The sequence below is a fragment of the Taudactylus pleione genome, unplaced genomic scaffold (genome assembly GCF_031769625.1).
Source record: "Taudactylus pleione unplaced genomic scaffold, aTauple2 ptg000030l, whole genome shotgun sequence".
Classification (NCBI taxonomy): domain Eukaryota; kingdom Metazoa; phylum Chordata; class Amphibia; order Anura; family Myobatrachidae; genus Taudactylus; species Taudactylus pleione.
In genome coordinates this window covers 3,423,404-3,567,582 of record NW_028284432.1, presented here as the reverse complement: position 1 = coordinate 3,567,582, position 144,179 = coordinate 3,423,404, and the positions used below count along the sequence as shown (strand labels likewise).

General features: G+C 45.4%; 1 protein-coding gene and 1 pseudogene across 2 annotated transcripts; one reads left to right on the top strand and one right to left on the bottom strand.

Annotated features, from left to right (window-relative positions):
* Window positions 1-53,007: 53,007 nt before the first annotated feature.
* Window positions 53,008-129,130, top strand: LOC148539108 (uncharacterized; annotated as a pseudogene).
* A 1,826-nt stretch (window positions 129,131-130,956) lies between these two features.
* MYCN (MYCN proto-oncogene, bHLH transcription factor) lies at window positions 130,957-137,073 on the bottom strand. 2 transcript variants are annotated; one of them, XM_088451835.1, is made up of 3 exons: window positions 136,888-137,073; window positions 135,222-136,045; window positions 130,957-132,563 (listed from the first exon to the last, which is right to left on the bottom strand). In XM_088451835.1, the coding sequence occupies exons 2-3, from the start codon at window positions 135,967-135,969 to the stop codon at window positions 131,962-131,964; spliced, it is 1,350 nt and encodes a 449-aa protein (XP_088307961.1). In that variant the 5' UTR covers window positions 135,970-136,045; window positions 136,888-137,073; the 3' UTR covers window positions 130,957-131,961. The 2 variants fall into 2 exon arrangements, with proteins under 2 accessions (XP_088307961.1, XP_088307962.1); XM_088451836.1 differs by lacking the exon at window positions 136,888-137,073 and having other exon boundaries at window positions 135,222-136,166.
* Between the last annotated feature and the right edge of the window lie 7,106 nt (window positions 137,074-144,179).

The following is a 144,179-nucleotide window of genomic DNA, read 5'->3' as shown; positions in this document are numbered from 1 at the left end:
AAGTAAAGCACCACAGGGGTTGAAGTGTGATGGGTCACTGCACTGCACCATACCTACAGTAGCTACTTTTATCCACTGCCCACTACGAGATCCAAGACGGGTGAGGTCAAGGTAGGAATGGCAGCAGATAATGTCATCATTGCCCCTTCCCCTGTGACACAGTACTATGAATTGCGTCGTCCAGCTTCCTGTCCACTTCCCAGGAGAAGTGAGTGGGATGTGAGAGTGGGAGTGCAGGTTATATATACTATATATACTATACATAACTATACTACAGAAGATATGGAGGGAAGTATTTATTATAATAATGGTGACATATTTAAAAAAAAAAAAAAAAGTATCTAACCCATTACCATATATCCATGAGGTCCATCCATTTCGTAGGAGCTGTTTGTGAGTCGGAGGCGAAGTGGCTGTGTTTGCATGATGCCGCGGATAATCTTATGCTAATTCAAGTTTCCGTACGGGTAATGCCTAGATTCAACCGATAAGCCGCTCCGCCCACTTTCAGTCCTCAGCCCAAACCGTCATCATCAGTATCAGCACGTGCACCTGCTCCATGCTGGACGCAAGAGTTCCATCTGACACAGGCTTCTCTTCTCCATACGCAGGACTCAGAATAGTACAGAGCTCTAGCTACATTCCCAAGTCACTCTCACAAGACAGAACAGTACCAGGCGATTACATTGTTGTTCGCCTATTGCATGGAAAGACATCCAGCAAAGATCGGGGCACAACAGAATAGGACGGAAATATTCAAAGATGTGTAAATTTCCTTCTGCACATGCAGGGCTGCTTACAGCTTTGCCAGGCCCCTACACTGGGCAGCTCAGGGAGATGTGACTAGTCCCCCTCTTTGCATAAAATAAAAAATATAATATGTTCGCAGGAAGTCACCAGTATCTGGGGGTGGTGGCGGCAGTATCCGGGGGGGGGGAGGTATCTGTTGGTGGGGGGTGGCGGATATCCAGAGGTGGGGGTGCTGGTATCCGGCGTTGGGGGTGAGAGCGATCGCCTCCCCCTCCCACCCGCACATCAAGAGAGGACTGACTGATGTGCGCCCCTGTGCGAATGTACTGCATGCCAAAACTCACTGTTTGCGTCCCTGCCTCAGAATAAGTCCCTTCATTTTTTTTTTAGCTTAATTCATGCATAATAATAACAGCATACGGTAACTTCTGAGTTAAAATCTACTGAACAATTTCTTCCCCGTTACACAGTCAGGAATAGCATTCATAGTTTTGGGCTTTGCTACTATTCATAATTATTTTTAAAACAAAATTTAACTTGAAATGTAAGTACTTTTAAACTTCTAGCATTCTATTTACCTAGAGTGAAAGCCCCCTTATGGTGTCAGATTCCCCTCCCCACTCGTCTGTACTACTGTTAAGGATAGAGGTACCTTATTAACTCAGTCCAGCAACATCCTTTAGGGCTGGATAACTTGGCTTGCTGCGGCCGTGTAGCAGCCTTGAGAGCTGATTATTCTTGGCAGGTAGTGGCCTGTGGGCCGTGGATTAAGTTGCGGCCTTTGGGCTGTGTAGCAGCCTTGTGGGCTGGTAATTCTTGGCTAGTAGCGGCCAAAAGGCCGTTAGCAAGATGCAGCCTTTGGGCTGTGTAGCAGCCTTGAGGGCTGGTATGACTTGGCACGATGTGGCAGATGAAGATCTGTACAATAATAAAGTCACTGGCGTTGGTATGCTGGACAGCGTGCTGAACATGCTGGAGGGTGGCCTGTGCCGCCGGGTTGACACAAGCAGCTGCAGCTATAATACAGCCTGTGCCGCTGGGTTGACACAAGCAGCTGATGCTGTAATGCGGCCTGTGCCATTGGGTTGACACAAGCAGCGCACGCTGGGCTGCGTACTATAGACACAGAGTACTGTCCGTGCCGCCTGGATGACACAAACGGCAGAGGACAGGTATGCGAACCATGCCAAGATGACACTAAGGTAGATGACAATCAAACCATGTCACCTGGATGACACAAACGGCAGAATAACACAATACAATAGACAGGAGAACTGGAGCTCGACTGGGTGACAGGAGACTAAGCCAGAACCGGAAACATGAATACTCTATCACCGGCATGGAGTGAAGGGCTGGCTGCAATTTAACAGATACAGGGCCCAAACAGAGCAACCCTACAAGCCTCCCTAATGATAAACTAGTGTGCACACAGACAAGACAATTAATTAGCTTGCCGCTGATACTGCATACAGACAGACCGTAATTAATGAACACAAGAGATCAGCACACAGACAGACAGGAATGACAGGCTAAGAGCTGAACAGAGATCCTAATACAACCAAATTGATCTGCTAACCGTAGATCCTAACAGTACCCCCCCCCCTTGATGAGGGGTTAAGGAACCCCTAGACCCCGTTTTGTCTGGAAAGTTCTCAAAGACTTTTTTCTGCAATGTAGGAGCATGTAGAGATCTTTCCAGAATCCAGGAGCACTCCTCTGGTCCATACCCCTTCCTGGCAACCTTGAAAAGTACTGGTGGAACCCTGATTGGATGCCACAAAGAAAACCTGGAGGAAAAGAAAACCGGTTTCAGAAGAGAACAATGGAAAGTGTTATTGATCCTGAGAGACCGGGGTAGCTTCAGTCAAAATGCCACAGGATTAACTTGATAAATAATTCTAAATGGCCCGATGAACCTGGGACCCAACTTCGGTGATCTCTGGCATAGATTGATGTTTTTGGAGGATAGCGAGACTAAGGGGGTCATTCAGACCCGGTCATTAGTGCCGATGCGCTCGGACCGGGTCGATGGCCCCCCACAGAGCATGCGCACGACGGCGCCGTCGTGCGCATGCGTGAGACCCGCTACGACTGACAGCGCCGGTCGTAGCGGGTCTCGATCCAAAGGGGGCGAGCTGTCGATGTTGATTGACAGCTCGCTCCGTTTGGAAGGCAGGCCGGGGGGTGGCAGCCCAAACGGGGGCGTTCCCATGGGAACACCTACCATTTGGGGGCGGCCCCACTGACATCACTAGTGATGTCAGTGGAGAGCTTCCGGCTCAGACAGAGCCGAAAGCTCTCCGGGGCTTACGACAAGGGAGACCCTACCCTAGGGTCTCGTCGTAAGCCCCGATGGTCGTGATGGTCTTGACCATCGCGACCATCACCTTAGGCGGTCGTAAGGCTGTGGGTGTTAACCCACAGCCTTACCACCGCAAAGGAGGACATCTTGAAAATTCAAGACGTCCTCCCCTCATTCAGACCGACCGCACCGTCTGTGCGACCGGCTCTGAAGGAGGTCCTAAGTCTCCCACTTTAAAATTTCAGGGCCTGCGATGTTTGACAGCCCAGACCTTAGAACAACCAGATGCTTGGAGAAGAGAATGGTGCACTTTCTTCCAGACTGATCGTAACTTGGAAACATATGATGATGGAGGAATTGTGGTTGATGTTGTTTCAAAGGAATTACTCCTAGGATGAGCCTCAGAATTGCAGAAGAAAGGAGATACAGAAGAAGCCGAATGGCAGGAGTTGTTGTAAGCAAACTCAACAAATGGTAAAAGAGTAACCCAGTTATTTTGACACTTGGAAATGAAGCAATGAAGGTACTGCTCCAGGGACTGATTGGCCCACTCCATCTGTCCATTGGACTGTGGATGGTATCCAGATGACAGACTGACATTGATGCCTAAATCTGCACAAAAGCATCTCCAAAACCAGGCAACAAATTGGGTACCTCGATCCGAGACAATGTCTGATGGAAGTCCATGGAATCTAAACACATGTTGGATAAAGAGCACTGACAACTCCTTAGCTGAAAGCAATTTGCTGAGCGGAACAAAATGTACCATCTTCGAAAATCTATCCACAGTGGCCCAGATGACCAAACAACGAGAAGATAAGGGAAGATCTGCCACGAAGTCCATGGCTATATGGGTCCAAGGTTTAGAAGGAGTAGGTAGTGGACACAAGAGACCAGACGGAGTAGTTCAGAGAGTCTTGTTCTTGGAACAGATGTCACAGGCCGCTACAAATTCTCAAACATCCCGAGACATGGACTAACACCAACCAGAACGGGACAGAACTCAAGAGTCCTGGAAATGCCTGGATGACCAACAGCTTTGGATGAGTGGAAATCGTTCAGAACTGCCTTGCGAGACTTCTCCGGAACAAACAGCAATCCTGGAGGCTTGTCAGGAGGAGCTTTAGATTGATATTGCCTAAGGGAAGTAGCCAAAGTTCTAGTCAAGGCAAGATGAATCCAAGACTTCGAAATGATGGTCTCTTCCGTAACACTAGGAGACTGAGTGATGGAAAAGCTACGAGACAGGGCAACCGCTTTCAAATTCTTGGAACCAGGTCAGAAGGAAATAACAAAATTGAAGCGGGTAAAGGACAGGGCCCATCGTGCTTGCCTAGCATTCAGCCTCTTGGCATACTCAATATAGGCCAGATTCCTGTGGTCAGTCAGAACAGAAATCACATGGTTATCCCCCTCCAATCAGTGTCTCCAATCCTCTTATGCCCATTTAATGGGCAAAAGCTCAGTTGCCCACATCATAATTTCTCTGCACAGAATCAAACTTCCAAGAAAAGAAAGCATTGGATGTAGCTTGCCATCCTTACTACTCCTCTGGTAAAGGATAGCACCAACTCCAATCTCAGAAGTGTCCACCTCAATCACAGATGGGAGGTCCGGATTGGGATGTCGAAGAACAGGAGCAGACATGAAGGAAGTCTTGAGATGCTTGAAGGCTTGAATGTCGCTGGAGGACCAATTAGCTACATCTGCCCCCTTCTTCGTCAGTTCCACAAAGGGTGAAATAATGGCAAAGAAAGATTTAACAAAGCAGCGATAATAATTCATGAATCTCAGAAAAACACTGGATGGCCTTCAGCAAAGTAGGTTGCTCCAAGTCCAAAACAGCCTTCACTTTGTTAGGATCCATGGAGAATCCACGGGAGAAAATAATGTAACCCAGGAAGGAGACGTCTTCCACCTCAAATTCACATTTTTCCAGCTTGGCATAAAGACCATTATCAAGAAGTCTCAGTAAAACGAGTCTCACATGTTGTTGGTGCTGTTTTAAAGACTTGGAAAAAATGAGAATATCATCCAGGTAGACAACTGCAAAAATTCCAAGAAAGTCTCTTAAGACCTCATTGATGAAGTCTTGGAAGACGGCTGGGGCATTAGAGAGCCCAAAAGGCATGACTTGATACTCGAAATGCCCCGAGTGCCTGTTGAAAGCCATCTTCCATTCATCTCCTTCTCAGATGCGAATGAGATTATAAGCACCCCGAAGGTCGATCTTTGAGAAAATAGAGGCCTCCCACAGCTGATCGAAGAGGACCGAGATGAGTGGTAGAGGGTACGCATTCTTCATGGTAATCTTATTCAGCCCTCGAAAATCGATGCATGGTCGGAGTGATCCATCTTTTTTCTCAACGAAAAAGTTACCTGCCCCCACCGGGGATTTAGATGGATGTATAAATCCCCTTTCCAGAGCATCCTGGATATAATCCTGCATGGCCTTAATTTCAGGAACAGACAGTGCATACAACCTGCCTTTAGGAAGTCTGGTGCTCATTAGAAGGTCAATAGCACAGTCGAAGGGTCGATGAGGCGGCAAGATGTCCACTTTTTTTCTTAGAGAAAACTTCCGCCAAATCGCGATATGGAGTAGGAATGGACAATGATTCAGATGGAATGACTGCAGCAAGATGAATAGGATGGGAAAGACAACAAGAAAAACAGGAAGATCCCCACTGGACGATTTCACCAGTCTGCCACTGGATTACCGGGTTATGTCTTTTCAGCCAAGGCAGTCCCAAAACTACAGGAGCAAGTGGACAATGCAGTAGAAGAAACGATAATTCTTTGAGGTGCAACGCTCTGATAGTCACTTTTAGAGGAGTCCGGAAAGCTATGGGAACCCTGGAGAGATTTCTGCCATCCAAACCCATGACTGAGACAGGACTAGATAAGGGTTGAGGAATGAGTCCCAAGGTTGCAAAAAATGTCTGGTCTATGAAGTTGTCCGCTGCTCCACTATCCACAAAGATGGAAATAGAAACTTGAGCACCTGATGATTTAATGAATGTGGGAACAAGGACAGAATTCTGAGGAGAGAAATAGGCAAGCCCTAGATGTAACTCTCCACTTACACTAGACCCTGGCTTTTCCCAACTTCACAGGACAGAGTTGGGCAATATGTCCATTACCGCTGCAGTAAAGACAAAGGCCCAGTGCGTGTCTCCTGCTCTTCTCAGTAGGAAGGCAGAAAGCCCCCAATAGCATGGTCTCCTCTGGTTCAGTAGAGGGCATCCAAATGGGCGAATGCGGAGCCTTCCGATGGCAGGTTCCTCTCCATCCTGTGTTCCCAGAGCCGACAGTCGATACAAATGGTCAGACTCATTAATTCATCCAGACTCACAGCAGAAGGATGTTGAACCAGGATGCCCTCTATCTGGTCAGATAGACCCCATCTAAACTGACTCCGGAGAGCTGAGTCATTCCACCCCGAATCTATGGTCCATTAACAGAACTCCATACAATAATCTTCGGCAAGCCTGTTTTCTTGCTTAAGAGACCGAAGTCTACCCTCAGCCAGAGCTGCTTCATCCAGGTCATCATAAAGCAGACCTAGCACTATAAAAAACAAATCCACAGTCTGTAGCGCAGCTGAGGTAGAGGAAAGGCTGAAAGCCTTTCCTCTACCTGTAAGAGAGAAAGCCTTTCTCCCTGTAAGAGAGAAATCACTATACCAACTCGTTGGATTTCTGAACCAGAGAATGTGAGCTTAAAATAGAGCTCACAGCTCTCTCTGAAATTAAGGAAGTCCTTTCAGGCATATTTAACTTGGGTTCAAGAGCAACGAGAGGTGCAGATCTAGTCCCGTCAATTTGGAGACATAATTCTTGCACCCTTTGGGTGAGCACCTGAATCTGGTCTGCCAGAATCTATGCAGGATTTTGCGCGGCCTCCATGATGAAAGGAAGAGGATTGCCTCTATCACAACAAGAACAAAGTTCTCTATCTGTATATGTTTTTGGCCGATGATAATGTTAAGGATACAGGTACCTCATTAACTCAGTCCAGCAACAGCCTTTAGGGCTGGATAAATTGGCTTGCTGCGGCCGTGTAGCAGCCTTGAGGGCTGATTATTCTTGGCAGGTAGTGGCCTGTGGGCCGTGGAATAAGTTGCGGCCTTTGGGCTGTGTAGCAGCCTTGTGAACTGGTTATTATTGGCTAGTAGTGGCCAATGGGCTGAGAGCAAGATGCAGCCTTTGGGCTGTGTAGCAGCCTTGAGGGCTTGTATGACTTGGCTGGTAGCGGCCTGTGAGCCATTAGCAAGATGCAGCCTTTGGGCTGTGTAGTAGCCTTGAGGGCTGGTATGACTTGGCTGGTAGCGGCATTTGTGCCATTAGCAAGATGCAGCCTTTGGGCTGTGTAGCAGCTGTGAGGACTGGTATGACTTGGCAAGATGTGGCAGATGAAGATCTGTACAATAATAAAGTCACTGACATTGGTACGCTAGACAGCACACTGAACACGCTGGAGGGTGGCCTGTGCCGCCGGGTTGACACAAGCAGCTGACGCTGTAGTGCGGCCTGTGCTGCCAAGTTGACACCAGCAGTCCATGCTGGGCTGCGTACTATGGACACAGAGTACTGCCTGTGCCGCCTGGATGACATGAACGGCAGAGTACAGGTATGCGAACCATGCCGCCAAGATGACACTAACGGCAGGTAGATGACAAGCAAACCGTGCCGCCTGGATGACACAAACGGCAGAATAACACAATACAATAGACAGGAGAACTGGAGCTCGACTGGGTGACAGGAGACTAAGCCAGAACCAGAAACACGAATACTCTACCACCGGCATGGAGTGAAGAGCTGGCTGCAATTTAACAAATACAGCACCCAATCAGAGCAATTCTGCAAGCCTCCCTAATAATAGACTAGTATGCACACAGACATGACAATTAATTAGCGTGCAACTGATACTGCACACAGACAGACCATAATTAATGAACACATGAGATCAGCACACAGGCAAACAGAAATGACAGGCTAAGAGCTAAACACAGATCCTAACACAACCAAGATGAACTGCTAACCGCAGATCCTAACAGTTACTTCCAGTTTTGAAGCAGACGAGGAGAGAACACATTGCAGTCTATCAGGTTATTATAATGATAACAGCAGCAGAGGATGTGTTTGGTTTTCTTGCAGGAGACAGTGACCCACTCATGTGATTATGTTAGTCTTGGGAAGTGGGAGGTCCAGGTGGGCGGGTTCATTGTGTGGCATGGAAAACGCATCACCATGGCCCCTTGCCCTGCCCATTTTACACGGGATGCGAAAGACTTGTCCACTTTACTGGTGAGAGTGGCCAAGTTTGTGTTAGTGAGGAGAGGACTGCATGTGACAGGGAGAGTGACATGATGTGAGGATGGGAGTGGAGGCAGCAGGAAGCCACAGGCTGAGAGTTATATAGTCGAAGGAGCAGGGTCCTCCAGGAATACAATGTATATCAGGAGATGAGTGATGTGTTAGTGTGGACAAGGCTATATGTGTCGGGGCAGTGACATAATGTGAGGAGGAGAGTAGAAGCAGCAGGAGGCCACAGTTTGAGAGTTATATAGTGGAAGGAGCAGGGTCCCCAACAGCACAAAGTATATCAGGAGATGAGTGCAGTGTTAAGACCCCTACACATGGAACGATATTGCCAACGATCCGACGGATTGGAACGATGAATCAGCAATATCATTCCATGTGTATGCACAATATCGTGCATTTTGCACTCTTGTGGGGTTGTCCGTTGCTTCTCCTTATCTTTCTGCATGTTCAAAAGATCAGGCGAATTGTCTGATGATCCCATGTAATGCTATGGGGGGGAGGCATATCGGGTGGTTGGGCACCAGATCGCCCCATGTGTAGGGACAGCCCAATATGTCGGTCCTCAGATCATTGGTCACATCGGTGGGTACACATCGTACCGTGTGTACCCACCTTAAGTGAGGAGATGTCTGCATGTGAAAGGGTGGCCGTGACATAATGTGAGGAGGCGAGTTATTTAGTGGAGTTATATAGTAAAAGGAGCAGAGTCCTACAGCAGCACAGAGTATATCAGAAGATGAGTAATGTATTAGTGACGACTAGTCTCCATGTGACAGGGGCAGTGTCATGATGTGAGGAGTGGAATGGACATGGCTGTAGTGAGGGCATAGCCCTGGGGTTCCTGTCCAGTAACCTTTACCTAGCGCCCACCTGCCATGGTGTCATGCACCACCAGATACAATGGATTATCTGCCTCCCTGGCCAGCCGCATTGGATAATGCATGGTCCATTATGCACCTACGGCTTTGCTCCTCCTCTGTACATTGTAGAGCATACCATACATGATGTCACGGTGTTTCCTTTCCAGCCAAGAGAAGACTTATTTACTAGTACAGTATGGTACAATGTGTGCAAAAGTGATGCCCAAAATATCCCTGCAACTGAGAACGGGAACAAGTAATGATTGTGGGTGAAAGGTGCAGAGAGGTTGAGTTGGAAGATGCTTTTAAAGAAGAATTGTATGTTAGTGCAGTTTTTTTTATTGGATTCTGTAAGGTACAGTAAGCAGAGGAATGTTTGGCAAGGACCATCAGTATAGTCACTACATTCCAAATGATTGAAGCAGTGAAGGTCTGGTTAGGGGGTGACCAGTAAGTAAGCAACAGCAATAATCAATTTGGGAGATGAATTAAACTTTTTGCAGTGTCTAGAGTGAGATATGTAGTATGCGTATTCTGGAAATGTCTATTAGATCAGGGCTCGACAAATCCAGGTCGCCATGGCGACCAGATATTGGTGCCTGGCGGACAGATTTTACAGGGAGGGAAGAAGCAGATTTATCAGCCCCAGTGGAGATTATTGCAGTGATTTCATGCACAGTGTGCCAGCCCAGTGATCGCAGTTTTAATCGGGTCCTGTTACCTGTAGGCCCCGCTGGCGTGGCGGCGGTGGCAGCATCTCCCCAACCAATCACCACACAGCACTTCCCCCCAGTCAGTCACCGCACGGTGTCTAGCAAGCCAATCACAGCGCAGCACCTCCCCCCAGCCAATCACCGCGCGGTGTCTAGCAAGCCAATCACCGCGCAGTGTCACCCCTGCAAATAATCATCTCTGCGGCACCTGTATATGGGCAGGTGTATTGACGGTGGTGCCAGGCCCATCTAGCGCTCCTTCAGCAGCGCTGATCTCTGTGCACGAAGGAGGCAGGGAAGGTGGACACTGCAGAGAGGATGGAGCTGCAACAGTGGGGCTCCCAGCAAAAGCAAGCAGGTAACCACTACCACTAATTTTTTTTTTTTTTTTGGGGGGGGGGGGGTCGTTTGTGGTCTGGCTCCTACACTTTTGCCCTGGCTCTTGGATTTTAGAAAAAATTGTCGAGCCCTGTCTTAGATGCATGTATTTGAAGACAAATTTGATGCAGGAAACATCAGACCTGAGCCAAGGCTTACACAGAGATTTGCATTAGAAAAACCTAATTAGCTATAATCACATTGAACTGCTGTATATGATTAAATAAGTATCAAAGAGTTAGCATTGTTACTAAATAGTTTTACAAAGACCTTTAAGGGCATTTTCAATCAGATGCGAATGGCGTAACGGCCAATTACGGTAGCTCACATCTGCTGGCAGAATCGCACATCTAGAGGCCGTGAGCAGCGAGGACCATACCCCACGAAGTCGCCAGAACCTGCACCGACTGGGGCTCGCATCTAATATAATCTGCCCCTTTTAGATGCTCAGGGGATTATTCATACCCACTTTATTACAAGTAAACAATGACTTCTTAGGTATGTTCATATTAAACGAGTTTCAATAGGCATGACTTAATGAAAAGGTTTCAATTACAAATCTTATCCAAGCGTCGTTCGATACATATGGTTAAATAGGAGCTATAAGTCCTGGGAATGGAAAATACCTGGAAAATACCTGGCATCAATTTAAGGCTTTTAAACTATACAGACATTGAACGTAAAACCCTGAACAGCTGAAAGAATTATTTATGTGGAAGTTTGTGGACTCTTGGTATGCAGCAAACTTACATATTGCCAGCCACCAGCCTAATTATATTACTGCTCCGCTCAGAGACTTGTAAAACATTTTAGCATGACGTAAGCTCTGTACATCAAAAAAAAAAAAAAAAGGAAAAAAAAAGACTCCATTTCTATTTTCATACAATTTATTGCAGAGAGAGTAGCGGTAGTGTTTTTCCAGAGCAGGCTTTCCAATTCACTTTATATTCTTGCATGGCTTTAAAGATACCGAGGTGATGGATAACACTGCAGCCAGATGTGGGGAAACATATCTCTGCCCTACACAGTCCCGGGAACCAATTCTGTTATCGGAGAGCATCTTGACGTTATACTGTATATCATTTAGTTCCTCAGCTGCCTCCAACAGGTCATGTGAGGATTTCCCATTGTAGGAACAGTAAAATAGTGTAATAATACACAGGCTACAGCTATCTGATTGGGTGCATTCTTGAATATAACCTGCTGGTAAGAAACAGTGCTAAGAAGCCATATTGTTAGTTTATTATTGCACAAAAAAGACCAGTTTCTATTATTAGCTTTTTATGGGGGGAATTCAATTCAACGCGATGTTGAAAAGTCGCTGGAGGGAGCTCCCGCAGCTATTCAAGTCACCGCACTGTGTGGTCGGAGAATGCCGGTTATCGCGCCTTAACAGGGGTGTTAAGGCACATTAACTGGCATTCTCTGACCAAAGTGCCGGGCGCGCGGGTGTTAGAGCTGCACTAAGCAGAAAAATAGCTGCGCACCCGGCACTTTGGTCGGATTTCTCCTCATTTCCCCAGGGGGGGTGCGAGAAGAAAACCTTAGCGCGCCCAAACAGCGCGATGTATTGAAGAGCTGCGGGAGCTCCCTCCCATGGCTATTCGACATCGCGTTGAATGAATCCCCCCATTGTGTTTTGATTGCTGTTACTGTATATGTTATAGTGTTAACATATTTTTAGGGGTGAGCGGGTTCGGATTTCTGAAATCCGAACCCCCCCGAACTCCCCCGATCCGAGGCCGATCCGAGTCAGGCTTGACTTTTCCCGCCTGACTCGGATCTGAAATCGAGGCAAAACGTCATCATCCCGCCTTCCGGGTCTCGCGGGTTTTGGATCCTATATAAGGTACCCGCGTCGGCGCCATTTTCTCACTCGGCTGTGGACAGTGAAGAGGGAGGATGGGAGTTAGGGCTGGCTGGGCTGTGTAGTGTAGTGTAGTGCAGAGTAGTGTTGTCCTGTGCTGTGCTGCTGTTGTCCATAGGGGCTGTGTCCACTACTTCAAAGTCCATAGGGGCTGGCTGGACTGTGTTGTGCAGTCAGTTGTCCATAGGGGCTGTGTCCACTCCAAAGTCCTGTGCAGTGTCCCAGTCCTAAAGGGGTGCTGTAGTGTTGTCCAGGGGGTGCTCTGTCCATCAGGGTGCTCCCCCCAAGTGCTAAAAAAAAATATTTTTTCTGTGTTTGTGAATTGTGTGCACTGTGGCTGCACGTGCATCAACAAAGGAGCAGCGCCAAGCGTGCGCCTGTGTCCCATTAGTAAAGGGCCAGCTGGCTTGTCCGTTAAAGGGTGCTGTAACCCCCAAAGTACACTCCAAACAAAAAAATATATATTTTCTGTGTTTGTGAATTGTGTGCGCAGTAGCCGCACGTGCATCAAGAAAGTAGTGCCAAGCGTGTGCCTGTGTCATAAGTAAAGGGCCGGCTGGCTTGACCGTTAAAGGGTGCTGTAACCCCCAAAGTACACTCAAAACCAAATAAAAAAATATTTTCTGTGTTTGTGAATTGTGTGTGCAGTAGCCGCACGTGCATCAACAAAGTAGTGCCAAGCGTGCGCCTGTGTCATAAGTAAAGGGCCGGCTGGCTTGACCGTTAAAGGGTGCTGTAACCCCCAAAGTATACTCCAAACCAAATAAAAAAATATTTTCTGTGTTTGTGAATTGTGTGCGCAGTAGCCGCACGTGCATCAACAAAGTAGTGCCAAGCGTGCGCCTGTGTCATAAGTAAAGGGCCGGCTGGCTTGACTGTTAAAGGGTGCTGTAACCCCCAAAGTACACTACAAACCAAATAAAAAAATATTTTCTGTGTTTGTGAATTGTGTGCGCAGTAGCCGCACGTGCATCAACAAAGTAGTGCCAAGCGTGCGCCTGTGTCATAAGTAAAGGGCCAGCTGGCTTGACCGTTAAAGTGTGCTGTAACCCCCATAGTACACTCCAAACCAAATAAAAAATATATTTTCTGTGTTTGTGAATTGTGTGCGCAGTAGCCGCACGTGCATCAACAAAGTAGTGCCAAGCGTGCGCCTGTGTCATAAGTAAAGGGACGGCTGGCTTGACCGTTAAAGGCTGCTGTAACCCCCAAAGTACACTCCAAACAAAATAAAAAAATATTTTCTGTGTTTGTGAATTGTGTGTGCAGTAGCCGCACGTGCATCAACAAAGTAGTGTCAAGCGTGCGCCTGTGTCCCATAAATAAAGGGCCGGCTGGATTGACCGCTAAAGGCTGCTGTAACCCCCAAAGGGCACTCCAAACAAAATAAAAAAATATTTTTTTTTGTGTTTGTGAATTGTGTGCGCAGTAGCCGCATGTGCATCAACAAAGTAGTGCCAAGCGTGCGCCTGTGTCCCATAAATAAAGGGCCAGCTGGATTGACCGCTAAAGGGTGCTGTAACCCCCAAAGGGCATTCCAAACAAAATAAAAAAATTTTTTCTGTGTTTGTGAATTGTGTGCACTGTGGCTGCACGTGCATCAACAAAGGAGCAGCGCCAAGCGTGTGCCTGTGTCCCATAAGTAAAGGGCCGGCTGGCTCATTTCATAAAGGGTGGTGTAACCCACAAAGTGCACTACTCTCCAGCAAAAATAAAAAAATATTTTCTGCGTTTGTGTGCGCCTTAGCCGCACGTATATATCAATATAACAAAAATGGAGGACCAAACTTTCTCTGATAAAAATAAAATAGGGAAAGATCAAGAACCACTTCCTCCTAGTGCTGTTGCTGCTGCTGGGAGTTGTTCATCATCCCAGAGAGGAAGTAGGAACACCAGTACTTTTACTAAACAATTGACCCTCCAACAGTCCCTGGCGAGGAGGATGAAGTACGACAGCAGTCATCCTGAAGCAAAACGTATAACTGAGGCCTTGACTGCTATGTTGGTGTTAGACGTGTGTCCGGTATCCGCCATTAGTGCAGTGGGATTTAGACAATTGATGGAGGTAGTGTGTCCCCGGTTCCAAATCCCGTCTAGATTCCACCTGCATCCACAAAGCAGCAGCGACAAGCGTGCGTCTGTCTGTTAAAGGGTGGTGTAACCCTCAAAGTGCGCTCCACAAACAATAAAAAAATTCTTCTTTTTTTTTCTGTCTTTGTGAAATGTGTGGGCTGTAGCCGCACCTGCATCCTTAAAGCAGCAGCGACAAGCGTGCGTCTGTCTGTTAAAGGGTGGTGTAACCCTCAAAGTGCGCTCCACAAACAATAAAAAAATTCTTCTTTTTTTTTCTGTCTTTGTGAGATGTGTGGGCTGTAGCCGCACCTGCATCCTTAAAGCAGCAGCGCCAAGCGTGCATCTGTCTGTTAAAGGGTGGTGTAACCCTCAAAGTGCGCTCCACAAACAATAAAAAAATTCTTCTTTTTTTTCTGTCTTTGTGAAATGTGTGGGCTGCAGCAGCACCTGCATCCTTAAAGCAGCAGCGACAAGCGTGCGTCTGTCTGTTAAAGGGTGGTGTAACCCTCAAAGTGCGCTCCACAAACAATAAAAAAATTCTTCTTTTTTTTCTGTCTTTGTGAATTGTGTGGACTGTAGCCGCACCAGCAGCCTCAAAGCAGCAGCGACAAGCGTGCGTCTGTTTGTTAAAGGGTGGTGTTACCGCCAAAGTGCGCTCCAACAAAATAAAATAATCTTTTTTTCTGTGTTTGTGTGTGAAATGTATGCGCAGTAGCCACACCTGCATCCTCAAAGCAGCAGCGACAAGCGTGCGTCTGACTGTTAAAGGGTGGTGTAACCCTCAAAGTGCGCTCCACAAAAAATAAAAAATTCTTCTTTTTTTTCTGTCTTTGTGAATTGTGTGGGCTGTAGCCGCACCTGCATCCTCAAAGCAGCAGCGACAAGCATGCGTCTGTTTGTTAAAGGATTACATCGGTGACAGCATCCAAGTAGGCATTTCAGACAGTCCGTACCTGTACTGGCAGGAAAAAGAGGCAATTGGAGGCCCCTGTACAAACTGGCTCTATTTTACCTGAGTTGCCCCCCCTCCAGTGTGTACTCCGAAAGAGTGTTTAGTGCAGCCGGGAACCTTGTCAGCGAAAGGCGTAGGAGGTTGCTTCCACAAAATGTGGAGAAGATGATGTTCATAAAATGAATTATCAACTCTTCCAGGGAGACCAGCCTCCAGAACGTACAGAGGGACCTCTGGTTGTGGATTCCAGCGGGGAAGAATTAATACTCTGTGAGGATGAGGATGTACACAACACTGAAGAGGGTGAGGAATCGGTGGATGAGGAGGATGAGGATGACATCTTGCCTCCGTAGAGCCAGTTTGTGCAGGGACAGATTAACTGCCAGCTTGTTTTGTGGGGGCCCAAACGAACCAATCATTTCAGCCACAGTCGTGTGGCAGACCCTGGCGCTGAAATGTTTGGTTTGTTAAAGTATGCATGTCCTGTTTATACAACATAATGGAGGGTGGGAGGGCCCAAGGACAATTCCATCTTGCACCTCTTTTTTTTCTTTGCATTATGTACTGTTTGGGGCCTAGTTTTTAAACTGCCATCCTGTCTGCCACTGCAGTGTCACTCCTAGATGGACCACGTGTTTGTGCCGCCCACTCGTATCTTTTAGCATAGTCATCCAGCTACCTTGGTGCAACCTTTTGAACATAAAAACACTATTGTGAGGTGTGAGGTGGAATTAAGGTTATTGAGGTTAATAATAGCATAGAAGCAGAAAAACACACAAATTCTGTGATTTTAGCTGTTTTTATGCTTTTTAAAAAAAAAAATACAGATCCAAAGCACAAAACCCAGAACCCAAAACACGGAAGGGTGGTTTTGGCAAAACCAATCCAGATCCAAAACACGAAGAAAGATCCAGATCCAAAACCAAAACACAAAACACGAAAAGTGGCCGGTGCACACCCTTACATATTTTGCGTCACTGTAAAGTGGGACATACAAATTATATAAATCATAGCAGATGCAGATAACTTAAAATAAAAACAAGGAAACAATATACACTGTATGGTATAATTCACTTTATCAATGTGTACATGTGATAGGAACAGTTAATTGTTATTGTACATAGTGTAAGATGCTTAAGGGGCCTATCCATTACACCACTTTGTGAACAATCTGACCAAAACCAGGATGTTTTGGTCATATTGTTCACAAAGTCGAGTAATGGATAGCCGGCAAATACCAGCGCTGCGCGTGCACGCTGGGTCCTTGCCGACCCCAACTATCTACTGAACATGCCCGTCAACCTGACGACACTCATCAGGTTCGTCATGTTCAGACCTTGGTGACCTGAAGGTCTGAGCGCTAGACTTTCAGTCTTTCAGGTCGCCTAGTGGATAGGCCTCATTAAAGGTATATTTTCTAAAGTGCAGGTTTTTATAAGTGGAGTAGTTGCCCATAGCAACCAATAAGATGCTATTATCATCTACAAGCTGCTAGATAAATGATAAGTAGCACCTGATTGACTGGATAGTAGCCACTAGATCATCATGCTTTGTGCCAGAAAGGACCTCGTGAGAACGTCATTGCATCTCACAACAATGCAGCAGAAGCAGACAGCAGAGTGTGCAGTGCAGTGCAGCAGATGCAGTACTCTCGGGCAGCAGGGACATGGAAGCAGTGACAAGGGATCACGATGTAGTCACAGCCCTGAGCAGAGCATATTTTTAGGACACTGGGGCATTGGAGGAGGGACCCCTTGTTTCCAGTAGTTCCACCTCATTTCCCGTGAGTTATGTATGCCGTAGCACTGTCATTGCCGCTTCCCTGATGTGGCGCTGGCCCCCTTAGAACCCGGTCGCCCGCCTGCGCCTCATCGCATCTCCTCACTGTCACTGTCGGGCTGTGGGGACAGCAGCAACCTCCTCACTGTGGCGCTCTACACGCCCGCGTACCCAGCGTAATGGTTGGGCCGGCCCTGGAGGTCATGCATGCGCAAGGCCGCCAGTATCGCAGTGAGGGGGCGGTTGAGGCATTCGCGGAGATCCCTCTTCGCAACCCCCTGATCTCCTTCCTATAGGAAGGAGCGTGGCTTCGGGAATCGATTTTATCTGAAGAATTCAGTTTTCGGACTTTGCTGAATATTAGGTGGACTTATGTCGGCACCTAAGAATTAATGGACCCGTTATAAAAATCAATGGGAAACTATTGTTTCCACATGTGTAACAGGCCCATTAGTGATGATGAATAGGCACCTTAGGCATGATATATCTCCCCTTTAATGTGTTTCTGAACTATGTATATGAGCAAAGCAACATGTCAGTGGCGTATCTATAATGGGTTCAGGATTTGCATATGGACCCATGGGTCACCCTGCACTCAAGATAGACTTGTTAATGGGTCCTTGCATCACCCTACCTCCCTTCCCACCCCTATACTTGCTCCCATAGTGCCATCTTTCTGGCAATGTATTCAGAAAGTTGGCACTAAACCTAGGAGATAGCAAAGTCTTTCCACTTCAGCACATTTGCCATCTTTATGAATATATATCACTGGGAGGTATAGCTCCATGGGAGGATAAGGGGGACTTAACATCTACAGCAGGCACATCGCTTAAGATGCCCATGCAACTTGTATAATAGCATGATGAGCACACTAAATTGAGACACTTGGGCACTCAAACATTTGCAAACTATGCTACATTGTAACTACTCATCACTTACAATAAAATCAAATATATGTTCTTTGTAACCAATTATCATTTACATCTTTTTTTGTTGCGAATACTGATAGCTTCGTAGCACAAGAGTAATGTCACACCCTTTAACCCTTATGATCACTAATAATTCAGAGCACTCATGCTGCCTTCCTTTAGAAGCCACTTTCAATTAAGTCAGAAGCGTTAACTGATATTCTGTTGCCTAATGACTTTTGCAAGTAATTATTGGTGATTACTATTCACATATAGAGAACAGATACATGGGAAAAGGCAAAATCAAATCAAATGGGGCCAGGTACCAGCAGTAAAATATTGACAGCTGAAGGCATGATCAGGGGGAATGGAGCAGAGACCAGGATCTGGGCCAGGGCCGTAGTATGGCTGTGCCATACCCTGTGCCAGCTCACACCACTCCCTTCCCCCAGAAAATGTGATGTCATGATGTCATGAAGAGAGGGGTGGGATGGGAGAAGCCAAGGAGTTGGGGATCAGATGAATCATAAGGACGTTTCCACCCAGTGTATCTCCAGGGTGCTGTTCTAGACGCCACAATAGCCAGGGGAGGGTGTCACCGGGGTAGCGAAAGTGCAGCCCCCTCTGCCTTGCGCCCTGGAAGCCGACACCAGTTGCACATCCTTCCTTACAGCCCTGGTCAGTGCTGTCAATCAAAGTCAGGCTGTACATGGAAAAACTGATCAAAGAGGGACACAGGTGAGAGCATCTTAACAGGAAATATATACATGTGAGAGTAACTATTTATAGGAAGCATGTCTATCAGCGTGCATGTACGGTATGACTTATATCACTGAGCAATGGGAAGAGGCAACCTTCTGCCAACTTGAACACCATCTAACAGAAACAGCTCTCTACTAGGGAGGAAATGTCCTCACAGCAATCCTGCTCCAGTATTTAAGCCCTTGATGCACAATGCTATGATGCAGAGTAAACCACTTAGCATAAGTAAAAAAAAGCTGCACACCCACACAGTGGTCGTATTTTCACACCTATGCTGGGATACAAGTGCACCCAAGATGTGTCCCTCTCTGTATCTGATGTACATACACCCATAGACACATCTCTTCACCAATGTTTTAATTTCTGAAGCCTCTCATACAAAAAAATAACTCCTCCGACAGCCGTCATCATTATCATTCGGTATTTGCACAAGACCCTAACCACCCGCAAATAATCCATCATGCCCTTACTGTTCATTGCCTATGACAGAACGCCCCCGACCAGGACCATTCCTGAAGACGGTAGTATATCTGTTTGGGAGCACGTGCGTTTGCACACAGCTCTGAGCCTGTGCTGAGCAAATTTGCACAACTGTCGTAGTACACATTTTGCATGATCCTCATATGGTTTTCCTATGCCAGGATTCGGCCGTGACTTCATCAACAAGCAAACGTAAAGAGGCCGAACAGTGCTTTTTTATTTGAAGCAATAGAATCACAATACATTAAAGACAAATAAATGTTTATCTTGATTGCATTTTCATACAGAGCATTTTAAAAAGAACACACAGACATGAGCTGATTTTGATCCTGATACATCTGTCTTTGAGCGGCAGGACAAATTGTCGTGACGGACTATTGGCTGGAACATAGGCCCAGATTCAGAGCCGGACGCTATTAGCGGACGCTCGTTCTAAAAAAGGGGCGGGATATTTAAATTGAGCGCTCGCTCTTTGCGTTGTGTTGACACCTCTATGTCTGTGCGAGCGTACGAAAAATGCGCTCGCTATTTTGTAAAGACGCCCCTTTGCCGTTCGCATCACACGTCATCTCCGGTATTTATTAGATTAATCGGGAACATCGAAAGGCATCTGAACTGCTCGCAGTGCTTGTGGTATCAGCAGTTCAGGGTAAAAGACAACCAAGCGACATGGTCGATGACGCTCCTTTACTAATTATGCACTCCCATTAAACGCCCTTTTCACCGTTAGGCACGCCTGCGTTCGGATCTCCATTCCCCCGTTTTCAAGCACCTTCCCGTTACCACCCACAAACGGTACATTCTGTCAATCAAAGTAGCAGTCCCTCGCTGTTTTACGAGCGCACGATTTCCAACCGCAATGACTGTTTTGCGCATGCGCATTATGACCCATACGCATGCGCAGTTGTGCGAACATCGCTCACAGCGAACGAGCGGCTGCTTATGAGCGGCTCTGAATCAGGCCCATAATCCACAGAGTACCAGGTGACAAGTATCTCACAATTATTTCTATTGACCCCTTGAAATCTCCCTTCCCAGGCCTGGGCACTTTTAGTAAGATTACAGCAGCACAAGCAGGTTAGCATTTTATAATAAGTGAAATATCAAATTCAGCGTTGATTTACTGTTAACCTTGAAGTCAGGTTTTCCACAGTCTCTGCTTGATACGAGCCACCAAAGAAACAGCAAACTTCCTACCTTCCTATTGCTTGACTCCTATTCTGTTACATACAGTATACAGTTTGCAGACCTTCTTATTCTGTACACCTCTTTTTTAAACTGTATCACACATCACAAAGTCTTGCACTGCCATCTGGTTTGGGAACTAAGGGGATGATTCCCGATTATTGTGAATCAGCGCATGAAGGGTAATGCAGTCAGGAAGTCGACGATCGAAATGCAGGCCGCCGGCTTCCCGACTGTCTAATCCCGACAGGGGTCTAATGACAAGCGTCGAAGTCCCGACGCCTGTTATTTAACCTACGCCGGGAGCCCGACGCCCGGTATACTAATCGAAGGTAAGCTGGGGTGGTGGGCGTGAACAGCCGCGGGGGGGAGGGTTAGGTTAGGGGCTCTCGTGGAGGGACTTAGGGTTAGGCATCCCTCGGGAGGGTTAGGCTAGGGGAAGGTGGGGTTAGGGTTAGGCACTTACAGGGGGGGTTAGGACTAGGCACTTGGGGGGGAGTTTAGGGTTAGGCACCCCTAAGGGAGGGTTAGGTGGGGGTTAGGTTAGTGAATCCCCCATACAGGAACCGGTCTTTGCATGTACAGAATGGGTCCTGCTTGATCGCACGCAGCCCGTGCTCAGCCTCTACGTGATTAACATGCCGGACAACCTGCATAAGCTGAGGTTTACTCAGATGCCCGGGGCCGTCCACCACTGATGGTCAAGGTGGTTATCCCAGCCTGCGACGTTGGTCGCAATGCTGGGATCACAAATGTAACAGAGGGGTGTCAGACAGCTCCTGCTGCATTTGCATATTTGTAAGGACTGAATAACAAAGCTGCCTGTGTGCGGCCTTGCAAATCCGTCCCCTGCTGAATTAGCCCCTAAGACGATGTGGCTGAAACACTCTGGGGCCTATTCATCAAGACTAAAATAACGTTTTTAAGGACATTTTCCTTAAATAATGTTATTTTAGTATTCATGAAGAGACTTAACACAGGAGATATCACTGATATCTCCTTGCTAATTCCCCCTGCGTTCATTTCCACACTCCCCATACATTAGTACAGTAGTATGGGGATATGGAAATTATGGTATTCATCAAATTCCGAAAATTATGTATTTTTGGAATTTGATGGAGGCACTATCCGCCACTGTGAGGTGGCGTATAGTAGGTAACACTTACCTGTGTTAGCGTGGGCAGGTCTTCCGGTCTCTCCTCTGGCTCCATCTGCTATGCTGTTATGTGTTCTCCCCAGCAGAACACAATAAAGTTTAGAAAAAAAAAACACATTTTATTTCTTTTCTAAACAGTACTGTCTGCTGTTGGGAGACCACATGACAGCATCGCAGACGGAGCCGGAGGCTGCTGCGCGGGCAGGTAAGTGCTGGACGGGAGGAGGTGAGCGGGGGGGAGGGGGAGGCAGGTGACCGGAGGGGGGAGACACAAACTTACTGCATCTGTAGGCAGTGCTGTGCATGCGCTGGGTTTACGAATGTAACAGCGCATGCGCAGCACTGCTTCCAGCTGCGGTAAGTTAGTGTAGAGAGGGATAACTATCTATTTCCTGAAAAGCTGTCATCGCAAAAATCAGCTTTTCGAATAGATAGTTATAGGGAGGAGGAATGATGAATTCCTCCGGTAATTAGGTAGAACTCCATGCGAGTTCTAAACCTAATTACCTCCACAGAAAGTTTAGTTATGATGAATAGGCCCCTAATTATTTGACTTTTCTCTTATTCACGCTTTTTTCATCTCTTGAACCTAGTGACCTCTTCTCTGTTCTCTATTTTGCACCAGGTATTCTATTAGGCTTTTGATAAAACTTAATTACCTAAACAGGTTACTTGTGTTTCTTCCCCAAATGCTACTAAAGCAACAAAGTATGAAATGCTAACCAAAGTTTCTCTAAGTATCTAGGGCTTGTGGCCCTGATTCAGAGCTGGACGCTCTGACAGACCGCTCGCTCTGGATCAGGGCCGTCCCTCCTAGTTTTTGGAGTGGCCTCCTGGCTGCTCGCATAGCAGTGGGTGACCACCCACAGCTATAGCGAGCGGCCAAAATGACGGGCTTGCGACGAGACCCTTGCGGTAGGGTCTCGCTGCCGCAAGCCCTGGAGTGCTTTTGGCTCTATCAGAGCCAAAAGCACTCCCACTGACATCACTAGTGATGTCAGTGGGGCCGGCCCCAGAAGGTAGGCGTTCCCATGGGAACGCCTCCATCTGGGCAGCCATGCCCCCGGCACGCCCACCAAAGGGGGAGTGCTGTCAATCACCATCGACAGCACGCCCCCTTTGGTGCAAGACCCATAACGACGGCTTGGCCGTCGTTATTCGGGTCTTGCGCATGCGCACGACGGAGCAACATCGACCCGCTTGCGAGTGCTCAGTGCTCGCAAGCGGGTCTGAATCAGGCCCTCAGTATGCTTTGTCTTATGATCAGTTAAGCTGCATACACACAACGATTTAGCAAATGAACGATTTTAGTAAACGATTTTCGTTAATTTTTTCAAGGGAAAAATGAACGAAAATCGTTTACTAAAATCGTTCATTTACTAACTGAACAAATTTTTTGAACTACAAACGATTTTTGCATATTCCCTTACTGAAAATCGTTGAGTTGGCCAGTCTGACTGGACTACAAATTACAAACTACAAACGTGAACACGCATGAACGATAATCGTTCATCGTTTTAACTCAGAAAGTGAGCGATTTTTTCAACGATTGAACGATAAACGATATCTTTATCGATAATCGTTCAAAAAATCGTGTGTGTATGCACCTTCAGTCTTATTTTATAACTGATTGCGCCTACTTCTACTCATTTCATTGCCTCTTTAGGAGAATAACTTTGGCTCTTCTCTTACAATTTAAATTTTGCTATTCCTTATAAACATTCTCAGTTATACAGTATTGGGGGTGTTATTATTTTTTCACATCAGTGGATCACACAGTCTGGATTCTCTGCCACACAAACACATCCACACTATCCTTAACCTGCCAGTATATTTCTGGACAGTTGAAGTACACAAAGTAACCCACACAGTCACAGGGAGACCCCCAAATCATCAACTCCCAGTCACAGAAAGCTTGGTTTCCACTATAATTGGCGGACCATTACGGGTAATTACTGATATAGCTTTGGTATCACTATAAGGGAGCATAAACAAGCATACCCCCATTCCAGGGGCTACTAGACCCATGCTGAAAAACTCCTTAGCCTTTGGGCTATGGAGGGCATGGGGTCATTTACTATATGTCAGTCTGTTACTACCCAGTTTGGTTCTATTGATGTTATTTTCATTTGTAAAGCTCAACTGAATATGCTGTGCTATATAAGAAACTTTTAATAATAATATAGTTGTCCCAGTATTATTGATGGGGTCTCTAACACCCCTGTTCATTATACCAAAAAGTAAAAATTAAACCACACATAGACAATGATAAAAAAAAACTTTCAGTAAATAAAACTCCTTAAAACATGTTTTATCATTTTATTAAATAAAACATAAAATCTTATTTTTAATCCTTGATCTGATCAAATTAAAATCACATATTTAAAAATACATAAAAATAAGAGTGCTGTAGATATATTTTGGACCTCTACTGGAGCCAAAGTTTATACCCCAATTGTCTTCAGTTAATTATTTCCCACAGTGTCTGCAACCCAGATGGGTAAGGATGAGCCCAAGCTCTTTTAGTTCCATGGCTTGTAGTCTCTGGGAGGGGTTGGCGACAGTATTTGTAGCCTATCGCCATAGCAGCCCGCCCAATGCTGACTAGAAAGACTGATTCTGCGCTCGTTGGGAAATTGTGTATCAGATGGTTGGGAATTGAGGTGGCCAAGTTCCAAGTGATATGAAAAGGGGCTGTTACTTTAGCACTCACCTACCATGATACACTGCACGTGTTATGATGAATGATAACTATGTACCTTAATGGAATCTCAGAATTAAAGCAACAATATGGGATGATTGTTACTCTATTGTTGCACAGTCCTGGCATCTGAGTGACTATAAGTTTGCACTGACTAGCCTAATACCTTTATTACCTTTATTAGCAATATTTTTTTCTGTTATTGTATTTTGCATTGTTCTCATACCTCTGGACACTTTATAACCTTCCGGTTAGGAAGGTGAGCTTGGACTAATTCTAAATAACTTTCCCCCCTCATTTTTTCACCTAATCCTTTTCCCCCATCCATATTCATATGCCCATTTGTAGATTCAGTGGGAGCAGGGTAGCACTGTGACTACCCACATATCCCATTTTTATCTGCTATTTACACCCATCCCAATAAATAATTTTCAACATTTGGGTTATACATTGTTTCTATTGCACTATATTTCAAGGAATCAGGAGGATAGATCCCCTTATACCAGCAGCTTCTAACACAAGTGCGCACAGGTTTTCTTGACGATATATTAATACTGGTCGTAGTATAGGAGGCAACCATCATTGCCTCTGGAGACACGCTGGCAAATCATGTCTGGTAAGATTTTAATGTAAAACATTGCAGCACACTCTGCATGGAGATAGGTATGAAAATAACATGCGTCCGGCGGTTCAAATCCCGACGCCGGAAGACCGGCAACTGAAGATCCTGACATGTAAGTATTTTAACTATAACTAACCTTACCCCCCCAATCCTAACCCTCCCTTAGGGGTGCCTAACCCCCTCCTGTAAATGTCTAAACCTAACCCCCCCCTTCCCCGCAGCCTAACCTAAGTCTCCCGGGGGGGGGTGCCTAACCCTAACCCCCCTCAGGGGTGCCAAACCCTAACCCTCCTTTCCCCTAGCCTAACCGTAACCCTCCCAGGGGGTGCCTAACCCTAAATCCCCCCCCCCCCGAGAGCCCCTACCCTAACACTCCCCCCCCCGCGGCTTTGGTATGCCGGGCGTCGGGCTCCCGGCATAGTTAAAATGACAGATGCCTGTCATTAGACCCCTGCCGGGATTAGACAGTCGGTAAGCCGGCGGTCGGCACAATACACAATATGGTACTTACTATTATTATTATTATCCTTTATTTATATGACGCCACAAGGGTTCCGCAGCACCTAAAAAAAAAAACAGAAACAAATGAGAGTACAAGAAACCCGTGACTTATAGGGGTATTCAATATGGGTGCGATAACATAGTTTTTTGCATTAATATCACTGGTTTTAGTTTTACACCGTATTCAATTTCAAAGACTTATCGCAGTTTTGAAAAGTCTTTGATAAAAAGCGGTGATAACTTTTCACCATTAAATAGGTGTCGAAAAAAAGTGCAGAACTGGGGTTTAGGGGTGCAGGCTTAAAAAAAATAGCCTTCACCCCTGAGATTGACATTTAAAAAAGAACTATGTCAAAAAAAGTTTTTTTTAAAAATAGGGACACCCCAAAAAATTAATAAAAAAATTGGGGTGCAAAAAAAAATGGGAAAAAATTGTTAAACAATAGGGAAATAGGTTCAGGGCTATTCTGCATGTATGCGGCAGATGTTTTCTAGAATAGAATTATAGCGGCAGGTGCACAACTGCAGAATTTTTAAAAACTGACTTTAGGGACTTAAAAATATGCTAGTACCCATTTTCATATACCCCAAATTTGATGGGACCACTTAAAAAAATGAAAAAAATAACCTAAGTGCTCTTCTGCATCACTTCTTCAATGTCGGGAAAAAAACACCTGCTGCAGTTATTTAAATCCCCGACTTTCAATTAAAGGCTAAAACGGGGGTACCCATGGTGTTCTCCCATGTTTTTACAACTTTAGGGGGGTCTTACAATTATTTTAAGGAAAAATTCGTAACTTTACGCAAATCCAACTTCAGAGTTTCCCGTTTTCGTTAATTTTATATTGAATACAGGGATAAGCGGGAGCGCGCACCAGACTTTAACGCAGGAAAAAACACCGATATGAAACGTTAACTGCGACAGTGAAGTTAACGTTTCATATTGAATAACCCTCTTACAGTACAATACAATGCAGGACAAGGACATGGTTTATATTAGGGGTGTGCACCGGCCACTTTTCGTGTTTTGTGTTTTGGTTTTGGATCTGGATCTTTCTTCGTGTTTTGGATCTGGATTGGTTTTGCCAAAACCACCCTTCCGTGTTTTGGGTTCTGGGTTTTGTGTTTTGGATCTGTATTTTTTTTTTAAAAAAGCATAAAAACAGCTTAAATCACAGAATTTGTGGGTTTTTCTGCTATTATGCAATTATTAACCTCAATAACCTTCATTTCCACTAATTTCCAGTCTATTCTGAACACCTCACATCTCACAATATTGTTTTTATGGCCAAAAGATTGCACCGAGGTAGCTGGATGACTATGCTAAGCGACACGAGTGGGCGGCACAAACACGTGGCCCATCTAGGAGTGACACTGCAGTGGCAGACAGGATGGCAGTTTGAAAAACTAGGCCCCAAACAGTACATACTGCAAAGAAAAAAAAGAGGTGCAAGATGGAATTGTCCTTGGGCCCTTCCACCCACCCTTATGTTGTATAAATAGGGCATGCACACTTTAACAAACCAATCATTTCAGCGCCAGGGTCTGCCACATGACTGTGGCTGAAATGATTGGTTCGTTTGGGTCCCCACAAAACAAGCTGGCAATTAATGTGTCCCTGCACAAACTGGCTCTATGGAGGCAAGATGTCGTCCTCATCCTCCTCATCCACCGATTCCTTGTATAAAATAGGAAAAAGGGATTTAGGTGTCCCTGGACTGCTTACGGTCTTAGCCAAAGTTTCTGAACTTGACAGTAACTTTTTATGAACGCGCTGCAGGTGCCGTATAAGGGAGGATGTTCCTAGGTGGTTAACATCCCTACCCCTACTTATTTCACCTTTACATATGGTACATATGGCAAGACAGTTGTTGTCTGGATTTGGATAGAAATATTGCCAGACCAAAGAGGTGGAATGTTTGGTCTTCTGCCCAGGCATGACCGTGATGGGCTTTTTCATCCCACGCACAACAACTGTCTCCCCCGGAGCCTGATTTAAACAAACCACATCACCATCAGAATCCTCCTCGCCAACTTCCTCCTCAGTGCCAGCTACACCAGTATCCTCATCCTGTTGTACTTCAACAGTGACATCTTCAATTTGCATATCAGCAAGTGGACTGTGGGTGCTCCTTTCAGCACTTGCAGAGGGCGTGCAAATGGTGGAAAGAGCCCCCTCTTCCCGTCCAGTGCTGGGAAGGTCAGGCATCGCAACCGCCACCACACTTGGACTCTCCTTGGGGATTTGTGATATCTTCTTAGAACGCACAGTTCTTCACTGTGCTTTTGCCAGCTTAACTCGTTTGATTTTTTTTAGTGGGAGGAGGGCTTCCATCGTCATGTGAAGCTGAACCACTAGTCATGAACATAGGGAAAGACCTTAGCCGTTCCTTGCCACTCCGTCGTAAAAGGTATATTGGCAAGTTTACGTTTCTCTTCAGATGATTTAAATGTTTTTTTCAAGGTCATTTTCCTGAACTTTGTCATTTGGGATTGTATGTGCCCTCTACTATGACATTGGGCATCGGCCTTGGCAGACGACGTTGATGGCATGTTATTGTCTATGTCATGACTAGTGGCAGCAGCTTCAGCACTAGGAGGAAGTGGTTCTTGATCTTTCCCTATTTTATTTTTATCGGAGAAAGTTTGGTCCTCCATTTATGTTATATTGATATATATGTGCGGCTAAGGCGCACACAAACACAGAAAATAATTTTTTATTTTTGTTGGAGGCTAGTGCACTTTGTGGGTTACACCACCCTTTAAGAAATGAGCCAGCCGGACCTTTACTTATGGGACACAGGCGCACGCTTGGCGCTGCTCCTTTGTTGATGCACGTGCAGCTACAGCCCACACAATTCACAAACACAGAAAATATTTTTTTATTTTGTTTGGAGTGCCCTTCGGGGGTCACAGCACCCTTTAATGGACAAGCCAGCTGGCCTTTTACTTATGGGACACAGGCGCACACTTGGCGCTGCTCCTTTGTTGATGCACGTGCAGCCACAGTGCACACAATTCACAAACACAGAAAATATTTTTTTATTTTGTTTGGAGTGTACTTTGGGGGTTACAGCACCCTTTAACGGTCAAGCCAGCCCGCCCTTTACTTATGACACAGGCGCACGCTTGGCACTACTTTGTTGATGCACGTGCGGCTACTGCGCACACAATTCACAAACACAGAAAATATTTTTTTATTTTGTTTGGAGTGTACTTTGGGGGTTACAGCAACCTTTAACGGTCAAGCCAGCCGGCCCTTTACTTATGGGACACAGGCGCACGCTTGGCACTACTTTGTTGATGCACATGCGGCTACTGCGCACACAATTCACAAACACAGAAATTTATTTTTTTTGCACATGGGGGGAGCACCCCTGATGGACAGAGCACCCCCTGGACAACACTACAGCACCCCTTTAGGACTGGGACACTGCACAGGACTTTGGAGTGGACACAGCCCCTATCGACAACTGACTGCACAACACAGTCCAGCCAGCCCCTATGGACTTTGGAGGAGTGGACACAGCCCCTATGGACAACAGCAGAACAGCACAACACAGCCAGCCCCTATGGACTGTGGAGGAGTGGACACAGCCCCTATGGACAACAGCAGCACAGCACAACACAGCCAGCCCCTATGGACTTTGGAGGAGTGGACACAGCCCCTATGGACAACAGCAGCACAGCACAACACAGCCAGCCCCTATGGACTTTGGAGGAGTGGACACAGCACCTATGGACAACAGCAGCACAGCACAACACCGCCAGCCCCTATGGACTTTGGAGGAGTGGACACAGCCAGAATGGACAACAGCAGCACAGCACAGCACAACACTACACTACACTACACAGCCAAGCCAGCCCTAACTCCCACCCTCCCTCTTCACTGTCCACAGCCGAGTGAGAAAATGGCGCCGACGTAGGTACCTTATATAGGATCCAAAACCCGCGAGACCCGGAAGGCGGGATGATGACGTTTTGCCTCGATTTCAGATCCGAGTCAGACGGGAAAAGTCGTGCCTGATTCGGATCGGCCTCGGATCGGGGGGGCTCGGGGGGGTTTGGATTTCAGAAATCCGAACCCGCTCACCCCTAGTTTATATACATTGCTGCATTTGCCATCATAACACTCAAATAAGCATCAGGGCGTCAGCATCCAAGTGTTAGGTGCCCGTGTGAGGAGTAAGGAGTATATGATAGTGTAAGTAAGGGAAGGTGAAGCACAGGAGGGAAGAGGGTCCTGCTCGTGAGAGCTCACATTTAATGAAGAATAAGTTATATAAGACAGTCTATATGTGTCTGGAGTGACAATGTTATTATTTACACTAAACTGTATTTACTGTACTATGCAAAATATATTTAATACAGACGTAAAGGCACTAATAAAGTTCAATTAAATACAAACATCTTTCCCTTGTAGAATAAATAAATAAATGTCAATTTGCTTTTGTGGCAGGGAATGATTGCAAATATATAATAGACTATATTGCAGCAGCTAGGCTAATAATAGTAAAAGTATTAGGCCGGGATGTACTAAGGGAAAAATGCGGTGAAACCCCAATTTTTAAGGTTTTTACCGCATTTTCATACTGTATGTACTAAGCGGAGGTTTTTCTGGTGTTACCCTATAGAAGCCTATGGGCTTCTTACCGCATCCTGCTCCCCACCACCTAGCTGCCCAGCACCTCTCCCTCCCGGACCCTCCTCAGCCTCCTGCGGGCTCCTTCTGGGTCCCCCGCCTCCTTCCCCTCCTAATCTTCTTCCGGGTGCAGGGAGGAAGAGGAGGAGCCCAGGACTTCCTGCAGAGGTCACCAGCAGGAAGCTCCCGGGGCTCGGAGGGGGAGGAGAGCCGCGGAGACCCCTTCACCCGGTGGTGGCAGCTTCGCAAAGGGCAGCTCTTATCGCAGGAGCTGTCCTTTGCGATACTAATCACATATGTTAGTACATATGCAATTAGATTTTGTGCGGTGACTGGCGGGATGTACACCGCACGGTTAGTACATCCCGCCCTTTGTGAGAGAGATCAAGATGCACTCAGGCAATTATTATTATTATTATTATTATTAATAATAATATTATTATTATTATTATTAATAATAATATTATTATTATTAATAATAATAATAATAATATCCTTTATTAATAGGGCGCCAGAATGTGTCTGCAGCACTTAATATAGTGCATATACGGAATACAATGCAAATTATTACCTGACATAAAGTGCATAAAAATGCCAATACAAACAAAGCAGAACATAGCAGGCTAGGATACAATACAAACATGGCAGTCAATAAGTACTGTATAAAAACAAAGCCACCATAACCATACACTCATCTGTCCTGCCGTTGATTAGTGCAGCAGACAAGTTCAGAGCCACTGGTCACAAGGGAGAAGGAGATGACGTCATAGGTCAGGAGAGGAGAGTACAAGAGGTAAGAGGGCCCTGCTCATGAGAGCTTACAATCTATGCATGAGGGGCAGACAGGCATGTGCAACACAGGCAAGGTAAATCATTGTGTGGGGACAAAAGAGGTGAATTAGGAGGAAGAGCTGGTAGTTTCTGGTAAAGAAATTGGTCTTGAGAGACTGTTTTAAGATTAGGTGAAAGGTGGACAGCCTGACAGCGAGAGGGAGAGAGTAGGGGGCAGCATGGGCAAAATCCTGGACGCAGGAGTGGTTACAGATAATCGGTTAAAAAGAGAGGCAACGCTCGTTGCCAGAGCGGAGTGGGCGGGTGACAAGGTTAGAGATGTAGAGGGGAGAGGATTGGGTGAAGACTTTATAGGGAAGTGTGAGGAGTTTAAATTGGATTCTGTGGAGGAAAGGAAGCCAGTGTTCTACCTGACAGAGAAGGGAGGGCAGATACAGAGCAGTTGGAGAGAAAGAAGAGTGGGGCAGCAGAATTTAGAAGGAATGGGGTGTGGAGAAAGGCCGGAGTCGTGATAGGAGATAGGAGATTGCCAATCAAATGTGGCTGGCGATCATCATCATCAGTGAATACTTTGTGCCAGGGATCAGTTGACTCCCCTCCTGGCCGGGAGGTCTGCGTAAGGTGCTTTCATGTGAATACGGACGTTATTGTACTTGGCCAAAGCTTGCAAGCCCCCATCATCACAAAAGGTGGATAAATCTATATGATTTGTTTAGTCGATATGACGCATAGCAGAATGTATATAAAATGTACGTTTCTTTTTTTCTTTTTCTTGTGTATCTGTTATTCTCCCATGCAGGAATTTCGAGCTTGTATTTATCATTTCTTTTATTGAATAGTTTCCATGTAAGAAGAAACAACAGGAAAAATCCAAGGGATAACGTTCCCCTGACCTTACATTATTGAAACTGACTGCTAAAATTGTATGTTATAAAATGTTGTTTCAATTTACAGAAAAAGCAATAGATATAGGGGTCTATTTACTAAGCCTTGGATGGAGATAAAGTACCAATCAACCAGCTCCTAACTGTCATTTTTCAAACCCAGCCTGTGACTTGGCAGTTAGGAGCTGATTGGTTGCTACTTTATCTTTGTTTACTTTATCTCCATCCAAGGCTTATTAAATAGACCCCTTTGTAGGTTAGAATTTTATTCTATAAGTGTTTAAACTGGGCACAGCGCTAATTGCTCTGCAATGGAAACTCAGTGTGCGGCCATTCAGATCATCTTCAAATTATCAGCATAAAATGCTAAGAAGATGTTTTATACCTCCTACCATTCTATTCTACTGTGGGTTTTTTTTTAATGTGGACAATTACAGCCCATATTTATGTCTTTGGCTCAGAAGAATCGAAATGACTGATGTAATGTCTGACTACTGTACTTTGTAAAGGGAGAAGCTCTATACAGAAAAATTTTTGTGACTGGCCAACAAAATCGCAAGTGAAAAGCTGCAACAGCTGAGGAACTAGAGAGACTGGATGAAGGAGCCTTAACACCTTGGAGGGCTCGATTTCACTAGACACTATGGATATATTATTAACAACTGGCTTTGATGTATGTGGCTAGTGTAAAGGAATGGGTCTGGAATTAGCATTATAGATGAAATGTCCAAATTTGAAAGTTAAGGAAAAAAAATGTTAAGAGGCCATATCATAAAAAAAAGAGCTTTTAATTTCTAAATGAAAGCAAATACTTCTGAGATCAGGAATAGTGTATTTAGCAATTCATTCTTACATTGCTATGCAGAATGGCTTTAGGCGAGTGTCACAAAACCCTTTGTGCCTCCATATATTTGCCTAAGGTACTTGGCACTTGTACACTTTGCTTGCCCAGAGTACACTAGCCTTGATGAGCACTGAGAATTGAGATCTGATATTATGTGAGTGCTGCAGGCATTGACCAGTTTGCTTCAGTAAACTAAAAGCAAAATCTACTCAGCCCTTCTTAAAACCATGTCTGCTCATTAGGTAGATTGATTTTAGAACTGAATAGTCTCCCATTGCAAAAAGATTAAAAAGCCTACATTGAAGTTCCCAAGTTGCAAAACAGTTTTACAATTAGACAACATTAGAATCCCCCATCTCTGGACTGTAGGGTATAATTTTCTGGTGATCATCAGACAATAACTTCTAAGGGGATACCCCTCTTTTAAACAAGTGTTCCGTCTAGTGACTACATGCCAGGATGAAGCACTATAAGTTTCCTCCCTCAACCTCTAACTCTACTAGTATTTCTGCAGTGCAGAGTGTTATTGTCTGGTGATCAGTTAATATCCACTAATAAGCAGTAACGTATAGTTGGGACACATACCAAAGTTTTTTCTCCCTTTGAACTGCTTCAGTGCCGAGAATCAGTGGGACTCATCCTTAGTACTTGTGAATTGCATGCTGAGGACGAGTCCCACTTGTCTTTAGCATTGATGGAGCTACACTAAATACCTGTTCAGTTCATAGTATGTACAGTATATTTCGCAGGCAGACTCTAATTAAGATGTTTCTGCCACTTTTCGCCCCAAAATAAACAGGTGTCATGGCCACCAACTGAGATGCTTGTGCTATTCCAATACATTCTACACCTTTGAAAATGTATCCAGGCCGATGCCTGGAAAATTAAATTCTTGGGATCTTGATAGATACAGAATCAGTGGGTGAAGAGGTGGGAGTTTCAGCCAAACTCCTGCTCCTGCTGCCCTCTCCCACCTAGATAGTGAATATCTCTTTCAAATGGCAGTCAGTATTTATATAGTTCATGTTTTGTCCTATTTATGTTTTCGAATATATATTTAACTTATTGCATTTATGAGTTGTTTTTAATTAAATTGCCTTTCTAGGGATAGTAAAATTCTCAAGTCTCTTCTTTAGTATTAGACCGGGTACTGCCGAAAGTTTTGCTAGGATGTATTTTTAAAGAGGGCTAAAGGTGGAGATTGTTAGCTCCAGTGAGTATCTTTGAGCCAGACAATGAGCAAGGTTTTAGTGTCATTCACTGTTCTGCAGTCTGTCCCTAAATACCTTTTGATGTGACATATCAAGAGCATTCCCTGGTTGTCAGCCTTACCCGCAGCAAATTATCCTAGGGTCACATAGTAATACTGGATAACGACGCAGGTCCATCAAGTTCAACTTTTTTAAAATTACATTTTAAAAGGTGTCTTGATCCAGAGGAAGGTAAATATAGTATGGCGGCTGAATATTTAATCTCACAGTGGGGGAAAAATATTTAATTATACCAAGAATAGCAATCAAATAAATTCCCGATAAATTAATTCCCATAATGTTTTTTACTAATTATAGCTATATATACCATTTATTGTAACATAGGCATCCAATCTATTTGCACATTCTGTTTGTAATTTGTTCCATAGGGTAACTATTTTTACTCATTTAATTATTGTTTTAACTAATTAATAAAAAAAATATTGTTACTTGTAAACAAATATTATATAATAATCACTAACTTGTATAGAAATCAAATACACCACATAAAGAACTGAATACATAAATCATGCCTACATCTAAGTAATAAGCATTCCTTAAAAATTTATATCTGATACTGCTATAATGTTAAAGCCAAATGTATTTAATTCAGAAGAAAGCAAATTAAAGTTCTGTTGGCTGCTACTGCAATTACAAGTAATGGGGCCCATAAATCAGCAATCAATTGGGCCAATTCTGCATTTTGCCGATAATTTTTTAAAAACAATCGGCAATGTATGGGGTTCACCGATTCCCACAAAAAAATTATTGGAATTGGTGAAGCAGGGTGTCCAAATTGTTGGATTTTGCATACCAATCGATACCAGTTGCCAGTGTTTGGTAATGATCAGTTGTTTTGCAGACCAATAGAACAATTTTCTTTACATGTGAGTAGTAAAATGATGAACCCTTGAGATGATGTATGGGCACCGTCATGACTAATTTCCAGATCCGATCTTTGGATGATAAAGATCTGCAAATCGCTGTAAATAAATTCCCAAGAAAACTATTATTTTGCATAGTCATTGCTCTCCTAGAGGATATCATCTCCCACCCATTGTGATGTGCACTCCCTTATCCTTGTCATCTCCAGCATCTGCTCCATCTCTAATTTCTACATACTGGAATCTTTCTCCAAACCACAACCTTCTATCCTTCAGCCAGACCATCCATCACCCCCTCTCCTCTTGAACCCAAATCCAAACACAGTAAAATACCTACAGTAAAACTGTTCCTGTCTCTTATTACTAACCTGTCCCACCCACTTTCTACAATTCAGAATGCTTCCTCAGGTACAGTACATCTCCTTAGCAAATCTACAAACTAATAGTCCCATTGACTGTATCACCTGCCAATTTCATCTGCCCCATTGTATGCCCATATCTAGATCATCTCTTCAATGTGTCTTTCTCCACTTGGACATTCCTATCCTCTGAACATGCACTCATCTTACCAATCCAAAAGGAACCATCTCTTGATTCAGTCTTTCTCTCTAATGCTCACTCTATTTCTCTCCCCTCTTTTGCCTCCAAATCGAATTGAACTAACACTTTTTCTTCTCTCACTACCTCCTCGACACTCTGCATTTTGGCTTCTGCCACCAACATTCTGTTGACAGACTGCGCTAACAAAAGCGATTAGTGATCAATGATGATGATGATGACAGGAAGGTCTAATGGCCACTTCTCTTTACTCATCTTCCTGGACCTCTGAACTCCATTTGATACTGTTGACTTCCCTCTCCTCCTGACCACTATTCTTTATGTTGGTGTCCCACAAGGCTCTGTTATTGGCCATTTGCTTTTCTCACTACGAACCTCTTCTTTTAATGAGCACATTCAACCACCTCTGCCACATCTATGCTAATGGCTCCATAATCTGCCTCTACCACCCCTGACCTGTGCTCTCTGTACTGTTCTGTATAAAGGTCTCTCTGCTATATATTTACAAGGATATCCCAATGATACTAAAGCTCAACATGTGCATAACAAAGCATTACATCTTGACTTCATCCTCCAGTCTCTTTCCCAGTTCTGTCGCCTCCCAGTCCTGTTGCCTTCACCTTCACAACACTTTTCTTAGCTATGCCCTGTACCCATTATATTGTAAGCTAGCTGGCTCATGCATTCATAGAGTAACTAAAAGCCCAGATTTGGGTGGATGAGTTGCTACATGTTATATTTATAAGGTTATGTCACGTCAAGGTCACTGATGAATTGTGATTGGCTCATTCTTGTTTGCTTTACACTGATTGGGCTGACTCTACATGGAGCATATTTTATCTGATTTATCACTTTCATATCAGGTCAACTTCTCCACATTATGGTGTGGACCTGAATTTAGGGAAGTTACACTGTAGTGATCAATATTACCCTTTTCTCCTAGTCAGCAGCACAAGAAATCTCTAAAATAAGAAGAGGATGAAGGAATATTTGTTGAAAACTTTGACAGTAGGACCTATTGCAACGAGCAGTATAAGGAGAAGGGGAAGACACTGCATTCACCTGAGTGACTCTTGTCCTGATTCTGCTAACACTATATCTCATGAAGGGAGTAGGGTCTGCCTATCTAACTTCTTCCTTCCAACTCCAACAGTCCAATGTTACACTGGCCTCATAGTAAGTTGAATCAATGGAATTAATTGCAGTGTGTCCATCCATAGAATTTTCTTCAACTACTGTGACTTATGGACACAATGCAGTTAGTTCCATTCCAAGATAGAAACTACTGAGTTTTTGGAGAGCATAAAACCTCCCAGATCCATACCATGTTTAGTGACGGCTGTTGTATTACCCAGCAGTGTTAGGCTCAGGACTTAGAGATGGTAATGCCAGAGAAGCTCCCAAAAAGTTTTGCCTCCTAGAGATGCCTGGAGATTAATTAAGCTCAGAGGTGGTGCTAGATCCATTATAGCCCAGACTAGGAGTTGTAATTGCTAAGAGCGGGAGGGGGCTACGCAAGGATGGGGGGTGTACACACACCCTCTGCCACTATAGATAACGTGAAATGTCCATAAGGGGTCTGCCACAATTGGTAAATCTACTTTATTCTGTCCTCCACCTGTCCTGTATTGAACCAAGTTTTAGTGAGTTCAAACTCCGCCAGACACCCATCAATCCTGTCCCACAGTAAGCGGCCAAGTGGACTTCAGCTATAGAAGTGCTGCTATGACAATATATTGTCCAAAAAAAATTGTGAGCTGTTCCAGGTGCTGATGAAGTATCCTGGTTACAAGTGGGAACACCACATCGATTTGCAGTTAACACTTTACAGTCACTGAGTGCCTGATTTGGTCCATGAAGATAAATACAGTATAATTATCCAGGCCGACTAGTTGATGAAAACTAGTCAAACCCCAAAAAGCATGGTGGGGTGTGTTGGCATAGTGAGTAAATCCAATCTGTGATTTTTTGCAATTTTATCTTTTTCTTTTTGATACATAGTATACAGTAGGCCTACTCTCAATATAGCATTCCTCATTTCCTAGACTTTAAATATTGAGCTAAGACAGCTGCCCGAATAAAGAAAGTTACACCTAAAAAAAATAAAATAATAATAATAATAATAATATGAATCTCCCTATTGGTCATTAATTCATTAATTTAAAAAGTAAGATAATAAAAAAAGTAAAATTGTTCTTTTTTTTTTTCCTGTCAGAACCTCCAGAGCCAGATGCATCGCCATCAAGTCAAGGCGCTTAATCCCAAGGTCAGGTTTATTATATAAGACAGTTGCATTATGTAAGTTGGAAAATCGTCAGGTCCCCTTGTTCCACATATCCCGCGAGCCCTTTGAAATATCCGTAATGTTTCTGGTCACCAGAAGAAGCTGAATGCCACATTTCTAAATGTATCTCCACAGAAACTTCCCTCTAATTCCTCGTTGCTAACCCGCATTCTTTAGGTCCCTTGGCCCCTATCCCAACACTGCTCTGTTTCACAAAGAAAAGAATTTGCTTCTTTTTTTTTTTCTTATATCCAAGGTCTTTTTTTTTTATTTCAAAGCAAACTACTTGAATGACTATTCAGTGTGTGCAGAATGAGGGCCTCTCCACTGCACTATGCTATAGTGAATGCCGGGTGTTGCTTATAAAGGCTGCTTGAAGCCAGCCCTCTACAAAGTGGCCCAGGCAGCATACCCAAGCCTACGACCTATCCATCTGTATGCAAATCTCTACAGACTAAGTAAACTTTCATAAAAATGTTCTGCTCTCCCTTTATGTGTGTTTAGCAATTATTGCTGCACATTGGCCCTTTGTGTTATATTATTACGTTTTGTATGCAGGAGAGACTCTGTGGCACCTGCACTTGTAGGTGGCAGATGGCAGATCTTGGCAGCATTCAGTCGGTTCATCTTAACGCAACCAAAACCACAAACTGGCATTTATTAATTCTTCATTCGAATAAAAAGGATTAGGGGTAGATTACAAAACAGCCTGTAAAGATGCTAGAAAGAAAAGGAAAAAGAAAAAGAAAAGAAGAAATAAAAAAAAAAATTAAAAAAAGGAAAAGCTTAAAGATGGTTCCTGAAGATGCCAAAAAAAAGATATAATTAATTTGCAATATAAATAGATTCACACCACGTGCAGATTATTTCTGTTGTTAAATTACTATTTAGCTTGGTACGAATAAAATCTGGATAGTGCTAAGCAGCTTTAAAAATAAGTTTCCTAAAGGTATTTAACCAATGACTCTTCAGGAGCGTGGATGAGTACACGGGCTTTGCAATACAAGACAGTGGTATAGATTACTTTGAAAGTCTGAGGTTTCTTTGAAATTCAATCCCAGATATTCAGAGTCCTTACAGTGAAAATTATATGGTTATCTATGCTTTGAACAATGGAGCATGAATGAAAGGCCTGGTTATGTAATACTCTACCTCCCAAGACAATGTGCTGCACACTGTGATTTGTATACACAGCTACAAAAGAATGAAAGCAAAAGACAACACAAAAAGCACAAACATATGAAGGAGCGCAAGGGCGAGAGGGAGTGTGCAACCCTTTGTAAGGGGAATATTCACATTTCTATCCTAATTTTACATCAATTGGATGTAAAAGAATCCACATTGCATCCAGTTGGATTGGCGCTTTTTTGCGTCAGACGTAAGATTTCCTATAGCAGCTGTAGTAATGAGCAACGTCAGGATAGTATTTTGTCTTATGTGAAGATATTTAGCTAATGTAAATTATAGTTACAACTGGCTTAGTATAGTGGCACATAAATGGCGTTACCAGCTGTGATGCTGATATGGCTTTATAATATAATAATAATAATAATAATAATAATAATAATAATAATATAATAATAATAATAATACATTTAGCAGTGATAATTATTGGAAAATAATTTTTATTTGTTTGTTAAGTTTCTGAATGCACTGGGATCCCTACTTCCCAGTCAATTTGGTAAAGCAAGTGTTATAAAGCTGCTAGTCACACAATCTAACATTTATTTATTTCAGAGTTGCCGACTTGTAGCTCCCTCCTTCCAGGAGTTAGCTGTCGGGCATCCTCAGTAGGGGGGGGGGGGTGTCCCATCAAAAGGGGGCGTGACCCGGACCTTGACTAGTCAATGGGGGCGGGGCATGGGCGTGACAACACGATCGCGTCATCGCGGCCCCGCTTCTTCTTCACAATGCCAAGATAAATGGCAGTGTGAAGCAGGAGGCGGGGCCATGATGACGCGAATCACGTCATCGGGCCCCCCGCTGCCGGGGATAATACTGTATTCGCGGGGGGAGCCAGATGGATCACCGGGGACCGGGAGACTTACCTACCTTTCTGGGGGGCCGGGAGCAACACCCGATTTTCGGGAGGCTCCCGACCAAATCAGGAGGGTAGGTAAGTATGATTTATTTACTAACAGTTTTATATACAGTATATATATATTTATATTCTGCAACACTTTTGCCTATTCACATCAACCCCTGCCCTAGTGGAGTTTACAAGCTATAGATATACTAAGCCTTGGAGAGATACAGTGGAGAGGGATTAAGTACCAACCAGTCAGCTCCTAACTGCCATGTAATAGGCTGTGTTTGAAAAATGACTGTTAGGAGCTGATTGGTTGGTGCATTATCTCTCTCTGCTTTATCTTTCCCCAAGGCTTAGTACATCTAACCTAGGGGGGTGGGCATTAAACTGCCCCCCAGCTGTCCTAGAACTACACATCCCAGCATGCCCTGCTAAATCTGTTGCAAGGAATGTTGGGATGTGTATTCAACAACAGGTGGAGGGCCGCTTATTGCCCACCCCTGAGAACCCCTATATTCTCTACCACACGTTTGCACACATACACGTTAGGAATTATTTATTTGTCGGGAGCCAATTAACCTACCATTATATTTTCAGATTATGGGAGGAAATCCACGCAAGCACGGGGAGAATATACACATAGTTAGGGCCGTGGGGGGGAGTCGAACCCAAATGAGGCTACTAAGGTACCAGCCAATCAGCTCCTGACATTTTTAAAACACAGCCTGTGACATGGCAGTTAGGAGCTGAATGGCTGGTACTTTATCCCCGTTCACTTTATCTCCATCCAAGGCCAAGTAATTAGACCCGTCAGAGCCACGTTGGGGTAGCAAATCTAAGGCCCACGTCTCTGACTTTCACAGTGCCCCATACACATTATACCAATATTACCCCACACACAGGCAACAAGCAGTGCACTTTCATGATTAAACCAGAATGTCCAAATATGACAATGGGGTAGATGTTTGAAGCAGTGAAAAGAGTGGAGAAGTTGCCCATGGCAACCAATCAGCTTTGAGGTTGCATTTATCAAGTACATTCTATAAAATGATAGGTAGAAGCTGATTGGTTGCCATGGGCAACTTCTCCACTGGCACACTTCTCCACTCTTTTCACTGCTTCATACGTCTACCGCAATATACTGTAAGCAGTTCCCATGCATGACTGTACCATGCATGCCGAGACATGGCTATACTGGTCATACTCATCACATATTATCCCTGTTCACTTTATCTCCAAAGTATTGCATGTATCAATACTTTGTACACAATACTAATAGTGCCCATACACCAGGGCTACCCATATATATGACAGCAGTGCCAAACCCATAACAGCAGTGTCCACACATTATGCTAACACATTTATAGCAGTGGCCATATATCTATACTAGCAGTGCTTATATACAATACATACCAGCAATGCCCCTATAGCTATTTTATACCAGCAGTGCCCATGTACATACTAGCCATGGGCGTAATTACCATAGGTGCAAGGGGTGCAGCTGCTATGGGGCCCAGAGCTGAGAGGGGCCCATCTTCCTTGTCAAAGTTACATACATTATATACATTTGTCACCATTGGGTGGTACATAGGGGCCCTTACACACTTTTGCTATGGGGCCTTCAAATACCTAGTTACTCCCCTGATACTAGCAGTGCCATTATGGCTATACCAGCAGTGTTCATATACTGTACATACAGCAGTGCCCATATACATACTAGCAGTGCCCATATAGATAACCAGCAGTGCCCATATGCATAATAGCATTGCCAATATATATACAGAGAGCACATATACATACCAGCAGTGCCCATATATATACCAGCAGTGCCCATATGCATAATAGCATTGCCAATATATATACAGAGAGCACATATACATACCAGCAGTGCCCATATAGATACCGGTAGTGCACATATGCATAATAGCATTGCCAATATATATACCAAGAGAGCACGTATACATACAAGCAGTGCCCATATACTAGTCAGCATTGTCCCTCTTCAAAGTCCTCCACAATAATAATTAACCTAGGGCCTGATTCAGAGCCGCTCGTAAGCGGCCGCTCGTTCGCTCCGAGCGATGTTTGCCCAACTGCGCATGCGTACGGATCGTTATACGCATGCGCAAACCAGTCAGTGCGGTAGAAATTCATGTGCTCGCAAAATAGCGAATGCCTGATAATTTGAGTGACAGAAAGAGGCGTATGTGGGTGCTAACAGGGGAAGGTGCTTGAAAACGGGGAGCGGAGATCCGATCGCAGGCGTGCTTAAAGGTCAAAACGGGCATTTTATGGGTGTGCATAATTAAAACATCAGCGTCATTGACCACGTCACTGGGTTATTTTATAGCCAGAACTGCTCACAAAATTGTGGTAGCAAAAACCAACCACAAGAATAGCGAGCTGCTCATACCCTGGTCAATGTACTCGATTAATCTAATAAATAGCGGACATGACGTAGGATGCGAGCGGCCAGGGGGCGTAGTTTCCCAAAAAACGACCGCAAGTTTTGTTCGCTCGTTCAGACCTAGAGGCGTGAACAGACCGCAAACAGCGAACGGTTCATTTGAATAACCACCCCTATTTTCTGGACGAGCGAGCGCTAATTGCGTCTGGCTCTGAATCAGGCCCCTAGTTTGCTGCTGCCTGGGAGACCATTGATGACATCTTGATATATAGGGGAGTATGCACTAAACCTTGGGAAAAGATAAACTGGATGGAGATAAAGGCATCTATTTACTAAGCCTTGGATGGAGATAAAGTGAATGGTGATAAGGTACCAGCCAATCAGCTCCTAACTGCCATGTCACAGGTTGTGTTTGAAAAATGGCAGTTAGGAGCTGATTGGCTGGTACCTTATGACCGTTCACTTTATCTCCTTCCAAGGCTTAGTAAATAGACCCCAAAGTTCCAACCAATCAACTCCTGTCACTTTACAGGCTGTGTTTGAAAAATGACAGTTAGGAGCTGATTGATTGGTACTTTATCTCCGTCCACTTTATCTCTCTCCGAGGCTTTTTACATAGACCCCATAGAATGAAGCTTGATCTATGTGAAAACACCCACTGGGTGTTGCAAAGGTAGTTAAATGGCTGGCCAGCTGGGTATAAGTGGTTTATGCCTGGTTAGCATGGATGAAAAGACATTTCTGTTTTGCAGGGCTACTAGTGATGTAAATGTGTGATGTACTTTCCACATTTTCTGTATCTTGCTTTCTGTTAGGTCAGTACCTGCATTGCTAGCTGTCTAGTGACATAGGGGTCTATTTACTAAGCAGTGTTAGAAGACAGAGTGAAAAGTGATAAGGTGCCAGCCAATCAGCTCCCAACTGTCATTTTTCAAACACAGCCTGTGATATGGCAGTTGGGAGCTGATTGGCTGTCACCTTATCACTTTCTTATCACTTTTCACTCTGTCTGGCCTTGATTGAATTAAGTTATCTCTTATAGGTATGGCATATGGCATATTAATCTGTGAAAATGTTGTATACTGTACCACAAGCATTTTATTATACAGTATGTAATACAAGCCATTCTGACCATAAGTTTGTCAACAGTGTGTACATTGGAATGTATAAAGGAATCACTTATCCACTAAGAAAAAAAAGGTCAATTGAAACAAAGTACTTTATATAAATCATATAGCTCGTCTCTGTCTTATAAATGGCCTCTCAGATGGAAATTCATTTCCTGGGCAAATTACATATGTACTATACATAACAATATGCATCACGTTCAGGGGTACTGTGGCAGACCTCATATTAGCAGAGTATGGGGGTAATTCAATTGACCACGATACAATTCTCATGTTTTGGTCGAAAACATGGAGGATCCGAGATAAGTTCCCGGATCCATGTGTTTTCGCGATTGCGGACGCAAAGAAACGGAACTTATCGGGAGTTTTGCCTTAGGGCAGGTGAAAAAAAATCCCCAATGGTGCCAGCTTCCTGTCAGCAGCCCAGCACATGCTATGTGCTGGGCAGCAGTGGGACGAGGGAGACTGCTTGTTGGAGGGGTCAGTATAACCCTTACATAGATACGCTATTAGTCAAATTAGAAAGGTTATACCAGAAATTGTCAGTATATAAACCCTTGCAACTGTAAACTTGATGATTAACCATCATGCTTACATTGTACTGCCGGCGCACGTGGGAGCATTTCACACTTGTCGATATTCTGGTGCCAGTAGTCTGGGATCACTATAGTGCTTATTCACATTATGGATGTCGATAAGACCTGTGTAAGACCTGTGTATGGTGTATAATTTAATGTTAATTCTCATTACAGCTCTGCTATTAATTAACGATTTTAATGTTTAAGACCTATCGCTATTATCTTGTCACTCATTGCCCAAAAGGTGTCAGAATGAGCCCCAGTAATATCCATCATTGGCCTGGTTGGCCCTAGGTGGGGCCACCTGGTTGGCCCTAGATGGGGCCTTTATTATCTGCAAGTCCGATTCCACTACGGAATTCAGCCTGTGCTGACCAGGCTTGGTTTGTGTCTCATTATGACAAGCTGACCCCACTCTGTGGATCTCCCTCATAGTGAGACCACTACATCGTGATATACCAGGGGTTCTCACCAACGGCCCTCAAGGCACACCTAGGGGTAAATTTACTAAGAATTGAGTTTGGTCGAGTTTTGTTTTTTCTAAACACTCTTTACTTCGCTGAAACTCGGGTGAGTTTTTCCGTTTTTCAAGAGTAAGTGTAGCTGAAAGTGAGTTTTCAGATGGTGAAGTAGATCGAGTTCTCTTCCCCTAGTTGCAAGATTACTCACCCGAGATTGCAGTGTTTTCTCTCTGCCAAACTCACCCGAACAAGCAGCCTGCACATATCAGTGAGATATGTGAAGGCTGCTTGTGTTGTACCTGTAAAAAACAGGTCAAAATATATAAAAAAAATGATATAGGGTCCCCCCCCCCCCCAAAAGCATAACCAGCCCCGGACATGTCAACCAGTCCTGGTTCCGAAAGTTACGGGTAACAAAACGAGTAGGGTTCCATCATCATTTAGGAACCAGCACCAGGCTGCAGGGCCAGTCCTGGTTTTAAAAATAGGAGGAAATAAATTGCGTAGGGGTCCTCCTATATTTAAAACTAGCACCGGACCCAAAACAACCGGGGTGTAATGCCACAGCCAGGAGACCCTATTACTGGGTCTCCAGGGCCAAAGCATTCTCACCCCAAGCTGGTCAGGCCAAGCCGGAGATCTCAGGGGAGGTGGGGACTCCCGCAAAAAGGGTCCCCCCTCTCCCAAAACCCCAGGCCTGATCTGAAGCCCGGGGCTCTTCCCCGCACCCCTGGGCTGTGGGTACGGGGGTAATAAAGTGTCAAATCAAAGTAAACTATTGTATTTTACAGTGGAACTACAGGTGCCAGCATGCCTGCCCTTTGGCACTTGTGGAGACTACAAGTGCCAGCAGGCGGCCAGCACCCGTACCTCCACTGTAAAATAAATAGTTAAATAAAGACATAACACACACACCTTTGATAGTACAAGTTTATTACACACATACATCAATCACACATACTTACCTGTACCAGCCAGTCGGTCCACTAGTCCTAAGTAGAAATCCATGTGCATGGCCCTGCAAAAAAGATCTTTCACTCACCTCCATCCTTGCACTGGTCTCTGTAGAATCCAGGGGGTCTTTGCAAAAGAAACAAACCGAGTACGCAATCCATATACTTACATTAGTGGTGTATGTGTGTGACCACATACACCGCTAACCGTCGCCCGACTGTTCAGTGAGAACTGTCAGGAGTCGTCAGCCAATCAGCAGCCGCTCTACAGTTAGTGGCTGCTAATTGGCTCCAGCTTCTGACAGTTCCCATGTGGGCTGGTCAGTGTGTCAGGAGCCGGAAGCCAATCAGCAGCCATTAACTGTAGAGCAGCTGCAGATTGGCTGATGGCTCCTGACCAGTGCAAGGATGAAGTTGAGTATACAATATTTTTTTCAGGAACTCCAAAAGGGATCTACAGGGACAAGGGGACATGAACATTTGGTAGCAGGTAAGTATGTGTGAGTGAGGTATGTGTGTAATAAACTTTTACTGTATACGGTGTGTGTGTACTGTCTTTATTTAACTATTTATTTTACAGTGTAGGTACGGGCGCCTGCTGGCACTTGTAGTTCTACAAGTGCCAAAGGGCAGACATGCTGGCACCTGTAGTTCCACTTTAAAATACAATAGTTTACTTTGATTTGACACTTTATTACCCCCGTACCCACAGCCCAGGGATGCGGGGAAGACCCGTAAGGCTTGAAACCAAGCCTGGGGTTTTGGGCGAGGGGGGACCTCTTTTTTCGGGGGTCCCCACTTCCCCTGAGATCCCCGCCTTGGCCTGACCGGTTGTGGTGAGAATGCTTTGGCCCTGGAGACCCGGTAAAAGGGTTCCCTGGTTGTGGCATTACACCCTGGTTGGTTTGGGTCCATGCTGGTTTTAAAAATAGGAGAACCCCTACGCATTTTTTTCCCCCCTGTATTTAAAACCAGGTCTGGCCCTGCAGCCTGGTGCTGGTTCCTAAACTACGGTGGAACCCTACTCATTTTGTTCGCCTTAATTTTCGGAACCAGTACTGTCTGACAAGTCCGGGGCTGGTTATAGCTTTTGGGGGGGACCCTATGTAAATTTTTTTTAAATAAAAACGCTTTACATTAGGTATACAGGCAGAAACATACACAAATCACAATGATATGTATATGTTTCTGGCAAACTCGCAGCTCAGGAGGTGGTCTATTTGAAACTTCAATTTATCAGTGAATCTGCTAAAATCTCACATGAGATTGTAAATTTGAATCTTAGTAAATTCCCGAGTGGCATCTTTTTCATGTAAAGTACTTCCTAGTTTGGCCGATGGTGAGGTTTTCCCAGTTTGCTCTCTCACACGAGTTTTAACAGTGAAACGAGAAAACTCACTTCCAAACTCACTCCAGTTTGTCTTTAGTAAATTTGCGAGTTGAAAAACATGCCTAAACTCACGCGAGATTGCAATCTCACCCAAACTCGATTCTTAGTAAATTTACCCCCAACAGTCCGGATTTTAAGGATAGCCATACTTGAGCACAGGTGTCTTAATTAGTATTTTGATTTACCAATCTGTGGCTTGGATATCACTAAAACCTAGGATGAGATGCAGGAAGGGAAGAAATTCGGTCAAACCCCCCAAAATGCAGGGTTGACCGCATTTGTCATATGCAACAAACCCCGGAGTGCTTCGGAGTGGTTGTGGTGGTGAACACCATCTTCCTGATGGCATTACCCATAGAAGCCTATGGGCTACTCTCTCCAGAGTGCTGATAGAGGTATCCAATCAGATCCCTCACAGCACCCCCTGTGGCGCCTGCGTCCTTCTGAAGGACGCCGGAGGGCTTCTGGGTCATAGAACCGGAAGTCCCTCCATTGCAAAGGGACGCTTGTACCGACAGAGTGGCCCTTTACGGTGATCGTCATGTTTACCGGTGTTACCAACGCCGGCATGCATGCGGAGACTGGCAGAATGCATCGCATCTCGAGTGCGATGCATCATGCATTCCACCCCTGGTCTGTTAGTGTCCCTTGAGGACCGAGGTTGGGAAACAGTGTGATATACTGTACTGGTTGCCCTTTTGTTGGGGACGCTCTCATGAAAAAAGCTAATTCTAAACCAATTTAATTCTCAGTGAAATGTCCTGTCTCTTAACTCTCATGCCCCTTCAAGCTTCTTGAGACACTCCTTTCTCACACAACATATTGGACTCTCTTTGGTCAGGCAATGACTTTAGCTGATTCAGGCAGTAACATCCTACAGGGAGAGGTCGGTGACACAATTATGTTGCGTGTTGAATGTCGTCTGCATCTTATACTGCGCTCAAATGCAAAGAAACATAACTTTGTGTTGCAGGATAATATATTTAAGTGAACCTTACAGAGTTTGCATATTTAGCAAACTGTCCAGCTAACTGCAAAATGAATAGATGTTTATTTAGGGACGTTGAAGATACATTTTTATTTGTCAGCAAATTCCGTCCTGTCATGACCACAAATATACACAGAAAGTGGGTGCACTTGTACAGTATATGTGTACAGTGGAAAAAATTTAGGGACCTCCACATATTTTTCGGTTGTAGATTACCATTAACGTTTTGCACTCATTTACTAAAATGAGAATGATTCCACATTGCAATCATTTAGAACTGGAAGCTAAAGGGAAGTTTTGTGACAGGTCAGTTGAGCGGGGAGAATAATATTGTGCAATGACTCTCAAGAGGTCCACTCATATGCAGTAGGCATGTCTTTTGCTGTCGTTATTCCCTCTTTTTTTATCTCATAAACCAGATTTTTTTATGTGCTATTATTGCTCCCTACTACCCGAACTGTCTACAAATTAATACAATCATGGAAGATGCTTTAAAAGAGTCTTCACAAAGATTGACGGTCCAGTGAATCAACTGCCTTGAATTGTATGGGCCACATGGCAAGACCACCAAGAGTCAGAATCCCGAACCTGGACATCTCAGCAGTAAGGCATGATAAGAGTCACAAAAAGGTCCCCACCCAAATGTACACTATGTAGACAAAAGTGATTGGACACTGACAGCAAATAGATCAATGAGATTTTATTGACCACAGCACTTTGTAGGTCCACCACATGCAGTGATTACTGCAGGCACCCTTCTTGGAAAACTGTCCACAAGTTCCTGGACAACAGCAGGCGGTATGTTTTGCCATTCTGCCTTAAGTACAGTGTCCAACTGTGACACTGAGGAAGGTCGAGTCGACCTAGAACGCACCTGTCGCTCTATCGTCCTGGAGGTTCTCATTGGTGTTAAGATCTGGATTCTGAGCTGGCCAGTTCATCCGGGTTACCGAATTTTCTGTATACCAGTTCAGCGTCGCCCTGGAAACATGACAGGTGACATTGTCGTCCTGATAAAAACATTTGTTGTTATCTTAGAACTGCAAGTCCCTGGGCCTCCATAAGAAGTGTTCTTGTCGAAACCGCCACATTAGTGGCCATTTGGAACTAGCGTACAATGGTATGCATTTCACTTGCGCAGGGGTGTCCAATCACTTTTGTCTACATAGTGTATGTCCTTCTTTCTTAGTAAAAAAACAACAACTTGAATTTCAGGTTTAAATACACAATCGGAGACATCTACAAAAATACTGGTGTTAAAGAAAATGTTGGTGTTACCTGTAGAAAACAGTCGGATGTTTGCCTCCATTTGCTCAACGACACTATGAAAATAAGAGTTCACATTTTGATTAGAGATGTGCGCTGACCCCCGTGTTTTGGTGTTGGATCTGGTTTCATCTTCGTGTTTTGGTTTCCACCCTTAAGTGTTTTGGTTTTGGATCTATTTTTTTTGTTCTTTTTTTTAAATTGATAAAAAGTTTTAAAAAACAGCTAATATAATGTAATATTTACAATCCAAACCCCGAAATTTGGATTTAAAATCTGAATTCCGAACCAGAGTAAGATCAAAACAACGACTCGGATCTGTCTATATTCATGAAGATCGGGTGAATTTGGATTTCTGGAGAACTGAACCGGAAGGGGACTGCCAGGTCGGTGCGGCAGGGTGTGGGGGGTGGCTGAAGTGGGCGGTGCAGGGGCGTGCCGGCACGATTGCATGATCACAGCCCCGCCTCTGCTTTGTATACCGATATCATCGGCATTATAAAGCAAGGGGGCAAGGCTACCATGATGCGATTCAGCACGAATCACGTCATCGCACCCACGGACTGCCCACTTTCACATGCGGGCGCACGTGGCGGCCACTCTGGGAGACTTGTCTAGTCTTGTGGGGGTCCGGGAGCGGCATCCGATTTTCAGGAGGCTCCCGGTAGTCCCAAGAGTGTAGGCAAGTATGTACTGTGATCGCTGTATATTCTGGAATTATGACACACAATACACTTTGTATGACGCATATTAAAGCTGGTTAAGTGCTAAATATGTCCTCTAAATCAGGGATGGGGAACCTCAGGCCCGGGGCCGTATAAGGCCCCTGGAATCGTTTGGTCTGGCCCTCTGAGCTTTCTTTTGCTAGCCTCATCTGGCTAGGAGGGTGCCTAGAATGTCACCCTGCAGCCAGAATCTATGCAGCAGTGCCGCCTGGGGCGTTCTTAGGATGCTTCAGACGGTCACACCGCTGCCCTTACAGCTCCCTGGAGCATCCTCAGGATGCTCCGGGCATTGCTGTAATCATCAATTGCGCCCACGCCCCAGTGTAACATCACATGGAGGGGGCGTGGCCTGCACCAGGCCCGTGAATAATGTTATATTTATAAAAATGGCCCTCGGCAGAAAAAAGGTTCCCCACCCCTGCTCTAAAAGCAAGCATTTGGAAACCCCCCTGTAGAAATCCTGCGTTTGCCCCTGCCAATGGAATTTTCACTCACCTTATAACGCAAGCTCCACTGGAGCAGGGACTGAAAAGCGCTACGGAATATGTGTGCACTATATAAATTACCGTTAATAGATAAAATACATACTTACAAGTGTATAGGCAGTTGAATTTGGTGTATAATGTAGTGATGACGCAGTAGAAAGCGTGGATTCATTCCCTTATATCTTCTAAAAATCAACAAAGTCTTAGGTGACATATAGCCATGGCTTCCTATAAAACTGCATGACATATGCTAAAAGGGGTTTTGATGGGCATTAGGCCCACCTGCTAATTCCATAATCATATATATGGCTGTCCCTACCCTTGACAGTCTGGCTACATTATCCAATTACATGATAGAAGGGAAATTATAATAGGTAAGCTCTCTAATGGCGGATTTGAATGGAAATAATAAATCCCATTACGGTATAAAAAAAAAAAAAAGAAATCAAGATAAGAGTCACATTTGTGCTGTATTACATTCGCATTAACATCTGCGTTGAGTGCATGTTGTTGATTCTACCCTTGTGCCACAAAATAATTCTGACTTTAATGTTTGCAATATTGATGTTCCAGATCAGTTGATATTTTAGCGTATTATGTGCAGACTCTATTTAAGAGAGGCTAATGTGTTTTAAATACAGTAAAATGTGTTACGTATCAGCTAACAGGAGCAGTGAAGCTTAGTCAGCATAGAACAGCCCGTAGCCATGGGTCTGTGTGTGTGGCTGTTCAGCATGAATCAGATATCTACATGATGTCATTCTTAAATCAGGAGATAAGGTTTCACAATAAAAGTCCCTCAGGGAAGCTGAATTCATGGCACTCCTCCTCCTTGTGCCCATTCATGTTTGTAGTTACTGCAGTACAATGGTATTATACTGAAATATGACATTTTAAACCAGAACACATATGCATTTTTTATGGTGCCATACCTAAGAGATGCTGGCACCAAAAACTAATATTTATGGTAAATATAAAATTGTGTCCCTCGACGCCCATAAATGTGGCTATGTGTTGCACCTACGGTACTGCCGAACTCGGCTGCGTACAAAAATCCATGAGTCCGGGGCAAGATCGGGCTACGAGGGAGGCGAGTTCAGCTGCCATTGCTGGCAGTTCTACGCCGTTGCAATAGCAACTCGCCACCCTTGCTTCTAATTCAATAGACCCAGTAGATTTGCCTCTGACTTGTATACCACGTTTCCTGTGCTACTCTTCACTTAAGGCACCCAGACTTGCCTGACCACTCTCTCCCCCAAACTTTAAGTTATCAATCCTCTCAAAAACATCTCTCTTTATTACTAGCTATTCTATACCCAACGGATACTACCTCATACCTCCCAACATGACCCTCTCCAGGAGGGACACAATGCTCTGGTCCTGGACTTCCCTGGTAAGTTATGATTGGTGGAGGCTCCAGAGGTGAGGCTACAGTACAGTACCAAAATTCAAATAGGGGAGTCACACCAACTGCCAGTGAGTCCCAGCCAGTGATGTTTGGCAGTGTGTGAAATGACAGTTGGTGTGGCTCCCCTATTTGAATTATGATATCTGCGCAACAGCCCCACCTCTTACCAGGGAAGTCCAGGACCAGAGCATTGTGTCCCCTCCTGGAGAGGGTCATGTTGGGAGTTATGCTACGTGAGTATACCAGCCAGACCCATAACTACCATAACTAGACTTTTTGGTGCCCTGTGCCAGAGAGAGCATTGGTGAACCCCCTCCCATTTTTTAAATAGGGACATAAGATAGTGCAACTGAAAAAGGGCCATGGCTTCATGGGGAAGGGCCAGGGAAGAGGTAGGGGAGGCCAGGAGCTGCTGGGGATGAAATAAGAGGAAGCTACAAGTGGTAATGATAATAAACAGGAAACTTGACAGGCCCAAACAGCTCCCCCTGCCCTGTGGTGCCATGGCCACACTACCCTAGTTACGGCCCTGATTCCAGCTATCCCATCACCCATCACCCAGGCCGCAGTGTCGGACAAGGGAGATTGGGGGAACACTCTCTACCCGTTGCTCTGCATAGACATAAACAACTGATGGGAATAGGGGCTTGGCATGAGCACATGCCCCCTTGTTATAAGGTAATGCACCTTTTTGGGAGCGCACGGCATGCAGAGTGTCCCTCTACCCACCTCCTAGATGTTGAGAGGTATGGTACTGAGAAGGGGGATTTCATACACACTGATATGATCACTGAGCATTTCATGCTACACTCAACATTAGTAATACGATAGGCTACGGCTGCCGACATATGACAACTGCCCTCCGGGAAACACTGGAGGCAGACCAAGGTCTGACATGCAGTGGGCGTTGATTGGCGAATCATGTCATTGAGAAAATGTCGTACAGCCACCAGACTACCCACTTAACTGGAGAAATGAGCGGATCGGCACTGGGGAGGTCCCAGGAGTTCGGGAAACATGGAGGAGTAGGCAAGTATGCTATAGACAGGGGTGGGCTCCATGCGGGCCCCCTCCACTCTGGCAGCACAGTAGTCTCTGGATTTAAGCCAGAGTATCCTGTGCATGTGCGTGCAGGTCTCTGGGAAAATGGTGCCTGCAGCATGTCGTGGTGACTTCTCCATAAGAGTGGCAGCTGAGACATTTTCCTGGTGGTTTCTGCTACTCTGAATGGCCGGCCAATGCGGGATTTTGGAGAGGTAAGTACGATTATATGGGTGCACGGTGTGTGATGTGGGACCCCCTGGCCCATGTGCTCCGTGCATCTATTACAGATACGCCAATGGCTACAGGTCCTCATGTACAGTTTGCGGCAATATTGCAGCCACAACATAAGCATAAAGCTGAGGGACTTCTTTAGAGTTGAATGGATCCTACAAATTACAGCACTGCGCATATGCACCAAATGTGTTTGCATAGACTTGTATCCAGATTTATGTGTATTGTTGACTTACATTCCCTTTAGTCTGGAAAGGCACAATAGGGACAGAAAGGGACATATACCTGTAAGTATAAGCGACATATACCTGTAAGTATAAGCTGAATACATAATGGACTGTTCATGTAAGTGTGATATACAGTAATTAGGCATAAGGGTTGGGTATGATATGTCGACATGATCATAATATCGATTTTGACAATGTCGACAATCATCATGTAGACAGTTATAAAATGTCGACATGTTAGATTGTCGACATATCGTCACTGTTGGTCCAGAAGTGACTTACTTGTCCATGACAGCAACATCTTCTTGGTCCCGGCGTTCATGTGACTGTGATTTCCGGATCAGACATCCGATCCTCTGGCATTCGGGTGAGTATTTCTCTCCTTTCCATAACCCCTAACCCTCCCTCTAGCCCCTCCCCAACCTTTCCTCCCAGCATAACCCTAATTCTCCCACCTGCAGCCTAACCCTAACCTCCCTCCAGCAGCCTAACCCTAACTTCCCACCAGAAGCCTAACCCTAACCTCCCTCCTGCAGCCTAACCCTAACCTCCTTCCAGCAGCCTAACCCTAACCTCCCTCCTGCAGCCTAACCCTAACCTTCTCCTGCAGCCTAACTCTCCCTCCGAAAGTCTAACGCAAACCTCCCTCCCGCATGCCTAACCCTAACCTCCCTCCCACAACCTAACCCTAATCCTCCCTCCTACAGCCTAGCCCTAACCTCCCTCCCGTAGCCTAACCCATCCTTCCGCAGCCTAACCCTAACCCTCCCGTAGTGCCTAACCCTAACCCTCCCGTAGTCTAAACCTAACCCTCCCTCCCACAGCCTAACCCTAACCTCCCTCCCGCAACCTAACCCTCCATCCCACAGTCTAACCCTAATCCTCCCCTAGTGCCTAACCCTAACCTCCCTCCCGCAGCCTAACCCTAACCTCCTACAGCCTAACCCTAACCTCCCTCCCGTAGCCTAAACCTCCCCTACTGTCTAACCTTAACCTCCCTCCCACAGCCTAATCTTAACATCCCTCCCGCAGCCTAACCCTAACTCTCCCCCTACTGCCTAACCTTAACCTCCCTCCCGCAGTCTAATACTAACTCCCTCTTGCAGCCTTAACCTTAAGCTACCCCCCGCAGCCTAACCCTGACCTCCCTATCGCAGCCTTAACCCTGACCTCCCTCCCGCAGCCTTAACCGTAACCACCCTCCTGCAGCCTAACTTTAACCCTAACCTCCCTCCAGCAGCCTAACCCTGACCTCCCTCCTGCAGCCTAACCCTGACCTCCCTCCAGCAGCCTAACCCTGACCTCCCTCCTGCAGCCTATCCCTGAACTCCCTCCTGCAGCCTAACCCTATGAATGCATCCCCAGATTCCCCTGGCGTAAATACTACTGTTTTCTAAATGGACGCACCTTGAGCCTATCCATGTATGCAGAGTAAAAATATTAACAGCTTGATAATGATGATTGCCAAGTCTTTACAGTATAAAATAAAAATTAACAAAAATTAAAACAACCCTGCATGTCCTTTTACCCACAAAATAAGTAATCAGCGCCAGGGCTGTAGCATACTCCCCAAATGCCGAGATTTAGACGGGACAGTCACGATTTGAGGGCTATGTCCCACCTTTCTGTTCGGGGCAGCATTGTCCAGCAGTGGGAGAATTGAGAGCTCTCCCACATTTACTGCGATATATATACATATATCTATACAGTGCCGTAACTAGGGCTCGCGGGGCAGGCTAGGCCCCCTCCGCGTGACATCACATGGAGGGGGTGGGGCCACAATTGCTGGGAATTACAGCAATGCCCGGAGCATCCTCAGGATGCCCCGGACGGTGCTGTAAGGGCAGTGGTGTTTATGTCTGAAGTGTCCTAAGGATGCCAGGTAGCACTGCTGCAGAGATTCTGGCTGTAGGGTCCCTCTCCAGGCACTCTGCTAGCCAGATGCAGGGGTCATGGGTGAGCGGCTCTGCGCTCTGTACAGTGGCACTGCTCGCACACCCCTAGTTATAGCCCTGCATATATACATACGTTTACAGCAGGGATGGGGAAACTCAGGCCTGAGGGCCATATAAGGCCCCCAGAATCGTTTGGTCTGGCCCTCTGAGCTTTTTTCTGCTAGCCTCATCTGGCTAGCAGGGTGCCCAGAATGGCACCCTGCAGCGAGAATCTATGTAGCAGTGCCACCTGGGCGTCCTTAGGATGCTTCAGACGGTCACACCGCCACCCTTACAGCTCCCCGGAGCATCCTCAGGATGCTCCGGGCATTGCTGTAATCATCGGCGGTTGCGCCCCCGCCCCCGTGTGATATCACATGGAGGGGGCGTGGCCTGCACCGGGCCCGAAAATAATGTTATATTTATCAAAATGGCCCTTGGCAGAAAAAAGGATTCCCACCCCTGGTTTGTAGTGATGCATATAGTAAGTGGTGACAAAAAACACGTTATTAAATACAAGAAAATAATTAACACCTGAGAGAAGAAAGGATCCAGCAATTCTAAACTCGGTGCTATTCATGCAATGATTGCTGATTAACAACTGTGGCAGGGGATCTGCATGGGCACACAATGAGAATTTCAGGAGGAGGGGACATGTCTATCACTAGGCAACAAAAATGAAGCTTAAGCTTTGTTACAACTTACATATAAAATAACCCAAAAGAATGATAATAAAATCCTGCTGTAATGTCAGTCGCAACCCATAATGAATTCGCCTCTCTCCAGTATAAAGAAGGCTCTTTGAACAAGTATCAGATTTACAGGGACATGATTAAAAGGTGTCCGGGCCATTGTCTTGTGGTCCTTAGAAGGCTTGTGCTTTTGGTGTGGGCAGTGGATTGTCATTTGAAACTACTGAAATGCTTCTCTGGTAATTGTCCTGAGTCACATTAATTGAGCTTTTTCATGCAAGATTTTGGAAGTTGTGAGGTAATCCAGAATATAGCGTTTGAAGGATTTAATGAACCATTCAAAGGAAAGGGAGGTTGTCTGCTCCAAAAGGAGTGTAAGAAGGAAAGCACCTTTCAGCCAGTATTGCACAAAAATAAAAAATAATAATAATCACACAGATAGGGCTGTGGAAGGTTTGTGCTGTTAACCCTGCTGGAAGCAGATTAACAATGGGGCGAATGGGCGTGCAGCCCCAGGCCTCCATATAAAAATAGGCCATTCATCACGGTAGCATGATGATGACTAGCCGGCCAGCTGTCCACACGGTTGGCCGTAAATCATAAGTATTAAAATTGTATTTCTATTTTCATCACAATATGATGCAATTTTTCTACTTTTACATACTGTATATAGGGCGAGATGCACTATCCTAAAAAAATCCCCATATGCATCAAGCTCCGGAAAGTGAAACTTTATGGAGTTTGTTCCCAATATCAGCCCATATTCTATTAGCCGCGAAAAGTCGGAATCCGTGAAAAAGTATCACCGGTTGCGACTTTTTGCCAGGCGGAAACTTATCTCTGTATTCGATTGCAAACACTTTTTGCGTACGTGAAAACGCAATGCAATGTAATAGGCGAAAAAGTGCAAAATCGCTATTTTGGGGAGCAAAGGTGGGGAAACCACTCAGCACCTGTGGGACAGCCCCCCAAAGGATAACTGCGTAAAAGTGCAAAGTGGGGGGTACAAACTTAAAAACTAGCGAAATAGACTTTTGGGTGGTCTGCAAGTATGGGTGAGGTGTGTTTTTGATTGCAGGTGCTTGCTTCAGGTGCGTTTTTTACGTTTTTTTAAACTTTGCTTTAGTGACTTTAAACCATGCTTACACCCATTGACAAGTACCCCAAATTTGACAGGACTACTTATTTTCACCAAAAAATACTGCTTAATGCTATTCTTCCCCACTTGTGCAAAGACGCTAATTAGAAGATATTGACACACCTTAAGTACCCCAAATTGCTTTATTAGGGCTATTCGGGGGCATGTACATTGATCCCCAATGTTAGTGCATCTTTTAGGGGGTGTCAGGCTGATTTCCCCAATACTGACAGAACTTTTTGCCTGGTTTGCATTCGCCGGCTTGCGTTTTTGCATCTTTTGGAATTGAATACTTTGAATAGCGGGGACACGCACAAAAGGTTTTCACGGCCAAAACACGTGATGTCGGCGAAAAGTATGGCATGCAAAAAAAGTATCACGGGTGCGAAACTAATTGAATACGGCCCATGGATTCTTAACAGAGATTTCCCAAATCCAATAAGATCCCTTCCAGTGTCCCCCACAGCTCGCGCATGTGCTGGCCGACTGCCGTGCATGAGCAGAAGGACACCCATGTCATAAACCAGGAAGTCCTCACACCACAAAGGGCAGCTCTTATCAATTCTAAAAGCAAATCTCTATGCATATAGCATTAATAAACGTCTCTATGCATGGGATCAGTGGCGGGAGGCATCACATCTAAATAATAAGCGAGAAAGCGTGTCTGTTTGTCTGTCTGTTTGTCCCTTATGCACAGACAAAGGTTTGGACCTAGTTCCACCAAATTCGGCATGGTGTTGTAGTTTGACCAGGATTAGGTTTTTGCCTAGGTTTGAACTTCGTCAGGGCCAGACACTGTCACAAAATCCCCTAAAATGGGAACACAATTAAATTACACAGGTTCCGGGGCTGGCTCCAGTGGAAATTGGCAGTCTGCCAAAAACCTGTGAAAGCGACAAAAGTATCCTTTTCACCTCACAGTCTGAGCAAGTGAACTTTATGGAGTATATTTACTAAAGTGCAGGTTTTTACAAGCGGAGATGTTGCCCATAGCAACCAATCAGATTCTAGCTATTATCTTCTAGAAGGTGCTAGATAATTGCTAAGTAGAATCTGATTGGTTGCTTTGGGCAACATCTACACTTCTATAAACCCGCACTTTAGTAAATATACCCCTCAAGCAAGTTCATATTAAATCCAGAGTCCTTTTTAAAGTGACCACATGTATTAGAACGTCAAAGGTGTAAATCTTGTACTCCAAGTGACTTCCTCACATATAAGACTATCTACCACTCTTACCGTAATGCGCTAGACACTGCCAAACAAACACATTCCAATCTCTCATCTCTGCCCAAGCCTCTAACCCCAAGCAACTTTTTAATACATTTAAATCGCTTCTTACCCCTCCCTCACCCAACCCACCTACTCAGTCTGTGCACAAGATCTTGCTTCCTATTTCAAGACAAGATTGAAAAGATTTAAAATTAAATGGTATGCTCTTCCTCAGCCAGCGACCTGCTCAATGCCCTACCTGGACCCTCTGGCACATTCTCTTCATTTGACCCAACAAACGAAGATGAAGTATCTACACTCTTCTCATCCTCCTACTCTATTACCTCTCCTCTTAATCCTATACCCTCACAAATCAGCAAATCCCAGTCTCCTGTGCTCATCCCAACCCTAACTAAAATCTGTAATCTCTCTCTCTCTACTGGTATCTTTCCATCACTGTTCAAGCATACAGTGATTACTCCCATTCAGATAAAACAAAATTCTGACCCTAACACTCTCTCAAATTATCGTCCTATCTCCCAGCTCCCATGCCCCTCCGAGCTACTTGAGAGACTTGTCTATACCACCTCACACACTTTCTTAACTCACACAACTTAATGGATCCACTTCAGTCTGGCTTTCGTTCCCAACACTCCACAGAGACTGCACTGACTAAGGTAGTGAATGATCTGGTCACTGCCAAGGCTAAAAGCCATTACTCACTCCTAATTATTCTAGATCTCTCTGCTGCTTTTGACACTGTTGACCACTCTCTTCTCATACAAACACTACTATCCCTGACACAGCCCTTTCTTGGTTCTCATCCTACCTATTTAATCACTCTTTCACTGTTCGTTTTTCTGATTCTGCCTCCTCTTCGCTAGCTCTATCAGTTGGAGTACAGCAAGGCTCAGTTTTAGGTCTTCTGCTTTTCCCAATCTATACCACCTCTCTTGGCAAACTAATCAGCTCTTTTGGTTATCATCTGTACGTGGATGATACTCAAATCTACCTATCCTCCCCAGATTTGTCACCATCTGTATTGGTCCGTGTCACTGAATGTCTCTCTGCCATTTCAACTTTGATGTCATCTAGCCACCTCAAACTTAATATTTCTAAAACAGAATTATTATATTTCCACCAGCCAATAATTGTTACCAACCTGATCTCTCTATCACTGTTGATAACTCGACAATCCACCCCACCCCACAAGCTCGCTGCCTAGGTGTCATCCTTGACACTGAATTGTCCCTTGTTCCCCACATTCAATCTGTCTCAAAATCATGTTACATACATCTAAAAAAAATATCCAAAATTCAACCATATCTTACTCTAGACACTGCAAAAACTCTAATCCATGCACTAATTATTTCCCGCATTGACTATTGCAAAAGTCTCTTTACTGGTCTTCCCAAGAACAGGCTCTCACCACTACAATCCATTATGAATGCAGCTGCAAGGCTGATCTTCATCAAACGTTATTCGCCTGCTGCTCTGCTCTGTCAGTCCCCCCATTGGTTACCGGTTTTCTACAGTATTCAATACAAACTACTTTTACTTACACATAAGGCTATTAACCAAACCACACCAACAAACATCTCTTCACTCATCTCAAAATATCTTCCAACCCGACCTTTCCGCTCAGCACAAGATCTGCGTCTCTCATCTCCACACATTACCTCCCGTGGAATGCCCTCCCACGCTCAATAAGACTTTCCTCTAGTCTCCAAACCTTCAAGTGTTCCCTAAAAACTCACCTCTTCAGACAAGCTTATCACATTTCAAAACCGCACACATAACCTTCATAGCTTCCATATCTAATTACATCACCTTTCACAGTCCACATATAACCTCACACTTAGGCCCTTATTCAATTAGGGAGCAAAAAGTCCGTGCTGGACTTTTAGCTCCACATCACTGACTTTCCGGAGATAAAATATTGGGCGCGTGCTGCTTTATCCCCATATTCAATTAGGAAGCAGCGAAGACGGGAGCCAGCGGAAAGGTGTATCGCTAAAAATTCGGGAATTTTCGGGTTTTGTTCCTAGTACCCCCTAAAGATGTCCAGACATGGGGGTTCACTCTGGGTACCCCCGTTTAGCCCTGCAGAATGTGTTCTGCATTTTTAAATAGCCGCGGCAGGTGTTTTTTCCCGACATTAGAACAAGTGATGCAGAAGAGCACTTAGGTTTATTTTTTAGTTTTTTTAAGTGGTCACATCAAATTTGGGGTACTTGAAAATGGGTACTAGCATATTTTTAAGTCCCTAAACTTATTTTTTAAAAATTCTGCGAAAATGCACCTGCCGCTAATAGCCTATTGTAGAAAACACCTGCCGCATACTTGTAGAACACCCCCGAACCTATTTGGCTTTTAAACACTGTTCCCCAATATTTTTTTTTATTACCCTAAATTTAAAATCATTTTTTTGGGGTGTCCCTAATTTTTTTTTTTACTTTTTTTGACAACAGGGCCTGATTCAGAGCCGCACGTAAGCGGACGCTCGTTCGCTCTGAGTGATGTTCGCACAACTGTGCATGCGTATGGGTCGTAATGCGCATGCGTAAACCAGTTATTGCGGTCGGAAATCGTGCGCTCGCAAAACAGCGAGGGGCAGCTAATTTGATTGACAGAATGTGCCGTTTGTGGGTGGTAACGGGAAGGTGCTTGAAAGCGGGGGGGTGGAGATCCGAACGCAGGTGTGCCAAACGGTAAAAAGGGCATTTAATGGGAGTGCATAATTAGTAAATGAGCGTCATCGACCACGTCACTTGGTTGTCTTTTAGCCTGAACTGCTCGCAGTGATAGCGGTAAGAAATACCTACCACAAGCACTGCGAGCAGTTCAGATGCCTTTCGATGTACCTGATTAATCTAATAAATACTGGAGATGACGTGTGTTGCGAACAGCAAAGGGGCGTCTTTACAAAATAGCGAGCGCATTTTTCGTTTGCTCACTCGGACATAGAGGCGTCAACGAACCGCAAAGAGCGAGCACTCAATTTAAATAGCCGGCCCCTTTTTTGGAACGACCGTCCGGCTCTGAATCAGGCCCACAGTTCGTTTTTAGGGGCTTTACCCAGGAGTGCAGGCTATTTTTTTTAAGCCTGTACCCCTAAACCCCAATTCTGCACTTTTTTTCGCTAGCTAAAGGCTGGTGAAAACTTATCCCCGTTTTTTTTCAAAGACTTTTTGAACCGGCAAAAAGTCTTTGAAATTGAATATGGGGATAATTGAAACATGCGAAAATGACGTAATTGACATCGACTTTTCGTAGCCTAATTGAATACCCCCCATAGTCTTTCTTTCACATCCTCCTTAGTTTTGGCCAACATTCCTGTGTGACTGGATCATACAGCCCACCAAGAAACTCTGCAATTTGGCTGGACAAAAATGCAATATATAACACCTATCCTTGTGTATCAATGCCTATTTCCCTACAGATTGTAAGCTAGTGATAAGGGCCCTCTTACCTCTATGTCTGTCTGTTATTACCCAGTTTTGTTCTATTAATGTTTCCAATTGTGAAGCGCAACGAAATATGTTGCACTATATAAGAAACTGTTAATATATAAAAAATATATAATAGTCAGCCCTCTGTGTTTGCATGCCATACAGAGCCCATTCAGGTTATGCCAGAGGCGTCACAAGGGGGGTGCGGGCCGCACCTGGGTGTCACCCGCCAAGGGGTGACACCAAGGTGCAGGCTCCCCTTCAGTGACAGGAGCAGAGTGCTGCACTGTAGCATTAAGTGCAGCACTCGGCTCCTGTCACAGTGAGGGAGCCTGCATTGCCCGTACCCCCGGCACCCCCCACCCCCCCATTGATAACCACCGGCCAGGGACCGGGTTTGGGCTGTGAGGCTACGCCCATTCCTGAGGCCATGCCCCCTTTAGGTGGCACTGTGCGCATGGTATCCCTCCCCGCACCAGGTGTCACCGCGGGGAGGAACGCAGCTGGGTTATGCCACACAGTAGTACTCCCGATACACATTATGCCACGCAGTAGTAGTGCCCCTTATACATTATGCCACTCAGTAATGCCCCGTACACTACACAGTAATCCCCCTTACACACAGGAATGCCCTTTACAGATTATGCCACATAGTGGTAGTGCCCCATATAACACATTATTCCACACAATAGTAGTGCCCCTTACATTATGCCACACAGTAATGCCCCTTATAACATAATGCCACCAAGTAATGCCCCTTACACATTATGCCACCCCCCAGCAACTCACCTCCCCCTGTGCTTCTAGAAGCCTCTTGTCTCCCCCTGTGTGCCATGAGCAGCCAGCAGGTCAGTCATGTGCTCCGAGAAATTACTCAACTGGAGTCATCTCATTCTGGAGACATCATCAGCCGCTAACTTGCCCTGGTGCACACACAGCAGCAGGCGCAGCTTTGTAGGGTTTGGCTTCCTGGTGATGACTCGGTCCTTGAGGTGTCCGGGCCACCAGCTAATTACACCTGGTGCACCACAGGCAGCAGCAGACATGGACAGACAGTGCAGGTGCAATTTTAATCTGGCTTCGGTCACGAGCCAATCGGAGCTCGCACACCAGCAGCCAATTAGGAGCCGCCACTGTCAGCGAGCTCTGATTGCCTTGTGACAGGCACGGCTGTCTCTCCATGTAATCAGCTGGCGGGTCGGCACCAAATCAACACCGCTGCCACCCGGCCCTCCTTGATGGCCCTGACTGGACCGGCCCACCTTGTATGTGTGACTGGGTGCAGGGGGATCGGCGAACCACAGAGGCAGCTTGGGCACCATAGCAGCTGCACCCCTTGCACCCACGGTAGTTACGCCACTGTTGGCATGCATGTTAGCAAACAGTAGGGTCCTTTTCAGGATGAATGAAATGGGGTTATAGGCGAGGCTAATGTCAACAAATAAAGGCTGCAGGTGTACTTCAGGGTCCAGTCTTCAACCCAGGCAACGCCGGGTATCCCTACTAGTTTAACATGTGATGCTTTATGCATCCTGTCCTCGGAGAGACATTGGGGGCGGGATGCACTATGGTGAAAAATGCGGTCAAACCTCCAAAAATTCAATTTTCAGAGGTTTGACTGGACTTCCCGTATGGACCAAGCTCCAGAAAGATTTGCTTTTCTTTAGATGGTGTTGCCTATTAGAAGCCTATGGGCTTCTTTTCAGAGTTTTTCCAGAGAGGTATCCAATAGTATCCCTTCCAGGATCCCAACGCGGCTCGTGCATGCGCTGGCTGACGGCCGTGCATGTGCAGAAGGAGTCCCGAGTCATAAATCCAGAAGTCCACACACCGCAAAGGACTTCGCTTAAATCATCATGCATACAGCGTTAATAAACGTCATTATGCATGCGACCATTGGCGGGATGCATCGTATCACAGCCCCGGGCTATTAGTGTAAGTGGCATACACTCCAAATGGCACTGGCCACACCCACACAGCACTGGCCACACCTCCTCTGCTCCTTTCCATAGGTTCTTGATCATTTTCAACACCAGTTGTCCTTAATCCATCCCTAAACCCTGCACATAGAACAGAGTGACGACAACATGGATAGAAGTGAACAATCAGGGTGATTTAAGGGGTGTATTTACTAAAGTGAGAGTTTTTAGAAGTGGAGATGTTGCCCATAGCAACCAATCAGATTCTACTTAACATTTAACTAGCATTTTCTAGAAGATAATAGCTAGAATCTGATTGGTTGCTATAAGCAACATCTCCACTTCTAAAAACTCTGACTTTAGTAAATATACCCCTTAGAGAAAATTTGCATAGTGCTGGGGCTGCATAGACAATATTCTGAGGCTCAAATACAAAGTGTGATTGTGTCAATGAAAGAAAGAGAAAGTAGTAAAGTCAGTTTACATACTGTAGTTTGCATTGATACATTGGTTACAAAGTGAGCATAATTTACATCTGAAAAAGTTTCATACAAAACTAGTATATTTAGTCCCATATAGTACTCACTCTGCATCAGCTCGCCTAGGCTCACCTAATCGTATAGCCAGCCCTAATAGCAGGGCCGCAACTAGGAGGGGGGGGGCAAAGGGGGCAAGTGACCTGGGTTCCGAACTTGAGGGGGTACCGGGAGGCTAGGTTGCTGCTCTTGTGGGTTTGGAGCAGCATCCCGGCCTTGAGAGGCACAGAGACACTGTCAGTCTAATGTGGTGCCGGTCGCAAGCCAATCAGTGCTTGCGGACCGGCAGCCAATCAGCAGAGGCTGCCGGTCTGTGAGCTCCAATTGGTTCCCCAACATGTGGCAGCCCCGTCCCGCGCCACCCCGAGCTCACCCACCACACGGCCCTGGCAGGTAAGAGAAAGGAGATGGGGTCTTACTGTGCCTTAACATAAAAGAGGCCTTACTTTGGCATAATGTGTAAGGAGCCTTACTGTGGCATAATGTGTAAGGGGCATTACTGTGGCATAATGTATATGGGCATTACTGTGGCATAAATGTATAAGGGGCATTACTGTGGCATACTGTATAAGGGGCATTACTGTGGCTTAATGTGGGAATTACTGTGACTTAATGAATAAAGGGCATTACTGTGGCATGTGTTATAAGGGTCATTAATGTGTGGCACAATGTGTTACAAGAGGCATTACTGTGTCACAAAACCACACACCCTTTTCTTCCTCTATGTTGTATTTTTTTTTGGGGGGTGCCAAATTATGGCCTTGTCCCGGGTGCCAAAAATCCTAGTTTCTGCCCTGCTAATAGGCATGAGTCTAAGCTGGTTTAAATATGTTTACTTTTGCATGGTGCTTATGTGTCATTTTCCCATTTAATATTGCCCCTGAGTTGTGGCATAAATGGGTTCCAGGGGTCCTACTTTTTCCTCTAGCTATCAGCGCCCCCAAGATGGTGGGTAAGAGCGACTATGCTTTCCATTGATGTGTCTATATTATTAATTGCCCTGAATGTTTTTAATTGTAAAGTATCATAGGTTATAGTGACGCTAAATAAATAAAGATTAATAAATGGATGTAAACCCAATGTGCCGTAAGTGATTAACCCTGGATAGGAGCTAAATGAGAACGCTAGCTTCCAACATGGACCCTGCAAAGTTGTGATTGCATTCTGTGTGGGGATCCCACAGATCAAGTCTCCCTTAATTAGCCTCACTAGGCAGCAGATGGCAATACAGAGTAACTGCGGTCAACATACAGGTCAAGGTCAGGAGAGGCAGAACTGGGTCAAGGTCACAAACCAATAATCGAAGTCAAGTACTAACCAGATCTGTACCAGAAGGTCAAACAGAATAATACTTAACCACCACAAATCTAAACACAACCTGCTGCCCAGGCACCAGAGAAAAGGCTTACAAGGTTTAAGTAAAGAGTGGCAGCCTCTGAACATGTACTCACCAATCATTGGGAGCACCTATGTGTGTGACTAGATAATATGCGCAAACCCAAGTGCAACTATAGCAAATGCCCATCCACTCAGTCATAAAGGAGGACATATAGGGGCGCCATTACAGAGGTGTGGGGAGATGGAGGGGGCTCTGCATGGATATGTTTGCTGTAACTGTTGTGGTTGGTATTAAATGGGCACTATTTTTTCTTTCTTTTGCTCCAGGTAAAGCATTGGGCGCTGTTTTACCGCTGCACATGCGTCCGAGATGCACTATGCATGTGCCCCGATGGTTAACCCTGGGGAACACAGCTCTAAATTGGACGGAGATCCATGCAATTTAGAAGGGTTTTTCTGGGTGGTAACTGGGGGTTCAGCAGTCAGGGGCATGTCGGTGTCAATGACTGTGTCTAACAATGTCGTTCCCCTGACACTGGCGGCCACGGTCTCCCAGACATTCTGCATTTGTGCATTGTCCAATGGTGCAGTTGATGGTCCGCCGATAGTGTGTCTGTGTACGCACATGGGCGGATTTGCACTGCAGTCGATGGGCGTCTCAATAGGATGCCCAATGACTGTGGCATTAACATAAAGAGGTAGTAGCGGCTGCACAAAAGATGCAGCCATTACTGCAACTGCGGCCACCTCTGAATTACCCCCATAGAGTAAAAAACAACAGTTGCATTAGAATAGTGCATAAGAATTTTTCATATAATACATGGAGAACATTGATTATTATTATTATTATTATTATTATTATTATTATTATTATTATTATTATTATTGTTGTTGTTAACACTAATAATAACAACAACAATAATAAAAATAATAATAATAATATTGTTGTCATTATTATTGTTATTATTGTAATTATTATTATTATTATTATTGATGTTATTATTACTATTATTATTATTAATAATAATAATAATAATAATAATAATAATAATAATAATAATGTTGTTATTATTATTGTTGTTATTATTATATAGTATTTTTATTAGTATTATTATCAATAATAATAATAATAATAATACAAATAATAATTACAACAACAATAATATTATTATTATTATTATTGTTGCTGTAATTATTATCATTATTATTATTATCGTTGTTATTATTAGCAATTGACCCATGTTAAAGTGCATGTGTTACTTATTCTGTTTTTGTGCACGTTTTGACTTTTTCTGTAACTTTTATACCAGTGACCACAGTTGTATTTGTCACCCTGGAGTTCACCAAAGTATTTGCGCCTACATTACCAAACAACAGTGTGAGTAAACGGCATGAATGAATATGCTAATCGGACACATGCCACGTTTCATGCCTCTGTGCCTCATTAACATGACTTTGGCCCAGATGCTGCAGCTGATACAATGTGATACAAAGTGCAATAAAAGAATACTGCTACAAAACAAGAGGTGAAATTATAGTTAAATAGTGAGGTTGGAGGGGGAAAAAAATCACAGAAGTTACCTTAGAAGTTTTTAAAACTGTATCTGAAGAACCAGGAATCTCCCAAGCAGGCAATTGAATTAATTCCCTGGATCAGTTGTAACTACATATACTGTCCTTTGTAATATTATCATTCAAAATATTTTTAAATAACTTTAGTAAATCTGCTAGCACCATTTCCCCTGATAAGGAATTCATCTGCCAGGCTGGCTACACTTTACGGTGAAACACATTTCATGGATGATTGTGAAATTGTCTTTCAAGTTGCAATGAAATCACCCATACCATCTGCACAGGTCTGGCAGGGAGAAGTTTGTTAGACAAATATTTGCATTGATTTGGATATAAACTTATTAATTAAAATAAGTCTCTAATTACTTTTTTATAACTTTGGGCCATTGTATCAAGCAGTGATAACCTATTTGTTTCTCTTTCTTTGTTTTCAATGACAAAAGGGGTTAGGTTATCACTGCTTCTCCATATGTATTATTTAAAAGGCAGCTCATGGACAAATTAGAGATTTCTCCCAGGTGGCTTTTGCTGTCGCCACCGTAGCCGGCTATGACGATGAAGCAGGCTGGCAATTTATTAAGCCGATCCCATTGTTTAATGAGTAATGCTGGTTACACACTGAGACGACAGATCGGTCGGCAGAGCTATACACACTTACGAATCGGACAGTCGATATATCTGGCCAGACATCACAACTAGGCAGGCATTTACATTTTCCTGCCCAGTTGTGATGTCAGTGCTGGCCGTCTATGCAGTCAGTGTATGGGTGGCCGGCGGAACTCCCGTACACACACATGTACATGCACCAATACATGTTTCATATATATCGGCTGTGCTGCTGGGCCCGCCTTATACGTGAACAACATCGTTAACGGATATATCGGGTGTACACACCCGCCGATGTACTCACGATATATTACGTTCATTAAGCGACTGAACATAATATATCGGCAAGTGTGTATCCAGCATAACACATACAGTCCCAGTGCTCTTGCTTGTGTGTTCGCACGTGCGCTGATTGTTCACAGTTACAGCTCACTTTTTATTTGGTGAAATCTCAGGAATGTGCTTTGGAACTCTCACTAGCCATTAGGTATCGCATCATCAGCACTAGGCTGAGGCAATACAGAGGGAAGAGGAACACCGGAGGGTGAGTTACCATGAAAACCTCTCCGGGGATCCTCTTTTTAAAACATTGCAACACTAAGACATCCTGCGTCACTGCGATAAGCGGCAGAGCAGGATATCTTGTAGCGCTGAGATAAGTGATATCTTGATACATCTCCTCCTTAATCATTTCAACTGTTTTCTTTATTTTCAGGCTCTTTACACAAGTTCCCAACATTCTACCACATTTTTAATATGTGACCAGTCAATGGGGGAAATGTACGAAGCCTTGGAAAGTCATAAAGTTGAGAATGATAAAGTACCAACCAGTCAGCTCCAGTTAGGAGCTGATTGGTTGGTACTTTGATTTGCTTAGGGGTAACACCAGATTTTGGATTTTTATTCAATGTAATAGATGGTGTAGCAAGGACCCATGGTGCCCAGAGACAAAGCCTGCTGAGGCATCGTGTTGTTGCCAAGCACGCATGCCGCCTTATCTGCATCTGATCACATGATGCTGCAGAGCCCCGGTAAGGTAAGTGACAAAGTTGGGCACTTGCGCCATGCCCCCAAACCTGGCCATGCCATCCCCTAATACCATGGCCTGGCTGATCTCTTGGCGACCCTACGAATGCACCACTTGCTTTGCCCTCAGCGCACCCAAGTACCTTATTTAATATCACACAAACTACTTTTTTAGCTTCAGTTGAAATTAGCCTTTACATTCACAAACATATTTGCCTTACAGCAGTGGTTCTACATCTATCGTGGGTCACGCTGCCCTAGAGTATCAGTATCAGAATTTTTTCACAACACCCCCAAAAAGTTTCTTATTGAGAAATTCAGCAAAAAACATTAAAGACCTTCGGTGTCAGATTCGACCATATAAGTACATATATGGGTTGTCTGCTACTTACCAATGGCCATCGATGGTTCGTCTCTGAATATGTGCAAAGGAACAAGGACTGGGGCCGTGTATGTGAGGTACTGAAAAGCGATGGGAATGGGCTGCAGCCAGGGGCACCGAGAGGGATGGGAGCGGGTACTATTTACCCGGGCCTGGGCTTGCTAGATGGGCCCGGCGGGGGCCCGGCTCCGGCACCAGCCCCCCTCCCTCTCTCCCAGCAGCCCAGCACACTGCTGAGCAGCAACTGGAGCAGTCTCCTATGGCTGTGGAAAGGGAGCGCCGGGCTGAGGGGCTTACATTGCCCGCCTCCCTACGCGGCGCTGCAAAAGTGTTGTGTTTTTGTTTGTTTGTTTTTTTAAGCTTAAGGGGGCGTGGCCACGACTCCCACAAATTAGGCCACGTCCCCTTCACCTGGCCCTGGCCGGGCTCTCTAAGCTCCTGGCTGCGGCAATGCAGCTGAAGCCTACCTGCATATTTTGCTAACCCACTAATGGTTTCATACCATCTAGGTTAACCATCATCGATGGTGGCCAGCAGTTGCTTACTTTAAACCAATTGTGACTGCAGATGGCACTTGGCACACCCTCCAGGCTGCAGCAAGCTTACGCGGCACTGCTATTAAACGTCAAGAGGAAACTATGTAACTAAACTACGTTGGCCCTAGGCTTGATTTGAAACACCCAGGGCCTGAATCAGGAGTGAGCGATGCACCCAAGCGGGCGATGTTTTCAGTCTGCTCATGCGTCCGAGCCACACTGCGCATGCGCCCCGATAGTTACCCTCAGAAGCCGCAGAATGAACTTGGATACAGAAAGAAGCAATTTCAGTTGGCACAACTGGATGGTAACTGGTGGGTGTGCTACAGACATGTCGCCGTTACCTGGCTGCGTCTTTTGCCGCAGTTGCACTGATACCGGCGGCCATGTCCAGACAGATCATCTGCACCACCATAGGGTTGGTGCAATTTTCTATGGCGCAACCGACGGTGTGGACAATGGTGCATCTTAATGCGCACAGCAGCGGATTAGCGCCGCAATAGCAAAAAGATGCAGTCGCGCTGCGGCAAAAGACACAGTCGTGGCTGCAATAGAGTCTACCTGTGAATCAGGCCCCCAGCCATTTGTTGCAGAACATCCGGATCTGGTAGTCGTCTAAAGTCACTCTATGATCTGCCCTGACCGACATCTGATAGCTCACTGGCTGATGCAGATTAGGATCTGCGGTCTCTTGTTCCCCAGGCTCTGAGACTGGTGGCCAGCCAGAAATAAAATGACCTACAGGTATTTGGCCATGATAAATTGTATGGGCACCCATAGTTCTCATGCATAAAATCACCTAGAACTAGGCGCTTGCTTTGCACAATTACAGAATGCTAATGCTTTACTTCATACAGGCAGAATGTGATCAATAATGCAAAGCGTATATAATTGAATGATTATGTTGAAAAAAAAAAAAAGTGTTTTAAAATAATATATATTTTAGGTGTTACAAGAATATATTACAAGGATACTCCCACGGGAGACGTCTGCTTGACAAATTGTTGCCTGGAAACATTATAGAAAGCATTTCACTAGATTCCTAAATATTGGGGCTGCCTCAGAGTTGTTCGCTGTTGCTGCCGCAGCTGCCCTTTTTTCAGCAGAGAATTTGTTAATATATGCTAATGGGGGATCTGTATGAAATACCGCCGGACGCAGGTTCAAATCCCAACGCTGGAAGACCAGCAGTGAAGATCCCGACAGGTGAGCATTTTAACTATTTACTAACCTAACCCCCCCCCTAACCCTCCCTTAGGGGTGCCTAACCCTAACCTCCCCCCCTCCCCCCAAGTGCCTAACCCAAACCTCCCGCTAAGTGCCTAAACCTATCCCCCCTTCCCCGCAGCCTAAAACTAGGTCTCCCGGGGGGGGGTGCCTAACACCCCCTTCCCCTAGCCTAACCCTAGCCTCCCCCCAGGGGTGCTTAACCCTAAATTTCCCCTGGGAGCCCCTAACCTAAGCGCGGGTGTCCGCTACCGCCGCCCAGCTTACCTTCAATCGGTATGGGTATGCCGGGCGTCGGGCTTCCGGCGTAGGTAAAATGTCAGGCGGCGGAATTTCAACGCCTGTCATTAGACCCTTGCCGGGATTAGACAGTCGGTAAGCCGGCGGTCGGCATTTCGACCGTCGGCTTCCCGACTGCATCCTGCTAATGTGGAACAGGCGCTGGGACTTGTACTGAGACTCCCATCTGAGCCATCGCAGCTATCCGCAACTGCGTAAACATATGCAGCAGTGGACACAGATCATGCACACGCCAACTCCCTGAACAATACTATGGGCACACAGAGTGGCCGCCGTAACTGGATTGCCCGAGTCCTGTTAAAGGGAATCGTTATGAATTACTGCGGTTCAAACCCCGACAGCGCCTGCCCGACAGAGAAAGAAATCCCGATCGTCCCTAGGTAAGTATTGACTAATCTAATCTACCCCCTAACCCTCCTTTAGGGTGCCTAACCCTAACCTTCCCCCCCAGTGCCTAACCCTAATCCCCCTCTAAGTGCCTAAACCTAACCCTCCCTTCCCCGCCGCCTAAACCTAAGTCCCCTGGGGGGGGTGCTTAACCCTAAGCTCCCCCCGGGGGTGCCTAACCCTAACCCTCCCTCCCCCTAGCCTAACCCTAACCTCCCAGGGGGTGCCTAACCCTAAGTCCCCCCCGGGAGCCCTAAACCTAACCCTCCCTTCCCCTCCGCCTACACCTAAGTCCCCCGGGGGGGTGCCTAACCCTAACCTTCCCATCCCGTAGCCTAACCCTAACCTCCCGGGGGGGTGCCTATCCCTAAGTCCCCCCCGGGAGCCCTAAACCTAACTCCCTCCCCCCCCCATGCGGCTGTCCGCTGCGGCGCCTGGCATCCGCTCGATCGGGATGCCGGGCGCTGGTCTCCCGACGTCGGTCAAATGACAGGCGTCTAGATTTAGACTCCTGTCATTCGTCCCTAGTTGGGATAACAGTGTCTGGAAGCTGGCGATCGGCATTCCGTCCATCGGCTTCCTGAACGTATACCTGTTCCTGCGTATGGGATCGCAGATGCAGGATGTGACATGCCCCTGAAATGGTCGAGACATGCCTGGGTTTTTTACCCAACCCTTCCCCTTACCATCCTCCAACGCTCTCTGCCTGCCAATCACACTGCGAATAAAGACTTGCAGTGCGTGATTTCTGTAATGTACGTATGGTAATGACTCAGACACATGCACAGCGCCAAAAAGCGCTCCATTTGCGAATCAGGCCCATAATGTGGCAGCGGGCCTGATGCGCATTGCCCATATTAGCAAAGTTGTCTGATGTCTTAAGTATTTCGCATGCGTCTGCGTTGCACTGGTCGTGCGTTACGATTGTCATCTCTCCGAGACACAGAACGAATGTGGACGCAGGAAGCACCTTAGTTTTGCAGAAATCGGCTGCAGCATTGCTATAAAGACACACACTCGGCTGCTGCGGCATCAGCGAGCGACTCATAATCAGGAGTGTTCTCTTGGCGTCGGTGGATAATATTTAATCACAGGAATCAATGTTGCAAGTTACATATATCGATGTAAATGGCTGTTATGCAGAAGGGCAAGGCTCTACGTACAGGGCAGGTAAGGCCAGGATGTTTTATTCAGTACTTATAAAGACAATATATGGGATTATTTTAGTTTTGAATTGCCCCCAATTAGTGTATTTTTTTCTAAAATCCTCTAATGTTAGTTACCTTCAAATGGCCCCATAACCACATAATCAGGCATACTGTATGATGATTTCCACAACTACCTTAACTGGGCAGTTATAATGCCTCTTTTGATAAATCAGCAATTTGCCGTGATAATCTGGACCTGATAATGAGCTATAATTTAGCAGGTATGTAAAAGGCAACACTACGAGGAGCGATACGCAGATGCCAGGATCAAGTCATTGTGCAAGAAGCTGTGCAGTAATGTAGAGGTAAATACAAGTGACCCTTTCATTCACATATAAAGAGAAAACACCCTATGTGGCCCGGGTTCAGAGTTATGTTTTTGCAGTGGAGCGATTGTCGCCCGTATGCGCATGCGTCTAAACCGCACGGCGTATGCTTCAAAGTACGTCACCGTCATTCGCAGTGTGATTGACAGGGAGTGTTTGGGGGTGGCAATGGGGCGTTTCGGCTAAAAACGTAGGTGTGACGGGACCGTTTCGGCCGCATATCGCATCCTACGTCTGTAGTCCCATACACAGTAATCATGGCTTCGGCGTCTCAGTTCTCGCAGCCATTCTGCGCCACCATAGAGTTAGTCAGGACTGCTAACATCGAATTATCAGCGATCGATGATGTCTCTTTGTATGATTTCAAAACCGCAGATGGGTATCTCAATACATCTCCCGGCGTCTGCGACAGCAGCATATTTTCCCACAGCAGCTGCGTACGGGACTGCAGCTGCGGTGGCATTAGTGTACATCACTGAACCAGGCCCATAGTATGTTGTTCCTATTTAAATGTATGATCACTACATGCAAAGTAGGCTGCTCTACCTGCGCTGTTCCCAATGTATGTCATGTTGCAGCTGCAGTACCTGGGAGGAGCGTCAGGGAACGTCCCACCTATTCTGAAAAGATGCACCATGTGAAAGATATGTATCAAACCTTCTAAAGAGTAAAGGTGGAGAAGTTTCCCATAGCAACCAATCAACTTCTAGCTTCCTATAAAGTGGGAGACTGCTCACTGCAGCCCAGCACACAGCAGCATGTGCTGGTCTTCTGACAGGTAGGAGGGAGGGGGATGGGCGGCGTCAGACTCGGGCCCCTGCCAGGACCCTTCAGCAAGACCTGTCCCGAGTAATTAGTACCTGCCCCCCCCCTCTAATTGGTTATGGGCCCAGCAGTCGCAAGTTAATAGGCTCTGGATCCCCCACACACCTACCGATACTCTGCAAAAAGGCTATGGCCCCAGGACCAACATGATAACAGTCACCCGCCCTTACCCCAGACATTGCTCTGTGTATTAAACATCCCCACCAGGCTAGCGCAAGTGGGATCTAAACCAAGACTTTCACCGTGTACAAATCTGGCTGCCAAAAGTCCAGATACCCTTGGTGTGGAACAAGCTGATGCCACGATCAGCAAAGCTGCAAGCAGCTTGGAGTAAGAGGGTCTCAGTGAGTACAGATGCTGCTCCCTACCTCTGGAACTCTCTCTCTCTCCCTATCAGACCTCACTACAAAATTTCAATGGGGCTCTCAAGACCTACTTCTTGATCAAAACCTTCCAGCTCTCAACCTAACCCACTGCCCCACGCTCCTTGCTCACTGTCCACTCTGTCACCCTGGTCTGCCTGCCTCTTCCTTTAGACTATAAGCTCTCACGAGCAGGGCCCTCTTCCCTCATATGCTTTTCCTTCACTTGCTTCTTGCTTCCATCATATCCTCCCCACTCTCTACAATGGCACCCAATCTTTGGGTTCTGCCCCCATGATGCTAATTTGAGTATTATGACCGCTAATGTAGCAATGTTTATAAACAATGTCCATGTTGTGCAATATTCTGTATTGTATGTCACTTTTGTTCCTGTTTTTGTTCATACTGTTTCTGTTTTTGTAAGCTGCTGCGGACCCCTTGTGTCGCCATATAAATAAAGGATAAAAATACAGACAGACCCTTATTCACCTGTATGAGAGAAATGTACAGTGCAGGGATCAGCATAAGTTTTGAGAAGCTGGCAGGTGCAGAAAACTATGCTACATGGAAATTTGCCATGGAGATGCAGTTAAATCACGGGACGTTATAGAAGGTTTCTAGCAATCCTGGTGATAATTCAAATTCTGAAGAAGTAGATAGAGCTATGGGGACAATTGGTCTAGCAGTGGAATAACACGTTTATTCTATTTATTATTTATCCACGGTAAAGCAACAGCGCATGATATGTGGGTAGCTCTGCAAATGGCTCATGAACATAAAGGACTAATGAGAAGTACCACTGCTAATATTAATATATTCACCAACCAATACTTACCTAACTCACCACTTACTATTCTCATCCTGGAGAATTTTACAGGTTTATAGGACTAAGCTAGTGTGTCTAAAGTAATAATACAAACAACGGATTGAAGTCATTCGCTTATGATGGTGATTGGGAGTTTCGTCATGTAACAACATTTATGAAAATATGACAATGGGCTCAAAAAGATTTATTTCTAGAAAGACATTTATATGCTAAGCATTTGCATCTGTTACACAGATACTGATTACATACATGTTTATCTTGTATATATGCATATCGCTAATGCACAGTATCAACTGTATAATGGTAATGTCTCTAGGATGCACCATGATATTACGGTCTGTGTATACACAGGTTCTTCCTGGAATCTGCAACCAAGTACTCCTTTACTCTAGTTTATCTCTGTATGCACATCCTTGTGGTTTTAACTGTAGTTAATATTTCTGAATTTCTCTGTTCATGTAATGTGTGATTATCCCACGCTTCTCAATAACACATATGAATTACATTTAAAATTATAATGTGTAATTAGTTAATATATATATATATATATATATATATATATATATACACAGCTCAGTGCTCTGAAACGTTGGCATTAACTTTGTGACACTGTTTAATATATTCATTTGGACACCAGTCTCAGAGTGCCGCAGCTTAATTGTTTTACTTTAAATCCATCTGTTGCTGAGGGCACCGGAGCCAGTTGTTTTAGAAGGAGGAGTGCCGGGCTGTAAAGACTTTTGCATATATACATACAGTCAGGTGCATAAATATTGGGACATTGACAGAATTTTCATATTTTGGCCTCTATTCACCACCATAATGGCTTTGAAATGAAACAAACCAGATGTGCTTTAACTGCAGACTTTCAGATTTAATTTGAGGGTAATTACATCCAAATCAGGTGAACGGTGTAGGAACTACAACGGTTTCTATATGTGCCTCCCACTTTTTAAGGGGCCAAAAGTAATGGGACAAACTAAACAATCCTAAATCTAACTTTCACTTTTTAATACTTTGTTGCAAATCCTTTGCAGGCAATTACAGCCTGAAGTCTAGAATGCATAGACATCACCAGACGCTGGGTTTCATCCCTGGTGATGCTCTGCCAGGCCTCTACTGCAAATGTCTTCAGTTCCTGCTTGCTCTTGGAGCATTTTCCCTTCAGCTTTGTCTTCATCAAGTGAAATGCTTGCTCAATCGGATTCAGGTCAGGGGATTGACTTGGCCATTGCAAAACATTCCACTTTTTAGCCTTAAAAAACTCTTTGGTTGCTTTTGCAGTATGCTTCGGGTCATTGTCCATCTGCACTGTGAAGCGCCGTCCAATGAGTTCTGAAGGATTTGACTGAATATGAGGATATAATATTGCCCGAAACACTTCAGAATTCATTCTGCTGCTTTTGTCAGCAGTCACATCATCAATAAATGCAAGGGAACCAGTTCCATTGGCAGCCATACATGCCCACGCCATGACACTACCCCCACCATGCTTCACTGATGAGGTGGTATGTTTTGGATCATGAACAGTTCCTTTCCTTCTCCATACTCTTCTCATCACTCTGGTACAAGGTGACCTTTGTCTCATCTGTCCATAGGATGTTGTTCCAGAACTATAATGGTTTTTTTAGATGTTGTTTGGCAAGCTCTAATCTGGTCTTCCTGGTTTGAGGCTCACAAATGGTTTACATCTTGTGGTGAACCCTCTATATTCACTCTTGTGAAGTCTTCTCTTGATTGTTTACTTTGACACATATACACCTACCTCCTGGAGAGTGTTCTTGATTTGGCCAACTGTTGTGAAGGGGTTTTTCTTCACCATGGAAATAATTATTCTGTCATCCACCACAGTTGTTTTCCGTGGTCTTCCGGGTCTTTGGTGTTGCTGAGCTCTCCGGTGCGTTCTTTCTTTTTAAGAATGTTCCAAACAGTTGATTTGGCCACACCTAATTTTTTTGCTATCTCTCTGATGGGGTTGTTTTGATTTTTCAGCCTAATGATGGCTTGCTTCACTGATAGTGACAGCTCTTTGGATCTCATATTGAGAGTCGACAGCAACTGATTCTAAATGCAAATGTCACACCTAGAATCAACTCCAGACCTTTTACCTGCTTAATTGATAATGAAATAACGAGGGAATAGCCCACACCTGTCCATGAAATAGCTTTTGAGTTGATAGTCCCATTACTTTTGGCCCCTTAAAAAGTGTGAGGCACATATAGAAACCGTTGTAATTCCTACACCGTTCACCTGATTTGGATGTAATTACCCTCAAATTAAATCTGAAAGTCTGCAGTTAAAGCACATCTTGTTTGTTTCATTTCAAAGCCATTGTGGTGGTGAATAGAGGCCAAAATATGAAAATTCTGTCAATGTCCCAATATTTATGCACCTGACTGTATGTATATATGCAATAGTCTTTACGGCCCGGCACTCCTCCTTTTAAAAACAACCGGCTCCGGTGTCAATTTCCCAATATTTATGCACCTGACTGTATATATATATATATATATATATATATATATATATATATATAAACTCATGCTGATCCTGTACATTTCTCTCATACATATATTTTTAAGTACGGCATCTCGGTTATTAATCCATTTTATGTTATACTTCTATGCGTAATATACTGACTGCGTTGCATGTGTCTCCATACTGCGCATCATGGCCTCCCTACTCTACCATCCCTCCCCTGCCCACCTTTTTCCCAATCCCACTTACCCAGTATCTCCACCCACTGAAAACCTTCTGTGCTTTTTCTTTTCTCTGTAATCGTCAAATTGCATTTCCACACTTCTATGAACTGCTCATCCTGCCCACTGTAACCTATGTAGTGCACCCCAGATGGCTGCCTCACCTGTTACTTTCAAGGGCAGGATGAACAATTAATGAACTATTTATGCTGTGGGTATCTCGCTAGTCACTGTTTATTTTATCCTTGTATATCTTATTTACATGTATTGCTTATTGCACATTGTAACCGATGTAGAGCGCCCAACATGGCTGCCTCGCTTGGTACTTGTGTAGAATGGACAATGCATGGTTTCTGAAGATTTTGCAAGGATCTCACTGATTATTTTTAGCTCCCATTTATGTGTCATCTCTTCCAGGCATTGACTATTCTGTCCAGTATAATCCTGTGTAATGTGACTGAAGTGGCTGCCTCACTTGGATCCTTCCTGGGTAGGATGAATAATCATTGGAACTGATGAATCAAAATCAGGGTTGCCAATATTCTGGCTGCCCCTTCCGGGAGGAAGCCACCAGATCGGCATTGCAGGGGGCGTGGCCAGACAGGTTTGTGGGCGGAGCGGGTTTGAGATTACCGGCATTGTGAAGCAGGGGGTGGGGCCAATATGCAAGCTGCGAGTGTTTCTCCTCCTCTGTGGCCCGCCGCTCCCCCTGCACCCAGTCATGCACACAAGTTAAGCTGGTGGTGCCGACCCGCCAGCTAATTACAGCTGGCACACTAACAGACTGACCTGGAGAGACAGCATTGACGGTCGTGAGGCAATTAGAGCATGCGGACTGCAGCCAATCAGCAGTGGCGGCTCCTGATTGGCTGCCAGTCCGCGAGCTCCATTTGGCTCATGACTGGTGCTAGAATAAAATTGCACCTGCACTGTCTGTCCGTGTCTGCCGCTGCCTGTAATTAGCTGGTGGCCCAGCACCAAATCCACACCTGCTGGCTGCTGATGGCACACAGGGGGAGGCGAGAGGGTGCTGGAGGGATACGGGGAAGTGAGTTGCTGGGGGGGCAGAAGGGGTACTACTATTGTGTAAAATAATGTGTTATGTGGGGCACTACTACTATGTGGCATGATCTGTAAAGTGCATTACTGTGTGGTATAATGTGTAAGGGGCACTACTGTGTAGTGTAAGGGCATTGCTGTGTGGCATAATGTATAATGGACACTACTACTGTGTTGCATAAAGTGTATAAGGGTTACTACTGTGTGGCATAACCTGAATGAGCTCTGTATGGCATAGCATGAATGAGCTCTGTCTGGGGTCAAAAGTATGTTTTTTTTAAACTCTGGGGGGCCCTTTTAAGATCTTGCTATGTGGTCTCCAAAGTTCTAGTTATGCCCTTGCATGCAAACACAGAGGGCTGACTAATATAATGGTCATTTTAATATGACCTTGCATAAGTCATGAGTCATCAAGTTTGCTCAGCCTGTGAGGTTAAAAGGACACATTTGTAGCTTTCACACAGGTTTTTGGCAGACAGCCAATTTCCACTGGAGCCAGCCTCAGAACCTGTGTAATGTAAGGGTGTCCCCATTTTTAGGGATTGTGTGACAGTGTGTGGCCCTGACGAAGTTCAAACCTAGGCAAAAAAGTCCACGATGCCCGGCACTCCAATAAACTTCTGATAGTCAACTTGCTGTGGTGCCTTCCTAGGATGTATGAACACCCAATGCAGATGAAAAGACAGGCGGCACACAGCAGATTGTTATAAGGTTAAAATTTAGTCCTATATTCCTACAGTGTTTCGGGGACAACCCCCATCTTCAGGGACATGAAAATACAAAGAAACACTACAGTGCACACTTAAATACCCAAAATAGACAATTAGCAGTGCTTTTTACCTGGTGGACGCCGCCTTCAGGTGTACCGGACTGCGCACTTAACACGGACATATAAAAAAAATAAATATATATATATATAGCCAGAATAGCCGGCACTCACACAGTCCTTGAAATAATTGCATCTGTGCTTTCCTTAATTACCTCTCCCGTCTAAGGACGAATAAAACATATAATTAAAAACGGGCAGCAATCGTGGCGACGGGTTAGAAGTCAGATAATGAGCCTCCTTGATTTATCAACGTTTCAGTACTTTAATGTTGTTCTTTCATCAGGATACATGTCACATATCTTTATAGCGGAAGGTGACGTCAGTGTATCCATGTGTGAAACCCATCACCATGGTTACATCAGTACAAAACTTAAAATTCTATGTGCTGCTAATGGGGATCTGGAAAGAAACAGATGTATATAATAAACACATTGTCAAGGAGAACCTTATATAATAGCAATAAATGTAATGGGAGATTACTGTTTTAGTTATTATTATTATTATTATTATTATTATTATTATTATTATTATTATTATTATTATTATTATTATCCTTTATATATATGGCACCACAAGTGTTCGCAGGGCCTTACATAGTACATAAAACAAGTAAGTGAACAAGAAACAAGTAACTTACAGTACATTACAGTGCAGGACAAGGACACGATTTATATACATTGCTGCAATAGCGATTAAAGCACTCACTATAAGCAGCCGGGAGTTGGCATTCACGTGTTAGGTGCCCTTATGGGGAGTAAGGAGTAGAAGAAAATGTAAAGAGAAGCACATGAGGAAAGAGGTCCCTGCTCGCGAGAGCTTACATTCTAAAGGGGAGGGGCAGACAGACAGGCGTGACACAGAAGGGGAAGATAGGGAGCAAAGAGCATGAAGTGGGTTAGGATGAGAGCTGGAAGGCCTTGATGAAGTAGTTGGTCTTGAGAGCCCGTTTGAAGATTTGCAGAGAGGTGGAGAGTCTGATAGGGAGAGGGAGAGTGTTCCAAAGCTAGGGAGCAGCACGGGCAAAATCTTGGATGCAGGAGTGGGAGGAAGTAATCAGTTAGCAAGAGAGGCGGCATGCATTTGTTGAGTGAAGTGGGCGGGAGTGTGAAGGGAGAGAAGGTCAGAAATGTATGTGGGAGAGGATTTAGTGAGTGCTTTGTAGGTGAGTGTAAGAATCTTGAATTGGCATCTGAAGGGGAAGGGGAGCCAGTGAAGGGCTTGAAGGAGAGGGGAAGCAGATGTAGAATGTCTGGAGAGGAAGATGAGTCGAGCAGCAGCACTGAGAACCGATTGTAGTGGAGAGAGGTGAGAGACTGGGAGGCCAGCTAGGAGAAGGTTACAGTAGTCCAATCTGGAGATGACCAGTGAGTGGATGAGGGTTTTAGTGGCGTCCTGGGTGAGGAAGGGTCTAATCCTGGAGATATTTTTTAGGTGGAAATGGCAGGACTGCAAGAGGTGCTGAATGTGTGGTTTAAAGGAGAGGAAGAAGTCTAGGATAACTCCAAGACAGCGCACTTTGGGGCTAGAGGATATAGTTGTGCCATCAATAGATAATGAAATTGTGGGAAGTAAGGTAGTGGAAGAGGGTGGGAAGATGATCAGCCCAGTCTTAGACATGTTAAGTTTAAGAAAGCGCTGGGACATCCACAAAGAGACAGCAGAGAGATAGTTGGAGATACGGGTGAGGAGCGAGGGGGAGAGCTCAGGGGTGGAAAGGTAAATTTGAGTATCATCAGCATAGAGATGATATTGGAGGTCAAAGGAGTTTATGAGTTCACCTAAAGAGGACGTATATATAGGGAGAAAAGGAGAGGTCCAAGAACAGAACCTTGGGGAACTCCTACTATTAGTGGAATTGGGGGGGAAGAGGAGTAATGAGATGAGACAGAGAAAGTACGATCAGAGAGCTAGGAGGACAGCCAGGAGAGGGCAGTGCCATGTAGACCAAGAGAGTGAAGGATTTGCAGGAGGAGAGAGTTATCTACAGTGTCAAATGCAGCACAGAGGTCAAGGACAATGAGTTAAGAGTAGTGGCCCTTGGATTTGGCAGCATGGAGGTCATTGCTGACTTTCGTGAGGGTAGTTTCAGTGAAGTGGAGAGAATGAAGCCAGATTGAAATGAGTCAAGGAGGGAGTGGGAGGAAAGAGAGGTGGTAAGGTGTTTGTAAACAATAAGCTCAAGGAGTTTGGAAGCAAAAGGGAGTAGAAAGATGGGTCGGTAGTTGGAGAGTATGTTAGGATCAAGGGTAGGTTTTTTTAAGAATGGGGAGACAAGGGCATGTTTGAATGCAGAAGGGACAGTGCCAGATGATAGGGAGAGATTAAGGATGTGAGCAAGATGGGAACAGGCAGAAGGAGACAGGTAACAGAGGAGATGGGAAGGGATTGGATCAAGAGGGGAGTTATAATCAAAGCACTATAGTAGTAAAGTGCAACAACCCTCAATAACTTATAACATCACTATAATAAGCATGAAGCAATGGTCCTATGTTCTCCATAATAGTTAACTAGTTGTATTAAATTAGTATTGTTACAAATAACACTGTAAGCCTAGGTGTTTATTGAGACCTAAAGGTGATAAGGTATTTAAGCGAACAATCCATTGCGACTCCAATTGAAGTAGTGTTTTAGATATGTCTCCCACCTGAGCCATGGGTGGGATATGGTCTATGATTTTATACCGCAAAGTCGCCAGGCTATGCTTCGCTTGAGCAAAATGCCAGGCGACTGGCTGCTTGCTATATATATGGTATGCAGTTGGGATGCCGATGGTCTAAATCCTGACTGTCGGCATCCCGACTGTCTAATCCCGACGCCTGTCATTTTACCTACACTGGGAGCCCGATGCCCGGCATCCCGTTCGAAGGTAAACCGGGTGCGGACAGCCATGGGGGGAGGATTAGTTTAGGGGCTCCCGGGGGGGAACTTAGGGTTAAGCAGACCCCCGGGAGGGTTAGGCTAGGGGAAGGGGGGGTTAGGGTTAGGCACCCCCCCCCCCTGGGAGACTTAGGTTTAGGTAGCGGCGAAGGGGGGGTTTAGGTTTAGGCTTTCAGAGGGAGGTTAGGGTTAGGCACTTGGGGGGGGGGAGGTTAGAGTTGGGCACCCCTAAGGGAGGGTTAGGGTTAGGGCAGCCGGCGGTAAATCATACCAATCTCATATATATATATATATATATATATATATATATATACAATATATATATACAGTATGTATATATATATATATATATATATGGGATGTAGTCAGCAACCCAGCGTGCGGGATGCCGATGGTCTAAATACCAACGTCAGGATCCTGGCTCCACTATTTTGACCGCTGGCATCCTGAAGGTAAGTATCAGGGGTTAGGGTTAGGCACTAGGGGGAGTGTTAGGATTAGGCACCAGGGAGAGGGTTAGGTTTAGGGTGTGGGGAGGGGGAGGTTTGGTTTAGGCACTAGGTGGGAGGTTAGATTCAAGCACTTGGGAGGGAGGGTTAGGGGAGAGGTAGAGGTTGGCTTTTGCAGTACTTACCTACGGGTATCAGGACGCCACTGCCGGCATTCTGACCTGCGGCATCCCGACCGCCGGGATCCCATACCCAACTCATATATATATATATATATATATACGCACTGGAATTTGGGTCTTGCTTTTGCGGGTGCTGTTGCAGGTTTTTTCTCTCTCATACATGCCATCCCACCCCACTCTCTTGTCTCCCCCTATTCCTCCCATCTCTCTCTCCCATCTTGTCTATTCCTCCAATCTCTCTTTCCCCTCTTTCTCTTCTGTCTCCCCTATTCCTTCCATCTCTCTCTCTCTCTCTCTCTCTCTCTCTCTCCCGTCTCCCTCTATTCCTCTCATTTCTTTCCGATCTCCCTTTATTTCTCCCATCTCTCTTTCCTCGCACACCGCTTCCTCTAATCATCTGTGTAGCAGCAGACAGATCTGGGGTGATGGGTCCCTGTAAATGGAGGTAAGCAGTGAGGACAGAGGGAGGGAGAGAAAGCACGAAAAAGAGACTGAGAGGAGGTTCAGAGTGAGAGGGAGAAATTCACACAGGTTCTACTTCTGAGCATGGATCCCAGGGATCTCCAGAAGTGTTTGGGGATATGTAGGAGAGAGTATCAGCTTGCTGTCTGTTGGCATCTGGTTGTCAATAGCATGATGGCGGTTGCACTCTCTTGTACTAAAATGGTGCTGGTGGGAGAGATGCTGTGCCCACCTCTGTCAGCCAGCCAGTGAGAGCTGTGAGGAAGGGTAGGGACATGGCATCCCTGTAACTCTCTACTGAGTCTACACTAGACTGTCATTAGGCCGATTATATAATATTAGTAAAGTGACCTGGCATATTCCAGGTCACCTAGGTCCACCTCCTACACCACCCTATCCTGCCCTCATCCTGCCCTGATGCTCACTGCTACATGTAACTGGTCCCAGTGCAGTCAATATCTTGATCCTAATGCAGTGGTCTGTTTCATCCTGACACTGCAGTGGTAGCTGTTGGTGGTGGAGATCCACCTGCTCCCACTGTGCATGTTGGCTGTCAAGTATAGGCAAGTACACCCACTCCATACTGAATGCAAAAAATCCATCTAAAACAGGCATCCAGACCGCATCCCCATGCTCCCAACGAGCATGGAAGTTGAACTACATGCCCATGACGCTCTCACAAGATGGATCGGTTCTATCTGATCACATGGTTGCTTCCAATGAACACCCATTTTATGGAAAGAGTGATCCGTCAATAGACAGATTGGACCTCTATTTCAATCTCCATCAATATTGGACTGTCCATTCAATCTCCATCTATATGTGTGTTTGTAATGTTTGTGTTGCAGATATCCGTGGAATTAATTTTTGGACCTGCATCCAACTCTGGATTTGCCCCAAAAAGTGGTTATCTTTATTAGGTCTTGGAATATTCATAACTCCACTCAATCACAGGAGAAAGCTTTGTCCAAAGGTTCTAAATCTAATTCTGTGAAAAATGATAATAAACACTGCATCGAATTTCTGGAACATCAAACATGAAAATCATTAAAAAGACGGTGATACAAAGAACGTAAATCTTATATGAACAAGCATGGACGGTCTTACTCAGAGGAGTGTTCATCCTCCGAGCCCAGATACAACTCATCCAACACAAACAAATGGGGAAGTGGTGAGTTTGAGTTTCAGATATCTAAGGAGGCTTCTAAAGATGACAACTTGCATAAACATAACCAAAAGATGTCTAGCTCTGAAAAGTGATTGGATCAAGCAAAACAACCAGTGATGGCAAGTCATCCTCCTCGAGCATAGATGGCCGAATATCTGACCATGTTTTCAAAACAGATGAAAATATTTTCTAGTTGCACAACATCTGTCCACTAAAAGAAGCCTAGACCTGAGAACCGGTGTAAATGGTCATCTGGGGGGAGATGTACTAAGCCGTAGAGAGAGATAAAGCACCAACCAATCAGCTCCTAATTGTTGGTTTACAGGCTTGAAAAATTATAAGAATTCTTCATCCAGAACATCTCCAAGACCTCAGCTGATAATACTTGATGAAGCTGACTCTAATAAGAGGACAATGTCATTACAGACATAAAAACAACACACAGCTGTTCAGGAGAGGACTTCTACCAAAGCAAAGTTTTAAAATAGTAGCAAATCATAGAAATACATTGATCAAGATGAGATAACTCATAAGCATGAAAAAAATAAGGTTATGGTGGCAGGTTCTTCAGATAATAATTTAGGATTAAGCTGCGGGAAGGGTGGTGGGTTTAGGCTGTGGGGGTTTTAGGTGTAGGTTGCAGGAGGAGAGGGTTAGGTTTAGGGGTAGGAGAAAGGTTCGAGTGCTTAGCTACAGATGTCGGTATTTCAAACCACTCGGGATACCGGCGCCAGGATTCTGATCGCTGGTATTGTGTTCACCAGGATCCCATACCCAACCTGAAGATAGAGGTGGTGACGCAAGCAGAGACACCGCGATTGCTCAGACTTCAATCAGTGTAGCCAGAGAAACCAGTCAGAAGTCCAAACATTCTGCTGATAAAGCACAGGGAGATCTCAGCACAACATCAGGGATTATGAATCTTCAAAATAAGACAAAAAATAGTCTAGGGAAAAAAGGTACAAATTCAAAGCAGTCACAAGAACATGATCCGGAAAGGCGACAGTAGCAAATCAGAGGAAAAAATCTTTTAAATGTGAAGATGACTAAAGAGTACAAGAGCGATGTAGCAGCTCAGAATGGAAGGCAAGTAAGAAAAGAGTATATAAGTGAAAACTCTAAATGTGCCATTACTGATAAAAAGGATAAAAATCAGACCGCGACGGTTTCAGTAATTGTGCCAGTTTCCAGGGAGCCGAAAGACAGAGAACTAAAAGACTGGGAAATACACATGGATGTCAAAATCTAAAGATATAAAAGGAGCTCAAACAACAAGTACTTTTTGTAAAAAATTTATAAAAAAGCAAGTGCTGAAGTGAAGGTAGCAGTATATCCATCTGTATCAAATCCTGACGACACAAACCCCTCATTCTGCTGCCGAAACTAAATCTACATATTAAAGTTGAAGGCAACTCATGGAGTTAATGAATCAAAGAACAGTAAATAAAGTGTTGCAATTCAACATTACCTGCGGTAGATGCCAATAAAGACTCAAATATTCCAGCGGCATCACATACAGACAAAGTAGCTGAATATGACTATGGGCCTGATACTGAGTTGGACCCAGCTCCTTTCATGGCTGGAAATAAAGTGTTAGTATACTGCCCATGTCCAGAAGAGAATTGACACATTTTTGCTTATCTCCGGGAAGAGTCAGACGGATCTTGCCCGGATCTCTGTTTGTATTAAGTGGGCGTTCTGGAGCAGGAACTGGGCAGCGACCATGCAATTGCACGGGACTGTTCCATCTCTTAGGAGCATCCTGGGCATGTAGTTATACTAGATCTCTGATGCAAGTGCCAAAACTAATGACGATGGACTTAAAAACAGTGGTCAGAGCTACTTCCCGCTGGAAACCGCACAGATCCTCACATTAGCCCTATGGAAATACGCATTAGCATAAGGTAGTGAATCTGTCTTCCATCCTGCAAACACAGCCATGCAGAATCAGGTCCTATATTTGCAGTATTGTTTATATCGCTTATATCCATGAAACTTTGTGGGCCCCATAGCAACATTTTGAATGGGCCCTTTGTCCTCAGCTCCCCACCGGAGTGGACATGCCTAGTGCTGCCTAGGGGACATGCGGAATTGGTATGAAAAATCCTGATGGAAATCCCGATCGTGGATAGGTAAGTATTGGCTAACCTAACCTAACCCCCCTAACCCTAACCCTCCTTAGGGGTGCCTAACCCTAACCTCCCCCCAAGTGCCTAACCCTAATCCCCCCTCTAAGTGCCTAACCCTAACCACCCCCTTCCCCGCTGCCTAAACCTAAGTCCCCTGGGGGGGTGCCTAACCCTAATTTCCCCCTGGGGTGCCTAACCCTAACCCTCCCTCCCCCTAGCCTAACCCTAACCCTCCCGGGGGGGTGCCTAACCCTAAGTCCCCCCCGGGAGCCCTAAACCTAACCCTTCCCCCCTGCGGCTGTCCGCTCGCGGCGCCCGGCATCACTACGATCGGTATGCCGGGCGCTGGTCTCCCGGCGTCGGGGAAATGCCGGGCGTCTACATCTAGACGCCCGGCATTTCACCCTTGCCGGGATATGACAGTCGGGAAGCCGATTGCATACTGGACATGCTTACTGTGCTAACTATACTTTTAATACATTTACAAGTTGCATTCTCTTCTTCATATACCTCAAATTATTATTATCTCTTTTTATCATAGTGTTTAGCCCATATTATAATATGCAACAACAATAATTCCCAATAGTAGTGCCCTGGTTCATTCTATGCCACATGGTAATGCCCTAATTTTCTGAATCAGGCCCTTAAGGTGCGTACACACACACAATGATTTGTTGAACGATTTAACTATAACAACGTCGTTATCGTTCAATCATTCAAAAAATCGTTCGGTGTAAAACGATAAACGATTGTCAGACTGACCAACTGAACGATTTTCAATAGAAGTTGCAACATTTTTCCTTCAACACACAGAAAATCGTTTAGTAAGTAAAGTAAAACCAACTACTTTGCAAGATGATTTTCGTTCACTTTATCAGGGGAGAAACTGAATGAAAATTGTTCAACGAAAATCGTTCATTATTTATATCGTTGTGTGTGTACGCACCTTTAAGCTGCATACACACACAACGATTTTGTTACCAACGATTTTATGAACGATTTTCTGTCAGATTATCTATATTGTGTGTAGAATCAAAGAGTGATTCTAAAGCGAAAGATTATGTGTCAGATTTTTTAAAGTGTAACGAACGATTTTTTGAACTACAAACGATTTTTATAACTTCCCTTAATGAAAATCGTTCAGTTGGTCAGTCAGAATGAACTACAAACTACAAACGGGAACGCGCATGAACGATAATCGTTCATCGTTATAACTCAGAAACTGAACGATTTTTTCAATGATTGAACGATAACGACGTCGTTATAGTTAAATCGTTCAAAAAATCATTACGTGTGTATGCACCTTAAGTGTTTATACTTGGGCACCAAAAATAAGACACTGGTTTATGGCTTTTTTTTTTGTTAAAGAAACACGTACTAAGCGCACAAAATATACAACTATCCAGGAATCCTCCTTTGTTATGGCCCGCGGCGCAGAGGTGAAGGGCGTAAAAAGTCAGTCCGACTCACTATACTGCTGCCTGCTGCGGGCCCAGGTTGGTGCAATGTCCCGGCTGCACCGCCACTAGTTCTGTCTCTGACGCAGCACCCCTCACCCTGTCTCACAGCACAGCGCCCATCACCCAGCAAGCACAGATCACAGAGACAGCCAACAACACCCATATACCCTCTCTCACAGCAATCATCCAGCACACCACCCTTCACATAGAACCCCTCTGCCCTCTCCCAGTACAGCACCCCTCACCCAGCAGCACAGATCACAGCCTCACCCATCACCCCTCAACCGGCACATAGCACCAGCACTCCTCACTACATGCTGAGCTGACGTTAATCAAAACATTTTTATAACACATTTACTTGCTTTTTAAAACTGGCTGGCTCCCTGTGCGTCCGCCCCTGCTGTTTTGCAGCTCCTGCTGAATCCTCCTCACTGCGCTTTGTGGGGGTGGCGCTGGCAGGCTAGAGGGAGTCAGTGCAGGCTTAGCCTGCTGGACTCCAGAGACCAGCTGCCATTTTTGTTGATGCCCAGTGCCCACTGCCCCCACTGTGCAGAGCCGGCTAGTCTGTTGCAGCCTAGCCTGCTAGTCTGCTCCAGCCTTTCTGGACCTGCTTGCAGCTGCGGCCTGTTCGAAGCTGAGAGCTCCGATGGCAGTTGCCTAACAGCTACCAGAGCCCTGCCAATCAGGTGCCCCGTCTCCGCAACCGACGCTGGCTGTTCTGCTGCTGTCTGCCTGCTTACTGTTTGCTGCTGCCGGGCCCGATCGGAGCTCAACTGACAGCTCTGTTCGGGCCCAGCAGCAGCAAACAGTGGACGCTGTGCAGTAGCAGCTGCCCCAGTCGGCAGCAGATGGCACTGCCAACCGCCAGCCCTAGGAGGGCTTGGATGCCCCTAGGCATTCCAAATGCCCTAGGCAATTGCTTAGTTAGTCTATGCCTAGGGCCAGCTCTGGTAACAGTTGTAGACACGGAAATGGCGTGATCGGAGAGCCCATATTAATCATTTGGATCATTGAAGGACAAGGGATTGTTACGTGCAAATCGATGCAGAGTGATTATCGTTGGGGGACAATCAATTTCTTCTTTATCAAATAGCGAATTTGCACATGCACACTGGGAACTCTCTTCACTGACAGTGCAACCAGTTAAAACAGGGCTATTATGGGTCTGGACAGTATATTACACTGGCCGTATGAATTGGAAATCACATAAAGATTGGACAACAAATATTGATATACCCAATATATCAATATTTGATGCCCATCCCTAGTCTGCGATGTTAGAATAAGGACCACAGAGTTCATATACTGGTGAGCTGAATACATTCTGTAATAAGGTGGCTGTACGCCCTGGTCTGGCACCCCCTGCCCATGGCATATGTGACATTATTACATCACACAACAAGAGCTGGTGGAACTACAGAAAGGTGGCTGCCAGACTATGGCACAAGGTAAAACAGTATGGCAGGGTGCCATCGGGGCAGTGACTGACCGAACGCACACCCCTTGCTGTGGCCCTAGCTCAACAAACATTGAAATGCTTGAGGTTGGATCTTGGACACTGAGACTGTAATCTGAAAAGATGAACAGAACATTCACTGATAAGACTTTTGTCTGAAACTTCGAAAAGCAAAAGCTGTACAGTAGTAAGGTGAACAAACACTGAAATCGTTGACTATGGAGCGTGCAAACTGAAGCTGTGAAATAGGTTAGCAGAAAGCACTGAGAGCCAGGGCTGAACACACAGAAAGCAACTTTATGAAGCTTGGTAATTGAACTAGCAATCTAGAAGTAGAGAGACAGAATCCCAGGGAAAGTAACTTAAGGTATGCTGGTTAGCTAATCTAGGAGGAATCGGTATGTAATGCCGGCTGATGGGATGCCTCTTGTCAAAATACCGTCAGCGGCATCCCAATGGTTGGTATCCCTACAGGGGTTGGGTAAGTATACTTACCCTTCCCCCTTCTCACCCTAACCCTCCTTTCTTGTAGACTAACCATCCCCACCGCGCACCCTAACCCTACCCTTTAGTGCCTAAACCTAAGTCTCCCCCCTCCATGCCTAAACCTAACCCTCCCCTCTTAGTATCTAACCCTAACCCCTCCCAGTGGTGTCTAACCTAACCCCCCCAAAAAACCTAACCCCGCTACGCTGCCTAAACCTTACAAACCCCCCCCCACGACTAATGCTAAGGGTTCCCCGGACTTACCTCGTTCGGGCTGTCGTCCTTCTGGATTCCAACGTTGGGATTAAGATAGGTGTCTGTATTTCAACGCCTATCTTAAGTCCCATGTCGGACTTTCAGTGTTGGGATTCAGACCGGCGGCATCCCATCCAACGGTCTGATAACTACATCCCAGCTAGGATATACTGTATAGTAGGATCCCAGCAACAGGTTAATTACTGGATGGAAGTGTGTGGCTTTGAAGTCTCTCTACTCTCTTCTGAAAGAGATAGTGAAAATATAGTTACTTCATCTAGTAACGTATTCGATTGCAGCTTGTCTGGTGTCCCTAGAGAACGGCCTAAACTCCTTTAGAAAGAGAGAATGACAATGCAGCAATTCTTACAGCAGCCTACCTAGCAGAAGTAAACATAACTTTAGTAATGTGGAAGGCCGTATAAATGCTCCAAAATCCAAAATATACTGGAAATGGAGGTTAATTGGCTCACTACAAAAAATGAACCCTAGTGTATATGTGTGCGTGTACATGCGGTAAAGAATATAGGACCTGATTCAGATATGTATGTAAACCCAATGATTTACTTACATATCCGATTGTTGTGGGTCTGCGCACGTGCAGGACCCGTTCTCCGCATGTGCAGAACGTGCCCTGCTTGATTGGTCGCAATCCCCTCATGATTGTCACACTGCGGTGTTTGGGGGGCGGCGGACAGGACTGTTGTACAGAACCATTCCAAAGTAGGAAAAAACTCCTCCACTGGAACAGAAGATGGAGTCAGTAAATCTTGGAAGGAGAAGATGGGCTCCACACATGATGAAAAAGGAGGTGGATGAGGAAGATTCACGGAAGTGGTTGTTTTTTACGTGAACTTGTCCTGAAGTAAAAGATCTACCCAGTATCCTTAGGAGTTTGAAGGTCTCTCGGCGAGAAGAGCCAGGACTGAGCAAACAGTAACAGTATCTAGAAATTAGAAAGGTTTTCCCATAATAGAAGAATGAAATAATAGAAAGTCAAAGTTTCAAAGACATCTCGGATCGAGAATGGGACGATTCTCTGGAGTGTCAGTATCTCCAATACTCTCTACTAAAGCTAGGAGAATGGATCTCCTTTCCAAAATTCCCAAGCTTTAATTCACAGATTGAAGCACGAAAAAGAACAGACAGGGATTTGAGCACTGGGCCATCTGAAAATAGAGTATATGTTTGTGGTCAGTGCACATCATCACAGGAAAGCAGGATTCCTCAAGCAAGTATATTTCCTCTTCAAAAGCATGTTTCATAGCTGTGGAGTGCTTTGTCAACAATGGTGTAACTTAGTCACTGCTCAACCAGTTAGGACTTTGCATTTACAGAATGCTTAGGACAAGAGGTGAGTAAAGCTAGGTACACACTGGAGCGATATCGCAATGCTTTGGCCAAACCGTAACGACATATCGTGCAGTGTGTATGTCCAATATGCTCTCTCCTGCAGTCGCTTGTACCTAACACATTGGATTGATGGAGTAGCTTAGCGGGTACATTTCGTATGAACATCAGCGTGGTTTCATATAAAGATTCCTTTATGGGAGTACACCTCTGATTCACAGAGTGAGTATGGTATGATTATTTATCTTACCATTGGACATCATTTTTTGGGACAATACTCTTAAAAACAGACTATACTATCAGTCTGTTTCCATTTCTTCTCGCCCTTGTCTGAGGATCAACATACAAGGACATCCTCTAGGGCAGAGGTTCTCAAACTCGGTCCTCAGGACCCCACACAGGTCACGTTTTCCAGGTCACCCACCACGTGCACAGGTGTAGTCATTACTCACTGACACATTTTGAAAGATCCACAGGTGAAGCTAATTATTACACTTGTGATTGTGAGGAGACCTGCAAAACATGCACTGTGTGGGGTCCTGAGGACCGAGTTTGAGAACCTGTGCTCTAGGGAGAAGATTCATGGACTGATATACACACCATTGATGAACTCTTTACCTAACCATATTAGGAGTTTAGTCTTGTTTTTGATTTGTCTTTCATTTTGGCTTTTTTTGTTGGGTCATATACATGGTGATAAGGGTGAGCGCAGTCTATTTTTTGTTATTGCATAAATTTGGTGGCCGATGACTCTCCATTGATTATCTCTACCGCAGCTTCCAGAGTGCGCAGAGGCCCTCAAAACTGCTTCATTCATAACCCCTTCTGATGTAGAATGTACAGATCTATAAAGGTTGTGAGCTCATTTGTGGAACCAATGCTGTTCCCTCTGAATAGAACTTAGAAAATGGCAAAGACGTAACTGTTCCCGAAGAAAACAAAAAAACACAAAAAATTGTGCCCAATGCTGTGGTAGGACAAGCCCATTGTGTTTGAAACATCTGATGTAGGCAAAAACTCTTCATAACTTTGTGAATTGGAAAGTACAGCATATTAAACAGTAGACAATAATAGCTACCAATGAGCATAAAAAACATTCGTGAAGTTTGTGGAACAAATCAACATGTTGTAATTGTTAAACAAGCAGAAGAATTCCTGAATACAACAACGACTGAGGTTGCGGAAAACAGTGGTTCCCAAACTCGGTCCTCAGGACCCCACACAGTTCACATTTTCTAGGTCACCCAGCAGGTGCACAGGTGTGTTCATTATTCACTGACACATTTGAAAAGATGCACAGGTGGAGCTAATTATCTCACTTGTGATTCTGTGAGGGGTCCTGAGAACCGAGTTTGAGAACCTGTGGATTAGCCCAATACCTCATTAAGACAGCATTCCCTTACATGAGCAACAGGAGGCAAAGGGGTAAATTTACTGAAATGGGAGTTCTATTTAAGAAGTGATATTGCCCATAGCAACCAATCAGATTCTACTTCTCATTTATCCAGCACCTTCTAGAAGATAATACCTGGAATCTGATTGGTGACTATGGGAAACATCATTTCTTAATAGAACTCCCATCTTAGTAAATTTACCCCAACATTTCATGACAGGAGCAATGAGGACTTGTCTGAATATTTTTTCTGTAATCAAAGAAAGAGTCAGAAAGCAAAGAGGTCTTTCAAAAACTGGTTCTGTCGACAGTCAGAATGTTCATAATGTCAGCATTTAACATGTGGACACCAGAATGTTGACAGTATATTTTTGTGTTATGTTCAGGGTTAGTGTTAGATTAATGGTTAGGTTTAGGGTTAGGCTAAAATATGCAAAAAACTGTATGTCGACAAGTTAAATTTCGACATTATGAACATGTCGTCATTTCAACACATGTCATCATTTTAACCATGTCAACTGTTGTGATTGTCGAAATATTGCTTTTTGACCTAATGTGTATGTTGACATTCTGACTGTCGACATTCAAAACCTGTTTAAATGTCGACATTCTGAACAGGTCATCATTTTAACCATGTTGACATTTGTGAATGTCAACATATTTTTGTGTAGACCTAATGTATATGTCGACATTCTGAATGTGGACTTCTAATACCACACCCGGTGATGCAGGGCCCCTAAAGAGATATAATTCAGAAGCTCAGTCATCGTACAAGAGGTACTTTTCTGGAGCAGAGTGCCATCTAGATGAGCCAATGTAAACTGATTATAATGACAGCATGAATAATGTGTTCCCAAACCAAAAAACATCAGAGGCCGCCAAGTTGGAAAGAAATCAGACTTTCAAAGATCTTCTGAAACTGACAGCTCAGAACCAGAAAACGTGTAAGAAATGAATGTAAGGAGGAGGATTATGGTGAAGATGGAGAGCAGGAGGTCAGTGAGAATAATGCAGACCTTCACAGGGGAAGCTACAACGAGAGCAGAAGCACAAAGAAAGTTGACGCACAAGCCAACAACTCAAACAACAAAATCCGGAGTAATCTTCCTCTTCGACAGAGCAAAGTACATTATTCTTATCAGTATATAGAAGACCCCATCCACATTTGAATTAAAGGACTCTACAAAGGTGTAATAACTGGCATCTCTTCAATATATTGTATAAATAGGTAACATATAGGTGGAGTTGTACTAAGCTCTGGAGAGAGATAAAGTGATGACAGGTAAAGTACCAACCAATCAGCTCCTAACTGTCAGTTTACAGACTGTGGGCCTAATTTATCAACGAGTTTTATCATTCACAATGAGTGATAAAAGTTGTTAGGTATGATAAATAGTGCTCCAGCCAATCAGCTCCCAACTGTCATTTTTCAAGCAGGTGACAGCTAGGAGCTGAGTGGCTGGAGCACCGTTATCATCACTTTTTGATAAAGTGACAGTTAGGAGCTGATTAGTTGGTACTTTATCTCTCTCCACTTTATCACTCTCCAAGGCTTAGCACACCTCCCACATAGACTGAAAAGCTATAAATACAGCCAATTTAACAGACTCAACAAAAAAAAAGAAATTGACTCTGGATATTAAGAATACTAATACAACTATTAATTATAGAGAATAAATGGGGTCTTATATATAATGGAAGAATATAACACAATTTTGTGTAACAGTATTGGCAAGTGGGCACCCTCAATTATTTAAAAAAAAACTTGAGTGACGGTATGGGCTGAAAAGCAAATTAGGCATAAGTCACACCTGAATCGTGCGCAAAATGAGGATATTCTCCCCTGTATGCAGTGGGTGCATCTCAGCTGTATCTTAAACTGCTTCCCATACATGTAACATGTATGGATTTCTCATTCATTAACATGCACGCTTCTAAAACCTACCTTAGTCAGCATCTGGACCCAGTGATTTAATTTTAACACCTGTTCTGCTCCAAATATACAGTCAGGTGCATAAATATTGGGACATTGACAGAATTTTCATATTTTGGCCTCTATTCACCACCACAATGGCTTTGAAATGAAACAAACAAGATGTGCTTTAACTGCAGACTTTCAGATTTAATTTGAGGGTAATTACATCCAAATCAGGTGAATGGTGTAGGAATTACAACGGTTTCTATATGTGCCTCCCACTTTTTAAGGTGCCAAAAGTAATGGGACTATCAACTCAAAAGCTATTTCATGGACAGGTGTGGGCTATTCCCTCATTATTTCATTATCAATTAAGCAGGTAAAAGGTCTGGATTTGATTCTAGGTGTGACATTTGCATTTGGAATCAGTTGCTGTCGACTCTCAATATGAGATCCAAAGAGCTGTCACTATCAGTGAAGCAAGCCATCATTAGGCTAAAAAATCAAAACAAACCCATCAGAGAGATAGCAAAGACATTAGGTGTGGCCAAATCAACTGTTTGGAACATTCTTAAAAAGATAGAACGCACCGGAGAGCTCAGCAACACCAAAAGACCCGGAAGACCACGGAAAACAATTGTGGTGGATGACAGAAGAATTATTTCCCTGGTGAAGAAAAACCCCTTCACAACAGTTGGCCAAATCAAGAACACTCTCCAGGAGGTAGGTGTATATGTGTCAAAGTCAACAATCAAGAGAAGACTTCACAAGAGTGAATATAGAGGATTCCTCACAAGATGTAAACCATTGGTGAGCCACAAAAACAGGAAGACCAGATTAGAGTTTGCCAAACAACATCTAAAAAAGCCATTACAGTTCTGGAACAACATCCTATGGACAGATGAGACAAAGATCAACTTGTACCAGAGTGATGGGAAGAAAAGAGTATGGAGAAGGAAAGGAACTGCTCATGATCCAAAACATACCACCTCATCAGTGAAGCATGGTGGTGGTAGTGTCATGGCGTGGGCATGTATGGCTGCCAATGGAACTGGTTCCCTTGTATGTATTGATGATGTGACTGCTGACAAAAGCAACAGAATGAATTCTGAAGTGTTTCGGGGAATATTATATGCTCATATTTAGTCAAATGCTTCAGAACTCATTGAACAGCGCTTCAGTGCAGATGGACAATGACCCGAAGCATACTGCAAAAGCAACCAAAGAGTTTTTTAAGGCTAAAAAGTGGAATGTTATGCAATGGCCAAGTCAATCCCCTGACCTGAATCCGATTGAGCATGCATTTCACTTGATGAAGACAAAACTGAAGGGAAAATGCCCCAAGAACAAGCAGGAACTGAAGACATTTGCAGTAGAGGCCTGGCAGAGCATCACCAGGGATGAAACCCAGCGTCTGGTGATGTCTATGCGTTCCAGACTTCAGGCTGTAATTGCCTGCAAAGGAATTGCAACAAAGTATTAAAAAGTGAAAGTTAGATTTAGGATTGTTTAGTTTGTCCCATTACTTTTGGCCCCTTAAAAAGTGGGAGGCACATATAGAAACCGTTGTAATTCCTACACCGTTCACCTGATTTGGATGTAATTACCCTCAAATTAAATCTGAAAGTCTGCAGTTAAAGCACATCTTGTTTGTTTCATTTCAAAGCCATTGTGGTGGTGAATAGAGGCCAAAATATGAAAATTCTGTCAATGTCCCAATATTTATGCACCTGACTGTACTTTTGCCTACAGCACAGAATAGTAACTATACAATAAAACTAAGTACTGATAAAAAAAAAAAATACGTCACCAAGTTGGTACGCACACATGCATGTCGGACCTAAAGCGCATGGCGCATGCCTGCCTAAAAACTTCTAAAACAAAAAGTCCCTCACACACGTTTCCTTTTACATCATGTGGATGACTGGGTGTGTATGAGGAAGAGATGGCACCTAGATGCACTACGGGAAGCCGGCAAGCCGGCGGTGGCAGTGTGATGCTCTGGGCAATGTTCTGCTGGGTAATCTTGAGACCTGGCATTGTTGTGGTTGTGGATGTTACCGTGACACGTACCACCTACCTAAACATTGTTGCAGACCAAGTACACCCCTTCATGACAACGGTATTCCCTGATGGCAGTGGCCTCTGTCAGTGGGATAATGCTCCCTGCCACACTGCAAAGATTGTTCAGGAAAGGTTTGAGGAACATGACAAAGAGTTCAAGGTGTTGACTGGGCCTCCAAATTCCTCAGATCTCAATCTGATCGAGCATCTGTGGGATGTGCTGGTAAAACAAGTCCAAGCCCTTGAGGCCCCACCCATCATCTTACAGGACATCTTAACATTTTGGTACCAGATACCACAGGACACCTACAGAGGTCTTGTCGAGTCCCTGCCTGGACGGGTCAGAGCTGTTTTGTGCCACGCGGGGAACCTACACAATATTAGGCAGGTGGTCTTAATGTTATGGCTGATGGGTGTAAGTGATCCCTTTGAATTTTTGACAGTTGAAACATCAGCAACTGCTCTGCTGTAAGAAATATAAGTCCCAGCATGGATTCCCTGAGCTGTAATTATTGATCACACCAGCATCACATAACCCATACAATAACTGTAATAATTAAATAATCTGATTGTTTTGGGTTGGTCTTAAGCTAATACATATTCTGTTTACTGGGTATATATTTGAGTCCTGCCCTGTTGTCACATCCTGGCATTTCCAACTAGCACTTGATGGTAACTTAGGAGTCTATGTACTAAGCAGGGGCAGAACTATGGGAGACAATGGAGGCGCCTGCCGCCGGGACCAGCACTGAAGGGGCACCTCCTCCATTGCCCGCAATATATTCATCCCACTTAGGACTGTAAACATGTACCTGGAGTGTACCGTAACTGCCGCCCAATACATGGCAACTCTTCCCGGCACCTGAGAAGCTACCATAGCCATATACTATGAGATATAGAGCGATATGAGATAGTTAGATAGATGATAGATGATAGATAGATAGATAGATGATAGATATGAGATAGATAAATATATATGAGATAGATAAATATGAGCTAGGCATTCGGTAGGGCCACTTTAATAGGTTCAAATACCGGCAGCGGCAGCCCGACAGAGGAGGAAATCCCGATCGTCCTAAAGGTAAATATAAACTAACCTAATTCTATCCCCTAACCCTCCCTTAGGGGTGCCTAACCCTAACCTCCCCCCTGTGCCTAACCCTAATCCCCCCTCTAAGTGTCTAAACCTAACCCCCCCTTCAATGCCGCCTAAACCTAAGTCCCCCGGGGGGGGGGGCCCTAACCCTAACCTCTCCCTGGGGGTGCCTGGCGCCCAGCATCCCGTCGATCGTGATGCCGTCGGTAAAGTCTAGATTTAGACGTCTGTCATTTAACCCTCTCCGGGATTAAGCAGCCGTATACCATGAGATAGATAGATAGATATGATATATATAGCTATTAGATAGATAGATAGATAGATAGATAGATAGATAGATAGATAGATAGATAGATAGATAGAGAGAGAGCGAGAGAGATAGATAGAGAGAGATAGATAGATAGATAGATAGATAAATAGATAGATAGATAGATAGATAGATAATGAGATAGACAGATATGATATATACAGCTGAGATAGATAGATAGATAGATAGATAGATAGATAGATAGATAGATAGATAGATAGATAGATAGATAGATATGCACCATATTTTTTTTCCATTTTTTTAGGGGGCACAAAAGTATTACTTGCCTTCGGGGGTCTGGGATCAACTGGTACTAAGCCTTGGAGAGAGATAAAAGTTGGATGAGAAAAAGTATCAACAATCAGCTCCTAATTGTGACTTTACAGCCGCATGGCTGTGTTTGAAAAATGACAGTTAGTAGCTGATTGGATGGTACTTTATCTCCATCCACTTTATCTCTACCCGAGGCTTAGTACATAGACCCCTTAACCACACACACACGTATACACACACACAAAGCAAATAAAATCTCATTTTTCTCGTTAACCAATATGCAAAGCAACAGGTTGCAAATGAAGTTGCTTTAACAGTGAACGTGGGATTAAAAAAAAAGATTATTCATGGCATTCATAATCGTGGGGCACCTTTATGTCCATTTTCTAGTTTAATTGGGCCACTTTACACATATCGGTGGCTGAAGATGGTCGTTTTTCTCTTCTGCCAGATTTTTTTCCGGCACGTTGTAGACAGGTTGGCGGAACGCCTGGCAATCCACTTGTACTGACATATTTTGGGCATAGCTTTATAAAAAGGGAGCCATGTGGGCAATGTTAGTAAACATTATCCTGCACAGTCTAATGTGACACCGGTGGCAGCAGGAGGGTGATTAGCTGGCAGAGCACATGGCCGGGACACACAGGAAGATTGCGCGGCCTGTGAGATACAGCAAGGGCCTATGATCTAGCAGCTGCTCCTGTTTCCATGGCAACTGTGAGCGTGAACAATGAGAGAGCTGCAGCATGAGGGCTTTATTCTATAATGCCGCCAGCCCACCAGCCTCTCCTCTGTGTCCTCACACTTTAATGTGCACCTCGGACCCACACTGTGATCTCTAGTTAGGGAGCTGCATTGTTGTAAACAGATTTTTACCTTAACCCCTGACTAGCTTAGCCTCGGAAGTAGCTGTAATAATATTAAAGTGTTTTTACATGGATAACTTGTTTTATTAATAATAATTATATTAATAATTATAATAATACGGTTCTGAGATTACAATAACTCCAAAAGTTCTAACTTCAATGCAGAAGGAATATTTCTGGAGGCGTGATTGTTGCATACTGTACAACACATGATAACAAAATAATAGTAAAGAAATGACAAAAAAAAGCCATATGTACTGATAGTACAACATAAACATGCCCTGAACTGATAAAGTGCTGGAACACAAATTCAATAACAAATTATAGACAAAGTAAAGCCACATTCTCATTGTCGCAAACGGCGATAGCAGCAGGAATATCTGCGACCACAATACGTGTAGAGCGTTTTGCGGAGGTGTGAAGTATTTGAGATACAATGTTTGAGTTCTGCTTTTGCTTTGAAATTCAGAACAATACATATAAGTGATGCGACCACATGCAGATGGAGGCAAAAATGTCATTAATTTCTTTTTAGAAGAGTAAATTTTTCACTCTTTTTTGTTACCTTTATGTTTTATTTGGATGACTAACACAATGATACAAACAGTGACGTGTGGTGAGGTCAATGGTTGGGGAGGCACACATGGAGATGGGTCTGAGTGCTGGGAGCCTGTCACACCCCCTACTCAATGTAACTACCCCCTCACTACACTAAGCTCCAGTGTCCATTGATTCTCCTACCTGCATCACTGTGTCTTCTCTTGCTGCTGCTGACTGAGGTCCAATCTCTAACCACTGCAGTGCACTTCTTGGTCACATGACACATTCAAGGTGTCCATCAGTGCTCAAGACATGCCCCCCCCCATACTCAGAGACATGCCTCTATTAGCTCTCTTTCTGTGTAGCTTACTGCCATGGGGTGGCCCCCGCCCCCAGCTCTGCAAGCAGTGTGTGACTATACAGAAGTCGGGCTGAGCTGTTACTGCCTCATCTCTCATCACCCTGCAGTTCCAGGGAGCTCCACAAAGCTGGTGAGTTTTAACTATAACAATGATTACAGTAAACAAATAAGATGTATCATACAGGGCTGTTCCAAGGGCAGTGCGACTGGTGCCACCATCCAGGGTGTAAGGCCAAGGGAACGGTATAGCTATCCATCCCTAGCTCTTGAACAAGCTCACGGGTCTTTCCTTCACTGGCATCACTTCATCCTTTCCCCCGATACTCATGCGTGATGTCTCTGCATTGTCTTCATGGATTCTCCACTGGCGGATTGTGTAGCCCTGAGAGTGGAGTTCTGGCTCCTTTATCATATTCAGCTCCTAGAGCTCCTACCTGCCCTTATGCTGAAGTATTGTCTCTGCCTGCTTTCAAGAGGGTTCTTCCAGCAGCTCCTCCTGGGCTCTCCTGCCCCCAGCATCACTGCTGTGGAACAGACCCACTATCAGTTGTCTTTACATTTGAAATTTTGTCTAAATATTGAATTATTTAACTCTCGGCATATATATATATATATTTATATATGTAGATATAGATATAGGGTTGGTTATGAATCCCGGCTGTCGGGATGCTGCTGGTCAGAATACCAACAGCGGCATACCGACAGCCAGAATCCTGACACCCATAGATGTAACGGTAAGTATTTTTCTAACCCCTACCGTAACCCACCCTCCCCGGTGCCTAACCTCCCCCCTAGTGCTTAAGCCTAACCTCCCCCTCCCCGTACCCTAATCCTAACACTCCCTCCCCAGTGCCTAAACCTAACCCCCCCTAGTGCCTAAACTCCCCCCTAGTGCCTAAACCTAACCTCGCCCTTCCCACACCCTAAACCTAACACTACCTCCCCGGTGCCTAACCCTAACCGCATGCCGGGGTGCGGTGCCGTCTACATCCCATATGGCGCTCTGAGCCCCCTCAGCCCGGCGCAAAGCCAGGGGGGCGCGATCAGTGTGATCGCTCCCCCCCCACAGGCATAGGAGCCACGAGCAGTCTCCCACTGCAGCTCAGCACACGCTATGTGCTGGGTTGCTATGAGGGATGGGGGAGTGGCGTCAGACCCGGGCCCACCGCCGTGCCACTCAGGAAGCCCGGGCGGTAATTTGTACCCGCTTTCCCCCCTCTCGGCGCCCCTGCTCCCCGCACCCTAATCCTAACACTCACTACCTGGTGCCTAACCCTAACCCTCGACCTAATGCCTAACCCTAACCCCGCTACCTAACCCTAACTTCCCATAACACCCCGATACTTACCTTAGGGATGCCGGCGGTTGGGATACTGGTGCTGGGATCCCGACCTGTCGTGATTTCGGCGCCGGTATTCAGACCGTCAGCATCCCACATCCCGGGATGCTGACTACATCCCATAGATATATATATATATATATATATTACTTTTAGTAAATGAATCTATCTCATATTCATCTATATCTAACATTGTTCATGTTTATTTGTACAAAAATAACCATACTTACAAATTATACATGATGGCGGATGAGTAAACATGCTTCAGAGGTAGAGTGATTTATATTGTAATGTGTTATAATACCTCCAAGAAAAACATGTACAATATATCCTTCAGCAAACAGACCTCGTAGTCCCAGTAGACAAATGTACATAACATCACAGAAAGACGTGACGTTCCCGTAACTTTATGTGTACATGACCTGGAAATGTCAATGTAATTATGTTATACTGTATGCCATGGAAAACACAGCTACTTACATACTGTACAGCAACTAATCAGTTTCTAGTTTGGATGCACACAAATGACTTATTTAGTGATTGATTGTGATATGTCCATGTAAATAAATTACAATATCCCTGATTATTTTTAATTCTATTTTACAATTATTTTATAAACTGCTACAGTTAAATATACGCTTTATAGTTATACTATTTTCCGATGATTTGAAGCACACGGAGAGGGTTATACAATAGGTTCTGAGGAGTGTACTAAGCTGAGGAGACAAAGGGCCTGATTCACAGATGGCCGCTAATGCGATCGCAGCTGCGTTTTTATATGCAACGCAGCTGCGAAAATATGCTATCGTCTGCAAAGATCACATGAGCATAATTACGCTCACTGCTGCCTTCTTACCTGCATGCAACGACGCATAACTGCATAAATATCGGTACCATCGATGCACATCGGTGTCCATCTTGATCTTGTGGCAGGTGTGACCAGCCGCAGACTCCGCAGCTCTCCTCTTACGCTGAGGGCTCTCATGCTGCGTATGCACTCACAGTCAGTGGCGTCCCTACCTCGTTATACACCCAGTGTGGGGGGAGGGGCGTGGCCTAGTGGGAGGGAGGGTGACCTAGCGAGAGGGGCGTGGCCTTGCGGTCCGTGACCCGTTTTTTATCACACCGGAAGTGCGGGCTGCCCCCAAGCACCAGCCTGTCTGAAGTGCCGGCTCCCTCACTGCCAGGAGCCGAGTGCTGCACATAATTCTACAGTGCAGCACCCGGCTCCTGTCCCCTCGGCGGGTGACACTCGGGTGCGACCCTCACCCCTCGCTCCCCCCCTTGTGACGCTACTGCTCACATTGGCTAAGTTATGCACGCCCATGTAATGGTGTTTAAATGGACAGGCAAGCCCATGTTTTTCTGCCGCACCCCCCGTCACCACCCCCAAACGCTGACTACCTGTCAATCACTGTGCAATGTATTCCGAAGTCCGTCCGTAATCGCAATTTGAACGAATGGTAAACAATCGCTCAATCCAAGTACGTAATGGCCATTGCATTCATCTCTGAATCAGGCCCAAAGTACCAACCAATCAGCTGTCATTTTTTAAACATAGCCTGTAAAGTGACAGTTAGGAGCTGATTGGTTGGTACTTTATACCTTTCCACTTTCGTACTCCTAGGGGCATATTCAATTAGCCGCGGGGTTTACCGCCAAGACTTTATTATCCAAGTCCAAGTCCACTTTATTATCCTAGACTTAGGGCCTGATTCAGACCCAGACGCTATTTGCGGCCGCTCGCTGGCTAAATGGGGCCGACTATTTAAATCATGGGCTCGCACTGCGTCGCGTAAAGCCGCCCACTAAGTAATAGCGAGCGGCCGCACTATGCGCTCGCACCTGTATAAAGACGCCCCTCTGCCACTCGCAACACACGTTATCTCCGGCAGTTCTAGGATTAATCGGGAACATCGAGAGCCATCGGAGCTGCTCGCAGCACTTGTGGTAGCCTATTCCCACCACAACATTGCGAGCAGTTCAGGCTTAAATACAACCAAGTCACATGTGTAATGACGCTACTTTGCTAATTATGGACACCTATTAAACGCCGTTCTGACGGTCGGGCACGCCTGCGTTCGCACATCCACACCCCTGTTTACAAGCACCTTCCCATGTTACCACCCACAAACGGCACTATCTGTCACTCACAATAGCGGCCCGACTGCAGGCTACGGGCGAGCACTTTCCCATCGTAATGACTGGTTCGCGCACGCGCATTGCGACTCATACGCATGCGCAGATTGCGAAAAATCGCTCAATGCGAGCGAGCGCAACATAGTGTCCGGGTATGAATCAGGCCCTTAGTACCCCTGAGTATTCAGTAGCAGCACCAGGGGTGGATTCAGGGCTCTGGGCACCCCTAGGAATAATATTATTGAAAGCCCACTAAGAGTCTCCTTTTCCAGGCACAATGCGAATGCTCCAGAGACTCCCCCAGATGCAAACCTAATCTTCCGCCCCCAGCCAGAGGCAGCCCTAGGCTCGTGCCTCATGTACCTAAGGGGAAATCCAGCACTGAGCAGCGCGATTCTTGCGGTCTCGGCTGCAGATTTAAAGCTGCGATAATTTAGATGGCAAAGCCAGGTTGCTTTGGCCATTTCAATTATTGCCAGTTAATCAGCAGCCAAGATCTCTGGAAACGCGTTGTTTCTGAAAACACAGACCCTGTTACATAACCCCCAGAAACTAGAAACTAAGCCGCAATAGTTTTACTTTATGCGTGTAAGTGAGCTTTATTTTCTGTCTAATGCATTTCTAACTTCGGGCTCATTTTCAAACCCCTTAAAATCAATTGGTGCAATGTTTTGTGGTTTGGTGACTCTCCGGGATAAAACACAAATACATTGCATTAAAATCTAACCTACCATGTGCTTGCAAAGTTGAAGGATCAGAGCTTGATAAAATGGTCCAGAATGCACTCCCCATTGAACAGAGGGCCTGATTCAGAGGCGCTCGCAAAAAGCGAGCGGTCGCTCTGTACCAGGGCGGGCGCTTGGTTTTTAAGTTGCGGCCTCTTGGCCGTTCGCATAGCTGTGGGTTACCACCCACAGCTTATGCGAGCGGCCATGATGATGGTCGCGATGGTCAAGACCATCGCGACCATCGGGCTTGCGACGAGACCCTTGTGGTAGGGTCTCGTGGCCGCAAGCCCCAGAGAGCTTTCGGCTCTAACAGAGCCGGAAGCTCTCTCACTGACATCACTGGTGATGTCAGTGAGGCCGCCCACAAACGGCAGGTGTTCGCTTGGGAACGCCTCCGTTTGTGAAGCCACCCACTGGCCACGCCTACAAAAGGGGTCGAGCTGTCGATCAACATCGACAGCCGCCCCTTTTGTAGTGAGTCCCGGAGCGAGCGCTTTTTGCGCTCGCTCCGGGGCTCGCGCAGTGTGCACGTCACGCGTGCGCACTGGCCCACCATCGACCCGGTTGCGAGCGCACAGTGCTTGTGACCGGGTCTGAATCAGGCCCAGAGGCCCTGATTCAGAGCCGGACGCTCTGAAAGAGCGCTCGCTCTGAATCAGGGCATTTTTTTTTTTTGTAGCGGCCTCCTGGCCCCTCGCATAGCTGTGGGTGACCACCCACAGCTATTCCGAGAAGCCAGGATGATGGTCACGATGGTCAAGACCATCGGGCTTTCGACGAGACCCTTGTGGTAGGGTCTCGTGGCTGCAAGCCCCAGAGAGCTTCTACGTAGCATTCATCATTATATTCACCCTACTCCCGTTGTCTAACCCTAACCCTCCCCCCTTATCTAACCCTACCCCCGTAGTCTACCCCAAACCTTCCCACTGTAGTCTACCCTAACCCTCCATCCGCAGCCTAACCTTAACCCTCCTCCAGCAGTCTAACCCTAACCCTCCTCCAGCAGTCTAACCCTAACAGTTATCTATCTATCTATCTATCTATCTATCTATCTATCTATCTATCTATCTATCTATCTATCTAACATTATTTTCAAATACTGTACATAATTTATATATAATTTAGGTTAAAACAAGCATACCTTATATGGTGGAATCTATTTATCTAAATATAATTTAGATTACAATAAGCTTACATTACAAGATCAGTAGACATATTACAGTTGATAACTGATAGTTCTATAGCAATTCACATGATGCAGTTCGGTTCTCCAAAATTCCGAATCCAACCCGAATTTCGTAAATCCGCACAGGTCCGAGTCGTGATTCTAATCTCCTATGGAGATCGGTATAAATCCAGGTCGCAGTTCTGATCTCTGGCGCCCAGTGCAGGCCATGCCCCCTCTGCATGACATCATACAGAGGGGCAGAGCCGTAGCTAGACTTTTTGGTGCCCTGTGCCAGAAAGAGCATTGGTGCCCCCCTCATTTTTCAAAGGGATATAATGCACCCAAAAAAGGGCCATGGTTTCATGGGGAAGGGCCAGGGAAGAGATAGGAGAGGCCAGGAGATGCTGGGGATGAAATAAGAGGAAGTTATAAGTGAGAATGATAATAAACAGAAATTTGACAGGCCCAAACAGTGCCCCCTGACCTGTGGTGCCCTGTGCGATGGCACCGGCTGCACTACCCTAGCTACGGCCCTGCAGAGGGGGCAGGGCCGCAAACATTGGGACTTATAGCAATGCCTAGAGCATGCGAAGGACGCTCCAGGCAGCACTGCTCCAGAGATTCTGTCTACAGGGTGCCATTCCAACCACCCTGCTAGCCAGATGCGGGGGCTGCGGGTTTGTGGCTGGACCGCCCAGAGAGCTCTTTGCGGTGGCACCGCTCGCACATCCTTAGTTGCAGCCCTGATGTCAGCTGAGATTAATTTGATGGAAGAAGTTACAAACTTACCTAATAAGCTATAATTAGTCAAACACTATTAGAAACGGGATGCAGTCATGTAGCCGACGGTCGAAATGCCGGCGGCCGGCTTCCCGACTGTCAAATCCCGGCAAGGTACTAATGACAGGCGTCAAAATCCCAACACCTTTCATTAGACCTATGCCGGGAGCCCAATGCCCTGCATACCGAACGAAGGTAAGCCGGGCACTGGGCGCGGACAGCTGCGGGGGGGGGGGGAGGGTAAGGTTTTAGGGCTCCCGGGTGGACTTAGGGCTAGGCAACCTCCCCTGGTAGGGTTAGGTTTAGGCTATGGGAAGGGGGGGTTAGGTTTAGGCACTTAGAGGGGGGTTAGGGTTAGGCACCCCCGAGGGGAGGATAGGGTTAGGCACCCCCCCGGGAGACTTAGGTTTAGGCTGTGGGAAAGTGGGGGTTAGGTTTAGGAACTTAGAGGGGGGATAGGGTTAGGCACTGTTTACTCCGTAAAGCACCATGCTATAAAGACGGGTACACAGAAAAGTTTAAATTCCTGAACCCACTGCAAATTAAATAATATAAAAAGGGTCTAGGGCTGTTTAAAATGGGAGCAGGGCTTGTCTGAGAACTCTAGTTCTAGTGCCTATAAAATGTGCTGATATTGCACTTGTCTAATTCCAGGTGAGACTTTACTCTGGACTAACACATTGCACCTGCAGGTTATTAATATTATTAACATTTATTTATAGGGCGCCACAAAATTCAGCAGGTATTTCCTTAATTTTCAGCTGTGCAACCTTGATTTTAAATGCCTTTAATATAAATGATCCAATGTTAATTATATTTTCTTCATCACTTTCTGGTATGAATGAGGCATTGCATGGAAAGGGACACCGTTGTAAAATATATTAATATATTTGATGAATAGTGATGTCAGAGAGCAACACAGGTAAGGGAAACAAGGACAGCTTTCACAGCTATTTGAATAAGAGTTAACACCACTCCCGAATAATAATAATAATAATAATTATAATAATAATAATTATAATGATAACTATAATATACAATTCACAGTTGTTTATAAAGGTATTTATACCAATCATGCATTTTAATATAATATACGATGGGGTCAATCCTATTCAATGCGAAGGGTGCGAGTTGCAGTTGCAACGGCGTTAAAACGCCAGCAACGGACCGGCACCTCGCACCCTTCGCGGCTCGTTCCGAGCTTGTATTTGCTGAATTTTGCTCGGAACCCTACGGGGCTGTGAGCAATTTTCAGCGAATCAGGGCTGTAGGGTATGTGACTGATAGTGGTATAAAGGATTTCCCTATAATGAAAAATGAGGATAAAAAAATATATAAACTATCATTTAACCAAAAGGGAAAAACGGGATAACCAATATCCGTTTAGGACTATATAAGCCGATGCTAAACCTATAAGTGAATACCAAATGTGATAACAGATGTTTAAAGCAAATTCCCGAGTTGCTGTTAAATAAACCAAAACAAATAAATCTAACATTTTGCTAGATAACAACCCAACCATTACAAGATGTAAAGGAATATAACTACCCTTTGAATACATTGTTAATCAAAATGCAGTGACACTGACACACAGGGTAACTTCGAAGGCTGAAAAGGAGTGTTAACCCCCTATTGAATATGCAAAAAAAAATCCACAGCAGCGCAGCGCTCACTAGGGTAGAGCTGAAAAGCTTTCTTGCAATGCCCATTTGAATGCCACTCAAACGCACCCCTGCTATGTCAACTGAATGAAACTTTTTGGCAGGGGTCTTGTATAGAACCCAGAATGCCTACCTGCTTATTCAAAGCCTCCCCTGCTGCGGAGGAATTTCTAGACACCATTTTTGAATATGAGCCTTCACAATGTAAAGGGAAGAAGGGGGGGGGTTGGGGGTCAGTGTCAAACGCTGACACAGTATCAGCGATGGTGCACATATAATGGTAGGAAACCATGACGTGGGTGTGATAGCATTTTCTTATTGTATAGGCTAATTTATGAAGGCGACTGCAACTGATGTCTTGTCTCTATAGAATGAGGGTGCTACCACACAGCGAGTTGAGAGGGAGATATTATACGCTGCTTATTTTCTCACTAGATGGCTAGTAGCCTTTGTAGCGATTAATTGTGAACGCCTCTGTGCAGCACTAATGCGTTTTCTTCACAAGTTGTGCTCCAGAGACTCTTTCCCAGGTTTCTATATGATTCTTAGGGGGAGATGTATCAAACCTCCTAAAAAGGACAAATGGAGAAGTTAACAATAGCAACCAATCAGCTTCTACCTGTCATTTATCAAGTACATTCTATAAAATGATAGGCTGATTGGTTCGGCAGCCATTCCACCTATCCCCTTTAGAAGATTTGATATATTCCTTCTTTACCACTTAACTGACTATCCCCCCCCCAAAAAAAAAAAAATGCCTAGAAATTGTGGTTAAAAAAAAGTTAAAAATTAAATTAATGTGTTTTTAAAAATGTATTTAAGTGAAAAAAATATATATATTCCTGGGAGTATTTTGCCTCCCCCCATCTACAAAGACCCCCATTGTTATTAACAGGTCCCTCGAGGGCAATAGAGCCCCATTATCGTTTTCTCCACCCCCTAGTGGTAATAGATCTCCAGTGGCAGAGCCCTCCCACCCACCCATATCTATAAGTACCCATCCTGTCCGTAACCCCCATTGTGTTACTATATATGTGTGTGTGTGTGCAGGGCCGTAACTAGGGTAGTGCGACCAGTGCCATGGCACAGGGCACCACAGGGCAGGGGGCGCTGTTTGGGCCTGTCAATTTCCTGTTTATTATCATTCTCACTTGTAGCTTCCTCTTATTTTATCCCCAGCATCTCCTGGCCTCCCCTATCCCTTCCCCATGAGGCCATAGCACTTTTTCAGGTTCTTTATGTCCCTATTTTAAAAATAGGGGTGCTGCCAATGCTCTTTCTCGCACAGGGCACCAAAAAGTCTAGTTACGGCTCTGTGTGTGTGTCTGTGTAAATGAAGGACATATATATATATATATATATATATATACACAGTATATAAATGCATAGGCTTATATCTAAGGGAATTTATACGGAAAGCTCCAATGGTACGGTGCCTGATATGATTGACAAATATTCTCTGTTCAGCGCTGCATACATTGTAGTGCTATTTAAATAATACATATACATATACATATACGCATTTTTTTTTATAATAATAAAAGTATATTTAAAATCAGCCGTTTATTTACCAGCTCACCATTTGGTTGGCGGCCCATCCTCTCAGTTAGTGCACAGTCAGTATGAATAGGTGAGGTGATAGTGTTGTGTTACCGCATTGCAGCAACAATGAGCTCTTAGATGTCAGCAACATACAAGCTGTGAAGTCTAGCTGCCAAGTTAACATTTCTTGTTGGAGCCGGGTGGGGATCACCTCCCTCCCTTCTGCCCGGGAACAATACGGCCCTACCAGCGGCTTTGTTCCTGGTAAATATATGCCACATGTTGTTGATATGTTATGTTTTGAACCGTGGCTTTTGTAGAGGAGGTTACAAATACTGTGTTACAAATAAGTGACAATACTTCCAGCAATAACACAAAAAGAAAATAAATTAACATTTAAAGAAAACTGACAACTACTGTAGTACTTATTGTGGATGCACTTTAACCCCAAGCGCTCAACAATCTCCTTACTTGATAGAACGCTTTTCTTCTGATGTATAGATTGTAGGCTCTTCAGATCTGGAACCAGTTGTGGTGCGAGTATTTATTGTACAGCTATTATTTATTATTTATGTATTAACAGTTGCTTATATAGCACCAGCATATACCGTTGCACTTTACAATTAGGAACAAAAACAGTAATAGAACGATGCAGGTGATGCTTTAGGTATCTCACATCTGAGGGCCTGATTTATCAGCAGACACAATGGCGATATTTTTGCAGATCGAGCGATTGTTTTCTAATATGCCTGTGTAAACGCCACACTACGCACACCCAGCGATTGCACTGCGATTACATTCATACCATTCGCAAAGTGAGTGACAGGCAGTCAGCATTTGGGGGTGGTAATGGGGGGTGGTTAGAAAAATAAAGTTTGTGTAGCCAGGCCCCTGACACCTATGTGACCTAGAGAAGGGAACAGAAGCAGAACGAGATAGTGATTATTGAATAACTAATGGTAATTGGGGGTCTGTACATGAGCATGTCTGAGCTTGGGCGATGGAGTAAAACAATGTAAACGAGATTTTATTCCATGGGCCAAACTTTAATTTAAACTTTTTTTTATTATCTGTGTCTTTGGTGACTGGAATGCAGTGTTACTGATGACAGCTAGTTATCAAATGCAAAACATCTATCTGGGCTTTTGAATTGGACTATTTTGCTGTTGCAAATACCAAATATTGGGGGCGCCCAAGCATCCACTGTTGGCTCCAATGTTGGACGGTATATATCGTGTTTCTCTGTGATTTGGATGAACATGGCGCCACTGTGTTTGAACAGTCATCAGTAAGAACAGCCTGCCTGCGTTATATTTGTTATCCAATGGGTTATTACTTTAGCCCTGAAGCCATACTGCCCATTTAGTCTTGTACAAACAATCCTTAAAAGTAATTTTGAGAAAGGTGATGTGCTTTATCAGGGCTCTCACACAGGGGCATGGCAATGCCGTGCCTGCTAAAAGTGTAGAAAAGCAGTTTGCGTCCTTGCTCTTAACAGTATGTTAAATGCGTTTTATCCCTGCAGCATTTACCAGGCTTTAAGAATGTGCATTATAAAATGTAACAAGCCTTTAAAGCCACAAATATGTTTTGTGACTAGGATGCACCGGCAGACTGTGCTGATTCATTTGATATGTGACAATTGTGATATGTGTATCCAGGGGTGTTTCTACAGAGGCGGAGGCCCGTGTGCAGTCTCCGACACGGGTCCCCTCCTCTCCCTCCAGCGTCCAGCAGCGCACTGACCTGTGCGCGGCCAGCACCGCACTTATAGACTCTGGGCACTAGAGTGTGCCCGGAGTCTATAGCGCATGCTCAAGTCATCTGGAAAATGGCCGCGGCAGCCATCTTCCTTGTACTGCGCATGCGCAAACGACGGGAAAGCCTTGTTATCACTAAAGGTGCATACACACACACAACAATTTTTTGAACGATTTAACTATAACGACGTTGTTATCGTTCAAAAAATCGTTCAGTGTGAAACGATAAACGATGAACGATTATCGTTCATGCACGTTCACGTTTGTCGATTGTAGTTTGTAGTTCAGTCAGACTGGCCAACTGAACAATTTTCAATAGTATTTGCAACATTTTTCCCCTCAACACACAGAAAATTATTTATTAAGTAAAGTAAAACCAACTACTTTGTAAAATGGTTTTCGTTCACTTTTTCAAGGGAAAAACTGAATGAAAATCGTTCATTACTTACATCGTTGTGTGTGTACGCACATTTAGTAATGGATGGGAAATAATATATACAGGATTACAACACAATTTCATTTTGTTTGCTGATTGGAAGCTGCCATGATACACAGCAACAGGGGCTGTACTGCGTTATGCACAATGCAAGCACAGACATTTGCATACTGTTGTTTTTTAGGCTTGTTGTACATCAGAGTGAATGAAGTAGGACAGGCTCAACTCGTAGCCAATCAGAGCATAAAAACATTTTACCTAATATTGTCAATTTAAATTGTACTTAATTTTCCCTGTGTGTTAGAGGGTCATGTATAAAGCCTTCTGAAGAGTGTAGAAGTTTCCCATAGCAACCAGCTTCTAACTAGCAACTACATACTATAGAATGATAGGTAGAAGTTGATTGGTTGCTGTGGGTAATCTCTCCACTTGTCCACTTCTATAGAAGGCTTAAATCCCCCTAAAGCTAAGATACAAGCTGGCTTATGTAAAGAACTAGAGATAAACATGTTAATGTTTTATGTGCCCGATCAGAACAGAAGATATTTAATATGAAGGTTTGGTTACAGGCTGTTATTGTTCTACACATAGCAAATTCCCCGCCAGCGATCCCATGGATGGACGCTGCAGCTCGTCACTTTTTGCAGACAATGACTGATAACAGAGGACAAAAGTTTGTCGCTAGTTAATCATTAACACAGGGAGAAAATGTAAATTCCCATCAAGGTATGGAAATAAGGAATGGGAGAATTTACATGTATGTTTCTTAATGTCTTTATTGCTTTTTTTTTTTATATAAGGCGACTTGTATTGTAGGTTTAGTAGCCCTACAGGCTTACATTTTCTTCTTTAAAAAAGTAATGTTCCTTAGTTTTTTTCTAAGTTGACAATGAAGATTATCTCCTGACATGTTTTGTGACCACAGCCATAGAACTCCCTGTTTTGGCCCTGCTGCGCTACAAGATAACCTAATTACTAGTATTCATTCCTCGGAAAATGAGAGTGCAAAATAGCATAACTATCAGGGTAGTGTCACACAAGCAGTTAAAATGCTGACTCACTCAAGTCCGATGCTTAATCAATAAATCAGTGATACAAAGTAATGAATGGAGGCTCGGATCTAGAATCGCTATTGCCTTGTTTAACAGCCGGGGTTTTAACATAAATTCACAAAATTCTTTTGCAAATTACACTTACCTTGCGATCTCACAATTTCTCCTTATCGCCATATATTCCGAAATAAGGTACTCCGCAAGGTGAAAAAAGGGTACATTTTATGCTGAAGGCAGCAGAACATATTGATCTCTAGTACTGCTTTATGTAGTGCAGATTTATATACAATATATGAGCGCTACTATTGCTCTACTTAGCATCACTGAGTGCAACATTAGAAAACAAAATAGAGTCCTAGGGATAAATTTACTAAGAAACAAGTTTGGTGGAGTCAATTATGGGTGTGTTTGGTCATTTTTTACCACTCGCAAATTTACTATAGGCAAACTCGGGTGAGAAATTATGAAACTCTCTGTAAAACTCGGGTGAAAATACAAATAGAAATAAATGCATCATCGGCCAAACTCGCAGGTATTTTCCACAGACAGGAATACAACATGGGAATTTACCAAGAATAGTGATTATAATCACTGATGTAATTTTAGTAAACTCGGTCCTAAATAGGAGTTTTTTAAATAGATTACCTCCTGAGCTGAGTGTTTTCCAGGAACATACACAAAATCAGTGTGATCCGTGTATGTTTCTGCCTGTGAATAATCAAAAAAAGGGTGAAATGTAAAAAAAAAAAATGACGTGGGATTCCCCCTCAAAAGCATAACGAGCCCCGGGCTCCAGTAGCCAGTCCTGGTTCTAAAAATACAGGGTGATTGGCCGTGAGCTGCGTGGTGGTTGATTAATAGCCATGCGACTCACAGCCAATCAGCGGCTGCTTACTCCAGAGCGGTGTCTGATTGGCTGGCAGCCCGGCAACTGACGTAACCCACAAGGTCTTTATCCCCCAGGCCACCAATGTGTATCCCACTGACCACCAATGTAGGGACATATGTGTAATTATTTTAGCCCCCCTGAACGCCAATGTGTATCCCACTGACCACCAATGTATGGACATATGTGTAAATATTTTAGCCCCCCTGAACGCCAATGTGTATCCTACTGACCACCAATGTAGGGACATATGTGCATTTATTTACCCCCCCCCCGAACCCCAATGTGTAACCCACTGACCACCAGTTGGGACATATGTGTATTTATTTTACCCCCCTGTACGCCAATGTGTATAAAATAATTGATAGATGAGTAAATGAATAAAACTTTATTATTAAAATGATAAAAACATTAACTCAACACTAAAAACACTATAACTATGTACAGATTTAAAAAATCTTTTAAAAGTAACACAAAAATCCAAAATTTAAAAACTGTCGCATAAATTTAATTTGTATTAAATAACTGTCCATATATGTGTTTTATATGTTTAACCCCAAATGTGTATTATATGCTTAAAATAATAGGGTTTGGACCCCCCTGTTGATTGGGGGCCACAATAATCAAAAAATCTGGACAACCCCCCGCTGTTGGGGGTGTCCACATATCAAATTGTACTCCATAATTTTTATTACTCTTTAAATCTTTTCTCACAGATATGTCCATGGATAAGGATCGAGAATTTATCCAAGGCTTTATTGAAATTTACAGGGACCATGAGTGTCAGTTGACCGACTTCAGTAGGCATTACTACGAAGCTGCCTCACTGGATTAAGTACGACGAAAAAATCCAGAATCTAAAACCAGTTTTTGTCAAGGAGCACAAAAAAATCCAGGAATCCAGGAGGTCCGGTGTGGGGACCGATGAACTGTACTAGCCCACAGTGTGGTATTATGACCAGTTCCTTTTGACCCTTGACCAGGAGCCACAGAGAACTGGACTGGTAGTAATGGGCGAGAGAGAGAATGGAGAGGAGCCTGTAGATGTGGTGGAAACATCTGAAGCACTATCGGTACAGACTTACCGATAGTCCTGATTTCTGTTTTGCTCGTGCAGTCCCCGTGAAGACAACTCCAGGTGCTGCCAAAAACTGCATTTGTACTACCTCCTGTGGCTGTTCTGGGTCTTGTGCCTGCTGTCCTTTGCTGTTTGGCTTTGCGGCGGAGAAAGTTGTGCAGGACACAGCATGCAGAGACTACCCAGTCACTATTCGGAACCGGTTGCTGAGGATTCCAAGCGTGCCCTAGAAAACCTTTAGTTGTAGATCCTCTTCTCATGGCTTCATGATGTGTTTGTGCAGCGGGAATGCCTCGCCTGCCACAAACACAAAATTTAGGCCATGCTTGGTTTCCTGCACAGATGGCAAGTTCAGGGTCTTTGAGGTGAGCCTCTCATAGAATGGCGTATTTTTGAAGGACCCACCATCTGACGCACGGCCATTCTTGCCAACATCAAGAACTATAAACTCGTAATTAGCATATACCACCACCATAAGCACGATACTAAAGTAGTCCTTATAATTATAGTAGTATGATCCAGTGTTGGCAGGTGGGGTTATCCGGATATGCTTCCCATTGATGGCTACCCCGCAGTTAGGGAAATTCGAACACCTTTCAAATTCTTCAACGATGGCTTTCCACTCTTCCACGCTTGTAGGGAACTCGAAAAAAAAATGGTTATTACAAGTTCTTACTTTTTTTTTATCAACTCCAACCCCAGAACAGGACATACCAAGCCCCCCGGAGGGGATTCATCTGTGCCACCTCCTTCAAACCCACCTTACCCCCCGAGAAACAGCGCCGAAAGACCAGGCACAACCAGAAGGATGCATTTTTAAAGCAGGTACAGCAAGCCTTGGAAAAAACACTTGATAATTTCGATCAGTTTGCAACGTATGTCAGCAGTGCACTAAGACAACTGGACAGTGACCAGCAAATCCAATCTGAGTGCCTCCTGAGCGAGATGATATTTCAGGGGAGAAGCCACCTCCTTACACCTGAGACATACCTGGCACAATGTGCAACTAGCACCACTGCTCATCCCACCACATCCCACTCTACTCCCCCAGCCACCTACCCGTCCACCACATCACAACCTGCTCCCCCACACACCTACCCATCCACCACATCACACGCTACTCCCCCATCCACCTGCCCATCCACCACATCATACCCTACTCTCCCACCCGCCTACCTGTCCACCACATCATACCCTACTCCCCCATCCACCTACCCATCCACCACATCATACCCTACTCTCCCACCCACCTACCCGTCTACCACATCACAACCTGCTCTCCCACCCACCTACCCGTCAGCCTCATCACAACCTGATCTCCAACCCACCTACCCGCCGACTATATACGGAAGTGTTCCCCAGCTCTTCACAAGTTTTATCATTCCCGATAAATATGGTGCTGTATGGTATATGGTGCTTTTGTCGCAGGTTGAAGTAGGTCAATAAACACGTGCTGTAAGTGCACATTGATGGGGGTGGGACCTCTATATGCACTTACAGCACATGTTTATTCTCTTCAAACCTGTTCCAGAAACACTATATATCACACCGCACCATATTTATCGGGAATGATGAAACTTGTGGATAAATTAGTGTTAAAATTGTATTAACCTTTTACATCCAATTATTTTGTACAGTTGTACTGTTTTTTACTAACTTAATGAGGCAAGCAGCCATTTTGGTTGCAGAAAAAAGTTTTTCTAGTGTTTTACACGAAGTTTAATAAAACAGTTTTTTGCATTAGCAACAAAAGTGTGATGTATTTTTCTTACCTTACAGTACTGGTACTGCAGCACTTTCACAATAGCTTTGCAGGTCTCCGGGATCATGAGGCCCAAAGCTTGCGGGGAGATGAGGGTTCCAAACTTCAGGTCTTCAAAAGACCTTCCTATAGCCAGCTACATCAGGGTAGCGATCAGCCTTTCGTCAGCAGGAATGGCCCTCCGCAGGTTTGTATCCTGCCTCCGGATATAGGGGGTAACCAAATGCAGCAACTCCTGGAAGGAGGCATCATACATATGCAGGTAGTTGCGGTAGTCATCAGGATTGTTCTCACCAGGCTCGCCGACAGATGCGCCTGGCCTGTGTGAAGGGACGTGGCTTAATCGTGGGAGGCTTGGCCATGTCCCTATAGGGAAAAAAAGATTTTTGCAGCGCAGTGGGGGGCGCTGTGAGCCCCTCAGCCTGGCGCATAGCTAGTGGGGGGCGCGATCAGTGTGATCGCTCCCCCCACAGGCATAGGAGACTGCTGCGGCTGCAGCTTAGCAACCATGAGCAGTCTCCCAGTGCAGCCCAGCACACAGCAGCTTGTGCTGGGCTGCTGTGATGTAAGAGCGGGGAGTTGGCGCCGGACCCGGGCCCCCGCCGAGCCCCTCCAGCAAGCCCATTTGAAATCATTAGCAACGCACGATATATCGTTAGGTCATTAGGAGCTGCCAGGGAGTTCAAGGGAAATCATTAATGGCATTGCATCGTTTGCGAGTCGCTCAGTATGTGGGCACCTTAAGTCTTCTAGTAACAACTTTTTTGAAAAAGATCTTTGAATCGTTAGTAAAAATTAAACTTATGAACAATTAGAAATCAGTGTTAGGGGCCTATTCATCATCACTTAATTTTTACAAAAGCATGTGAAAATGCAATTGTAAAAATGTATTTATCGGGCCATTCATCCAGACGGTAAAGCAGGAGATTGCACGTGTACCCGCTGCACTAGCGCTCGCCATACTAAACCACCGTCACTACGCAAACTGTCAAAGTTGCAACTTCAGCCAGCTACACAATACAGCAACTTGCGCGTAGTATGTTTTAAAAAGTTATCACACCCCACCTAGTTCAGCGAAGGTTAATAATTTTTCCACCAGCCAATATAGTTACCAACCTGATTTCTCTATCACTGTTGATAACTCGACAATCAACCCCACCCACAGGTTCGGTGCCTAGGTGTCCTCCTTGACTCTAAACTGTTCTTTGGGCCTGATTCACTACCGTACGCAACTGCGATTACACACGCAATCGGACGATTGTTGCGTACTGCGCATGCATCACAGTGCGCTTGGGCGAACTAGCCATTGTGATCTGGACTGCACAGACCCATCGCAGAGTGACTGACAGGAAGTGCCGTTTGTGGGTGGTGACGGGGGGTGGTCGGGCGAACGCAGGCGTGCCAGTGTGTTTCAACACCCGTGCATAAATTATAGACTGCGATGGCCTACGTAACCTGAGGCCTGATAGCGTGCATGGAAGTTAGCCATTTCTGAGTAAGGTCACTTGTGCAAGTGCGCGTGGGTCTGCGATGGTATTTGATTGTACCGATGGTTTTGCAGTCTTGCTACACATTACAGATGTGTGTAAGGTAAGGTGGGCGTTCTTATGTAGTGCTGTGTATGGCTTTGCATGGAATTAGCATACTATCGCAGTTGAACTGCGTGCGTAATCGCTATTGCTTTTGCAGTTGTTTTCTGTAGTAAATCAGGCCCATTGTTCCCAACAATCATAAGAAATACATTGGTTTATTGCTTCTAACCCTTAACAACCTTGTATAGCTTACTTAACTTAAACTAATAAATAACGACACAGACAACAAGAGCTTGGCTAAAAAAGGTCACAGCTTTTATTTATAATGAATTAACCTAACCAGGGTGGCAAAGAGACGCTGCAGACTCAGTTCTAGCTTTTTCTTTGCTCAAATACTTGGGGAACGACTGACACGTCCCCCCTCTAGACGCACTAACGCTGCAAGGGTCCCACTTCCCTCCTGGGCCAATCCGAGGCGCTTCCGTACCAAAAAGCGCCCGGGTCCCCCCGTGCGGAGCAGGACAAATTCGCCAGGTTCATCGAGGGCAAGTGCCCCCACAACGTATCTTACGCCACATAAAGCCACTGAGCTGCAGCGTACTCCCGCCAAAGCCAGACTCCAAAGGAAACTGGCCCGCCACCCAACACGACCTAGCCCAAAACAAGAATTCCTAAATAAGGAAACTGAATCCAAGTCATCAAGATGCCCTCAATCAGGATTGAAAAATACAGAGTTAAATCTCCAACTAAAAGCTATGACTCACAACCAAGCCACCCAGTGACACCGCATAACAGGCTTCTGACACATTCACCTTCTTCCTTGTCCTGTCTAAAGCACCATGCTTATACATCACTCTCCAGTCAAACTATGCACCATACAGATCACACATCCTCCAATTTGGCCTTAAACCCAACAAAAACCCTCACCACGAACAATCACCTCGCACCTTTCCACTGACGCACATCGTTGCTCCTGACAGGCAATACCTCCTAGTCAGACACATCCTAGTTAGTCACCGAGGACACAAGAAAATCAAGCACGAAACTCTACACCTAAACCGCGCACATCATTCACAACCCAAACTATCAACTGCTGCAAACCCAGTGAGCAACAAAGTTCCGTACCCTGAGTATCGCACCAAACCCAAACCATCCCGACACAACTTTAAGAAAACACATAGCAACTAACTAGCAGGGATGCATAAGAGGGGAAAACAAGTAACCCGAGTGAAGGGGAAAAACTAAAAAACCTACCCGTGAACCAAATTGGGCCGGATCAAGGCACCCGGGAGGAAAAATTAAAAAATCCCTTCACCACCCCCCAATTGTTGAATGCTAGCCGTTCAACGATTGGTTGGTAAACAATGTTTCAGGTTGGCGCCAGGTGCGCAACTAGCTCTAGTCGCAACTGCACATGTCTCCTAGGCAGCCGTTTGCACACCCTAAACTCTGCAGGGAATGTCTCCGCAATCGCTGCGCCAATTTGAAGAAAATGAGTACTAGAAACTGAAGCAAAGAAACTGCCCCAATCAAAACTTTGCCCAAAAACATCAGAGAACTAAAATGTGGTACACAGGATAAGATTGGGCCTGTAAACCAACCTCGCATTCCAATTGAACTGTAGTATGCAGGATAAGATTGGAATGTAAACCATCTTTGTGCTCAACAAGCAGGGCGCCACATCTATAATGCACCACAAGGCGTACCGGGCAAATTAACCTCTGGATGTTGAGAAAAGGAAACTATCCACCCCCACCTGTATGGTCTCCACTGCCCCATGAAAAATTGCAAAGCACCACTGATCTCCGGAAAACAATATCTTGAAACAAAATCTCTGATGAAACTAAACACTCCAAAATTGCAGCTGAAAAGTAAAATGTAAAAACGAGGCCTAACACCCGTGAGAAGCCACCTGACCCGTAACCACAAGCAACGCATAAAAACTGCACATCAAAAAGGCCTCCGGAGACGCTGCGAACGGGGAACCCAATTAACCCAACATGTAATAAATGCCTGGGTATGTACATGTATACCTTTAAGATTACTATAGATGAGATAACCGTTGGCGCCACCACCGCAGAGGCTTTGGACCCACCCTGCTACGAATGGTTTCAAACTATGAAGTAAAGCAAATACTGTAAAAAACTCACCCTCCGTAGATGGCTTAGCCCATAATCTCGCCAAAAATTGGCAGGCAGACGGTTACGTCCATGGTATAATTGGGACTAGAGACCGAAGCGCAATTTACATGACGAAATATAATATTCTGTACCTAAACGCACAAAAATAAATGACAAAGGGAACGTAAAAAGAACGAGTTTCAGATGTAGATGGCATGAGCTACACCCAATTCTGTAGATTAGAAAAGAATTAATCCTCAGTCGCACTGACCAGCCTATATGGCCATGAAAATTGGGAACGGCCCCAACAGTAACATTACTCATAAGACCTGCATCGTAATAAACTACCAAGATAAATTTTCCTCTAACTGAAAGCTCAAAATACCCGGCCAGCCAGCCGAACTGGTAAAAAACTGCAGCAAAAACTCATTGCCACTGAAGTACAAAATTAGTTCACCGATAAATTGAACCAGAAACCTGACCCAACAATGAAGTGCCCGCTCAAACTGCGTAAACCTATAAACAAGCCGCCTTTAAGCAAACAACTTACAAACCCAGTCATTTAAATTTGTTTTTGTTTTTTGTTTTTTTGTTTTTTATAGTGTTTCTACTGAGACTCAAAACCTTAAATGTCTAGTGTGATATGCGGTCCTTTCCCACTACGCTACAAAAACCTATCAAACAACCATAACCTGCTATCTCCATCACCAACAGACAAACTGGACACAAAACCTACATTCATATCAAGCGCAACTGGAACCCCCAAAACACGGAAAAAGTTGACTGTGCCAAAAGAGGAGGTCCAAAAAGACGTCACTCCTTCCTGCACCCATGAAGAGAAATCAGTCCAGACGATGTGCTACACCGACATGGTCAGTGCCGGCCTGAACATACAAAAGTAAGAAAAATTGGATTTCTCGATCTAGGTGTCGGAAACCGCACCGCCCGAAGGCAAACAATCATTGCTAATTCAACTGAACACCACTGAAAACCCCATGCATTGCCCGTCCTACGAGTGCAAGACCAAACCAAAAAATTGACCCAGAATAAACGTAACCAGAAAGTCAACATAACAAGACAGCGAACTAAAACTCATAAAATGTGGAAACTGCTATGAGGAACCAACGGGGATGGTAGAATAACAGAACTACACAATGTATAGGATACTACCATGTATAGGATGCATGCTGCACAAACCGAAACTAACCCACAACCTGCATGGGGCTATAACCACAGAGAAAAGAAACCAAACAAAAAATGTCGACTGAGCCTAACTAGCTCCCTTGGAGCTACCCCTTAGTCGGGAGTTAAACCCTCCTATACACCTAGGCTATATCCGGATAGGCGTTACCCCCGCAGGTGCGGCATGAGGGCAAACGAAAGCCCAACCTCCAAAACATAGGCGGTCATAACCGGCAAAACAAATGCCTTATAAACCATTATTACACCCGCTTAGAAAAGGTAAAGCTAGGCAGCCAGTGACCAAGGAGGGTTGACGCTGCTGCGTAACCTATAAACAAATTGAAACACCTTTTGCACCCAAAAGGCATAACAGCCCTACCGACATGGTTCCGCCTGCATTGGGCATAAAAAACACCCCATACCAAATTTCTGGACTAGACATACATGTAACTACAACACAGATGTATAATAAATCCACCCATGCACCCTGTCCGCCAAATAGCCCATGGCAAAGGGGAGCATGATCCAATCCATTATATTCACAAAAATTGCGACACTCGCCTATGTTGTCTGATTCTGAACAAGAAAAATCAGCAAATTAACTTCTGCGGATCCTTATTCGCTGCAGCGCAAAGCACACAGCAAAAGCTGAATTGACACAATGTACAGTACCCTTGTTTCCTAACCCCTATAACTGCGTCATAAACCACCCTGTAATTATCGCCTAAACCCCTTGACTAACCGCTGCGCAACCCTCCTGTCAATCTTACGCGGGCGAGCAAACGGTAGATGAGAAACAAAAATGGAATCATAACAAAATTTGTGACACAATCATACTCGCCAGCACCAGGTGGACCCAGAACCTCCTCTACAATGCTTCTGCGAGGCGCCATCTTCGATGTTTTAACGCAGCGGAGCCACCATGTCGACCAACATAAAAATCTCAAAACGCACGGGATCACTAGCCACCGCAATGGAACAGCAGCTGCATGAACTTCAGCTTCAACTTGAGGAGCCAACAGAGCCAGGCCGACATGTAACTAAAGGAGAAAGGTGAGCAGGAGAAGGCGGGTGCAAGCACGGGGGTGGAAGGGGTGACAGATGTGAAGGCAGGGAGGGTGCATGGGACCCACAGGGGTGGAAGGATAATGGGTAGAGAGGAAGATGGGGTACAGGAAGCAGAGACATAGGAGAGGCGGGGAGCCATACTAGGAAAATATTATAAGGCATGGATGAAGGGGCAAAGAAAGATAGCCAGAGGAAGGAGGGGCAGAGATAATAATACCAATTGGGGGGGGGGTAAAGCAAGGGAAACAATGAACCTGTGGCCGGGGGGTGGGGAAATGGGGGAGCAGAAAAACGAAGAAAGGAGGTGCGGGGAAGCAGGGGCAGCGGGCAAGAGGAGGTAGAAAGGCAGGGGCAGGCAGAGGGCATATGTGGGCTGAAGCTGCAAAGCCAGCTAGGGAAAAAAGAAAAAAAAAAAAAAATGGATGCTGGGCTGAGATCCCACTACCAAGGTGGGACCCAAAATGGCCGCCATGGGAAATGGCCGCCGGGCCTGCCGCGCGGGCAGGGAAAATGTATAGCAGCTGACAAACAAAGTGACACCCCCCAGCGCGGTGGAACCGGCGCGGGGGGGTAGGAAGGGGAGTGCGGGGCCCCACTCGCGGCGGTGTGGCCGGAAAACCAGCGGGCGGCGCGGGAGCGGTGACACCCGCAAGTGAAGTGAAAGCTGGAAGGCAGCCAGGAAACGCCAGCGGGAGACGCGGAGATGGGACCCCCCGTTGGCGCAGAGTAACAAGCGCCGCCAGGGACTGGGCACCGGCGGGAGGAGCTCACCCCCACCGGCGGGGAAGGTGAAATGGGGACCGGAGGGCAGTGACCGGCATGCCAGCGGGAGGCGCGGAAGCGGGAGCTCCCGCTGGTGCAAAAGTGCTTGTGTTGCCGGGGCTGGAAGCCGACGGAAGGTGCAGGAGCGCACACCCCCGCAGGGGGGGTGAAGGAAAAGGGGGCTAGGGGGATAACTAAAAGGCGCCAGCGGGAGGCGCGAAAGCGGAAGCTACCGCTGGCGCAGTGAAGTGCTGGTCTGCTGCGGGAAGGGCTGGAGACCTACAGACACGGGGGAGTCACGAGAAAGTGGAGGTGGAGGAGGGGGGGTGCATGGTGCCGGGGCTGAGTGGTGCCATATGCTAATAATACCAAATACAGGGGGGTGGAGGGGGGGGGGCAGAAATGGCATGAACGGGCTATACAGGGAAAGAAGGCAGGGAGGGGTGGGGGGCAGTACAGCCTGAAAAGGGGATAAATGTAAAAGGGAGGCACTAGTGGGAATATATATACCAGGGGGGAATGCAAGGATTAAACTGGAATAGAAAGGTAATGCACAGAAAAAGGGAAAAACTACTCAGCCTGATAGTGTTTCAAAGATCCAGGAACCAAGAGGCTGTCCATGCTCACACAGCCCAATATATACTGATCATCTGACCACTTCTTCAAGCAATATCATTGGCTCACCCAACCAGCTGACCAGACAGACTTATAATCTGCCCAGCAACAAGGCTGTCATCAACAGCCATACAGCAAAAAACATAGTATTCTTAGTTATACTCACGCTTATTCCGCCTTCGTATACTATTGTCTCCACATCATGTTACATAATTTAAAAAACGGGTTGGATATGGGATCCCAGGGGTCGGAATGCCGCCGGACAAAGGACCTCATTCAGAGCCGCTCGCTGCTGGCGGCGCTCACTCTGAGTGTGGGCGTATTTTTTTTTCTCCACCCACAGCTTGTGCGAGCGGCCAGGAGACCGCCGTGATAATCGCGACCGCCGGGCTTGCACCAAGACACTGGGGTAGGGTCTAGCTGCCGCAAGCCCAAGTGGACTTCTTGCTCTAATAGAGCAGGAGGTCCACTACTGACATCACTAGTGATGTCAGTAACCCCACCTACAAACGCCAAGGGGTTCCTAAGGGAACGCCTGCGTTTGTCCGGCCACCCCCCCCTACCTGCCCACAAAACAGGGTGAGCTGCCAATCAACATCGACAGCTGCCCCATCTTGTTGCGAGCCCCGTAGCGACTGAACTTCAGTCGCTCAGCGGGGCTCGCGTACGCCGGACGCGGCGCGTGCGCAGTGGGCAACCATTGAGCCGCTTGCGCGCACACAGCGCTTGCGAGGGGCTCTGAATCAGGCCCAGAATCCCAAAAGACAAAATACTACTTGTTATCTTGGTCAAATGTCCCTGGAAATGGAAACACTGTCGAAAACTGAGAGATTCTGGAACCGAAGCACAATTTGGAGCTAGGTCTCTCTTGAAAGTAATTAGAATAATTTCACAGACAAACAACACAAATATCAACCCTGTGAAACCGATAGCGCTATGGCGAGGTAAAACCCATGACATTCAAACTACGGAACAAAGCATCGGGAACGCAGAACATGGTTTAAGAAATAAAACACATTTCTCCAGATATTGTAAGATTGATCTCGGTCATTTGAGTGAAGCAGAACTTCAAACGGTTTATTAGTTTCCTTCACTTGTAAAGGAAATCTCTTTACGCCTCACTGGGCGGGGATACCTGATCTCTGCGGATACTGATAGATCATACTACAAGGCAATAAGTAGCGCTTAATCGTTTTCAAATATAATAAAGACCTTTTTTTTAATTGTTCACTAACAAATCCACTCATGTACGTCGTATTTTCCAGGCACATGAAAAGCATGTGATAATTATGCTCTACAGCTTTGACATTTAGCTCCTGTTTAAATGTTAACAGACCTTTAATTCCTCGGGATCTAGCACTCAGTTATGAAGCTGCAATGGCTGAATGGCAAGGTGCTCTGTTGTTTGGTTGAAATTTTAAATAACTGATGCTTTCAAATGTTCACAGGCGTGCATGCGTGTTCGAGAAAGTCTGTATTTCACATAATGTAATGGTAACCTCTCTCTGAGCCATATGGTTCAGCAACTTAAGCTGTCCTCAATCTGTTTGGGTAGATTAAATCACCTAGCACCCAAACCAAGAGAAGTGGGAGTCCCCAGACAATCCAGGAGAGAGGGAAAGTGTGTCTCATAGTATATGTGATATAAGGCCTAATTCAGAGAGAGTCTTGAGGGCGGCACAGCAGCGATGACAACATATGGTAATTCAACAGGAGGTGTCTGCAGGCAAAAGACGCCTCCTGCCAGGATCTGCGATCCGAGTGCCGGGTTCGAATGCGAAGCATTGGACGCGATGGCCGCAGTAATCTTCTATCTGAGTAGGCGTACTCAGAAAGCGCAATTAAATCGTTCAGCCGGGGTCAAGAAGCCTGCACTGGAAGACGCAGATCCTGTCCTTGGCGCTGCCAGAAAACAGGGTGCAATGCTCCCATTTCCGGGAACGCAACTGACTCCACCCACTTCCAAACGGATGACAGGCTGCGGCTTTGGAGAACTGTGAGAGCAAATGCAGTAGAAGACCAGCGGATGCGCCAGTCTTCTAATATCGAAGATCTGGTTTGCGTACATACAGTATATGAATGAGGGCGCCCATAGGGGTAGATTTACTAATCTGTTGATCATCAGGAACTTTGACCAATAGATTTAAAATGGCAATAGAAATTTTTTTTCTAAATCGGACGTGCTTAGCATTTCTTTCTATTGCAGTTTTAAATTTATTGGTCAAAGTTTTGCAAACACGCAGGTTGTTAAATCTGCCCAATGTACTGCTGCACTCACATAAAGTATGTCACCTGGGTTAGGCTTCCTAAAATATTGACATAACCAGGTAAAGATGGGTCCACATACATATAGCCTCCTGGCGCGTTAAACAGCTGTGCGGCCTTTTGAGCGGCTTTTTGAGCGGCTTTTACCTTCAAATGCGTCTTATTTGTAAAATGATGCGAATAGATAGGACAAGCAGCTTCTGCTGATTGAAATGATATGCAGCATGCCTATGTCCTCTGAGCGAGTGCGGCTGTATCTACATGCGAAATGCTACGTTAGTGTCAGCGGCTGTAACACTGTAACGTAGTGTTTAGCATGCAGATAGAGCCGCTGTCACACACAGAACATAGGCATGCTGCATATCATTTTAATCAGCAGAAGCTTGTGCTATCTATTCGTATTGTTGTGTGAATAAGATGTACGAAAAGACACTCGGCGCTACCAAGTCACACTGAGCTCCTGCATCATTTGTGGCGCGACTTGTAGCGCACGGAGGATAGATGTATGTGGGCACATCTGTAAGTGCAGGATTATGACACCTATAAAATCCCTTTATAAAAGTTACCATGCAAAGTGATGCCTGAGTATTGCCTTTTAGTTTCTTTATTTCAACTCTATTAACTGCTCATTTCACCCTCATTTTGTTATTAAAGGGCCCATTTATTATATTTTATTATTTATTTATTACCAGCTATTTATATAACACACATATTCCGCAGCGCTTTACAGAGACTATTTGTCCATTCACATCAGTCCCTGCCCCAGTGGAGTTTACACTTTATGGACCTCATTCAGACCCGCTCGGTAGCGCTGTGCAAAGACAACCCAGTGAAATGAGTGACAGGAGAGGCCGTTTGTGGATGGTAACAGGGGCAGGACACTAATAACGGGGGTGTGGAGGTGCGAACGCAGACGTGCCTCGGTGTTTCAACACCGTTTTTAAGGCGTGCATAGTTAACAGGCAGCGTCATAGTACACTGAAGTCCTCACAGTGCTTGCGGCAGGTTAAGGCAACCACAAGCGCTGCGATCGCTACCGATGGTGCTCGATGTACCAATGTTTTAATACACTTCCTGGAGATGACGTGCGCTAGTGGGCGTCTCAACATAGGCTAATGGGTGTCTGCATACACAGAGCGATCCCTCGCACAGCCAAAGTCGGTGTGCTTATGCCTTGGCGAGCGATCGCTTCCCATGTCGTCACTTTGACAAATTTGCATATACTGGATGCGAGCGATCGCATCTAGCGAGTGGGTCTGAATTAGGTCCTATATTCCCTATCACATGTTCACACACATACAAACTAGGGTTAGTTTTTGGTGGGAGCCAATTAACCTACCAGTATATTTTTGGAGTGTGGGAGGAAACCGGAGTACCAGGAGGAAACCCACGCAAGCACAGGGAGAATATACAAACTCAGCACAGTTAGGACTGGGGTGGGAATCGAACCCATGACCTCAGTGCTGTGAGGCAGTAATTCTAACCATTACACCACAGGTTCTCAAACTCGGTCCTCGGGACCCCAAACAGTGCATGTTTTCCAGGTCTCCTGACAGAATCACAATTGAAATAATTAGCTTTACCTGTGGATCTTTTAAAATGTGTGACCTGCAAAACACGAACTGTGTGGGGTCCTGAGGACTGAGTTTGAGACCCACTGCATTACACCATCTGTGCTGCCCATTATATGAATAAAGTCCTTTATACTGCGGAAAAGTCTGGTTATCAAAGGCATACAGCCCCTCCTGGTGAAGGCAAACGCCGGCTACTGCAAGTCATAGCCTTTACCAGGGCATTCTGAGTTGCTTCTACATGCATGGTGAAGCCAACTTACAGACATGTACTGTACTACAGCTGTCCTTCAATAGTTAATGACATCTCAGAATGGTGGTAGCCGTGGGTGCCAACAGGAATAAAAAAACAATCTTTACTATAATAAAGCATTTTTATTTTTCATGTTAGTGATCATTTCAAATAAAATAAAAAATCTATTCTAGAACTGGAAGTCCAGAGCGCATTCGGGAGCCGATAAACTGGCTGACGCATAGCCATGGGGGAGATGTGCCAAAGCGTCTTAAGAGTGGAGAAGCAAGAGAAACTTCCCATAGCAACCAGTCAGCTTCTCCCTATCATTTTATAAAATGCTAGTTAGAATCTGATTGGTTGGGTTGCTAAAGTATGGGCAACTTTTCAACTTGCCCATTCTTTAAAAGCTTTGGTGGGTATAGGCGTTTCTGTTCTAACTCCTGAGTATGGGTGCACACAATCCTTAAAAAAAAAATTATGTGTAATTACATTAGAATTAAGACCATCTTCGTGCGCTCTGAAAATCCCCTGTATTTGTCCCCATGTACTTCATAGGCAAACCTCCAATTCATGATTCATGACCACCACCGTCATTAGGTAAGTGTAATTCATTACACCTGTGTAATATCACTTCATTTGGGGCCTAATTCGGAGATGTACGCTAACCCGATGGTTAGTGCACATCTCCGACGCTTGCTCAGGACCCATTTTGTGATCTCGCACACAGTTCCCCAAAACTTCTGCCTGAATGAAACGGGGGGCGGCCTGCATTCCTGGAAACGGGAGGGGGAGTGCTGAGGCCAGGGTCTGCGTCAATGGACACAAACTTCCTGGCCTCACAAGCAGCCAGCAGCTGACCAGCCTTTTGAATCTTCACCGTGTATGGCCACCTTAAGACAGCACCTTTTTGGAACCCATCCATTTGTTTGTTTGTACACCTTCAATTCTACCCGGACAATTTTTGAGCTAATCAGGTTATAACTTTGGTGAGTCCTGTTCCACCCATTTCTCAGCCAAAATGTAGATACATTTATACCAAAGCCATCTTAGTGCAACTTGGGGTGGATGTCTTGGGCAATGGGAATCCTGTGCTGTGTGTCGGTGATTTGTTAATAGGGCCCAACGTGTGCGAGAACATTAGCAATGAAGTCACAGGTCTGTGCACATTGCTGGGCTACCTGAGCCACAATGGCTGACTTGGACTTGCAAACAGTCAACCTATTATTACATATCTCCCCAACACTGGGGTCCTACCTAGTTCAAATGGAGTCTTTAATATATCTAAATTCACTTTACTGTGTGGCATCTATTCACTTCGTAGGGGCTTTTGGTTATATTTATACACGTGTCGTGTGTATGTGGTTCTCTCCCCTCCCACCCTACCTGTCCATCTACGACCAGAAACACGCCTACATAGTTTTTAAACCAGTACATATAATTCCCATTAAATTTCCTGTATCAAGAAGGTTCGAATGAATTAGCTGCCGATTTCAGCGAGATAGCTGCTAGTTTTAAAAGAGGCTACTTGTTTTAAAACTAATTGCTGCCTTAAATCTAGCAGTTAATCCAAAATAGAGCCATAGAGTCCAAAACTAAGATCTAAGTTATAAACATGATATGTATACCGTTGTAAAAATTAAGCACCACCTTCTGTAGTTACAGTAGCTGTACTGCAAACAATGTAAAAACATTTACTCTGCTCAGCACTATATAAAAGCCCAAAAAGCAAAGTATACTACAGGGAGTTCAGAAAGTTACTCTGTAGTGACTGTGTGCTAAGTGTGTGACAGTCCAAGATTCAAATTGTGGAGCCACACCAACTGCCAGCGATGTTTGGCAGCGTTTGGAGTGGCAGTTGGTGTGGCTCCCCTATCTGAATTTTGGACTGCGCTGCTGCCCCATCTCTGAAGCCCCCACTGTCTGTCACACACCTGTCACTGCGGAGGGACTATTCGAACTCCCTGTATATCACAAGTCGAGATGTATCAGACCTTGGAGAGAAATGAAGTACCAACCAATCAGCATCTAACTGTCATTTTTCAAACGCAGCCTATAAAATGACAGTTAGTAGCGAGATGTGTTAAGCAGTGTAAAGAGTGGAGAAGTGGACCAGTAGAGAAGTTGCAACTAATCAGTTTCTACCTATCAAATTATAGGGGGGAGGTTCCATTGTTTGCGCTGATGGCTGTCAGTGATGGGAGCAATTCAATTGTTGGTCCGTTCGAGTAGGAGACCCGCCGGCGCTGACATTTCTGTGGAGACAAGCAGAAATGTGTGAAAAGTCTGCGGTTTGGGCGCCCTAGCTAGTACTTTAAACGGGTTTAGCCATTATAGGCGACTACACCCTATTTGGGCGCGACAAGCACAATAATTAATGGGCACCCAAAACAACTGAATTGCTCTGACGGGCACCCATTACTTATGGTGGCACCTAAAACAATAGAATTCCCCCTAGAATGTATTTGATACATGCTACCTCTCAAAGCTGATTGGTTGCTATGGGCAACTTCTCTCCAACTGTCCAATCTTTACACATCTCCCCCATAGAAACCTTAAACAATTGCACAAACACTAAAGTGGGCCTTTCACTCTCATGCAGTGGAGACAGATTGTGGGGTGGTCTATTTACTAAGCCTTGGACGGAGATAAAATAAATGGAAATAAAGAACTGGCCAATCAGCTCCTGTGCCATGTCACAGGCTGTGTTTAAAAAATGACAGTTAGGAGCTGGTTGGCTGGTACTTTATCACAGTTTAGTTTATCTCCATCCTAGGCTTAGTAAATAGACCCCATATTTTGGGAGGAACCAATATTCATCATAATAAAAGAGAAAACAGTCACATTCCTAAAAAATAAGGTGCAAAGTGCCTCACACTCCAGTGATGTAACTACCTCCTAGCAATTGGATAGGCCACATTCTCAAATATGATTCAAAAGGGAAAACTGTAAAGAACATAAAATTAGCTAAGGCATCATGTTCAGAGATGAAATTGATAAACTGAGACTTTAAACGTTTGTCGCTATTTATTTCATAAACATGAGGTATTTCAAAGTGCTAGAAGATGAAGCACTAAAAATGTACATTGGTTGAAAAAAGAATGAATAAAAAAACATAACAAACAATTAACGAATAAACAAACAGAGAAAACCACAGAACTCCGAAATCTTCCGGTTCTATGCGCCAAACATAAACAAATACGATAAGAACAGGAACAACAAAACAGGCTAAGAAAAAAAGGCATATATAATAATTTTCTTTACAAAAAAAGTTCTTTGTTCAAAAAGGTGATACAGTAATATCTACTCAAAAACTTTTCACAACTCATTTTCATACGAAAATATAAGTATCAAATTTAGTTATGTATCAGCGTCATACTAAAGTATACAGGCAGTGTAAGAATTAGTCCAGTACATAACAAGAGATTAACAATATATTTGTATACAAAACATGCTCCTCAAACATTGAGGTGTTACAGTACTTAGGTCTGAATTTCCAGTCTAATATCGGTAGTCGAGAGCTACCCAGAATAGCCCAAGAAAAGTTGTACAAAAAGGCAAGGAGTATAAATGGTATATACAGAGGTTCCTCCAGAGGTATAAGTGCTAAACCCCAGAAAAGTAACATCAGTTACAAACATGAGCACCATAAAACAAAAATAGAATCTTACAAAAAAAACAGCAGCTCAAAATAAAATGCTCACAACATATAAACAGCTAGAAAGTATATAGTAAAAAAAAAAAAATATATATAAAAAAACAGTAAATAATTTGGCAGTCACCTCAACTCCTCAAAAATATCATCTGATTCTGAAACAACAAGACACAGAAAAAAAAAACATAAAAAAAGTATTTTCAACTGTAGAGTGAACTGGAATTGAAATTAAACCAACATTCGTAATGTCAAAACACTTTTTTTTTCTGGTTTGTTTTCTTTTTTTATTTTAAAGAATCAAATATTGTGCAAAGTGGCAGTGAAAGTTCAGAAGAAAAATAGTAAAATGAAAAAAAAAAAAAAGGGGGCAAAAGTTTAGCAAGTCCGTGAGTTTTCGATTTTCTTGATCAGTTGTTGCTGTCGGAGTTGTAATTTTTCTTTCTCCAGTAACAATTTCTCTTCATCAGCCTGAAGAGAATGAACGTACTCAGTGGCTTTTTTAAGAATGACTACTTTAGCGGCTTTGTCGTTTTTAACAAGTTCGGGTACGTGATCCCTTAAGGTGAGGAAGCTCGACCTCAAGTCGTTGCGGCGCTGGCGTTCCAGAATGTTGTGGTTACGCCTCCGCTCGCTGTCTTCCGAGTCGTAGTTGCGAGGGCTGGAGCTTTTAGACTTTGGTTGTGCCGCGCCCTTGGCGAGCCGAGGCGCTTCATTTTTATGCTTCTTCTGAGGTGGAGCCACTTCTTCGGTCTCCACGTATGGCGAGGGCGCGGCATAGTTGTGCTGCTGGTGCACTGGGGCACATCGCTTGAGGGCAAGTTCGGTGGGGAGGTTTTTCCCAGAGGCAGAGTTGGCGGTCTTGGATCGCAGCATGGTGGGAGAGGTGACCTGCCTGTTGGACAAGGTGCGCCTTTTCTCCACCGTGACGACGTCGATTTCTTCCTCATCGTCATCTTCATCATCGTCTTCATCATCGTCTGGAAAAAAAGCAACGACAGTCCAGTAAGTAACATTACTTGACATGCTGAAACGCCTTTCCAAACAAATCAACAGGCACCAATGAAAGCATATTTGCAAAGATATTTTATAAACCTGAGGAATAAGAGAACAATTTGTATATCATGTATGTGTTGCCTTCTGATTGAAAATTAACGCCATATGCTAGGACTATATTAAGCACAGTGGCACCGATTGTGCGGTTAGCTAAAGGCTTTTTGAGAAGCACAAACGGGAGAAGGTTTTTTCTGTACTTGGAAGTGGGGGGTGGGGGCAACATTGCCTGAACAAATCCTCTGCCTCAGTGACAGGGACAGCCAGACAATCACTGGGTCTGTTTAGAGGCATAATATGTTGCTGGTCGGATGCAGTAGTCCCCTTTAAGCCAGGGATTTGGTTTACAGCCAATAAGACAGCTGTTGTGAGGAAGTACTTCCTCGGAGCTGTCAAGACACAAACATAAAAGAGATTGTAGGCAGTTTATGAGGATAGTCTTATGTCCGCAAATAAGTGCAATTATGAGACAATCGCCTCATTCCCTGCTAGTGAAGGAAACAAGCTTAACCTTAAAGAGACACTATACAATTAAAAAAAAAAAAAAAAGTGTATGTTTTAAAAAGAATTAAGTTGACTCTCAAGACCTCAACAAAATTAATTTTCAAAAAGATCCCACTAGGTAAAAAGGTAAAGGAGCATTTTACTGTTTTTCAAACTTATCTGACCAGTGGGGGGCACTGAAATGTTTGGAGTCAAATACTAATTCATAGTGTGTCAGGAAAAGTAAGCAAGATCGCAGCTCTCATTCGGTCGTAAATACAGAGATGGGAATAGGGAAGGGCCCCTTGGCAACGCTTAACTTTTAAAATGCCCAGTAAAAGCTAAGTGAAACAAAAATTTTTATATATGGTTAAAGGGTGTAGGTTAATAAAAAGGTCTGCTCGGCAAATATTGTATAATTCTAAAGAGATTTATTTAATAACATGGGTGCACATGTGCTGTGTCCTACAGCAACCACCAAGGTATTATCTTTAATCATGTTAGTGCTAGTTGGATTAAAGAAAGCAGATATCGGATTGGCCGCTACAGCACATTAGTTCATTACGCGATAAGATTTGAAGTCAACTTTTTTTTCGTTTTTTCTGCTTCTCGTGGCATAGCGAGCAGCAGCATACGATACTATGGGGATCCAGCAGGTCCACTTTAAAAAAGAAGAAAAAAAAATATTAAAGTGCCTGGCTCCTAATTAGTAAGGGCAGTAGGACAAATGACCGAGGGGGCCTGGTGGAGCCATGGTGTTTGTAATTCTGCCCGAGAAGCCTCTTTTTTTAAGTTGCCAAGCATCTGTTACCAGTAACTAACATGATAGGATTACCTTTTAGATACACAGCAACCCAGTCTGCCGCTTCAGCTGCCTAAAAAAGGTCTCTTAATTCAATGAACCCTTTCAGAATTAAAAAACAAAAAAACACCGCCATCTGCTGGCCTCACAGCTCAAAAGGGTCTGCTGTCGGCAGGCCTCGAACACAGCACTTATTCTCAATGCCTTTTGTATGAGCGAGGTCACAGAGAAAAGGGCCCTGTGTGCTGAAGTTACCGTGTCAGCTGTTTCGAGAGCGTTCTATTCTCCTAAAATGGACATTGTTTTATCCTACCCTCACTGTTACATCTCACGGATTCTGCGGACAGCGACAGGGACATATCCACCAGCCCCATTATAGCAACACATTTGTGGGCTGACGACCATGCTACTCAACAGAGTTGGGCTCTCAAGGAAGGTGGGGACCAAAACGAACCCCCCCCTCTCAAACCCCCCAAAAAAGATTGGAGGGCCGCCAGTTGGGCAGACCTGTCCTGGAAAATACAAATGAATAACAGATCTAACAGGACAGGTCTAAAGTCAACAGGACTAGCAGAATATAAACAGGCAACTTAGCATCAGCCCAAACTTGTACTATACAATTAACTTTGAAAACAACAACAAAAAAAATCTAGGCAACACACACGCACACAAAAATGCATACACAAAATATAAGAACATCTCACAGAATTATGTTTTAGGATTAATCGTTCCCTAGCTTAAAGTGAAACAACCACTGACAGTCGTAAATTATACTACACAAGGCCATCCATCCCTCAATGGCAATTACTGCAATCATAATGTGTTGGGTTACCGACACACCAGCTGAGCATAGCCTACAATAACTTGATATCAACAGTTTTTAACCAACCTTATGTGAGTCATTTTATATTGCTGGGGTAAACACACCCACAAATACAAGTGCAAACACCCAGGTGAAAACTTCAGAGTCAGCTGTCTATGACCTTCCAGAAATCTCATTCATTGCTTGTGTGTCCCCAAGGAAGACACATCATAGCCTTATTACAATCTACAAATGCCAGGGGGAAGTACAGTATGCATTAGCCTATGCCCGAACACAGAAATGCACCGGTTTATATGTTTACACAGAAGATTGAGATACGCTAACAGTAAATATTTCTTGCAAACGATGCCACCGCTGTAATTTGCACATGCATACATAAAATATGCCAACATACAACATGTCATAGTGGGCAACCATAACAAAACTGATGCAACAACAGTCAAACAGCAATACTATAAATTGATGCTGAATAATTACCAGATTCACTATGGCTCTCATCTCCAGAGCTGGCACTGGTTGGGCACGACTGGTTGCAGCTTCTGGCTGGTGTGGAAGATGCTACAACGAGGGACGCGCAGGGTGATGATATGGCACTGATGGGAGGGTTAGCCTGCCCAATTCTGCAGCTCTCTCCCTTGTTGATGGGAAATGGAAAAACGACAGCTGGATCCACGCAGTGGGAAGCAGGGTTGTTTAAATCCTCTCCTTGCACAGGTAAGCTGCTGGCAGCAGGGGTGCCAGTTGGATTAGGGGCTCCAGACTCTACAGTCCCTGCAGCTTTGCCCAGCTTCTCGTTGACTGCCCTTTCCAGCTTTTCCCTGGCAGAAAAGCCACTCCACATACAGTCCTGGATGATAATGGACTTGATGTTGCTGGGGGACAAACCCAGCTCTGTACTCTGTGGCAAACCCCAGCCGGAGCACCCGAGCAAGTCAGCTTCAGGGGGGAGCAGCAGAAGCTCCGATGCCCAGTCCAAGGCATCTCCATCGCCATGCAACCCATACTCAAGCAAGGGCCCCTGCCCAGGAGACAGAGGGTCACTCTGTAGCCCTGCTCGACTAGGGGAGAGGGGAGGTGTGGGGAGCAACTCAAACTTCTTCCAGATGTCTTCTCCTGGGGGAGCACAGTCCGGACCACACAGATAAAAATCATCCTCGTCTGGGTAGAAGCACGGCTGCAAGGAGTCAAACTCCAGGTCCGGGTTCTTGCTCACCACCCCGGGCATCTTCCAGCTTCCTCTTAGCACTGAGCAATGATGTATGACCAGAGCTGGGTTATTTGAAGAGCCAGCCAGCAGCTATCTGGAACAGGAGAAGATGCAGTCAGAATTATAATGCAGGAGAGACAGATCCAGGCTTCCTGGTATATTACAGATACATAGCCATAAGAGAAGCTGAAACTGCCAGTGGTCCATGCAGTTTAAGGGGGTGTTTCTGGATAGAGAAGGAAAGGATGCACAGAGGGGACTCTGCACCACTCAGAAGCAACTCCCACACAGACTGATCTCACAACACTCAGCCTCCTGAAAGGATGTCTATGCAAAAAAAAGGCACGCCGTCTGCATCTAGGTGTCGTTTATAGGTGTATTTACTGTATGCTGTCACCCTGACACATGCAGTCTTATGTCATGTTATCCTTTTCCACATGCATTTACCTGCCTATCTTCCAACTGCATATGATGTGATAACATATGGAACAAATGCATGCAATAAATCTATCTATACACAGGTTTTTCCTATTGAAATAGTTCCTACTGTATGTACGTGCAGGCTTTCCATGGAAGCCCTGTGCATGACTTGCTGTGCCTGCAATCTGACAGTCTGCATGCATCCCTCACACACTGACCATGTACTCTGTGACTGATGGATCTGCAAAAATGGTCATTAATACATAAACCAAGAGGAGACTGCTGCAATCATGATGACGGGAGGACCAGACAAGACAGAGCTAAATCTGAATGCACAAAACATGACCTTAATATGCATGCAGGGTATATAGGGTGCTGAAGGCGGACATCACATATTGCATAATGTCAACATAAAGGAGAACGTTGGTAAAATAAATAAATAATGGAATATATAGAAATAATAAACTGCAATGGGAAGAGAGAGAGAGAGGGAGAGAGCAGGGGATCCAGCCTTACCTCTCCCTGGAGCTGCTCCTGTCTTGCATCCAGTAACTTAGACTGGGGGAATCCCACTTGTCACTGCCAGTGTTTGCACCCTCCTGCAACTTGCCCTCTCTAACACTGACTACAGACTCTTACTAACTGAGTGCACTTTGAAGCTGTTGGATATTATTAACTAAAAAAAAAAAAACACACAAATCTGACACACCCGGGAGAAAGGAGGGGTAGCTTGCAAAAAAAAAAAAACAGACAGGGAGAAGAGACAAGACCCAATTTCACCCCACCTCCTCCCCCCTGGTGCAGTAACCCATCCTACTTGGGAGGTGCTGCTAGTTTCGCGCTAAAATGCCTCCCACCCCCTGTCCCCTTCCCTTTCTCCTGGCAGTAATGTGAGCCTGCTGCTGCTGCTGCTGCTGCTTAATGCTTATCACCCAATAGCTTTCCGGCTCAGGGGGGCAGCCGGCCGTACAGGCTCTTCAAAGACCCTGGGAGAGGGGGGGCAGGCAGATGGGAGGCTGGTGCTGCTGCTGGCCACACAGCCTGTATTCGGGGGGGAGGCTGTGTGTGTGAGATCATTGTCTGCACTCACTCCTCCATACATTGTTACCAGGGGCTGCTGCAGCCTTTTATATCTCTATACTATACATGCCACCCATCAATGCCACCTCTGCAGTGTTGCCCCCACCCCCGCCCGTGTTATGCATGCGTGTCTATGCTCCATTCATTCACCATTCTTTGCATTTATGTGATGCATGTCATTATTTATTGCATGCATTCTGCGTTATTCTTTTTTGCAACACTTTTTTATTTTTAGATGTCTATTTTATTGTTTTTTTTTATTTTTTTTGGAGGGTGGGGTGGTTTGGGCAATAGGCTCTATGTATGGATTGCTGCTACAGTCCCCGCTTGGCAGGGCAGGCACGCCCGCTGCTGTGTGGCTTTTAGTTATTTCCTAGGGATGTGTGTGGGCTGATGACATTAGGGGCAGGCTGGGGTCCTGGAGGAGAGAGTTAGCTGAGTGCACTGCAGCCCGCATTCCAGCATTACTAGACGTGCGGCTGCTGCTGGGAAATGTATAAGGAGCAGCTGTATGTACACTGTACAGGGCGCTGGCTTGCTCTTGAAATAGAGCCGCCTGGTGGACACTGAGCACATGGCCGGGTTATATAATAGGGAGGTCGGCTTGCTTCAAGGGGCTGATGTGTCACAGCTGACTGTAATATCAACCTGCGATTAGACTCGGCAGCAGCTAATATGTGTGTGTATGTATGTACAGTATATATGCCCAGCTATATCCTTGGTGCTGGCATGGCATCGCGCCTCCATAGGAATGCATAGTGCGTTCGCAGTGCGTGCCACAATGTAACAGCACATATGTACTATATATATATATATATATATATATGCAAAACAAAAAGTGAAAGACAAGCCCCTCATAGCGTGATATGCTTGTCCAATTATGCACGTACCGCAATGTGCTAAAATGTCAGCACGTATTGTATAATCCTCAAGATCTCTGTGGCTCCCTCTTGGATTATTGAATTGTTCAATTCTTACTCCACAGAAATTATTGTGTGTAGGGGAGAAAGAACACTCATAGTGTAGTACCAGAGATAATTTATTACAACATAAAATGGACACACAGATAAAAATGCGTAATTACATAAAAGGAGTTCAAAGTAGGCTTATCTGAGAAAGTCACAGCATCGGCTGACAGAGGTCCCCGCTTCCTCAACGCGTTTAGACTCTTACACCGTTTAGGTAGGACTTCGTCAGGGGGATGATACCCAAAGGGATACATTACCGCTTTATATACCTACCCCGTTGATTATACCTGCCCGTATTAGGCTAAAACCGGATTTACAATCGCGGGCACCATTTTGACCCTTATCGCGCATGCTCGGGAACACTCAGACCTCGCGAGTGTTCCTTAGAGGGAAAATATCATTTTCTACTTCAGGGTCCATAGGGGTCCACAGGGTGACCTTGGGGTATAGCTGGATCCTGGATCCTCGGGCACCACGGAGTTAAAGCTTTCAGCTGCTCCCAGGATGCACTTGGGTCCAACCTCCCCTATACCCCGCCCCCGAGCCACAGGCACCTCAGTTTTAGATGGTGCCCGGCCGGAGTCGGGTCACCCTGCGGGGTGGGCTGCTGGAGCAGCCCCCTAAAGCTTTTAATTTTTTATTTAACTTAGTTAAATTTATTTATTTTTTACTATAGTTTTTCTACAGAGCGGCAGCGCTGGGCTGTCTGTAAGACGCCCACGCTGCCGCTCCTTCTCCCTGCTGGCGCCGCGACGCCAGCACTGAACTGGGGATCGCGGCGGGGGAAGCCAGAGTCTGTACTAGCCGGACTCTGGCTTCCCCCGGGACTGCTGCCGGAAGACGCCGGGGAGATCAGGTAAGCCGCGCACCGCTGATTAGCGGCGGTGCGCGGGTTCCTTTCAAATGCAGTCCCATGCCCCCGGTCTAGGGGACAGACCGGGGGCGCTAGCGGTGGCGGCGGGCCCCCCCTCCAGCGGAGGCATACCCCGCCAGACCACTAGACCACCAGGGTAAATTAAGCGGCAAGCGGGATGCCGGCAACCCGGGGGTTAAATATGCTAGCCAGGGGAGGAAGCCTTCCCTGTCTAGCGGCTCCTCCCCTCAGCTCAGCGCGCCTTTCAGCTCGTAGTCTGGCGTCGCTGAGCTGCAGATACTCGGCCACTCCTCCTCTGAGGTCTCCAGCGGCCATTTTCTCTGTGGCAGCGTGGATACTCTCAGGGAGCACGCGGACCGGTCCCCCTGTGTACCTCTCCCCTGCAGAAGGACAGTGTACACAGCACTATAGCCCTCCCAGACACTGAATCTGGGCAGGTTGATTGTAGTGGAAAGGTGCAGTGAGTATATCTTCCTGCATGGTATGTGACTTTTGCTAGTGCTGCCTGTCTGTGTCTTTTTTCTACTTACTGTCAGCCTGTACCTATCCCTTTCCTTCTCCTACAAGCCCTACAGGTGTGCGGGGGAAGGGTGTTTCTACTGACCTCACCTATATAGATCACGTATTTGTGAGGTCCGTCACATACAGTTGTGTGCTACACGGTGCCATATTGTGGGCTGTTGTTCAGCACACTGGTGAGTGCGCACGTTTTCTTCCTAAGTCATGTCTGAGGAGGAGATTGAGCACTCCGGGGCTCCAGCATTGTTCTCCTGCAGGCGCTGTTCTGCAGGAGTGGATAGGGAGGATTTGTCACAGGACGGCCTGTGCGGACGGTGCCAGGCGGTCCCTGGTACGTCTAAACCTCCCATTTCGCAGGAGCCACCATGGGCGATGTTTTCCCAGGTGCTGGTGTCCATCGCGGACCGTCTGTCGGTCCCGACTGCCGCCCCTACTAGGGCGTTGCCCCAGCCTGCCATCCCCCATTCCCCGGGTGTCCCACAATTATTGCAGACTCCCCCGGGGTCTCAGCCTGTTGGTCCCTATGCGGGGTTGCCAATGTATATTCAGTCCACCCCTGTGGCACAGCCGGCTGTGGTGCCGTTTCAGGCTCCTGTGACAGCTCCTCCACCCTGGGTGGATGCGCTTTCCCACACTGTCCAAGATTTGGCGGCAGCATCTTCGGCTTTTCAGTCGATGTTGCGCAGTGACGTGCCCTCCAGGGCGTCTAAACGCTCAGTCATGGCACAGGCTGCGCATCTTTCGGATTCTGAGGGGTTCTCGGATGATGGTGAGGTACAGGATGACTCAGCCTCAGATGCCTCAGTCCAGGAGGTAGACACTAAGTCTTCCATCAATGTGCGGGCTCTGGTTAAGGCGGTGCGGGCTATTCTTCTGATTGAGGATGAGGCACCCGCTCCCAAGTCAAGGTATCCTAGTTTTAAAAAAGCTAAGGTTACTTCTACAGCGTTCCCCTTGTCTGATCAGTTGACTGATCACATGGCGGTGGCCTGGCAGACGCCCAGTAAGCGTTTCCTGCCACAGAAACGCTTGGCGTCCAATTATCCATTCCCGGAAGCGCATTGTAAGAAATGGGAAACTCCGCCTGCAGTCGATTCCCATGTAACACGCCTCATCAGGAGTGCTACTTTGCCATTGCCGTCTATATCCTCGCTGAAGGATCCTACGGACAGGAAGGTGGAGACTTGTCTAAAGTCTATTTATTCTCTCTCAGGGGCTGTAGCCCGGCCGTCCATGGCCATCTCCTGGGTGGCCAAGGCCATTGAGGGGTGGGCCAACGCCTTCGAGGACACGTTTACGGATGAATCTCCGGACGTCCAGAGGGCGTTGTTAGGACAGATGAGAGATGCCGCCTCCTACATTGGAGAAGCATCTTTGGATGCTAGCCTGTTGACCTCTAGGGTTTCGGCGGCAGCAGTGTCTGCTCGTAGATCCTTGTGGTTGCGGTCTTGGAGAGCAGACGCGGATTCAAAGAAAGGCTTGGAGGCCTTACCTTTTAATGGGGAATTACTATTTGGTCCGGACCTGGACAAAATAGTAGATACCCTGGCAAAATCCAAGTCAGCCTTCCTCCCTTCAGCTACTACACCTGCTAAGGTCCGGAGCTCGGCGTTTCGTTCCTTTCGGGTTCAGGGCAAGGCAAAGGGTCAGTCCTTCCCGAGGCAGTCCGCACCCAAGACCGCCTCAAAGCCAAAGAAGCAAGCCTGGAGTGCTAGGCGCCCTTCTTCCAAGCCAGAAGATAAGCCTTCTGCGTGATGGGACGGGCCTCCCTCTGGGGGACCCCAGAGTGGGAGGCCGACTTCTTCAATTCGCCCAGTGCTGGCACAATACCACCACGGATGCCTGGGTGCGAGAAGTGGTCTCCCAGGGGTACGCCCTGTCTTTTCGGCACAGGCCGCCTTCCCAGTTTTTTTGCACAAGTCCTTCTCAGGACAAAACCAAGGCCTTGCAGGTTCAGGAAGCCATAGAGGCCTTGCTGACGGCGGGGGTCATTATACCCGTACCACAGTCTCAACGTGGGATGGGGTATTACTCTACGCTGTTTCTGGTGCAGAAACCCAATGGCTCTCATCGCCCCATCCTCAATTTGAAGTCCCTGAACAGGTTTCTCAGGGTTCCCAAATTCAGGATGGAAACTTTGCGTTCCATCATACTGGCGATGGAACCGGGGGATTATATGGTCTCCCTGGATATCCAGGACGCCTACCTCCATGTGCCTATAGCAACATCGCACCAATGGTTTCTGCGGTTTGCTATTCTCCACAACCACTACCAATTCAGGGCTCTACCCTTTGGTCTCTCCACGGCACCAAGGGTATTTACCAAGGTGATGGCGGTCATGGCGGCTCACCTTCGGAGCCAGGGGATACGGTTGCTACCGTATCTAGACGACCTCCTCTTGCTGGCAAGCTCCCCGGAGGTACTGATCCAGCATCTCCACCTGACGGTCGCTTGTCTACAGGCGCACGGCTGGTTGATCAACTGGAAGAAATCCTCCCTAATCCCATCACAACGGATGGTTCATTTGGGGGCCCTGCTGGACTCTCGTCAGCAACGGACTTTTCTGACTCCAGAGAAGGTCTCCTCCTTACAGCTGCGGATTCACAGTTGTCTGAGCAGTGGCAGAGTGTCGGTGCACTCAGCGATGAGAGTTTTGGGGTCCATGGTGTCGGCATTCGACATGGTGGAGTTTGCCCAGTTCCATTCCAGGCCCCTGCAGGGGCTGATTCTTTCAGAATGGAACGGATTGCCACACAGGATCCGCTCTCAGATGCTGGTGTTGTCCTCGGAGGTGCGTCTGTCCCTAGCCTGGTGGCTGCAGACAGCGCATCTCCTGGAGGGGCGCCCCTTTTGGATCCCGGAATGGGTTCTGCTCACGACAGATGCCAGTCTCCGGGGTTGGGGGGCGGTGACAGGCTCCTTGTCACTTCAGGGTCGTTGGTCGGCGGAGGAAGCGATTCTTCCCATCAACATCCTGGAACTGCGGGCAGTATACAGAGCCCTGCAGTCGTCCGGCACCGCTCTTCACGGAAGGGCCGTTCAGGTGCAGTCGGACAACGCCACCACGGTGGCGTACATCAATCACAAGGGAGGGACTCGCAGTCGAGCTGCGATGTCGGAGGTGTCCCGCGTCCTGGCTTGGGCGGAGCGCTATCTTCCAGCTCTCTCGGCAGTTTTCATCCCAGGAGTCCTCAATTGGGAGGCAGACTTCCTCAGCCGTTACGATGTGCATCCCGGGGAATGGTCGCTTCATCCAGAGGTATTCCAACTACTCGTGGACAAGTGGGGGCTGCCAGAGCTGGACCTGATGGCGTCCCGTTACAATCACAAGCTGCCTGTGTACGGGTCAAGGACAAGGGACGCAGGCGCAAGTCTGATAGACGCGCTGTCGGTGAAATGGCTGTTTCAACTGGCTTACTTGTTCCCTCCGATATCTCTGCTGCCTCGGGTCCTGCGCAAGTTCAAACAGGACGGAGGCACACTGATCCTGGTGGCCCCAGCGTGGCCCAGAAGGCCGTGGTACTCCGATCTGCGGAGCCTGTCCATCGACGCTCCGTACCTCCTACCTCAACGGCGGGACCTGTTGTCTCAGGTGCCCTGTCTTCACCCGGATCTGGGTCGACTATCTTTGACGGCGTGGCTCTTGAGACAGCCGTCCTGAGGTCTCGGGGCTTTTCTAGCTCCGTTATTACCACCATGCTGAGGGCGCGCAAGCCTGCTTCCGCGAGGATCTATCACAGAGTGTGGCACACTTACTTTCAGTGGTGCGAGGCCAGAAACTATGATCCCCAGGTGTTCCGAGTTTCGCGTATTCTGGCTTTCCTTCAGTCCGGTTTGGACTTAGGATTACGTCTTTCTTCACTGAAGGTACACGTGTCTGGTCTGTCGGTGTGGTTCCAGCGCAGGATCGCTGCTATGCCGGACGTACACACCTTTTTCCAGGGTGTTTTGAGAATCCAGCCTCCCTTTGTGCCACCTGTGGCCCCGTGGGATTTGGCGGTGGTTCTTAGGGCCTTACAGGGTCCTCCTTTTGAGCCCTTGGAGTCAGTGGAGCTCAAGTGGCTAACTTTTAAAACTGTTTTCCTCTAGGCAATTGCTTCTGCCAGGAGGGTTTCAGATTTGGGGGCGCTTTCTTGTCGTCCCCCTTTTCTGATTTTTCATCAGGACAGAGCGCTGCTTCGCACTCGTCCTGATTTCCTGCCTAAGGTGGTTTCCAGGTTCCACATTAATCAGGAAATTGTACCAGCCTTTCAGTCACCTGATCTTTCGGCTGGGGAGACTTCCTTAGACGTTGTAAGGGCACTCCAGGTTTATGTGGACCGGACTAGTTCTGTGAGGAAGTCGGATTCTTTGTTTATCCTCTTTGG

What these genes read in the sequence shown, in the direction of transcription:
- MYCN (XM_088451835.1), bottom strand. Translation starts at nt 135,969, where the DNA reads ATGCCCGGGGTGGTGAGCAAGAACCCGGACCTGGAGTTTGACTCCTTG. An exon ending in TGAGAGCCATAGTGAATCTG is followed by an intron (nt 132,564 to 135,221) that starts GTAATTATTCAG and finishes CTTTTTTTCCAG; the next exon opens with ACGATGATGAAGACGATGAT.